General features: G+C 41.3%; 1 protein-coding gene and 1 pseudogene across 2 annotated transcripts; both read right to left on the reverse strand.

Annotated features, from left to right (window-relative positions):
- Positions 1–6,800: 6,800 nt before the first annotated feature.
- LOC306711653 lies at positions 6,801–9,787 on the reverse strand (annotated as a pseudogene). Its single transcript has 4 exons — positions 9,769–9,787; positions 8,603–8,703; positions 7,576–7,745; positions 6,801–7,009 (listed from the first exon to the last, which is right to left on the reverse strand). The product of its transcript is annotated as an uncharacterized misc_RNA (transcript).
- A 2,468-nt stretch (positions 9,788–12,255) lies between these two features.
- LOC306711887 (afadin-like) lies at positions 12,256–100,803 on the reverse strand. Its single transcript, XM_079180962.1, is given in 39 exon segments — positions 12,256–13,514; positions 14,148–14,232; positions 18,879–19,027; positions 19,029–19,195; positions 22,343–22,471; positions 26,161–26,340; positions 26,450–26,664; positions 26,765–27,015; positions 27,284–27,698; positions 28,091–28,241; positions 28,475–28,672; positions 28,832–28,923; positions 29,779–29,979; positions 31,632–31,750; positions 33,817–33,890; positions 34,022–34,087; positions 44,924–45,004; positions 48,743–48,849; positions 49,016–49,214; positions 49,417–49,560; positions 49,987–50,252; positions 50,626–50,720; positions 50,924–51,069; positions 54,002–54,022; positions 56,986–57,191; positions 57,910–57,977; positions 58,090–58,160; positions 58,828–58,897; positions 59,056–59,085; positions 62,142–62,392; positions 63,043–63,137; positions 66,346–66,495; positions 66,739–66,823; positions 68,373–68,530; positions 70,646–70,806; positions 71,032–71,189; positions 71,570–71,682; positions 71,838–72,033; positions 100,540–100,803. Coding segments are annotated over 39 exon segments (5,610 nt in total). The 5' UTR covers positions 100,642–100,803; the 3' UTR covers positions 12,256–13,369.
- Between the last annotated feature and the right edge of the window lie 17,086 nt (positions 100,804–117,889).

Consider the following 117,889-nt stretch of genomic DNA (forward strand, 5'->3'; position numbering starts at 1 on the left):
CATGTCGAAAAAGTCATAAAAAGGTCATAGTATAGCATGTCGAAAAAGTCATAAAAAAGTCATAGTATAGCATGTTGAAAAAGTCATAAAAAAGTCATAGTATAGCATGTCGAAAAAGTCATAAAAAGGTCATAGTATAGCATGTCGAAAAAGTCATAAAAAAGTCATAGTATAGCATGTCGAAAAAGTCATAAAAAGGTCATAGTATAGTATGTCGAAAGAAGTCTTAGAACAGTCATAGTATGTCGAAAAAGTCATAGTATAGCATGTCGAAAAAGTCATAAAAAAGTCATAGTATAGCATGTCGAAAAAGTCATAAAAAGGTCATCGTATAGCATGTCGAAAAAGTCATAAAAAAGTCATAGTATAGCATGTCGAAAAAGTCATAAAAAGGTCATAGTATAGCATGTCGAAAAAGTCTTAAAAAGTCATAGTATAGCATGTCGAAAAAGTCATAAAAAAGTCATAGTATAGCATGTCGAAAAAGTCATAAAAAAGTCATAGTATAGCATGTCGAAAAAGTCATAAAAAGGTCATTGTATAGCATGTCGAAAAAGTCATAAAAAAGTCATAGTATAGCATGTCGAAAAAGTTATAAAAAGGTCATAGTATAGCATGTCGAAAAAGTCATAAAAAAGTCATAGTATAGCATGTCGAAAAAGTCATAAAAAAGTCATAGTATAGCATGTCGAAAAAGTCATAAAAAAGTCATAGTATAGCATGTCGTAAAAGTCATAAAAAAGTCATAGTATAGCATGTCGAAAAAGTCATAAAAAAGTCATAGTATAGCATGTCGAAAAAGTCATAAAAAAGTCATAGTATAGCATGTCGTAAAAGTCATGAAAAAGTCATAGTATAGCATGTCGAAAAAGTCATAAAAAGGTCATAGTATAGCATGTCGAAAAAGTCATAAAAAAGTCATAGTATAGTATGTCGAAAAAGTCATAAAAAAGTCATAGTATAGCATGTCGAAAAAGTCATAAAAAAGTCATAGTATAGTATGTCGAAAGAAGTCTTAGAACAGTCATAGTATGTCGAAAAAGTCATAGTATAGCATGTCGAAAAAGTCATAAAAAAGTCATAGTATAGCATGTCGAAAAAGTCATAAAAAGGTCATCGTATAGCATGTCGGAAAAGTCATAAAAAAGTCATAGTATAGCATGTCGAAAAAGTCATAAAAAGGTCATAGTATAGCATGTCGAAAAAGTCATAAAAAAGTCATAGTATAGTATGTCGAAAGAAGTCTTAGAACAGTCATAGTATGTCGAAAGTCATAGTATAGCATGTCGAAAAAGTCATAAAAAAGTCATAGTATAGCATGTCGAAAAAGTCATAAAAAGGTCATAGTATAGCATGTCGAAAAAGTCATAAAAAAGTCATAGTATAGCATGTCGAAAAAGTCATAAAAAAGTCATAGTATAGCATGTCGTAAAAGTCATAAAAAAGTCATAGTATAGCATGTCGAAAAAGTCATAAAAAAGTCATAGTATAGCATGTCGAAAAAGTCATAAAAAAGTCATAGTATAGCATGTCGAAAAAGTCATAAAAAGGTCATAGTATAGCATGTCGAAAAAGTCATAAAAAAGTCATAGTATAGTATGTCGAAAGAAGTCTTAGAACAGTCATAGTATGTCGAAAGTCATAGTATAGCATGTCGAAAAAGTCATAAAAAAGTCATAGTATAGCATGTCGAAAAAGTCATAAAAAGGTCATAGTATAGCATGTCGAAAAAGTCATAAAAAAGTCATAGTATAGCATGTCGAAAAAGTCATAAAAAAGTCATAGTATAGCATGTCGAAAAAGTCATAAAAAGGTCATAGTATAGCATGTCGAAAAAGTCATAAAAAAGTCATAGTATAGCATGTCGAAAAAGTCATAAAAAGGTCATAGTATAGTATGTCGAAAGAAGTCTTAGAACAGTCATAGTATGTCGAAAAAGTCATAGTATAGCATGTCGAAAAAGTCATAAAAAAGTCATAGTATAGCATGTCGAAAAAGTCATAAAAAGGTCATCGTATAGCATGTCGAAAAAGTCATAAAAAAGTCATAGTATAGCATGTCGTAAAAGTCATAAAAAAGTCATAGTATAGCATGTCGAAAAAGTCATAAAAAAGTCATAGTATAGCATGTCGAAAAAGTCATAAAAAAGTCATAGTATAGCATGTCGAAAAAGTCATAAAAAAGTCATAGTATAGCATGTCGAAAAAGTCATAAAAAGGTCATAGTATAGCATGTCGAAAAAGTCATAAAAAAGTCATAGTATAGTATGTCGAAAAAGTCATAAAAAAGTCATAGTATAGCATGTCGAAAAAGTCATAAAAAAGTCATAGTATAGTATGTCGAAAGAAGTCTTAGAACAGTCATAGTATGTCGAAAAAGTCATAGTATAGCATGTCGAAAAAGTCATAAAAAAGTCATAGTATAGCATGTCGAAAAAGTCATAAAAAGGTCATCGTATAGCATGTCGGAAAAGTCATAAAAAAGTCATAGTATAGCATGTCGAAAAAGTCATAAAAAGGTCATAGTATAGCATGTCGAAAAAGTCATAAAAAAGTCATAGTATAGTATGTCGAAAGAAGTCTTAGAACAGTCATAGTATGTCGAAAGTCATAGTATAGCATGTCGAAAAAGTCATAAAAAAGTCATAGTATAGCATGTCGAAAAAGTCATAAAAAGGTCATAGTATAGCATGTCGAAAAAGTCATAAAAAAGTCATAGTATAGCATGTTGAAAAAGTCATAAAAAAGTCATAGTATAGCATGTCGAAAAAGTCATAAAAAGGTCATAGTATAGCATGTCGAAAAAGTCATAAAAAAGTCATAGTATAGCATGTCGAAAAAGTCATAAAAAGGTCATAGTATAGTATGTCGAAAGAAGTCTTAGAACAGTCATAGTATGTCGAAAAAGTCATAGTATAGCATGTCGAAAAAGTCATAAAAAAGTCATAGTATAGCATGTCGAAAAAGTCATAAAAAGGTCATAGTATAGCATGTCGAAAAAGTCATAAAAAAGTCATAGTATAGCATGTCGAAAAAGTCATAAAAAGGTCATAGTATAGCATGTCGAAAAAGTCTTAAAAAGTCATAGTATAGCATGTCGAAAAAGTCATAAAAAAGTCATAGTATAGCATGTCGAAAAAGTCATAAAAAAGTCATAGTATAGCATGTCGAAAAAGTCATAAAAAGGTCATTGTATAGCATGTCGAAAAAGTCATAAAAAAGTCATAGTATAGCATGTCGAAAAAGTTATAAAAAGGTCATAGTATAGCATGTCGAAAAAGTCATAAAAAAGTCATAGTATAGCATGTCGAAAAAGTCATAAAAAAGTCATAGTATAGCATGTCGAAAAAGTCATAAAAAAGTCATAGTATAGCATGTCGTAAAAGTCATAAAAAAGTCATAGTATAGCATGTCGAAAAAGTCATAAAAAAGTCATAGTATAGCATGTCGAAAAAGTCATAAAAAAGTCATAGTATAGCATGTCGTAAAAGTCATGAAAAAGTCATAGTATAGCATGTCGAAAAAGTCATAAAAAGGTCATAGTATAGCATGTCGAAAAAGTCATAAAAAAGTCATAGTATAGTATGTCGAAAAAGTCATAAAAAAGTCATAGTATAGCATGTCGAAAAAGTCATAAAAAAGTCATAGTATAGTATGTCGAAAGAAGTCTTAGAACAGTCATAGTATGTCGAAAAAGTCATAGTATAGCATGTCGAAAAAGTCATAAAAAAGTCATAGTATAGCATGTCGAAAAAGTCATAAAAAGGTCATCGTATAGCATGTCGGAAAAGTCATAAAAAAGTCATAGTATAGCATGTCGAAAAAGTCATAAAAAGGTCATAGTATAGCATGTCGAAAAAGTCATAAAAAAGTCATAGTATAGTATGTCGAAAGAAGTCTTAGAACAGTCATAGTATGTCGAAAGTCATAGTATAGCATGTCGAAAAAGTCATAAAAAAGTCATAGTATAGCATGTCGAAAAAGTCATAAAAAGGTCATAGTATAGCATGTCGAAAAAGTCATAAAAAAGTCATAGTATAGCATGTCGAAAAAGTCATAAAAAAGTCATAGTATAGCATGTCGTAAAAGTCATAAAAAAGTCATAGTATAGCATGTCGAAAAAGTCATAAAAAAGTCATAGTATAGCATGTCGAAAAAGTCATAAAAAGGTCATAGTATAGCATGTCGAAAAAGTCATAAAAAAGTCATAGTATAGCATGTCGAAAAAGTCATAAAAAAGTCATAGTATAGCATGTCGAAAAAGTCATAAAAAAGTCATAGTATAGCATGTCGTAAAAGTCAAAAAAGTCATAGTATAGCATGTCGAAAAAGTCATAAAAAGGTCATAGTATAGCATGTCGAAAAAGTCATAAAAAAGTCATAGTATAGCATGTCGAAAAAGTCATAAAAAGGTCATAGTATAGCATGTCGAAAAAGTCATAAAAAAGTCATAGTATAGCATGTCGAAAAAGTCATAAAAAAGTCATAGTATAGCATGTCGAAAAAGTCATAAAAAAGTCATAGTATAGCATGTCGAAAAAGTCATAAAAAATTCATAGTATAGCATGTCGAAAAAGTCATAAAAAAGTCATAGTATAGTATGTCGAAAGAAGTCTTAGAACAGTCATAGTATGTCGAAAAAGTCATAGTATGGCATGTCGAAAAAGTCATAAAAAGGTCATAGTATAGCATGTCGAAAAAGTCATAAAAAGGTCATAGTATAGCATGTCGAAAAAGTCATAAAGAAGTCATAGTATAGCATGTCGAAAAAGTCATAAAAAGGTCATAGTATAGCATGTCGTAAAAGTCAAAAAAGTCATACTATAGCATGTCGAAAAAGTCATAAAAAGGTCATAGTATAGCATGTCGAAAAAGTCATAAAAAAGTCATAGTATAGCATGTCGAAAAAGTCATAAAAAAGTCATAGTATAGCATGTCGAAAAAGTCATAAAAAAGTCATAGTATAGCATGTCGAAAAAGTCATAAAAAAGTCATAGTATAGCATGTCGAAAAAGTCATAAAAAAGTCATAGTATAGCATGTCGAAAGAAGTCTTAGAACAGTCATAGTATGTCGAAAAAGTCATAGTATGGCATGTCGAAAAAGTCATAAAAAGGTCATAGTATAGCATGTCGAAAAAGTCATAAAAAGGTCATAGTATAGCATGTCGAAAAAGTCATAAAAAAGTCATAGTATAGCATGTCGTAAAAGTCAAAAAAGTCATAGTATAGCATGTCGAAAAAGTCATAAAAAGGTCATAGTATAGCATGTCGAAAAAGTCATAAAAAAGTCATAGTATAGCATGTCGAAAAAGTCATAAAAAGGTCATAGTATAGCATGTCGAAAAAGTCATAAAAAAGTCATAGTATAGCATGTCGAAAAAGTCATAAAAAGGTCATAGTATAGCATGTCGAAAAAGTCATAAAAAAGTCATAGTATAGCATGTCGAAAAAGTCATAAAAAAGTCATAGTATAGCATGTCGAAAAAGTCATAAAAAAGTCATAGTATAGCATGTCGAAAAAGTCATAAAAAAGTCATAGTATAGCATGTCGAAAAAGTCATAAAAAAGTCATAGTATAGCATGTCGAAAGAAGTCTTAGAACAGTCATAGTATGTCGAAAAAGTCATAGTATGGCATGTCGAAAAAGTCATAAAAAGGTCATAGTATAGCATGTCGAAAAAGTCATAAAAAGGTCAGTATAGCATGTCGAAAAAGTCATAAAAAAGTCATAGTATAGCATGTCGTAAAAGTCAAAAAAGTCATAGTATAGCATGTCGAAAAAGTCATAAAAAGGTCATAGTATAGCATGTCGAAAAAGTCATAAAAAAGTCAGTATAGCATGTCGAAAAAGTCATAAAAAGGTCATAGTATAGCATGTCAAAAAGTCATAAAAAGGTCATAGTATAGCATGTCGAAAAAGTCATTTTCGTTTTCTTCCTCTTATCTCTTTCTGTCTTAGTAACCTCAGTGGTTGAACAGGCGGTTATAAAACATCCTGAGGTCAGAAATCACTCATTAGGAGAAATACATTTGCTATATTTACAGTTTCTATTTTACACATTTCTTTCTCTTTAATAGATTTTTCAGGTTACAAAATACATCATATCTATGGTTGAATCATGGTAAATATACTGTATGTTATCTTATTCATATAACACAGTTTGATACAGTTTGATCTTTAAGTTAAGTGTTGTGATTCAATGTTACATAATGGAGACCAAAAAGGGAAGCACAAAAAAAAGGATTTTATATATATATATATATAGGATTACGCTGGATAAGAAATCATTGTCTATTAATTAAAGTGCATGATACGAAAGATGTGGTATATGATTGATTGTTTTATTGAGTGCCATCCTGACACTAATTATTAAAAAAGTAACAAGGCAAAAATCAACTCTAAAAACCAGACATTTCATCATGTTATCCTGTTCTCTGTATTAAGTTTAAGCCCATTTCCTGGTTGAACATGTAAACAATACATCTTGTGTATCTTTTGGACTGGAAGTGAGAGGGGATTCCTACGAACAGAGTGCATTGCAGCTTCTGCAGGAGGTATAAAAAGGCTCTGCATCGAGAAAACACTTTCAGACGTTATTAGTGATCAGTGGTGAAAATCTACAGCATCTTGGAGTTAAGTGTGTATCTCAATGAGGCTGTCGAAACAAAGGCTGTGCAACTAGAAGTGCCACTAGGAGACATATGATTAAGATGAACCATATTAATCTTTTGTCGCACTATATCAGCCAATCAACAGCCTCATTAGACGCATCCCGTCCCCTCGTTGGTTTGTTTTGTCTCTAGACATCGTCGTCTGCGTCGGCTCGGCCACACAGGTAAAAGCAGAAGAGGACACAGAAGCCGCCAACGAGGAACAAACCCAGCAGGATGTAGACTACGGTGGTGGTCCAGCAGGCAAACAGGTACAGCGTCCTGTCGCAGTACGGATCCCCACTTGTTGCGTTCCTGATGTAGTTGGGCTTGTAAATAGAATATATCCACACATTACCTATAGGCAAGAAAGAGAAGAGAATAAATATGCTGCCATTTCCTGTTTTGACATGTTTTGGATGAGGATGACCCGCTAGGCCCCAATGATTTGATTGTATTGCAGATGTTTGAGCCAACTTTGATTTTAATCCAGACAATTGTTTTGACCAGCGTCAATTATTCAAATACAAATCTTGTTTTCAGTATTTCTGGGGCTTTTTTTGAAGAGCTGATAGTAGAGAGATGACGCGACATGAGGGGCCAAAGCAGTGTCATTCATTATGTCATTTAGCCACAATGTGTATCAAAAGATGTATAACGAACGTCATTGGGCTCGTTTCTTAAGAACTGTGTTTCCTTTCAACATCCTCATTTCCAGTTTTTTAAACTCCCTTCACATGTCCACCTTTGAGGACTGTGTGCAATCTGTGGTCTGTGTCAATTCTAAAAAGGCAGTGGGGCTCTCTAGAAGACATAGATGGACATCTAATGGCCAACACGCGTTACTACAACTTGCACTTGTCTTTGGTCGTCGTGCTTCCTTCCTGTGAGCTCCTTCGTCAGCCCGCTGCTGTTTAAACTCACCAGCCATAAGCCAGCAGAAGAGGAACAAAGATGTCAACGAGTTCCAGGTCGTGCAGACTCGACTGAGCGGGTTGGCGGTGCCGTCTTCGAGGGGTTCTGGCGCAGGGCAGGCAGGAGAGCGCCCCCAGCACCAGTCCAAAGACTCCCACCACCATCAAATAGATGGGGATCTAGTGCTGTCCTCCAGATGCATTGCACTTGATGGACGCGTGGTCGATGACAAGAGGTTAGTTCAATTCTGACTGTCAACATATTTCAAATATAAGATTTCAGTGGAACAAATAACACAAAAATAAAATGTCTGTGATTGCGAATCGCTCAGATGGCAATCTGAGCAACGGGCATGAGACAAAACACCAACTTTGAACATGCTGCGAGAAGAAGGAAAACATTTAGATGAACGCGCGGCACATAATCAAAACCAAATGAAACTATAACAGGCATGTGTATGCTTCAGTTGATCTCACCTAGTATCGGGGTTGGGGGCTGCGGATGCGTTGAATAAGGCCGGTGTTTGACATTATGAGTATTGGGGACGCCCACCTACAGAGGAAGATCAAGAACTGAGACGGAAGTGCAGACTCAAGTCGTCGACATTGTTCTGCATGCTGAAACAATATTTTATTCAAAGTGATCTTTAAGAAATCAAAGGTTTTCTGAATGTTAACATAAGAGGACAAGACTGCTCCCCTCAAAGGCAACATCACTGTTTTACAGGTAGCAACTTCTACAGTGAGTAGAGTTCAGATCATCCTTTTATCTAAAAGCTGCAACTTTTTTGATAATCAATTTTAAATGTTTGCTTATCAGCATAATCGAAGTAATGAAAGTAATTGCCAGTTGCAACAATCTCAATAGACCTCTGATAGCATGCAGTGACATTGTGTGATAAAGATTCAGCACAGTACTGGGTTTGAAGGAAATTTCAATCGACCAGCATTTTAAATGATTCATCGTTTCTTCCAGAGTCACATCAGACTTGTTTCATAATTCATTATTAATTTAGTCTTCATTAATTAAGTGGTACACGACTTGAAGCATCAACCTTTTTGGGCCTTAATTTGGACTCTGGTCCCTGAGGGCGAGATGCAATGAGCTCCACAAAAGGTTCCTTGATGAGGAAGGTTCCTGCGTTTGAAAAAAAAGAGGCTCATCTTACACTTAATAGACCAAAAAATGTAGGCTACATTTGTCGGTTGTCGTCGACAAAATATAACTTAGATTAGGCTATTAAAAAAAAAAAAGTACTCATGGTACCATTAACATGCCATTCTGCTGCCTGATATTAGCATGATAGTGTTATCACCCTACTTTGTATACTATGTTGGTAGTTAAACCCTTAACAATACATTATTTTAGCAACTCATAGGTTTTATGTGTAAAACTGAAAAGTAACTTAAAACTGTCAGTTAAATGTAGTGGAGTAAAGAGAGTAAACATACTTAGTTACTTTCCAACCCTGATATTTCTTTACAAGTTTACAAGTTATATTCTTGATAAAACATTTTGATGTTCAAAGCAGTATAAATAAACACGTCTGTTAGACCAAACTATGTTTATATTTTTCAGACTTTTATCTAAGGTTTTATTTCTTTTTTTTAATGAAATATTGCATATTTTCCTCTTTGAGAAGCCTCTAAAAGCTCTTTAAACTAAACAATCTGAGAGAATTAAACACCCCACCGTTAGCTATTAGAGACAGGTGATGTCACTAATCACCTGTGATTTTTATTGTTGATAAAAATCCAAATCCATTGATAAGATGCATTCACTTATAAATGTTTTAACTGCTGTTAAAATGAGAAGAGTATTTCACAGCCTTGATAAATTTGTGCCCTTGAGGACTCTTTAGCGTTTATTCAGTGAAATAGTGTTTAAACTCGCCCAGGCCCCCGGCCCGGCTCGCCGCCCGGTCTGCATTGCTTCCGACCCCGATGCTTGTCCCTGTGGCTGGTGGGTCCACAGGGGGGCTGCTCCATGATGTTTCTTCGGGCCCCAAGGGCGAAGGCCCGGCCACCAGACACTCGCTGACGAGCTCCCCTCCTGGGTCTGGCTCCGGGAGGGTTCCCCGGTTTCCCTGGTCCGGGCGAGGTGGCTGAAGTCTGTGGGCTGCAATTATTATTATGCCATCATTTTTGAACCGCTCTTAGTCTGGGCTCTCCCCTGAGACCTGTTTGCCTTGGGAGATCCTACCAGGGTCCCCGGACAACATAGCTCCCAGGATCACTGAGCCATCGCCATCCGGATCCTACAACTCCTCCCTCCACATTACTGGCACAGCCCTCTCATTTGTTCAAATCACCTCTCTGACATCTTAAAAAGGTCATAGTATAGTATGTCAGAACAAAAAAATTAATCATGATATAGTATGATGGCAAGTCATAAAAACGTCATAGTATAGTATGTCAGAACAAACAGTCATACCTGGTAAGTGGTTGAGTGTGAGAGACTGTGAGGGCTTGAAATGGTGTAGATAGGAATGGAACAGCACTTTGTTGAAGGAATGAATGAAAAAGTCATAGTATAGTATAGGACTGTTCAATTAAAGTTCAACGAGGTCCAGTTAGAGAGAATTTCCTCATGCGAAGGTCCGGAACATCACAATAATGTCCAACTTGTTCTATGATTTAGTCCCATATGTATTGAAGTAGCCAACAGTTGTATTAATGTCTGTATGTAGTCAACAACTGACAAATCAAATAAAGAAAGTTCAAATGAATAATATCTCAACAATCTTCATCCTCAGATTTCATATATAACTGGATAAATTATAAATACTCTAATAATATTGCATGTTTTCTTGTTTCAAGTAAAATAAGGGCTGGATTGAAGAATAACTTACAAAACGGAAACCTTTTGAAAAATGTGCATAATAAAATAAAGTACTTCATCTTAGAAAAACGGATTTTACTGAATTGCCCTGCAGCTATAAATTCAGTTCATTCAGGTGTGAAGTGATGTCACCCAAAAAAAAACATTTTTCTCATCTTCTAATAAGAGAAAAGTGTGTGCAGGGACTGTGTCTGTGGTTATTGAAACCACTTGTTTGAGCTCTATTCCTCTCTGGTAACATCATTGTTGGTCAGGGCGCCGGTTAAAACAGAAGCGCTCCGTCAAAATGTAATCATTCTCAATTATCTATCGGCTTTAGGTCATAGTATAGTACGTAGTCATAGTAACAAAGTCATAGTATAGTACGTAGAATAATGTTATACAAAGGTCATAGTATAGTGTAACCAAAAAAATTATAGTCAGAAAATCAGTCTAGTATGCTAAAAAAGTAATTGTTTTGTATGGCGAAAGTAGTCATACAAAAGTCATTGTAGTGCGTCAAAAAAAGTCATGAAGTCATAGTGAAGTGGGTGGACGACAGTCATAAACAAGTCGTAGTATAGTATGTCTAATAAATACAAATAAAAGGTCATAAAAATGTCCCGAAAAAGTCTTCGTATAGTATTTCACCAAAATACCATGAAAAGTTATTATTCTATTAAAATGTTAAAGTGAAAGTTATGTCCTAGAAATGTCATTAAAGGTACAGTATATAATAAAGTCATGGTAGTGTTATAAAAAGTCACAGTATGCCATAAAGAATACCACATAATATACAATTAGTTTGTAAAAAGTCACAGTACCAAACTATAAAAATCTATAAAAAGTCCTGCATTCAAAATATTACTTACAGTAATAGCAACAATTTATGCTTAAAAGTATCAAAAATAGTGAAGCCCCATCATGTCAGTGTTGTATTATTAAAGCATTTACAAATAAGTTACACCTTGTTACAGCTGGTCGAGGTGGAGCTTAAATATACACTGCAGGGTAGTTCAACTGTAAAGTAGTGTGTACATTAAAGCTCAATCTAAAAAGCTAAAGTAAAGGAGTCAGAAGAAATGTAGTGCAGTAAAAGATGTTAGTCAGACACAAAGTGGAAGTAAGTATTAAAAAATGGAAATATTCAAGAAAAGTACAACAGTGTAAACAAATCAATCATCAGAGTAACGGAATCAATATCTTCTCATAGACAAAATACACACTTTCAGCCGGCACTGTTGAAAACTCTGTATTTATTAATGATTTACAAAAAGGCTAAACATGAAACCATTAAGATGATTCAGTTCATTTCAAACTTAAAAAGGAGTTGTTGTTGTTGTTGTTGTTTTGGGTGGGAGAGGAGATAGTAGTGTCGTCTGTAGTGTTTGACAGGTCAGTTATTTTAACAGCATCTCATCTCATGTGGAATCGTTTTTTTAGTGGAGGCTCCCGGAGAGAAGAAATGAAATAAATCCACACGCAGGATGGAGTCAAACTGCAGACGAGAGATACTTTTGAATCTATTTTCCTATCTTTGTATTTTAGAACTGGGGTCTGAAGGGTGGTCTTTTTCTACATCAGCAGTGTACAATCACAATTCTGTCACCTTGACTCCGGTCCTAAAAGAAAAGAATCATCTGGATCTCCCTGAACTACAGCTGGTGTAAAAACAGACGACTTGTTCCGTCTCTAATGCAGAAAACACAGATTATCACCACAGTACGAGAGGTCCCACCTGTAATCCACTCCTCAAAACAGTTTGGAGACACATAGTTAATAGCAAAAACAAGTTTTTGTGCAAGTATGTTTTTTTTCCTCCCCACAAGGTTTGAAATAAATATCTCTAAAGCAAGAGGACTTAAAGAGTATTTCCTTTTTTTTTTATTTATTGTGAAAACCAACAATCACATTGTGAGTAGAAGAAATCCATTTTCTGGCTTGAATTTCAGGTACAATCAATCAAATTAATCACACACAACTCTGCAAAAAATGACTATTAGATTTAAAATAAAATAAAATTAGAGTTACCTCAGATTGGGGCAGAACATTTAAAACATTAACTCCACTGACAGTAAGATGCAGCAGGGAGACAGTCCAGTTTTAGAAGTACGTCCTGATAGATTTTCCTGTGACCAAAATGCTGTTCCATCACATTAGTTTTGCAGTTTTTAGTAGCCTGGCAGGTTTCTACAGTAGTAAAAGAGTGAGACAGTCGTGGACCCAAATATTTACAGTAATGTTGTGCACTTAAAGATCTTTCTCCGGACTGTACGATCCTCGTCTGGAGAATCTTTCAGAGTTGATCTAAAACATCACAAAATAAAATAAAAAAAATCCCAATGCGTTCTTGCTACGGAATGAATAAACAGTGTTTCCACTTACTAACAATTTTATATATATAAAAAAAAAAAAAAAAAAAAAAAGCAAATAAAGATTGGTCTGGAGCTCAACCCGGCATTTCTGCTGGCAATTAAAAATGTGAAAACAACATGATGCAGAAAAAGAGCATTAAGATAACACCATAAAATTGTTCATATTTCAGTGAGCTATTTAAAAAAAAAATTAAAATTAAAATGAGAATAGACCTTTCTCCATCCCCTCGCCCCAAGAACCATTTTATAAACAAAAATATATCACCCTCTGTCGTGTGATTCTCAAATTCTCACTAGATACAATTAAAACTTTTTTTACAGTGCTTTATCATTATATATCTTTGACAGACCTCAACAAGGGGAAGAAAAACTTTAAGCCATAAATGTCTCTCCTATCGCAACCATATAGCTACGTCAAAAAAGTCCAGTTATTGAACGATTAAAATAAAAAAATAAAAAGGGGGGAAAAAAACAACACAAACGGGAGGAGACGGTCAGCGGTGAGGGGAAGCGAGCGCCGGGATCTCCCGACCCGGTTTCGTCCCACCCCGCTCCTTAATGTTACCGTGGAGAGGCGTCGCTGGAAGGTGGAAGGCTCGGCGGGTCGACTACTTGGTGTTGAGCTCGTTCTCCAGCTCCATGAGTTTGCGTGAAGCCTTGACCTTGTTGGAAACCTCCTTCCCCTGAGAGAAGAGACGCTGGCGCTCCTTAAACGTCATACTCTCGCCGGGGATCGAGTTCTCCTGCTCCTGACTGCAAAAAGCGTTTCATCATATTATTCATTATTATTGAAATAATCAGAGTTATTGGTAATGAATGGATGAATCTATGATGAACATAATCGAGTCAAGACTTTCACAGCTGGAGGCAGACCTTATGTTCCTTTCCTGCTTTGCATATAAAATAATGAAGAAGTTCCAGCATTTTTCTGTATTTGCATATTTGGTATTAACGCAACCAAAAATGTACAGAAAGTAATCAAGTACCACAATATTAAATTAAGTCGCTAATTGTATCGAAATACATTTTTAAAGCACCCCCCCAGCCCTGACTTTAAGTCCATTTTCCTGATTATACATATACTGTATTACAGTATATGTATGTGTACAACGCATCACATCCAACTCTATAAGGAAAGAGTCATAAAACTAAATTCTTATATTATGAAATCTAAATTGTTCACATAAACTGTCAACTTAACATCTGATATAAGCAAGAGGATCCTTTAGATTGGAGTCTTTGGTCATGTTGTGGTGACCGTGCGACACAGGATCATTTCTAGACTCTTCTTGTGGGAAACGTTTTGCTGTTAAAATGTTAACCAACTTGTATCACAACGCATTAGCCCCTTAAATCAGAAACCAGGGGAAAGAATAAAGGCGTCACCTTTTCGTCCATTTGTCTCGCGGGTCGTTGTAGACTTCTCCGGATCCTACAACTCCTGCCGAGTTTCCAGTGTACGAGTTAAATCCTGTCCGAGGGTCAGGAATCACACAGCAGACAGACAGACAGAGCAGATACGAGTCAGCATCGTTCATATTACAGCTTTTGTCATCCGAAAATATCCCAGATAGAAGCTGCCGGCTGCCGGATGTCAAGATCTCTGCTACACGTTTCCCAATTACTCCCATCATTAATAAGGAATCACAGGCATTATTATTATTATTATTAGTGGACAACTACGTATTATTTTCCCATTATAGTGTTGAACATCAAGCAGAGACCCCGGGTCTCCAGCAACCAGCAGCTTCTTCAGTCGGCATCACTTCATTTCCCACAGACCAGCCTGAGCGGAAGGAAGAACGAGAGGGAACTGGTTCTGGAGAAGCATTAAGGCAGAAACCATTAGATCTCATTAAAGAAGAGCAGCAGCAAGCCAAGAAAAGAGAAAGAGAGAGCGTTAAAAAGCTGTTAAAGGGCCATTCCAAAGCAGCAGAAATGGTCTGTGGACGTGTCGATGGGATCCGAGGCCAAGGTCACCGTCACACATGTCTGACTGCTGATGATCTGGAGCCTGTTTGTCCGGAATCATCTAAAAAAAACACTATTTCATTCTATTACTATTTTATTTCCAACTGTTTTACTTGTCGTTCAGACCCAATATAGAATGAATGAAAACAATTACATTGATCAGTTGCAGTAGAACTCATATAATAATTAAAATTAAATATTTAACATCAAAATCAAGACAAGTTGTAAAGAAAAAGCTCCCGTATGAGCGTTGACATTATAACCCGTGCTCGGTTAAAGTCTGGAGGCACTGACTCAGGGAGGGTGACCCGTGACCTTTGACCCCAAAGAAGACATTTGTGTCCCTGTGTCTTTTCCAAACCCCTCGCAACATCCAGCCTAAAGCCAGACACAGCTGTTGCCACATCTGCCCGACTGGATCACAACTATGTTTTTAAAGTGGAACTAGATATTTGTAAGACTTTTTAAAAAAATTTTTTTTAAGGTTTACGTCTTCTTGGTTTTGGTCTTTCTATGGGATTTGTAGACAGACAGAAAAATAAAGAATGATGCGAGTGAGCAGGAACTAATCAAAATGAGGTGTTTAAATTGAGAGGATAAAACAGAGACTTCAGATTTGGTTCATGGCACAATATTTTACATCACAGGCTGAGAGGAGATACTGGATCCAAACGGTTAAGAAGAGATCCTCTATTGTTGAAAGCAGCGGTTGAATCCTACCGGATGACCCAGGAACAACCCAGAACTTTACTCATGAAACATCTCAACTCTACTTGGTTGCTGGGTGTTTCAGATGAAATGGAGATTGGTGCAGTTCAGACGCAGACACAGTGACAGGGTGTGAACCCAGATGGATTCATCCAGCTGGCAGCTCCTAAGCCCTCGAGTTTGGGTTTTATAGATCTGAAGAGTAGTTTGGGACGAGATCCCACTTCAGCCCCAAAACCACATAAACACAAACTGGCAGAGAACAAAGTAACCGCAGAGAAACAACCCTTGTTCAAGGCCAGTGACATTCCTCTGTGGAGCCAAAAGAGATGGAAAATAATACTTCTGGCACTGCAAATTGAAAAATCTCAAGATTCACAAAGAAAAATCATCCACTAGCTTTTTGACAGATTCTCAAAGGTTGTGAATGTTTTCCTTTGATTGTGGTTCAGTTATCTTAGAGGCCAGTTGAGTCTAACAAAACTCACTGCTTTTATTCTGCACCAACACGCAGTTTGAGTTACAACATCCATCTCTGGGGATCAAGCGTCTCCGCTTCGTGCGCCTTCTGAGCCGCCGTGTTGTTTTCTCTCGCGGTTTTATTCTGATTACAAAAGTATCTGCGGCTTGAAGAAGAGCCCACAGTCGGAGCTTTGGGAGCTGCCAGCTCAAATCACACTCATTTCAATACATTCTGGAGATCAATATGTCGGGGCAGCCAGAGACTCAGGTGCCGTTTGGTCACCTGAACCTGCCGCAATGCCCTTTGGGAGTTGTAGTAAGGTTTAGTAAAGCGGCAGCGTTAAGACAGCGGAGACACAGACTGAGGGGCGAAATGAAGGACAAGCTGGATCAGCTGAAACAGGCAGACGACAAAGCACGTCCAAGGATTCAAAAATATTGGAAAAGCAGATTAACAGACAGACCAACACAGAGACAGGCAAAGTGGGGAAAAGGAAGCAAACACATAAATAAGAGATTTTAAAAACAGAAGAAGGCAGCCTGGTGGAAGCTACGCACAGGCAGTAAAAGCAATAGACACCAAGCCGGTTACTGGGGTGAGCTGCTGGCAGCCAGAGTGCAGTGTTTTGTTTGTTTATGATGCATGGGTGTGTGGTGTGATGGGGGGGGGAGGGGGGGTGAGACATGCAGATTTTTGTTTCTGAGGGAGGTGGGGTGGGGGGGGGGCATTAGTAGGATGTTCTTTTTTTCTGATTTGAGTGAATATGCACCACGAAGTTCTCCATGAGGCCTTGGACGTGTTTTAGTGTTCAATGAGCATCAGTGGAGGTTTATTGTGAAGGTCGTTTCCTGGACCTCAGGTGGTGATAGCGTTCAGGCTGTGCAGCATTGGTAGCTCTGTTTGTCTGTGGATGCTCAAATAGCAAGTTGTGTCTGCTTGTGACCACTTATAACTATAATATATAATCCGTAAGAGTAGCGATTACTTTGGTTCTTTACTTTGACATTTTTTTAACCTAAATCTGGAATCTGAATCGACATTTGATGCCATATTTCAGCTTTTGTTGCTTTGCGCTTTGTGACCCATTTGGGTCGATAACAGCAGTATTGGTATATTGAGGCTCAATAACTGGCTTTAATTAGAACAAGTTGTGTATTCATCAACTGTGAGCAGTTCATTTAAAGACTCATTTCTTTTAGAGGCTTGAAGAAAAAAAGCAGCACAATATTTCACAAGAAAACTTAAAACATAAGAGAAATGTTGGAAAAATAAACATAACTTTGTGTAGTTTTCCTTGTTTTATTTAAATAATTTGATAGAGCACTAAAAAGGTAAAATCATTTAATAAATTACAAATAAATAAATCCATAAATTACTTAGAAATATGTTTTTACTGATGTCTCTTCAGTTATTCATTAACTCTTTGGATTTATCTTATGACCTTTTGTGGGGTCACGACCCCCATGTTGACAACTAATTAGTTGGACTGAAATAAAACTTGAATCGTCTACAATCTAATGTCCAATGATTTTTGGCATACACCTAAAAATACCAAAGCCAAAACTAAATATAACAAAACCAGTTTGCTCAGAAACTGTATCTCAGATAAAATCATGGGAGCAAATAATTCAGACAGCTGCCAACTGACTGCAGGTTAACCCCTCCACTGTTAGATATCGCTGTCCAACAATGAGGCCTTTTGAAGAAAAGCATCGATAGATATCTTGGCATAACATTCCACAAGGATAAACCAAGAAAAACAGCTCTTTAATACTTGATCTATGTTAAGAAAGACTTTGTTTCTTTTAGAGGGACCTGTGGCCCCAGCATGACCTTTTACATCTTCAATACAAGCCGCCGTAATGATAACTGCCACTAGGAGGCGCTTGAGCAGTTTGAGCAGACCCGAGTTACACAGAAGCTCAGAGTTTGACGACAAGCAGATTTAGACCTTTTAAAAACAGCCACAGACAAAGAGGCCTTTCACTCAACACACTGCTGCTGTGTGCATTTTTGGCATGTTAATGAAAAGAGAGCCGACTCTTTTTTTTGGAGTGATTGATGGGTTGTGTGAAGCCAATGATGTGTCTCCTTCCCTTTAAAGCCAACACCGCTAAGCAGAGCGACGGGGCAGGAAGGGGGCAGGCAGGCAGACTGACGGCTGGCCCCGCCCCCTCGTCCCAAGCAGCGACAAACCAGACACAAAGGAGACGGCGAGCGACAACACCAACAGTACTATGATTGGCTTTGATGGGTTCCAATCTGCATCAAAAAGTGGTGGCGTGATTATCGATTGCTTTTTCTGTTCACTAGTGCTGATTGAGGGAGTGGGGGGGGGGGGGTTGTGTAGAGGAACATGTGGAGGGGAAAATAATTACTGGGGGACAGGAGGAGGTGTTCAATCAAATCAACGTAAAATTACAAATACAATCTGATTTGTTCGAAGAGAGCGAGGGAAATTTTCCACATCTATATATATATAATAACGAACATAAAGTGATGAACGGAGGGGACTGATTGACGACAAAAAAAATTTGGACAAACACGTAAAGAAGGGAAAAGTAGACGGTGGAAATGAAAAAAAGGCAGAACTCCTCTCTACTGAAGGAAATAAAAAGACAAAGTAGAACTAAACTATGAAGGAGTGGGTAGTAAATGAAGAGATGAGTGAATGAGAGGGAGGTACGGGAGCTGTGGAGGGCGCGGTGGCGAGCCTGACTCCTCCTCCTCTCTCCTCTCTCTGGGTCTACCTTTAAAGCCTCCTGGGGGGACGGAGCTGGGTTTGGCAGGAAGGGGGGGACCTGTACTGTTGGAGTTGTTGAATGGTGGCTGGAACGAGCCAGACAGGAAGATGCCGTCAGAAAGGGGGCGGGGCTTGCGCGCAGTGGGCGGCGGCCGAGGCCTGCTGTGATTGGGTGAGGCGGAGGCCGGGAGGTCGCCGTACGACTTCCGGGTCGCCGACAGCTTCACCTGACCTGATTGAGTGCCGCCGCCGCCACTCCCTGCTTTGGTGGCTTCCTCCTCGTCCTCCTCATCGCCCGCGTAGGAGACAAACTTGGCGGTGTAGAGCGTGTCGGGGGAGGCGATCTGGGTTTTGAGGTAGGAGGTGTTTCTCTGTGGGGGGGGGCGGGGGGTTGTTAGTAGGGTTGTGGGGGGGTTGGTAATCCCGGGGCAGCGGGGGCCTATACAGACCGGCCGGCTCGTCAGGCGTCAGCAGCTTTCTCTCGGCCTCCTCGTGCTGCCGGCGCCGCTCGGCCTCCAGGCGAGTGTAGTACTCCTCCTCCTGTCTCCTCTAAGGGAGGGACAACCTGTTAGTAAGCTCCACCCTCATTGGCTCTCACCTCAGTGTAGGACACTTCCTGACTGCTCAGCTACAGCTGGGGAAATATTCAACTAGAGCTCCACCACCCGGCTTCGACTACAGATAAAACCAGATCTGTCCACCATTCCAGATTCTTCTGGGCCTGACTACTCCTGGTCTAACTGGGCTGCCATACAGTATACAAGGATCTGTTACAGCACCAACACCAAGTCCACTATGTCCACCAGTTTGACACAACTGACGCATACCGGTCCTAGATCAGGGGCCTCATTTATAAAATGGTCCAACAATCAAATTCCATCTTAAGCAATGACTTTAAGCCGAACTATACTACAATGTAACTTAATAAAAAACATTTTGATGTGAAAATGACCTTATATTTACAAAACGTCTGCAGCATTAATTTCCTGTTGGTTATACTAAGGTTTGGAAGTGCATTTTTGCATTTCAGCCATTAACAGATGAGTATTCTGGGATTTTAAACTAGGGACCTACTTAAGAACTTACTTTGAGGTGGAAATTATGTTATAATTACAAAACCTCTTTATTGGTTACACTAAGGAATTTCCAGCTGGTTTTGTTGAGGTTTGGAGGAGCTTCTTACCCTCACTGGTATGACAGAGCTCCGCTTGTTTAAACAGAACTTCAATCAATATATAAGCTTACATTATTAGTTACAGGTTTGAGGAATTAGTTGTCAAATTACATTTCCTTTCAAGCAAAAAAACCGGATGAGAGCTTGTGTGGAATAAACTGTGTATGATGTTTAAAAGCACAGCTGCATTGGCGATATTGGAAGATGTTATTCAGGGCTGCATTACTTTACTGAAAGTATAATCTGTGTATAATCAGCTGCTTTAGCCTCCTAACAGTTTTATACCACCAACACTCAGCTTAAGGATGCCATTTGAAATCACATGAGTATTCTTTAGAATAATCCAAACACGGTTTTATAAATGTTGCCCCTGAACTGGATTTGACCGAACTGGTTTTCCACAGATTAGATCTGGTCCTCTTGCACTTGACCCGCTCATCTGTAAACACCAGGGACGGCTATGTAAATAAGTCCGGGCCTTTATCGTTTCATCCCTGACAAAGTCTAATACATACATATAAAAAGTATGTTGTCAATCAACCAGACCATAAATCTACTCTGACTGGTCCACAATACCTCAAAACTTGATCTGAACACTTGGCAACTGTTTCTGGACTGTACAGTAAACCTTCTCCCTGGACCACCCTGTCTACCACCATCTCCCGTTTACATCAGCACTGCTCGAGTGTGTGCATGTGTCCATATGTGCCTGTGTATCCTCAGTGTATACTATCGGGTTGTGGGGAGGTTTTTGTGATTTGAGCCCACCCTGTCTTCGCTGGCCTGTGATGAAGTTACGCTTTAAATCTACGCTGGAGGAATGTGTTTAGATTTCTGGGTTTGGAGCTCGACCAGCTGCTCCGGGTCACATGTGCTCAATCTCGATGCTTCTGATGTCAGATTATCTTCATTTTTTTTTTCTCTCTCTCTCTCTCTCTCTCTCTCTTGGTCCGTTTCATGTAGTTGAGATCGTATAATTCCTCAAAAACATAACCTCTAGTGCTGTGGATGTATCCGAGCTGCTTTTGATGGTTGAATCAGCCCAGTTGGAATCTGAAGAAACTGGGAGGGATTAGTGGGTGTGTGGGTTTGAATGACTGGCTGGGTTTCTGAATATGTACAGTATGGATGGCTGAGGGTGGGAATGAGGCACATGGGTGGGTATAGATTTATCTGTGTCTGTGTGTGTGTGTGCATGAACTGAATATAAAGCATGTGGTTTCTGGGAAAAGTGGGAGCATGGGCGGCATTCCCTGAACATAGTTTCTGAAGCAATGATGAATGGAAATGGTAACAAAAAAGATAAATTAAAAACTCACAAAATCATAACTGCTTCTCCCAAAAAAACTGAAATAACTGAACTCCCTAACAAACACCGACAACAACAACGAGATGGGAGTCCCATGCTTGAGGTGGGTGGGAGCACATAACATGACACAGCAACACGTCACATAGGGTGGGGGGGGGGGGGGGGGGGGGGGGGCATAAAATGAGGACATGCAATTGGACATATTTACAATAAAAAAACAGGATCAGATTAACAGTTAAAACATCTTAAAAACAACATTTCATTCTCAAAAACAGTAGTTATAAATGTATTAACAAATAAACTGACTTAATAACCAAACAAATATCTCTGAGATACTTCTGACTGCCATGTTTCTATTTTTCAAACCTCAGCAAGTCATTAAATCATCATGTCAGAGCTACACAAATGAGTAATATCATTATGTACATTTTAACGTGAGGTTTTTTTAAAAGACCAGTGGTGTGATCAGTGGTCTACAGTTCACAGTCATAGGACAAGACACACTGATAAAAAAACACTGAATATGTTGGATTTAACACACAAGACACGGGTGGGCGGGTGGACACCAGATCACGCAGCTGGTCATTTAAAAACACCCAAAGTGCAAAATAATGTCAAATGTATCTAAATATTTGTGCTTTATATTACCAAATACAATTCAAGTCTTTAAAGCATACAGTGGCTTCGGAGAGTTTCATGATGGTTGCACACTTTACTGTGTAGTATGGATTTGGTTTAAGGAGTAAATTACATTTAATAACAAGGAAAAGAACTAAAATCAAAAACTGAAATCTGTCCTTTTCATAACAAAATTAAGCAAATTAAGCTCCGTTGCGCAGGTTCTTGTGTATTTAATTACTACCTCCGATATAATGGGTGTGAAGTTGTAATTTCGTAGTTTTCCCAAAATATTGAACTATTCCTTTAAATGTATATTATTGATAATTTTAACTTCACACAGATACCTCAACTCTTTGAGAGCACTGAATACCATTTTAAGGATTTTCCCTGCTGACAAAAAGGAAAATATTCAAGAGCGGACATTTTCAAGATGCTGAAAGATGCAAAAAGTAATTGTGGTCCAACCCGGACTGATACATTTCTTCTCTGTCCTGTCCTATTATATGGATTGGCTGACCCACAGTAGCATAACACAACATCCTGAACATTCATGTTCATTAAATCCTATAGTTTCACAGATAAACAAACCGACCTTCTCTCCGCCCCCTCGTTTGGCCTCCTCCCTCCACCTCCTCTCCTCCTCCTGCTTTGCTCGCTCCTCTGCCTCCCGCTTACGAATCTCCTCCAGCTGCTGCTTACGCCGTCGCTCTTCGTCCTGCAACTGATCACACAACCACACACACACACACACACACACACACACACACACACACACACAGAGAGAGCAACATGCCAAAAGGCATGCATGCAAACAAGGAAACAATTAGTACAACATGAATCTTGTGTCATTCATACACAAACTTTGAAAGCCTTTCCACATCAAATGACTCTGTTTAACAGCTTGGACACTAATGTACACTAACACGTTGTGTGTAACGTGAGGTAGGTTGGATTTGTCTCACAGGACTGCTCCAAAGGGAAGGAGCAGTGTGCACTGCAAACACAGGATAGACAGGCAGACACACAGACACAGACACACACAGACACACACACACACGCACACACACACACAGCGGAACATGCAGACTACGACCACAACAAAGTGCAACAAAAACAAAAGACAGGCCCTCTTTCAGCTACTTGAGGTGTGTTTGATTTAGTTTCATCATAAAACATTAAAAAGGTCCTTCTGAGGAGGAGAGGAAGAATAAATCAAGCGTTCCTGAAGTAGCTGAAAGCTAAGTGGGCCGCTGCAGAAATGTTCTGATAACCATCCCAACACGAACCCAGCGGGATACGCTGACACTCAAAACAAACAGACCCTTACTCTGGGCTGGATGGACAAAAGGTCAGTTCAACTAAATTACAAAACAACATATTTTGCCGCCTACCCCGAGAGGATAGGATAGATATATTATAGATATATTATAAAATCATAGCCAGTACATATTGGTTTTATGTATATTACTTAATGTAATAATGAAAAATAAAACATTACGTTATTTTCTAATAATTTCATATTTTATTCTAAATTTAAGTTTGACATTTTTTGTTTTGTTTTTATATATATATATATATATATATATATATATATATATATATATATATATATATATATATATATATATATATATATATATATATATAACTTTTATCTATATTTGTTTAATTTCTAATTGCTGTTTTTTATTTTATTATTCTATTTATATTCTTTTCTCATTTCTTTTCTATTGAATTTATATATCTTTTGTTTTACTTTTTCATTTGACTTTATCTTAAGTAATTGCGCATTTATTATAACTAGTATTATCATTGTAATTACCATCATCATCACTACCATTATTAGTATCATTAATATAATTATATACAAATATCAAAAAATTACTTCAGTTAATATTATTTAGTAAACTGTAACCGTGTGAAGTCAGTGGACTTCTGCTCGTGGATGGTAACACCCTAAAGAATGTCAAGAGATTTAATATGAACGCCTGTTCCTGTCTGTTTTGCTCGAGACATTTTCCTGAAATATCATTTCTCCATTCAGCTCTTGTTGTACAGGCTGAAATCTCAGCGATAGAAACACAACCAAATCCATCTGACAGATAAAGAACAAAAAGAACTAAGTGAGAAGATATGCGTTTACGTTTTGGTTGATCAGACCCTTTAAAAAAAGCAAACATAAAGAGGCTCAGCTGGTCACACACAGATGGATGAGTGAATGGATTCACGGACACCACAACATCATGATGTGGCCCCTGCGCAGGCAGTGCCGGGTGCTCACAAGACTATCATGCATGGAACTCCACCTGGACGGCCCCTGTGATACATTCAGCCATGCAGGCACCACCTCCATATGCACTCAAAACATCACTGCTTATAACCACAACAGCCTCAGCTCTGCTACTCTATAAGCATGTAAAGGTTTGGTTTTTATGATTTGGAAACACCAGTATTTCATCATTTATAAGCTGCAAGTGAAGCTGCGGTTGTTTTGAGTGGACAAAGAGATGGACAGCTTCCCCCAGCCACACAACATCAAGCGTCCCAGGACGGCCTTTCCATGACCGGCAGCTCTCAAGCTAATCATGGCACCAGGCCTGCCTCCAACCCCCCCCAGCCCCAACCACAACGACACGACAACAGTACTCCAGATGGGTAGGGAGAGACAGATAGGGCAGGTGGGCAGCCCAGACAGGAAACAGGAAGTGATGTAAGGGCAGGGAGAGGATACTCGTCATTAACAGGAAGAACATACCAAGTCTAGAACAGAGATAGCTGGGACAGCATTCTGCTGCTGCTGAAGAAGAAGACAATAGAGTGTGAAACGGGGGGACAGATAAGGAGGGAGGGGGGTAGAGGAAAATACCAGATACTGAAAGGTAAGGTGGAGATATCAATTTAACTTAAGTTAGAAAAGAAAGGAGGGGGAGGTAGGAGGAGGAAGGTGAAACTGAGGAGTCAAATAGAAATTAAAAGCAGGGAGGGGGAGGTCATACAGTAAAGTGGAAACATTGTTTTTCTCCACTGTACTGATTGGTGACCGTTCAAGGGCTCCTAAATCCAACACCATTCAAATCCACATCACCACCTAAGCACTAATTAAAATACTCCTCACTATTATGTAATTACGTCAAGTGACTCTGGCAGCTCCATTGTGATTGCATTTGGATTCGAAAAAAAAAGGACCGCCTGAGCATATATGAATATATAAAACTATATAATTAAGGTCCAAAGATCAGTTTAAAAGTACGTTATTACAGAATAAACCAGTACCAAACCTACCACATGAACCGCCATACAATCACACACTCACAGCCAGTCACACAGAGAAATTAAGGAAATAATGCTGCGCAATAGTTTAAAAAAGTATGCCCACCAATCTCTGGAAGCAACAGGAATTTGCCCGAAACATTTTTGGAAATCTGACCATTTTAGTGCTGGAACAGTGAGCGTAAAGGCTGCCGTAATAATAACCCATAAGAACTTCAGCATCAGCCTGTGTACAGTAGATGCTATACGGAGTCAGCTTGTTCCACATTAGCTTCTGTATAATACAGAATTAATCAATATGGGATGTAATTGTCAAATAGTTCTGGATAATGTCAAGGAACAATTATTTAATAATATAATCAAAATCCATTCAGGATGCAGAGAACCTTGTTGAAATGGGCCCAGTGGTCACGGTTCATTCTTGCTGTGCAACACGGCACATATGCTGCATCTGCCTTATATGGGAGGGATGCCAGATACAAGTAAGTAAAGTAATATTCACTTTAAACTAAAGTTGTCGTTCTCCTGTCACTCACCAGCTGCTGAGTGTAGGAACCAAAATCGACAGGAAACGTAAACCACCACATGTTCCAACACTACCCGTCATACTAAAAGTCACACAGTTGTGTCCACGTGATGTGAATGCCGCATTAACAACACCCTCGCCTGCCTGCCCGACGGCCCCGCCCACCCCTCCAGCAAATCAGATTGAAGCAGCTCAGCATGGCAAAGCGATGACAGAAGCATGTTGCAGATGCACACTGCAGAACATTCATAGTGGGAGCCACAGAGGAATCCATTTCCCCCTCTAGCTTTTGAGAGCTGGCTCCTTCTTCTCCCGCCCAATAGCCTGACTTCCTGTGGCTCGCCCGTCTTTGTGTGCTGAGCTACAGTATCATTACATTAGAACGTCAGAGTGTTTAATTTCGGCAAAAACAGCCATTGCGCATGATGAGATTTCCTGTCCTTGTAAATGTTTTATTTACTCTCCTCTGCTGCGTGCTTGTTCTCTAAGCTTCATCCCTCCTCTACTTCACTCAGGATGTTGCTTTTTTTTTACTCTCTCTTTCCTCCAACCTTGGCATAAACTGTCTACTCTCTCTATACTTTCCCATCCTGCCATCACCAACCCCATCATACCCGGGCTCTCTTCTCAGCTTCCAGCCTCTGCATGATCATCATGGTGTCCACGTCCTCGTCATCCTCCTCCTCCTCGTCCTCGTCGCTATGCTTGGACTCCTGCAGTCGTTTCTGGAACTGCCACTCCAGCATCAGCTTCCTCAAACGGTCGCTTTCCTCCGCCGTTCGCTCCGGCTTCGACTGGAAAACAATGTGTGCACCAGTTATTTGTAAATCCTTCACTGTGTGTGTGTGTGTGTGTGTGAGATACGTCCTTCCTTCCTCCGAATGGAGCTTAAATTGAGTCTACCTGGAGCTCCTGGATCTCTTTGTCCAGCAGGTCGACGATGTGGAGCTGCTGCTGCTTCTCGGCCTTCTCGCGGGCGTCTCGTTTCCAGGGGTCTGGAGACAGACTGTCGCTGGACGCCAGCTCCTCCTTGCTGATGGTGATGTACTGCAAGTCTCGCCTCTCGATGGTCCGGGGCTGCTGCTGCGGTAACAGGTCCCTGATCACCGTGTCCATGCCTACAAGTAAATTACATTTTTTTTACTTGTTTGTATATAAAAATCATTATTTTATTGTAAGACATTACATAAAAGAAAAGTTTTGACTTGAAGGAGTTACCAGGGATGGAGGCACTGGCAGGGGGAGGAACAGCTGATCGCGGCAGGCTGGACAGCTTCTCCGGTCTGGATGGGGGAGGCTGGGGCTGAGGCTGTGGGGGGAGGTAGGGATGGGGCGGGGCCACAGAGGGCAGAGGGGGCTGGTGGTGAGGAGGAGGCATTGATCCTCCGTTGTTGTGAGGTTGGACGGGCATGACGGGGTTGGCCCGGATCTGACCCAGCTTCCTCTCTTGCTCTCTCCTCTTCCTCTCCCTGGGAAATCATCATCATTTTTGTTAGATGTTAATATCATCAATGTTATCGTGCGAACCACCTTTCCTCTTCCTTTTGTATGTTATATACTGTCTGTTATGATGTGCTGGTTCTCTGGTTCTAAGTTCATATCTTTGTTGCACCTGTTAAGTCGTCTTTCTTTCACTTCTTATGGTTTTGGGAAACAACGTTAAATCAAATGTTCCTTGCATTAATCATTTTGAGAAATCTAATACAACATGAATAAAACAAGCGAAAGAACCCCCACCTCTCTTCTTCTAGTCGCGCTTTCTCCTTCTCATACCAGCGTTGCTGCTCCTCACGTTTCTTGCGGTCCGCAGCCTGCTGGGCTGCCACGGGGTTAATGGCAGCGGGAGGCGGCGGAAGCGGTAACTCAGGTTGTGGCTCATAGGGGTCGTAGGCGTCAGGGTAAGGGGCCGGAGGTGGGGGCGGAGGAGGGGGCAGGTCCGAGCGGGATGGAGTCTGGGCCGGATGCGGCGGCGGCGGCGTGGCATGAGGGGCGTTGGGCGTCTTCCATCGGCCCGGCCCGGTCTTCTGGTTCCCGGTCTTGTTGGAGGAGGAGGAGGAGGCTGAAAAGTTGAGGTGCTCCTGGCTCGACGTGGACGACTCCAACGAGGAGGACACCTGCGGCTGTGGGGCCCAGTGGTCAGGACCTCCAACACCTAGAGACACACAGAAACACAGTCGGTGGTATTTAAATCAACTAAACGCACTAGATACTCGGAAAGCGGTAAAAGCTTTAATGGGCTGTCAATCCAAACTAATGAAGGTCAACTGACTGCAACAACCAAATGAACTGACTGATAGTGTGCAGGATTTCTCATTTCACAGATTAGTTTTTAAATGTCACAATTTATACTTTGTCATTCTGAATGAAATATTGTTTGTATTACATAACAATAATATCACATTTGATTACATTTTAGAGGAACATTTGGGTGGTGAAAACCACTAAGCTGTTACATAATCTTGCAGTTGACACACCATCGGGTGCCACAGTCCCATTTTTGTCAACCTCATTTATCCGAGGTCTCTGATTTTTCTTTTTTCTTACCTCCTGGTGGACCTCTCTGGTAGTCCAGGTCTCTGTGTTGGTAGTCCATGTCCCGGTGCTGGTAGTCCTGCTGGTAGTGCTGCTGCATGCGCTCGTCTGGCCTCAGACCTCCTGGTGGGGGGTACAACTCCTCCTGGGAGTGGTTTATACGCTGGGAAGAGATGAAGACAAAACATTCCCTGACTTTTCCAAGACCACTTTTGAGATGTTTTACAGTCAAGTGCACTGAATGTCTAATTTGTAGAGTTTGAGTTCTGCAACTTTGAGATGTTACATCTATAAAATACTCCCAGAGAAGTTACTGAATTATTGATTGACTAAAACATTTATGATACTATTTTGGGTATTCTCTGATAATGAAGATGGTGTCTGATGCTGCTCCACCTGCATGCTGTTGTTGTGAATGTTGTCGAGCACAGGGAGGCGTTCCCTGTCCTCCATGCCCTGCCAGTGCTGTGAGGGCCCCTGTCCCGGAACAACAACCCGATCCTGACTCTTGGAGGCCGGGATGGTGAAGTACTCCCTGGGATAGGTCTGGGTGGGGATGGGGTAGGCCTCTGGATGGGGAGGGGAGGGCTCATCCTGTCATACAAAAAAAAGAAATGAGTGCGTATTTGGGACTCCTTCCCAACACTGAACAGGCAACACATTGTCACAAAATAATTTATCATCTCTGTTTTAGATACCGTGTGTCACATTCAACATGAAGATGCCACTGCCTTCATTCCTACAGTTACTTACGTCTGCACACAGGTTGCCGGTAGACACGGAAGTGATCTTAGTGCCAGGTCCTCCGGCGTATACTGCTTTTCCTGCAGGACTCTGGCTCTGATCTGACGATGGAGCAGGACATTTTATTACAGTCAGCAGTAGGGATGTTAATAACTCACCTTTCAACCGTTAACTGACCAATTACTACTTTCAGTTAAAAGAAGTTTAAATATTAGTTTAAATTAAAAAAGTAATTAAAAAACTATTGGTGAAGAGGTAATCAGACACGTCAACTGTTGACATTAAATCTTAATTAGAAGCTTCACAAAACACTTCAATGCAATTAAGCAATGAGTTAAAGGTGCAACAACAAATCCCAAATTAACCAAAACGGTTACTGAACGTGGTTTCTGAGGGGTTTTTTATAAGACTTTTGCAGACACCGTGTTATGCCACAGTGTTTCCATATCAAGGTGGAGTACTTTAAGAACACCACCAGCACTTCTTTTCTTATTTCCATTACTGCCCGCAAAGTCTAAACACACTGAATTTTTTAATCCAATCAAAGTTTACTGGAGTCATTTTCAATAAGATTTTCGGCTAAATTTACAGCCAAATTGGGTGTAAATGTTATGCACGTGTGATAACATGTAATGTGTTATCACACTCGTGTCAGAACTACATGCGTGTGATGAATGTTCAATGCATCAAACAGGTGTAATTCAGTCAAAAAGTAGAAAAAATACATCTGAATCAGACATTTTTTCAAAAACTATTTGACATTTAAAATGGTGAGGAACAGACATAATATAAGTTAGCTGGTTATCTTAACTAGGTACAACAATTCAAGTTAGATTTAAAGCCATTTCATGCTCAGTGTTGTGTATGTAGTGAAACAAAACAGAAATACAAGCAGAAGACAGACTAGACAACTTCTGTAGGAACAGAATAAACTCTTGGTAAGTCGGGGTGCTTACTGGCTACGTTGGGGCTGGAGCGGTGGTCGGCTCGGTTCTTGAGAAGTCGATCTTCTCCGCTCATCTTCTTTGGTTCGGGGTAAGAGTCCCAGCCAGCCTGCGGACTCTCTGGCGAGCCGTTCTGCACCGAGTTGTTGTACAACTCAAAGCCTTCACTCTTTGGTCGCAGCTTCCCGTTCTTGTCACGGCCTCGGTCTGCCGCTGAAGAGATGAAGGAGAGAGAATGGATGGTTGACAGGTTTGTTGTTTCAGTAGTTGGGCTTTTCTATTACATACTAATCCAGAGATGCTTGTTGTGGTTATTTTGAAAATATGAAATAGATTGTTTTATTGGTGGCTAAAATACATTTTGCTGCTCCCCTCTTGCACAGCAGTACAATGCTTTGCTCCCGTGCTGGTACTCCGGTCTGTTTCTGCAAACTGGGGGCGTGTCGCCTGTGATCTACTCTACTGTCGGTAATACACAGACTATGAATAAGTACCTCATACAGCCCTATTTCAAAACATCTGGACTATCCCTTTAAGTGCACCATTACTTTCCCTTCTGAGTAAGTTTTGCTCCCGAGTCTGTGAGAATCTACACTTTGCCTTGTCCAGTTTCCTCTCATTAAGTCCACAAAGAATGATGACCAGCGTCCTTCACAGCCCTGTGGGTACGTTTCACTGTCGGCTCTGGAAAACACACTGTGGTCGAGGGAATTCGGGAGGAGAAACACCCGTTTAGCGTCATCCTGGACTGCTGGCCGGGCCGGCCAGAAGACTTCCTCAATGAATCTCGGGTCACATTCCATCAGACAAAGACCAGCACACAGCCAGACAACCCAGTAAACTCTGTGCTGTGTGTGTGTGTGTGTGTGTGTGTGTGTGTGTGTGTGTGTGTGTGTGTGGACACGCATGCAGCTTGTCTCAGACACTCACACATATCCGGCTCTGGCCACAAACACTCATTATATCCTTCTGTCTGCAAGCTGTTTTTTTTACAGCGCTACAGAGAAGACAACAAGGACACACTGTCTGGACAAGTCTGCTTCTCCCCTTTCATCCACATCCCCGCCATCAACGAACGGTGGAACTGACAGTAGTCCATTCATGACAACTAATAAACAGCAACAATCTGAAGGGTTTAGAAAGTCAAAGTCATGACTTGTGCTCTTGTTAAATGACTTTAATTTAAGACTTTTATAATGTTCTTGATTGTTCAAGGACGTGAAAAACAACTGACAGACATATTGTATTTCGACTGTATTTTATTCAAAGTGGAAGTAGTAGTGGAAGTACAGTGAAATGATGTGTTGTTTTTTATTATTGGTTTAGCCTAGTATTTATGATGTAGTTGACATATTTGAATCAACAGTTTTGTCCGACCAACAGTCAAAAATACCAAAAATAATCCATTCATAACGAGATAAAATTCAGTAAATCCTCACACCGGGGAAGTTGGAAACAGAAAAATGACATTTTTGCTTGAAAAATTACCGCTTGGTTATCAAAATGATTGCAGATGAATTTTCGGTCTATGGGATATTCCATTAATTCAAGATTTTAAGCTCTTCAAATTATCATTCAGCACCACTCAATAAAAAGCTCCTCAAAATCATGACATAAAAGAGACAAATTAATAAATAAAAAAAATGCCGTTTCAATGCAATAATTAAGTTGCTTCCTAAATTAAGGCAATTTAATGTATTCTTAGACCTAAGGGTACCCTTAAAATACAAAACGTTATGACAGTAGAGAGTTTAATGTATAAAAATAAACTGTTTAACTGTGATATGAGCAGAAAACTTAAGTAAACTAAACTCTTTTAAACATCTCTAAACATCTTGCATGTGTATACGAGTGTGTGTGCTCACCTCTTGGCATCAAGGGGCTGGGCTGGTTGAGGAGAGTAGCCAGTCCGTGGTAGATGGCTCCCTGCTTGGCGATCTCCAGAGTCACAACTGAGCCGGTCCTCGTCATCAGCTCTGCTGCCCTGAACACACAGAGGGAGGGAGGGGGGGGGGGGGGGGGGGGGGGGGGGGGGGGGGGGGCATGAATATGGAACTTGTAACACAACTTCAACACATCCGATTCATTACAACATTTTGTTCAGTGGAAGCTGACTGACTGTCAAAGTGAAAGGCAGCAAATGGTGTCTAGTCTGTGATTAAGGCATACAATTGATACAATACACCATCAACATTGAAATCTCCCGTTTAGCTGCAATGAGCTTTTTATAAGGTCGATCAAAGTGATCAGAACATTGCATGAATTCATCCAAACAACACTGTGCTCTCCACCCTTTAATAATACTGCGCTGACGTTGAATCCCATCCAGTGGTGGAAGAAGTACTCAGATATTGTACTTAGGCAAATTAGCAGAGTAAAATATTTGTAAAAGTCCTACATTTATGTACAAAAAGTATCAAAATATACTTTAAGTACCAAATGTAACAGTTCTTGTTATGCAAAAAGGATTAATTTCAGAATAAAAAAGTATATAACTATATTGTAGATATAAATATGCGTGAGTGTATCTGTGTGTGTGTAAGAGAGTGGATCTACATCTGTAGCTGATAGAGAAGAGGCCGAAGAGAGAGGGAATAAAGCATAGTATAGAATGACATGAATATCAATATATGTAATCACACAGTGGACTATCCTCAAACTGAAAGACAATGAATTTATTGGACTGAGAATGTTGGAGAGAAGTAGTAATCTCCAATCATTTTTTTCTTCAAATTACTTGCTTTGTCCCACAAACCCAAATACATTGTATTTACAATTATATAACAGAGAAAAGCAGCAAATTATCACATTTAAAAAGCTGGAATCAGAACGTGTTTGCTTTAAAAGTGACAATGAATCGATCATAAAAAGAGTCGATCAACTCATTGATTCAGTGCCACTATAAATTTGAATGCGTGTGCTACAAACTAACTCTTTTCCGTCATTATAGGACAAAACTAGTAACGTTTCTGTCTACTGGCTTCCCAAAAGGCAGAAACATTAACTGGAAGACCTTCAATAAGAGCCAGAGGAGGCAGGGATTATATTCATCATTGCCAGAGACTCTCTTCACTCTAACTCGGGTACAATCCTGCTGTGACACTCTCACACACACACACAGTACCCATGTTATTTTCTCTATCTGCAACATGTGCACAGGGCTTTAACCAAATGCTATAAATAGATAAAGTGCAGATCACACACTAGGTAATGAGCTGTGTGTGTTTGATGGGATGGAACTCGGGGAATGCAACGTCATCTGCTTGATGCTGAGCAGAGAACCGGCTCTAAACCCACGTTTGGAAATATCACAGGATTTAACACATGCCAGATCTAAAGGCTGCAAATCATACTTAGCCTTAACCTGCAGGAAAGGACATGACCACAGGAGGATGACTGAAACGTTCAGAAATGTAGAGAAAAATCTCAGATTAACTCTTAGTTGACCTTAAATGGCCTGATAAAATAAATCCCTCCCAACCTGCACGCTGAAGCAATCAAGCAAATGATTTGTAAATCCAGTTTGACTTTGGTGGGCGACAAACGGTACACGACAACACTGAACACCAAGCCTGTATATGCTGAGGGAGAGAGGAATAACTGGATTCATCTGTGTGGGGCGTGAGACACCGAGCACTTCACAGCTGTTTCCAAAACACACACACACACACACACACACCCTTTTTCTGCATGATGTTTGGAAAAAAATCCTTTTTTTACGAGGAAAAATAAGACGCAACTGCTTCATTGCAAGAACCTCAAGATGTCTCAACCCTGAGGTTTCCCCCACGATGTGGCATCAAATAAGCAGTATATTTTACTCTTCAAACTGTTTTCAATTCTCAAAATAGAATTAAATTTCAGTTTAGTCATCAGCATGACCATAAATGCGTCAATACGACGCGGTAGGTGGTTAAGCATTAAAAAAAAAAGAAGGGAAATACCATCATCCGTCATGAAGGTTTGATTATAATTTAAGCACGTCAGCTGGGATGTTCTCCATTTCCAATTGTGCAAATATATCTGAACTAACTGGAGCACTGTCTTTACCTCTCTTGTGATAGGCCGACCAGGCTGCGCCCATCCACGCTCAACAGCTGGTCACCTGCAGCCAAACGTCCGTCCTGTATTAAGACACACACACACACACACACACACACACACACACACACACACACATACCACAGCATGAGTCACAGAGTATGTTTTCACTCAAACTTTTTCTGTGATGGTTCCAGTTTCTGTGTACACTAACCACATCAGCCGCTCCTCCTTTGACAACGGACTTGATGTAGATGCCCAGCTTCTCCTGACCGGCACCCTACAGAGAGAGAGAGAGAGACAAAGAGACAGACTGATTAACCAATGTACCAAAAAAACAAAACATGTATAGAGCATTCGTCAATTTGATCATGAATGTATTTATAGATATATTATGGTTAGTTGTTGCGCCAAACAGCTACCCTGGTTTTAGAGCAGCATCTTGGCGGCTCACACCAACAACACATAAAGCTGCGGCCGTGCTCGGCATCGTCTCACTGCTTTATATGGAAGACAATTTCCACCACTTGACCACCACTTACTTTATTTCTCGGAATCACTCTAAGTCATAACAGACCGTTATGAGACAGTAAGCGAGGCAAAAGGTTCTCAGAATAAAACACTTGATATTATAAAGGATTCTTTTTCAACAAGCCCTTGAGCAAGGCACTGAAGCCCTCTGCTCAAACAGGTGAAAACGACGCTAGTACTGGAACAACTTTAGCTTGGATCAGAAACGTAATATATCTCCCTAAAAATGCCCAAACGGAAATCAGCATAGTGTACTCTGTGTCATTGTGGATGTCAATAATTAATATAATAATTGTCAACTATTAAATGAATCGCCAACTATAGATAGATAGGTACTTTATTAATCCCGCAAGGGGAAATTCTTTTGCCACAGCAGCATTTATATTTTGATAATCGATTAATCGCTTCGAGTATTAGATACACTTGATCCTAAAGGTGCGTCTTCTCCAGCCAGACAGGAATGGAAAGCTGACATAATGACCATCTGAAGACAGGACTGGTTAATACAGAAACATCCAGAAGCTCTGGCTGAATAATCTGGACCAGAAGGGAGTAATTCAAAAACACATTTTAATAAACACAGCCATTCAAAGACTGCAGACACTGAACAGAACAGGGACGGATCAGAAAACGATCGCTTCCTGAACACTGAGCCGCTTTTATCCCAAAGTTCACCGACATGTCAGACTGAAGCATTTCACGACATTTATAGAGCTCGAGCAGCAAACGTCAAACACAGCCTCAAGTGTTCTCATCCTCCCTCTCGCTGCTTGTATTGCAGTTTTCTTTGCCGTTTTCTGGTAATATTTGCTCTACACCAAGAAGCAACCGAGCAACAGAGAAAAGAAATTCAGATGAAAAGGGGAGTGAGAGAGTGTCTGTGTGTGTGTGTGTGTGGTTTTCTTGTGAAGTGGGGAGGTTGTTTACAGTGCAGCAAAGTGCTGGCATGTTATCTGACAAATCACACGCTTTCTTTGCCATCTTGACATGTTTATCCTCAGAGTTTGTGCAACAGTAGAGCCAAAAAACATAAAAATATTTTCTCCGGAAATACACTGCTGTTTCACTCCAACACTTCCGAGACTTCAAATAAATGATTTGGTTTATCCTAAGAATGAACTAAACAGAATGATTACTTTCAGACTCGCTGCTACTTTTAAAGCAGCGTTTAACAGAGTAAACGTTTAAACGAGGAACACCACAGGATCAGGTTCAGCTGTAGCACACACACTACCTAGACATTAACAATCACAGCAGGTCTATAAACTCGCTCATTAAACTGTGGATCGGATTAAAACCACTTCTAATTGCTGCCATCCGTCAGACCTGCCAACATGGCTCAGATAGAGAGAGGGAATATGTGTGTGTGTGTGTGTGTGTGTGTGTGTGTGTGTGTGTGTGTGTGTGTGTGTGTGTGTGTGTGTGTGTGTGTGTGTGTGTGTGTGTGTGTGTGTGTGGTGTGTGTGAAGCCACTTCTTGTACAGCAGAAGCGGAGGTTACACTTGGGTTAATAGCTCTCACTTTTTGCAGGTCACGTGTATTAACTGTTTCATCAGCTGTGGTGCAGGAGATAAAGATGCCAGTACACAATGGCCGGTTTCGGCAGTGGTCAAACAATGACGGAAATCCAGTAGGGACTGGTTCAGGCCCCAGTACATCAGGCCTACGATATTTATTAAGTACATGAATGTACGTACATATACAATAATAATAATGCATAACTCTATTAATAAATATGAAGACCTTTGTAAATGTAAGACTTTTTAAAGACCTGCGGTTACATTACATAACATTGTTGCATAATAGTTATATTTCTGGTTATTTTTTGAATGTATTAAAATAATTGATATTTGGAATGGTAAGGTTATAAAATGTTTTAAAGTTAAATCTTGTAATTGGAAACCACAATCTCAGCATGAGGTCCATTTAGTAGTTATTCTGAAGCTTTTGATCTCATGAATCACACGATGTTCATCATGAGACGGAGCTCTTTATTCACGTTTCCTTTACTTAAAATGGATATTTCAACATTCACAATCAAGCGATATGATCGAAAGCGGCCATTAAAAATACAATGTCTAGCTCAAACACCAGACAGTTTCATCTTTTCAACATAATTTGTGTTTTCTCAGTATTTTTCAATAAACATTGGCTCGTTGCATGAGAACTTTGTGTGTTTGCTTTTCCTGCAGCAGGAAACAACTTCTGAATATGCGGGGACGTACAAGTTTAGGTTCAAAAAGGTTCAAACCGATCAGTTTGTTTCAAAATAACAATGGGCTTTGTGTTGCCTTCATCTAAATGAGACCAATGCATTCCTGAGCTTTCACATTGTGGCACACACACTTCTGCCAAATGTGTTTTGAGTGCGAGTCAAAGCCGGAGTTCGGACAAGCATCGTGTGTCGGATCACTCGCATTTTCATTGGTACAGCGACAATATAATTTCTGCTTTTCTTTGCCTTATTACATCATCCACAGAGCTGCGTCCCAGTTCCACCAGTACAAAAAGACAGCCGAGACACCAGGCCTTCAAACTATTTGACCCGCAATGTTTCAGCTCTCTGTCCGCATTGTGTGCGTGTACATGTAATAATGAGGCCGCATTCATGCAGGCACGAATTTCCTGCGAGTGACATTAAGATGAGAGAAGAACAGTGAATCATTCTGACTGTTTAAAGTCTGTTGTACATTACAGAAGACATTAAAGAGCCCCTTGTTTCAGATGGAGCCACAGCTTCCTGCACTTATCCAGAATGGGGGATTGGGGCGCCAAGTCGGGCTCCAGAGACACTTGGGGGAATTTCCTGAATCCCCCGAGGATGTTCAGAGAGGCTTTTAGCAAGTCTGAGGGGTCCCAGAGAGGGTTCAGAGGGGCCACGTGCAAATATGAGCATGTCTGCTGCATCGGTTTGAACTTACCTCAGTTTGTAAAGCTAAACTCATGTAACATGTTATATAGACAGAAGAAGGGGCTAAGGTACCGTAGCTGTACGTTTTTTTATATATACAACTTGAGATAAAATGTTTAAAAAAAGACCAATTTAAAGCTGTTGTCTTACCTATGAGATCGGATGTCTGCATGAGCCGGAAACATATGTTTAAAAGAACCTTTTTAAGAAAAGAAAGTGAATAATAGAAATACTGCTTCGCAGTTCTATGCCGCCGCCGCCGCTTGTATCGCGATATCACAAGAATGGGACGTACGTACAGATGGACGGACAAACCGAAAAACCCAAAGCCTCCGGACACGGTTGTCGTGGACGGAGATCATCTGGTCTGGTGCTGGATTTTGCATTTAGAGATGCTGCTGAAACACGAAACACGAAAGCCCAAACAGTCTGTGGAACTACGAATAGGTGAGGAGCTCTGGAAATCATACAGTACAATTTATAGTATACATACCAACAAAAATGTACTTGCGCTATTTAGCATTTTCTACATTTCTTTGTGCCCGTCCCCCTGATGAGCAGCAACAAAGACACGCCGCTTGTTCTAATTCTCTGCATGTATTGTAAAATGACTCTTCTGCCACGTAAACACAGAACAGAATGTTTAGGCAAACCGTAAGGATGGATGGGCATGTTGAAACGTGTGCACGTGTAGACACACAGCAGGTGTGTTTTGATACTGAAGCTTTAAAATTAGTTAGCTGACGCTGGGGCGTCGGTCAGAGCGAGACAAGATGTGTTGCTTGTCGCAAACATCGTCAACTGATCCAACATGAAAAACAGCCCTTTGTTTTTTATTACAAAACATCTCGGAGACAAAATGCTTCCTTTGAATGCACACATGCCTCGGTTTACAGTCTATAAGAATAGCTGGAATACCTGCGGAAGAGCTTTACTCTTTGATTTATTGTGTTTTAATGGACCGCTCTGGTTGTTTAAAAAAGTGCCCTGACAACAAATCAAGTGCGCCTTAAAGCTGCCAGGTCTGTGTTCAGAGAAGGAATGGCCTGAAGGACTCGGCCGCTTGGTCCTCGACTTTTAATAAGAAATTCAGGATACACGTACTGTCAGACCTTCATGCTCTCTGATCAAATCTTCCTCACATCCTGAAGTGGTTGCGCTTGAATTATATTTGGATATAACTTTGGTGTGGACACAATTCTACCAATTTCCGGAGGTAAGCCTTTGCTGGCTGCACTCTCAAAATCTCCCTCTGAGCGCAAAGAACTAAAGAGATCAATGTAAAGTAAAGTGTTTTTCACCGTCTTCAACCAACTCTACAGAAAAAAGCAAAAATATCCCAAAAAGAGAAAGCTCTCTCTTGCCCGAGTAGAGGAGGTTGTACTGAGAAAGTAGGACTCTGGCTTTGAACTATGCTATTCTGTATACGGTGTGTTGATGTTCCAGCTCAGAACATTCCAACTATCTTAACAGGACAAATTATTCCAGTGAACCTGATATGACGTTTTTCAAGCCAGTTTAAATATGAAAAAGTGCCACAACAGATGAGATAAAAAATACCTCTGTATGATTTCAGATACGAGAAGATCAATTCAGGAGAAAGTAAATGTATTCCTGGAACCACCTTCACATGTGTGACGTTCCTTGACGTGCAGAGATGCAACTAATGATTATTCTCATCGATGATTAACTTTCTCGATTAATCGTGTTTGTTCTGTAAAATGTGAGAAAATTGTAAAAAAAAAAACATCCATCTCAGTATCTGAACGAACCAAAAACCAATGATGTCCATGTTGCAATGACATAAAACAGAGAAAAAGCACATTTTTGATAAAACGATAGTATCAGAAAAGTCACCGCTGAATTTCCTGTTGATCGACTAATTCTTTTTTTAAATCAAATATCACAAACTATCTCTAAACTCTGCAAAGTCCCTGAGACGCAGCCCGTGTGAGCAAATGAACCAGAATTCTGACAAACATGAATTATGCAACAGGAGTGAGTCCGTCTGGACAGCAGAGTCAGAGTGATGGGACACTTTTCTTCTGAGCCATTCTGCGGCTGACCCGCGCTGAGACAACTGACCTCTAACGCACATCAAGAAACCACCGCTAATGCAAGCTGGCGACACACCGAGATTACAACGTCATTACATGTACACCTGCTTTCTGTGGTTATAAACCACTTATCCATAGAGAGGCAGTTTCAAAGCCAGGTGTTCAAAGACCAGAAGACATTTTCTCTGGTTCTGTGCAGGCTGTGGTTAATCAACATCTCCTTCATTAATCTCCTTTTAGAGCGCTTTTAAACCCTTTATGATTCTTAGTAAATACAATTTCACGACTTCAGCAATTTGCAGTTTATAACCGCACCCAGCTTTAACCTGAGAAGATGTCTCATCAGCCGAAATACTACAAACTGACAACACCTGTGTGGTTGGAGGCTTTGATGGCGTCCTTTTCTCTGACAGCACCAAAATAACACAACCGGGATGAAGACACACGGGTCCTTTAAATGTGTTTTTACACAGATATGACCGTAACATGTCCTTTGTATTTTGATCACAATTCTTCAGAAGACAAAATAAAGGATTTGTATCAAGATTACTATGACTGATGTATCTTTTAACTCCCAAATATTGATATCAGTGTCAGCCTGAAAAACAAATATGGGGCTATAAATTGCTATATTTAAGTAGCGCCTCTGTGTGGGACAAACTAGGGAACTCCAGGATTCAAACGCTGTTTCATCGTGTCCGCCGATAACCTCAGAAGCCATTCAGATTGCAGAGGTGACAACCAGAGATGAGCTCAGAAATAGAAAGAAAAATGACGGGGAAGTAGCTGTGTTAAAGCAGGAAGTGGTTCAGCTAGTAAGCAGTGTGCACTGCTCTCTTCCCACAGGTCTGTCCACATTGTTTCTTTACAATTTTGTCAAATTATGATCCGACCACAAGACAAAAGGTGCCCTTTATAATGAGTGCCAAGATGTACAAATATCCACTTACACACACACACCTTGTAAACACCTCTTGCCTGCAGCTTTACAGGAAAGCGAGTGCATGTGTGCATGTGTGCGTGTGCGGTATATCCTCCCATTGTGTCAGTCCTCACAGGGGGTAACCCTCTCATACTGTTGTTTCACTTCTCGTACAATTCATTTAGCTAACAAACAAACACACACACACACACACTAACACACAGACACACACAATACTTCAAACACGCAGTGGAAACAAACAGACCAACTTTTCAAAGTCATTCATGTCTTGATGCTTCAGTTCCAGATTTGATTCCCATTTTAGCCGCGATCGCATAAATCAAACAAAACTCCCTTCAGAACTTAAGCAATATCACACAATAGTGTTTACTCCAGAACTGTACAAGTGATTGTTTAATAACTTTATCTTTATAAATATCAAAATGAAATCACACTGTGCACTTATCTCCTCCAAGGTGCTATTGGTGAAATGAACTGTTGGAAAAGCAATTTCACTCAATTAAGAGCTTCTTGCAAAGCTGAACATACTGTTTGAATCATTAATATCCTCAGTGTTGTTTTAAATCTGTGCAGAGAGAATGTTCTGTTCTGTTCTAGGACAGATAGATAGATAGATGAGTAAACACACCAACACAGGAGGAGGAGGGGAGTCCTCCGGACAGCTGGGAGCAGAGCAGTAAAATACCATGAAGCACACACACACTTATTAATGACTTGAATTCAATGTATCAAGTGTTTGTCATGTGTAATATGGCGCTACAGATCAATCACTGCAACACCTGCGTGACAAGCGGGATTTGCTACAGTGGGTTAATAGCTAAGTACTCTGCAAACAAGAGTTTGATTGAGTTTTCCGTTCCTTACTTATGAAAATAGTAGTCGGATCTCATCAAAACATAAAAGCCTCTCTTCAATCACTCTTGCTCTAAGCCAAGAATAAGACGACTAATAACTATAAAATACTACTCGTGCATATTTCTGCAGAATCTGATTCAAGTCTCATTCGATTAAATACACATTAAAAGGCTCAAAACACGCAAGTGGAAAACAATGACTAAGAGATATCAATAATATGTAATGACAGCTTAACCTTACTGAGCACATTGCCCACAGTGTGTGTGCGAGTTTTTACCATGTGTGTACCTTAGTTTAAACATTATCAGAACGGCCCTGAAAGCAAACAGTGACAAGTGACAAACCAGGTGGCCATCCCGCCGGTGGGTGCACGAGAAAACCCACATTGGTCAGCTGTTATTCACGGTGTGCGTTTCAATGAAGTCACTGTATTAAGGAGCCACAACAAGAAAAGAGAAGGAGAATCACAATATGAAAGAGACACAAAGGGATCTCGAGGAATGAGTGAACAGAACAAACACAAGCTCTTTATCTGGCTCGCATGTGCACAAGTACACAGCCACATTTCAAAAGGCTTTTTATATCGAGCTCATTCAAAAATAAAACAAAGAAAAAGTACAACAATAACACGCACACATTAAAGAACGGTTACCTGGTCTCTCCTGCCCACCACAGAAAACCACATGTTGCAGCCGCTCGTCAGCGTTGTCCAGACCGGTTCAGACTGGGACACAAAGTCACACACACACACCAACTTCTATCACGGTGAGCGCCTCAGCTCGCCAACGTGCACCGACAAGTCTAAAAAAACTCTCAATTACACCGGCTGGGAGTAATCCATTCAGCCGAACGTCTACGTTTAAAATCACTACTTACGGCCGGCAGCGTGGGATAACGATAGTGAAGCGAGTTCCTACACGTGTGGCAAAAAGTAGGAGCAGAAGTTTAGTGCTGGTCATTTTGTTTTTAAAAGTTCAGTGGAAAAAAAGTAATTTAATAACAAGTTGAAGGATTTATAAAGCTGTATAAATTCCAGTAAATGTGGGTAAAAAAAAAAGATGCAGAAAAATTCCTCCACGAGTTCCTAATTGCAGCGCGTTTGATAAGAAACAGTGAATCCAGGTGGCGATCCAGAGGTGAAGTGTCGGCTGGGACTCCGGCTGGTCAGAGTGAGGTGGAGCACTGCTGCAGCTCCACCAGGCAGATGCACACACACCCACACACGCAAGCACGCACGCCCACACACACACACACACACTCTGTTATATAACAGGACAGAGCTCAGCCCAGTTTACCGAGAATTCAAGCAGCTGTTTGACAAAATCCTCTCTACCTGACTTTCCCATCCCACACCCACACACACACACACACACTTCCCTGCCTGCTCTCTTCCTCATACATCCACACAGCTCTGACAATAAACAGAGCGAGGAGGTTTCCTCAGCACATCCTTCCTTCCCACACACACACACATACAGGAAAGCTCTCGCCTTCAGCAGGAATGTCACTCTACCCTAAAGAAAGAGAACAAATACTATCGGTCTGCCTCACACACTTTATCCACTTCATCATTGAAAAAGTAGCGGCAAAGCGCAAAAAAATGGGATGCGGCACAACAAGACTCATGCTGGCTGGTGACAGAACTAAACACCGACGTCTATCAGCAGGAGGCAGAGACAAGTTTTACGTCACAGACACGATAACATCAGGATTCAAACACCTTTTTTCTCCAAACTCAACACTTTGAAGCATTAACAACGTGTATCGTAAAGCACCATGACAGCCTTCAACAGAAGGGGGGAAAACTAAAAGGAAAACACAACAAACTAACGTTTTAAAATGTGCCACCTATCTGTAAGTAGAATTGAACTGAGTTGAATAAATCGGCCCCATTGTCACCGAAACCTCATCCAGCTGTGAGTCAGTATTGGCCCGATATCCAAAATCAGTCTCGTTATTGGTGCATCCCTAAAAATAAGAAACCGGAGTCTTCAAGAGTAGATCAGCTCCTTTTGCATGTATGCAAAATATTGTGCAAATCCAAACAAATCTGCAAAATAACCACATTGAACGACACAAAAATGATGCAAATAAAACAATGTACTTCACTGTGCAGGACTCTATCTGAGGCCTCAGCACAGAATTACGTAAGCCATCCAAGCATGTAAGTGCAGGGTTCCCCCCCCCCCGCAGGAAATCTGTTAGTCAAAGTGGACGTCCAACTGTGCTGCATGTTTCTGTGGCATTTTTAAATTCAAATCCAAACAATATGGAACATCGTGATCCCACGCGCCTCCCAAACGCTCCCAAAAAATGTCAAACATGACCGAAACACCAGGTGGTCTGCTTTGGCAAGTGGAGTTTTTTTTAAGAATGTTATACAAGAAGCAACGTGATGATTAACGAATCCTCCGGTAAACGCTGAGGATGAGTCGGCAGATGCTCGGTGTTCCTAATGAAATGGAAAGGTGACGATGGGGATGTTTGTTTTAACCCCTGATAACTGGGTTGGATGGTGACAGCTGGTATATGCAGGTGTTATGTTCTCTCACTCGGTGGACACTGTGTGATGGAGGTCTGAGTGGTGACTTTCAGTGTTTGTTTTACACGTTTTCATTATTATACCTTTCCTGTATCTGATGTTCAAGTCTGTGTTTTCACTGACTCACACGAGTGCAAGACAATAAACGGTGTCTTTTAAATTGCGTAGAGCTGAAACGATTACTCAATTCATCAAATGAGATGAGTCACAAAATGCATCAGCAACTATTTAGATGAATGATTGATCATTTATGCATTTCGTTTTTTAAGCAAATTTCCAAATATTCACCGGTTACGGCTTCTAACTTGAGAGGATGTGCTGGTTTTATTTGTCTTACATGATAATAAATGTATTTTTTGAGTATTTCTTCACTATTTTCTGACTTGTTATGGACAAAACGATTAACTGAGTAAATAATTCTTCCTCATATTGACTCACTATGTTCACTGTTGACAAATAAAAACATATGTTGGACAGTGAAAAATGAAGCTGACATGACAGTTTACTTGTTTGCGGTCTACTGTACGGCAATCTGTGTCCAGTAATATTTATTTTATCCAGTAGATGCCGCCACTGTGCACATCTGTCATCTTTTTAGACACTAATCATTGTTTTGTTTTAACTCTTGGTTTAAATGAAAACTTCTTGAGTTTCAGGAATATAAATGACCCTGAGGTGGGCGGAGTGAAACCTCTTTCATTTGTCCTCGCACCAGAGCCGAATCTGCATTTTCTTTTAACGTTAAAAAACTGAGGTGATTTTGTATAATTTCCCCGCGTTTTGTTAATACATGAAAAAATAAACAACATGAACGGACAGCGGCACATTGTCCCAGCCTCAACGCCCACATAAGAGGAGACTAAATGGTCTGCGATTCATCCAGAACTTTCTTTGCAATGTCACTGTTTAGTCTCTGCCCTGCTGTCAGACTCAACAATGAAAGCAGTCTATTTAAAACTGCAGCCTTTGCTGCCAGCACCGTGTCGCACAGCCACACACACACACACACACACACACACATCCAACGCACTGTCTCCACAGCCAAGATAAAAACAGCTATTTTTGGATTTCCTGTCAAATTCGTGCAAATCCTTCACACTTCTGCCTCTGAAGATATTTGAAAAATATATGACTTCTGCCTTGAAAGAGAAGTTCTTCAACTAAAAAAAGTTTCTTGAAAAGCTCAGACACATCTCAGATCTGCTGGAGTTTCGATTCAACACACACACACACAGATAACACACAGATATAACACACTTCCAGGTGGTATTTCCTACCTTGGCAGCAACGATGCTGAGGCCCATGCCGTTGTGCTTCTTCAGGGTTACCGTGACAACCTCCGGGTCTTTCCTCATTGGCTGAAACGAGAGATGGACAGGAAGGACAAAGGTTGAGTGAGGATGAAACCTCTTAAGTTGTGTCCGAAAAAGCCTCGGGGGGGTAAAGTGTCAGCGAATGTCCTCTAGTGTTTCCCTGCATCTGCCACTGAAACCAGACGGTGGAGTGAAAAGAGGGAGGGATGAGAAAAGGGAGGGAAGGAATGAGGGAGGGATGAAAGGGGAAAAAGGGAAAGACCACATAGGAACCTGTGGTCACTGGATTCAAGTCAAGAATGAAACACACACACACACACACACACACACACACACACACACACACACACACACTTGAGAAGCAGGACTGGGTGACTGGGTGGGGAGACAGACAGAAACAAAGAGGGAGCAGCAGAGGGTTCCCACATCATGAAAAAAATATTCAGAAAATATTCTCCAAAATAAATATCATGTCAGACTTATACATTTTCTTTTGTGTGTGTATGGCAGCACTCTTGCCTAAATGCAGAGGTAACAAGTTGATTATTGTATAATCTTCAGTAACACCAAAACAACAACAACAACAACAACTGCACAACAGCTACAGCAATGAGAACATTACATCTACACTAAGAGACAAAGAGACACCTAATGTCCATCAACATTTAGGGAACACTCCAGAGACGTAACAAAAAAGAAAGTCCAAATCTTTATGTCGACCGACGGCACTTTTATGCAACAGGAAGTTAAAAGCCAAAGGCCTAAAGCTGTACCTGCTTTAAAGTAAAAGCCTTACATAAGTCGGCCAGTGGGAAACTTAAAACAGCATTGAAATGAACATCTGAACATTTGAAGGGTTATTGGTTGCTGTATTTGTTTCCTGTTGTCCGTACTGGACTTAAAGAAATCCCTTCATAACATGATTTCTATGTAAGTGATGTGCAAACGTCTTGTAGTCCAGCTGGAGATAACGGAGACATCTTAAAGCTGTCTAGAGGCCGTCTTATGTAAGGCTTTTATTGTGAAGCAGGTACAGCTTTACGCCTGCAGCAATGTCAGTGACCTTCTGCTGCGTAAAAGTAGGTGGTCTACACAAAGACGTGGACATTTTCAGACGTTTTTCTCAGCAGGTTAGTTTTACATCATGCAGGGGAGGAAAGGTAAAAGAAAAGAGCCACCGTGAGCTGGTTAGATGGACGCGTTTGTGTAAAGCTCAAACCTCCAACATGTCACCAAGGTTAAGTGACACCTTCAGCCTTTATAGTGCAGGTATCCCAACCATATGGAAGTATAGTACAGGAAGTGGCCCAACAACACTCTCACTCAGGACTTAAATGGTAGTTAACCAGATAACTACTGGGATGCACCGTCCTGTTCACACAGTGAGAAATCAATGAAAACAGCTACCCACTTCACTACTACCTGACGTTTTGGTATTTGCACAGACTAGAGGGTATTGCTATAGATCCGGTGGGTGTCATTTAGCTGGAAGCTAACTTCCCTTTTGGATCCGACTATTTGCTGAAGATAATTTCAATACATTATGTTAATTTTCTAAATGTTCCGCATGCAACGTTCATCACATCTAAATTATGTAAACATGCTACATCACCACATGAACCACGCCCCGCCCCCTCCAGTTTACTTGAACACACACCATTAATCAAAGAGCGTGTGTGTGTGTGAGTGTGTGTGTGTGTGTGTGTGTGTGTGTGTGTGTGTGTGTGTGTGTGTGTGTGTGTGTGTGTGTGTGTGTGTGTGTGAAAGACGCCTGCATTACGTCGAGACTACAGTCGTGAAATAGTAGAGCAGGGATAAACAGATCAATTACAGAGGAAGTGGCTGTGTGTGTGTGTGTGTGTGTGTGTGTGTGTGTGTGTGTGTGTGTGTGTGTGTGTGTGTGTGTGTGTGTGTGTGTGTGTGTGTGTGTGTGTTTGTGTGAGGTCTATCATTTACTAACAGACTGCTGTAGTCTGATTTGTGTGTGTGTTGATTCAATTGTGTGTGTGAAGGCTGTTATGAAAAGTTAATTGCCCCTTCTGAAGTCACTGTAATCAATGCCTTCCAACTGGGAGACCACACATACTCACACACACACACAAGCCCACACAGGCACGCTTCTGGACTTGAATCAAAGAAACCTCGAGGTTTAAACTTTTCTAAAAATAGTCAAACTATGTGAGCTGTGCCGTCCTATCATCGTCTCCAGCTCACTGTCTGTTCAGGTTTTTTTTTTATACCTTTTTTAGTCTTACTTTCAGCTGGAACTGATCTATGTTTTCATCTAGTCCCGTCTTGCCTACTGAAACTCCCGTTCAATCTCCCTTAAACCCAGTAGATCCAGTATAATTGACCCAAATTATCCAGTACTGTGGAAAGATGAGCTTAGCCAGAAAAGGTCAACAAAAGCACCTGAAGACAGCTCATTATAATGTGGATGCATACCATCAGTTCATGTTATCCATATTAGCCAATACTGGATACTTCAGGTTAGTAACTTCAGCTATATTTGAACTACAAATCAACCATGTCACATTCTGAATGCCAGTACCATTTATCTTAAGCATATCAATAAAAGGGCAGAAGCAAATGACGTATTTTACATTCAAAGCTTCTGTTGACATTTTCAAATAAAACTCATGTCTCATGTTAAAAAAAAAAGCCTTAAAAAGGCGATTTATCGGATTAAATAATTTGTCTTTTTTTTTAAATAAATAAATTTTCTTGAATACATCTCATCAGTGCTGCCTCCCTTTGAGTGGAAATGTTTTTGAAAGGCCAACAAATATGGATTGAAGCAGATTATTTTGTGAGATAAACACATGGTGTGAATTTTAGAAATGATTACATCCATCTCTTTTCAATACATTTGAACTTTTGGACCTTACAACGCTCTAGAGATATTAAAAAATGTGGATGACAGTAGTCGGAAACAATCCTACGCAGCCACAACTGGAATCTAATCCTACAAATACTGATACTATGAATATTAGTGAAGCCTGATCTATATTGGAAAATGTGCCGTACCGTGTTCAAAAGAAGAAAAAGAAAAGCCTGAGCAGCATTGGACTGTTGATTTAGAATTAAAACGTCAACGTTATTAATGAAGATTCAAACTATTTGGTACAGCCAACAGTACTTGTTAAATTCTTAACATACATCCCAAGAATATATTGATTCACATTGTTTAGGTTATCTGCTGGGCTCAAATATGCTTATGATGTGTTGCAGAGGCTCCTGTTTAATCATCCCGATTAATCTTCAAATTAAGAAATTAATAAACAAGCGCTTTACTGTGCTGATTTTATTATGAAGGCTGGGCTGGGAATAAAAGTTACACTGCTAAATAAAAGTATTTCCCATCTTGAAAATGTTGTCATAGCGTTAATATTTTCATAGATAATTTAAGAAACTATATGTAGATTTGAAATGTGAACATAAACTCATCTTTATTCCTCAATTGGAATTATTTTGGAGCGGTTTGAACGCAATTCTCCTCATTGATTGATCAATCTCAAAGAAAAGTCATCTCAGTGCAGCATGGAGAGGATTGTGTTCGCCGTCCTCAAGCTTCTTTGCGGACACGTCTTGTCTCCGTCTGAGCTGTCAGACACTTGAGTCTCCACAGCGTCTATGAGTCAGCATTACTAACCCTCTAAAGCTCAAAGTCCTCTTTGGCCCCACTTTACCCCGGCTGTCCCAGTGGGCTGACACACAAAAGTACACACACACACACACACAGACACACAGAGTGGTTTAGAAAGTGTATGTGTAATGTCCTACCATCTCAGAACTGTCAGCAGCAGAGAAGTGGCTGTCGCAGTCAGCTCCTTCAAAGTGGACGGTCCAGGTACCAGGCGAACGGGGGTGGGGCACTAACCTACAGAAACCTGTTAGAAGACACACACACACACACACACACACACATTTTACAATACGTTTTCACTGAGTCATGCATCTAAATTCTATGTGAACTCTTTGATAACTTAATTGCATTACATGAAATGTAAGACAGAATTTCCTTTTATTGTTGAATCTTGGTCCCAGTGACTTTACCTCTCTGCAGCAGCGGCTCCAGGAAGTCCTGCAGGCCGTTGGGGAGGCTGCGCACCACGTCGCAGGAGTAGCCGTCCTCAGGAAGGAGGAAGGGCAGCTGGAGGTCCGGATCCTCCTCCAGCTGAACCTCTCTGCCATCACTCCTCGCCAGCTCATCCGCTGTGTTCTCTGCCACTGCCACCACGTGGTCTATCAGCTCCTGCACATGAACACACAAATAAACAGGTCAATGGGCTGTTTCATTGCATCTAAAGCTCCAGAAAAGACGTTTCCGACATCTGTGCAAATCGCAATATGTTCAAAACTGCTGACTTGACTGACATAAAGCTGACGTTATCAAACAGACAACTATGTGCGCATCATAAACGCTCTCTATTGTGCTTCCGTGCTTTTTGGCTTACAGGCGGGATGTAAGGCTCGTCCGGAGCACAATGGTAGTTGGTCATGAGAGCGTGGAGCTGCAGGGAGTTGAGCTTAAAGCAGGTGTTGTGGATGTTCTGCACATCCTGCATGGAGTATTTGTCCATGGTCAGCAGGGTGGTAGCCTGAAGGACACAGAGAAAAGAACATGTCAATGAGCCACATTCCTTGTATATTGTATTCATGTTGTCTGTAGTTTCCAAGCTTACCGTTTGGTCAATTTACTATCTCTACTACCATCTTTAGGTACTTCACTTTAGTCAATTATTGCACCTTACAAGTAAATTATCTTCATGTATCCTTGCTTATCTTAGCTTTTCAAAAGAGATTGTATAGCGGCAATCCGAGCATGAGCTTAACTGCCACTCTGAGTGACAAAGACCATTAAAGCACTAAGGATCTGGAGTGTTAAACGGCAAATAAAGAAGAGAAAAACCGCCAAGAGAAGTAATTCACTAAAAAGCAGAAAAAACAAAGATGAAAAACCCTGTGAATAAAACAAAATCCATGACCCTCTCAGTCTGAGCATCTGCTCGCGTCCCCATTGTTACCTGAACAATTCGACTGAGGTGGCAGTCGGCGGCGAGCTCCAGACCCTGTTTCTCTGCCCAGGCCTCGATGTGGCTGAGCTGCTGCCGGAGGATTGCCCCCCAGTAGTGACAGCACAGCCCAGAGTCGGTGTCCGTCACCAGCTTGTTGAAGAGCCACATGTTGATGAAGTGGAAGAGCTGCGAGAAGAGCTGGATGGTCAGGGCGGCGTTGACCCGACACCTCCGCAGCAGCGACATCGCCCCCGTCAGGGTGTGCAGGACGTCCTCTGGAAGGAGAAGAGACATCAGATATACACTCAATGACAGCCATTAAATCCACATTGGGAGGTTATGGATAGCAGTGATAAACTGGGATTATGGGAGTTAAAAGAACAGTGTGTAACATTTAGGGGAGATTAAGTGGCAGACATGAAACACAATATTCATAACTATGTTTTAATCAGTGTATATTCGCCTGAAACTGAGAAATCTTCATCAAACTTTTCTTAAATCTTTTTTTTACCTCTTTAGACCCTTAAAAATGATTCTGCTCGGAGCTCAGAGACATTATCAGAGTGAAGAGGGGACACAAGTGGACACTGCTTCATTCAACGGGGCCATAAGCCAAAATGGGAGGGAAACACTGTGTGTGTGTATTACCGATCTTGGGTCTCTGTGGATTATGTTCCTCAGGGTCGTCCAGGAAGGCAGGCATGTAGTTGTTTAGATCAGCCTGGAGACAGTGGACCAAGTACCTGCATGCACACATTACAGCGTGTTAAAGACATCAAGACTTCACCACCAAACAACAGAGAAGCTCTTCTTCAATCATCTCATTCACAAACTCATTCCTTGACCTCCACAGAGAAGGGAACAAATTCCCTGCCTGCCCCTGTCTGGAAACGTGCATGACATTCCAGATTCCCACCCCACAACACACACACACACACACACTGACTTGAAAGCCATCTGGACCAGGTGGGCGAGGACGTCCTGGGCGTCCAGCGTGACGCGACTCAGGTCTCTGTCCTGCTTGATGAAGTTGAGCAGCTCTGAAGCGTTGGCCATCCAGAAAGCCAGCGCTCCGGCAATGTTCTTCTGCTTCTGTAACGTACCAACCCCACACAAAGAAAAAGAAACATATGGAGGAAGTTGTTAGAGCCGCAGGGTCAAGGAGAGACCGGAGAGTTAGAACAGAAGGTAGTAGAGGGGTTTCTGTTTGAGTGGCAGCCAGAAGGAGCAGTTGTTACCTCAGGGATAGACTCATGCCCCGCCCACCCCTCCCTCTGAGCCAACCCGGTGCCGAGGGGAAGAGTGGTCACCACTGTCACTCAGAAGACGATGCTTAATTAATTAAACTGTCTTCATTTCTTTAACATTTGAATGTGAGCTCTAAAAGATTTTCCTTTGACGTTATGAGAGACATTAGTGACCACTCCTTTTTCCTCCGAGACACACACTCCATTTACCAGGTCACCAGACACCAGCCTCCTCCACCAACCAGTTGGTTGTACAGGTTTCTTTTTGACAAAACTAAAAAGTGTTTAGACCGTAGACTTACACTAAAGAGGATCAAAAGTGACTAGAAGTCCATTTATTTCCAATAGATCAGAATAACACATAAGGATATTTTTGTGGTCAACCATAGTCAGATTTAAGCCACTTAAATTAGATTTTTCTATCGTTACAATTTATATTAAGCTTTAAGGTAATTTTTATCAAAGTACATTAGTCATATTTTCTAATTCATACGACCTATTCCACACTTCACTTTCTTGCCAAGAGTTAGATGAGAAGATCGCCATCATGTCTGTCCGTTAAATACAAGGATATAGGTAGCAGTCGGTTAGCTTAGCTTAGCATAGGGACAGGAAACAGGGCGAGCGATAGCCTGGTTCTGTTCAAAGGTAATAACATTATTCACCTTTGCATACTATCACTTGTATACAAGACAGAGAGGGTTTATTTAACACATATCTCATTTGTTTACAATGTTTTAAAAAAAAAAGTGTAAAAGTGAACATTTGTGGTTTTATGTGGGAGTTAGGTTCAGAACTATTACTTGGCTGAGAGCAGCAATTTCCTAGATTAAATAAGAAGAGCATATTTAGGCAGATTTTGCGACATTTGGACAGAGCCAGGCTAGCCGTTTCCGTTTTTATGCTAAGCTAAACTAATATTTATCCTTCAGAGATAAACCGACATGAACATCTCATCTAATTCTTTACGAGTGTATTCCATTGGCCTATTAAAATACAACATTTTAAAGTGTCCTATAAAAACAACTGAAGACACATGTTGTGCCTTTTATAATGTTGTATTCTCTGCAAACAAATGTAATCAGAGCCTCTTGCATAGCAAAGTGGGCTATCAACCAAGTAGTTGCAGCAGCAACACGGTAAACCAGGACAATAATATGGCCAACACTGAGTGGACGATATCAAAATTGTAATAACGCTCCATATGTCAGCCTACAGTCTAAAGCACAGTTTGTTTTCTGGTCCTGAGATCAACAGGGAGGAGAGAGCTCAGTGTGTGAGGAGCTGATTGGTTAATATACCCGCCACTCAGAGAGGGAGGAATGTGCGAAGCTCGCTCCCCGGCACTCATCTATCCCCACCTTGAAAAAAAACGCAAATCAAACAAAACCTTCATTCAGAACAGCCAGAGAATGAGAGATGGAGCCGAGTGCATCCAAAACGAGACAATAAAACACTGAGGAAACACTTAAAACATGGACAGATGGTTGAACATGTTAAATGAACTTCCAAACAGACAAATAAAGCAGAGGAGGAGCGACTCGTCTCTCATCCACGCTGCGGAGTAGTAGAAGCAAGACATGATGTCACACAAGACGGATGCCAGAATTAAAGGTGGAGCAACGGTGGAAGAGAGTGGTTGCTTTGGTTTTGCTGTTTTTGTTTATTTTTAGTACCAAGCAGGTCCAGGAAGCTGAATGGAATTAGTTGGGTTGATGTTGCTGTTGTTGCTTAGTTTTCCAGCTGTGGGAGGACGCATTATTATGGCTTTATTTTACATTTCTGTTAAAATGGAGAAAAAGAAGCAGCAGCAACAATGAAGGGCTGGTCAAAAAAAAAACAGCAGACAAAAGTAGAGAGAAAGGTACAGATTGAGTGGAGAGGCAGAGATTCAAAGAAGAGCCAAGACGTTGATGAGGTTGGGGCGACATTTTACATTTTACATTTTAAATCGTGAACATGGGATCTGGTTTGCCTTCAAAGGAACGTCAGGAATTGAGAGTGATGCAACTATTTCCCTGTGACCGAAATCTCCGTGTGGGTCAAAGTGTTCAGCTGAAGAGAAAATACTTTTGCTGCCAAGCACTGCGGCAAAAATCCAAAATAAAGGCAAATGTGCACGATGCAACATAAGGTTGAATTGGTCCAAATGACTTAATGTTTAAGGATTCAAGGAGATAATACACAAAGAATAGAAATGTCATCAACAACAATGGATTAAATAATGTATTAAAAACATGTTCTATATGTTATTTGTCTTATACTTTATAATATAATGGATAGTATATTATCCATCATACTATGTCTGCTAAATTGATAAATTATTTAAAAAAAAATTTATTTATCAATTAACTGTTTACTTTATAAAATGCCAGAAAAAAACAACAAAAATGCGCATCACAATTTCCCAAAGCCAGAAAGAGCCAATTGAAATAGCTTTTTTTGTTCAGTCATTTTCTGTCAATAAAGTAATCAATTAATTGTTTCCGCTCTTGCTGTATACAATTGGTTGTTTTTTTTAAGACAAACTTGTTTTTCATCCTTTTCAAAATCCATATGAATCCATACTAAAATCCTTGTTTCTTAAGGTGGGTGATCGGTTTGACCCATTCCACTGGCACAGAGAAGAGGAAAAGCTCAAATCACTATTTCATCTATTTCATATATGTCGCCCACACCGAGAGAGAGAGAGTGAGAGTGAGAGAGAGAGGGTGAGAGAGGGGGAGAGAGAGGAGTCTGTAGCAGCCGTATCATGGTGTGCTATTGTGCTATCCTACCTGATCCCCTTCAGGAATCTCCTGGATGGAAGGAAGAGGAAGAGGAGGAAGAGGACACGTTTACAGGACAGAGAGAAAACACGTCAACAGCTACAGTATGGACACAGCCATGTAACACACACACACACACACTTTGACACAGACATGGTCATGGTTTACAATGTGAAGACATCTTGAATCAGTTAAAGAACAAAACTGGAGACGGTCAGCTGAAAACCACATCTGGTCAAGAAAACATCCCACAGGGTGTTTGTGAAATCTATCAACATTGGTTTAGGGCTTTTAGAGATTTCTTTAATGTCCGCTTAAAGGGATAGTTCAGATTTATTGAAGTGGGGTTGTTTGAGGTTCTTACATCAGTTCAGTCAGTTAAAGCGTAAACTACATTTACAATATTTTCACCACTTTACCTTGCTGGCAGACGGTCATCGGACTCCTATGGTGAATCTGAACTAACCCTTCAAAAACACCAAAATCAATACCAACAATAACACCAACTAACTGATCAAGGCAGCGGTAGAACCGTATATTCTGTGTTCTAAAAGGAACAATGACTGTTTTTGTCCACAGAGTCTCGTGGCTTTGAAGAGAGCATAGAGACAGCAAGGTAAAGTGGTGAAAACATTCTAAATATAGCGTACACTTAAACTGGGAGTCTGAAACACGTGTTGCAGTACATTGCTTTGCTCCCGTGCTGGTACTCTTGCTGGTTTCTACAAACTGCGGGTGTACCGACGGCCATCTATTGCAAGTAATACACTGACTATTGATGAGTATCTCATACAATCCCACTCCAAAACATCCAAATTATCCCTTTAGAATAAAATCCATCATCAAAACGGGCAAGAACATGGAGCCATGTTATACTATTAAAAATGAACCGATTACCAAAAACCTAACTGGATTTATGATGCTTAAAACTGAATAAAAATTGCTTTTAAGAAGTGGAGCTTCAGTTCTGTATACCAGCTGGAAATAATTGAGCTAAGTGTAAACAGGAGCTTAACGAGTGTGAAGGTGTATAAATGTGCAGCGCTAAAAAAAACAAAAAAAATGGAAAATGAATCCTTGAAGAAAGTCATTAAAATATACACGGTAAACATTTTTGAGACAGCCGTAAATTTACCAGAAAGTGACCGATAACGAAAATAAATTCAAGCTCTGCACTCCATTACACACTGCAGAGTCTGTTGGATTGCGTTACAGCACAAAACAGGAATGTTATGGGGGAAATTCTGCCTAAAGCTTCCAGTTTTTTGAGTAACTGGCGAGAGTAACACCCTCTTAGTGGAAATAAGCTCTGGAGTTTATGTGAAATGTGGTCTCAGTATAAAGAGGACCTGGGACCAACACCATCAGATAATGTTGACCTCGTTCTCTGTGATGACACAAAGTTAAAACACTTCATTTGATACTCGCACACTAATGTTTAAAAAAAAAAACGCTGCGTGCAATCCATTAAGGGGGACATTAATAAAGTAATGCAGTGAAGACGTTTAAGGATGCAAAGCAGCGGACAAGCGTGAGACCATCTCCAGCGTATCACACAGGCAAGCTGGTCACAATCATTCTACTATTATTAAGTTCTCTACATCCCAGAGAAGCTCGTTTTAAAGCCTGTTATATAAGCCCGTCTGAAGCAAGAAGGTTCAACATTCCTCAGAAGCTAAAAATATTTCCCCGAAAAATCTAGAAAACTAAAATCCTGCAACATACAGACGGAAATAGATTAAGTCTTACCGTCCACTCTGTGCGCTTTCTTTCATGACTTCACTGCATATCACAGCAACGATAAACAAATAGAAGTGAATGGCACTAATACAAGAAGGATTGGCTTTTACTGAGCCTCAGACTTAACGAGTGTGTGAGAATATTTTCATTAATCCTACGATCTACCAACGTCCTGTGCTTCACTTTTTTTAACATGCATGATTTTAAATGACATTAGTCTTCATGCCAGCGCTGTTAGCAAACACTATGTTGAGTGGGGCTGCGTATCGAGCTGCAACGCTGATGAATAAGAAACAAAAACACTGCGTATGAAAAACTGTATTGAAAGCTGGTGTTATATGCTTGGTCTTGTTTCCAGTTATGGAACGTAACTACATTCAGTCAAGTACTGTACTTAAGAGCATTACATGGAAATAGTAAAGTAACTCAGAATTGTACTTAATACTTCTGATCCACTACATTTTTTAAGCCAATATTGTACGTTTTACTCTTTCTGATTGAGAATACAAATTAACAAAAATGTGTATAAATTAACTAATACATTACTGTATCACATATCGGCATAGTTAAATAAAAATTAGATCCAACCTTACCAGCTACAACAAGTAATATTATAGATATTTTTCTGAAACGGGCTATTTTCCAGAATGAGTACTTTTACTTATGGTACTTAAAGTGCATTTTGATGGTAATACTGTGTTTACACTGTGGTATTACTACTTTTACTTACAGCTATTACAAGGAACTGTCTATTTGTGTTGATTGTAGTCTCTCCAAGCACCAGATGACAAGCTTTAAGAAGAACTATATAGAAATAGCCAATCTTGTCGCTCAGTTTTATGCCGTTCTAAAAGGTTTACGCATTTGTTGCCTAAAAACTCCAGCTATAATGGTCAGTGACAGCGCCATGCTAACTGAAGTTTAGCATACACTATGTTGCTTCACATCACAAGCATTTAAAAACGAACAGGTAGACAAACACAGACTGGTGCAACAGAGGTAACTGTGGCGAGATAGCTGCAAGAAAAATACACATACAAACACTTACACAACTACAAGTACAGTAGTTTGTAAGAAAACAGTGAGTTGGGGGGGAATTAAGCACACAAAATGTCAACAAAAGAGTGGAATGAAATACATAAATAACAGCATTATTAAGGAGCAGAGCGCACGGAGAGAATGCACAAATTAATACATCTTCAACTACCACAGCGCACACACACAAAAAAGATTAGAAAAGAAGTGTTACTGACCTGGATGACTCCCTCCATCATGCTCACCATCTTGTTGACGATGGCGATGACTTTGTGCGTCCTCTCAGACGGCGACATGTCGGGCCGGTAAGACGGCGACAGGACGTAGCGACAGGCCATGTACAGGACGTAGGTGGGCGACAGTTTGAAGTGGACCGTGGAGCTGTTGGTGTAGTTGATGATGGCGGACAGGAAGGTGTCTTCGGCTGGATGGACACACAGAGCATCAGACTGTCAGACCACACAGATATATTTCTCGCACCACTTCTTACAGTGTGATTTGGTGTGAATGCAGCCAGAGAATAAGAAATAAGTCTCCTCCAGCTTTAGCAGTTTAACCCACGAAACAGCTCTTCTGAAAACAGGCAACTGTCAAATTGAGCTTTGGTTTACCCTCACTCTAAGTGCTCAATTTATCATCTTTAAACATAAAAATATTGACTGCGTTATCTCGGTGCAATTACAGGAAACAAAGCCTTTAGGCTTTAAAGTGATCCAGCTGATTTCCTGCCAAACAAACACGAGGGGGACACACAATGTAAAAATGTAATCTGGAGCCTGAGACTAGGTGCTCATTTTCTCTCCGTCTGTTTATGGAAGTCATATTAATGTCTCAAAAGGAATAATGTCTTCCTGAGGTCACCAGGCCTCCCTGTACAGAGCTGTAAGAAGGAACAATACACTAACTCTGCATTGCAAATGTATACAGACAGCCGGGTGAGAGGAAATGTGACCCACATTTACTATATTCTTACATTTACCATGTGTGTGTGTGTATAAATATACGAGACATTACTTGCATACCCCTGCTGCTAGAGCAGTTAGGTCAGCAGAATCAGTCAGTTATAAAGAGGGTTCAATAGTTTCCAGCTATTGACTGGTTCACTAACACGGCGGAACAGAAAGAGAGACACTAATACTTACAGTTGTCTCTGAACTCGATGCCGGCTGGCAGAGTCAGCTCTGTTCTGTCTACTGAAACGTCCTGAGACCTGATGAGACAAAGTGGCACCATGATAAAGGGAATATAACACGAAGAACAGAGATTGAGGAGAGGAGGACTGGAGAGAGGATAAAGATGGAGGAAGAAGAAGAGTGTCTCACCTGCTGTCCTGCTGCTCTCCTCTGATCATGGGTTTGACCATGCCGCGCTCCATCTCCAGCTTCCCTGAGCTCTGCACACACACACACACACACACCACACAGTGTCAAGCAGCTTCGTCAACATTTAATTTCACAGTACAGATGTAGATAAGATGTAGAAGACTCGTGCGTTATGAAGCTTCAGTCACACTCTTAGAACTACTAACACAACATGCAAAGAACGCTGCTTTTACAGTTTCCTGGTTCTCCAATGGATCAAATATCTCTATTTGTTCTATAAAATAGCTTTTAACATATTGCAAACATACATAGAGGCGCTGCCAATTTGATATGCATTGAATGTGTCATCAAAGATTTAGTTTTAGATATACGTGTCTAGAGCTGCTACAATAAGTCGAATAATCAACATTCGTATTTTGTAGCAATTTTGATCATCAAATCTGTCAAACATTGCTACACAAACTCAAAGATATGCTATTTTATCTGTTTTGTATAACTTTATTTAATCTCTTTGATTGGACAAAACAAACATTTGGTCGACAAAACAATTAACTGATTAATCAAGAAAGTAATCAGCAGATTAGTCAATATGGTAAATATATTGTTATGTGTGTCACCGTGCATTACCATTATAAATTACACGTAAGTATGCAAGCTGTCAATTCATTTTAGTTGGAAAAAAGAACTATGGATGCACCTTTCCTTCTTTTTCTCTCCTGATTTGTGTGTGTGCGTTACCTTGCTCGTGGGCAGCGCAGCTCCACTGTGGACGTCTCCGTGAAGATCGAAGGTGGTTTCTGGTACACTGCTGCAGCACAGAGACACACATGCAGCGGTTTAGTTGAGGAGCTGTGCTCTCCACATCTGACTTCTCATTACTGACAACGACAAAAACTCAGACTTAATCCAGACACAGACAGACAGACAGACACACACACACACAGAGACACACACACACACACTCACTTATCTAACTCTTCGTCTGGGAGGAGAGAGCTGGAACAGAGATGGAGAAAATGAATGACTCACGAATACATGCAGATGGATACGTTTGCTTTACACATATGCACACACACTTACATAACAGTCTAATTAGACATAGAGAGACCACGTCACACCTGACTGAGCACTGTTTGCAGCAAAGCCAGTATGCTGAGTGTGTGTGTGTGTTTAAGTGACAGTAATTGAGTGTGACAGCAGGCGGGTTTAAAAGACAGGCTTCGGCTTTTCACGCCCCACATGTCAGGAGGGCATTAATGTCAAACAAACAGTACAGCCCCAACACAAAGCCTTCGTGCTCTGTGCCTTTGTCACATACACAATAACCTCAAGCAGCCAAAGTAGGTTAAAACCATTAACAGCTAGACTTCGCTGACGGGTGGATGGAGAAACGAGACCGATTGTCCATCTTAAACCACATTTCCAGAAATGACTTATTTTGTAACATTTTCCATCTATTAAACGAGTTGCACGTGCCAAAGCGCAGAGATCTCCCATTGCTTCATTGCTTTGGAACACAAGTCGGTTGCGATTGCTAAAGCCTGATTGTTCTATCAATCACGACCAAGTCCAACAAACGGACAAACCAAAGCAAAGACGCATCTACTGGCAAATCAAAAGAACTTCACAAAACAGAACCACCATGTTTATTAAGTACACTTTAGAATGATTGGAAAATATTTAGCTTCAAAATCATCCCCGATAAGAGGATGCTGGCAACATCAAATCAAAACACACGCGGCGGCAGATTATGTTTCTTTCCAGACATCTGGTAGATTAAAGTTCTGAACACTCGTATGCTACAAGATCATCTGTTCAACCGCCAGCAGCACCTGGTGCCAAAGCGCTCCGTTCTTTAAAAAAACAAAAAACATCTGCCGTTTGTGCCAAACCGTGGCTCTGATCGTTCCCAAACATCGTGATGCGTCTCCGGCTCAAATGAACTAGGTAGCCTTGTAAGTTTGTACAGCAGAACATTGGACAGCAGCCCAGACAACCACAGGGATCCACTTCCACCACATCGGGCTTTTATTCCAGACTGAGGTGACACTGCTCAAAACCACAGCCGGTGTTAATGTTACTCGCCAGATATTATAGAGACTTTTCTAGGGAAATGTGAAATTCCTCCAAATTAAAAGAGTCAGGAAAAACTCACAAATGCCATTTGACCTCTAGAAGGAGAGATTGCTGGGCCAATTAAAGTAAAATTTGACATTATTGACAAATGGGATCCACTTCTTGTTTATGCAAAGCAGAAATCATTAATATTTTAGCCACTTTATTAATTAATCGATCTATTTACACATCCAGCAGACATGTTAGCAACATCAGCATTCATATAGAGTCGTGTTTCTGGATCTTTTTTGCTCTCCACTAACTCTTTGAGGCAATATCTGGCTCTTTAGCAGCCAGATGTTTCTTAATGTTAATTAACTAGTCAATAACTTTGTCTCACGTTTGGTCTTGAGAAGTCACTGTGCAGTGGGGCTGAAAACAGCTGCCTGTGGCTGCCGAAAGGCCGCGCCAAAACAGAAAATAAATTAAAAACAAAGCGCTGAAAGACTGTACAATGCTACCCAGAGCTGAGGGAGAGGACAGAGAGTGATCTGTGGCCATTTCACATACATAGTCATTAGTAATATATTGATTAAGACAGCTATAAAGTTCAGAGCTATCTATTTAAACTGAGTGTGGCTCCTAGCTGTCAGTAGAGAACATACCACACACCTCCATGACTGATCTGATGCATCTGTTGTAAAAGGCTGGAAAGTAGTATAAAGCGTGGAGTAAAGCTTTCTGTCCCCACACAACATTTCAATTAAAATAAACAGACAAACAATTAGAGTAGTAACCCATCTGATCTCATTCCAAGTATGCTGCCAGAGCCAAAACAGAAAGAAATGCGACGGTGTGCCAATGTATACCTGAAATGAATGGACTGAACACAACATATTAGTAAAAGGTAACAAAACACTCAGAGAAAGTTGACAGGAAACGGAGCCTGCAGGTTTTTTCCTTCCTGCTGATTACATCTTCCTGCTGGCTGAAGGTGCTAATCAAAGTCACCTGACGGGGCCTTTGGCTGGAATGCAAACCGGTACAAGAGACTCTCAAACCCTCTGAGGAACACTGAGGGAGAGCCCCATTACAGACCGCACAGTTAAATATATGATTAACCGCATGTCATTATTCAATTTGTGGTTTAAAAATAAGTCAAACACTCTCTTGATTCAACACTAACCCAAACACTGTCATTGTGTGTCCGTCCAACTCGCTACTGAACACACAAACAACCAAGCTTAATGCAGGATTTGTAATATTCAAGACCATGAACCTTATTTTGTCTTTAATTTACACTTTACGGATTTACACCTGAACTATGTTAAAAACATTAAAACACACTTCAGAAAGTTCTATGGTAGCCCTCAAAATACCTACACAGGACCAGCTACACAAGAGAAACCAGAATGCTTCTAGTCTTGGATTATTTGAAAGAACCAATTCAGGCAGAAACACGGCGTCACTTACTTACAGTACACACCTCTCTCTTTCTTGCGGCGTTAGTCATCCATTGAGTCATCAAAGGGCCATTCAATTCTGATTCAAAACCTCTTTTTCTTGTCTCTCACGCATCCATAGCCAGCTCATATGCTCCCTTCTCTTATTTGGTGTGCTCCCTCTTTCTGTCTCCTGTTAAGTGTGTGAAACGACAGCGAGCAGGAGGCCACACCCAACGCCATGTTGATCAGATTAGAGGGCAGCCTGCCTGCCATAACCCTAGACCTCCGCTCTTCCTCTTATTTCCTCATTCTCCCCGTCGGTCCAACCCCAAGACTTCCCTCCTCCCTCTTTTCCTTTCATCTCTCTCGCTCTTCCCGCCAACTCCAAACCTCATCCTCTCCTCCCTTCATCTACAGCGACACCCTCTTTCTTTTTTTTATGTTGACAGACTTGAGAAAAACAGTGAGTCGAGAGGATGAGAGGGAGAATAGGGGGGAAAGAGAACAAGAGCGGCGCTGCGTTAGAGGTGAAGACCACCTCCTTGCCCTCACCCGGACTTGTGTCGGCTCCTCATCATGGCGGCTGGTTCCCTCTTCACTCCCTGGTCGAACATCGGGTCCACGAACTTAAAGACGTGCGCAGAACCAAACTGGAGGGTGGAGCCAGAACGCAGCACCGTGGTCTCGTTGACCCGCTGCCCGTCGACGAAGGTGTCGGCGTCCGGGCCGTGAGGCGTCACGGTCACCATGCCTTCACTGTGCATGAGGTTGCAGTGGTGGGGCAGGATCCCCGGGCCGAGCAGCTGGAGACAAACAAGGTGCAGGTACGTCACCACAAAGAACACTACATCAGGAGCTTTTAAGTCAAATTGAAATAGAAAAGTTTATTTTTGCTCAGAAATCGGATTACATGTCCTTTGTCTTTGTTTTGACTTGTGTACATACCACAAAGATAAAAAATGTAAGCCGTGTTTATTTTTCTCCAGTGACAGCGGCCCAATTTCTTATGCGAATGGTGTTTAGCATCGCATATACAAATGACTGGCATGTTGCAGATAAATTTGTAGAGATCTACACAGATCTAACATTATCATTTATGGGTCGCAAGAATGGCGTTTGTTGTCTTACCCATGTGCCATCTGGGGTGGGGGAAAGGAGGAGGGGATTTTTCAAAGACTGGAAGGGCAAATAAGAGCCCTTTGTCAGTCATAACATACATGGATAAACAATAATACCATGTTTGTAAACCTATGTTAATATGATCCATGTCCAGTAATATGTGTCTGTAAATGCTGATGAGTTGCTGTTATATTCTAACCTCCAGTGTTAACAAAATGTTAATTTGGACACAAATAATTTGTTTGTATTTCGTCACCCAAAAAGTGAGGAGAATTCACTCTTTATTCGCTCGCAGTGACTGAACTGCCAGCGTGTTTTTTTGTGACGTAGTTACCTGGATGGCTCCGTCCTCTGTGCAGTCTGAGCCCACCTCGGTGATGCTGTGCTGAAGCCGGTACAGCTTTGGTTTGTCCCGGGAGTCAGACCCGTCTAGACGCGCGCACAAACACATTCAAGCGCTCACATTTAGCACCGGGCATCTCCTCACATCACAAGGGAACTGTAGTATACACAATCAGCCTCACACACTCATATATCAACTGTCCACACACAGCTGACAGGAAGGAGCCAATACAGATTGGACTACAGTGAGTAATGCACTGCTAAAGTGGCAAAATAAACTGTGGGTGGGCTGGTTGTGCTGCAGAGCAATTATTGATCGTTAGTAATTAGGAGTTTAGTAAAAAGCAAAGCGGCATATTAGTTCACCAAAGAAAAAGGGGGGAAACATTGGCTGCTCTGGGGGGGAAAGAAATTCTGGGGGGGAAATGAAAGGGCATCAGAAAAACCTCAGAACCAACTTCTAAAAATAATACAGAAAAAAGCTAATATGACATGGCTACTAGGACAGCTTGGCCTTTCCAGTGATTTAATGAAGTTTAAGAATAAACCGGCTCCTTTGTTACGTTGGAAATTCACTTATTTGCTTTCTCGCTGAGTTAGATGACATCATTGATACACCTCTCATGTCCATACGGTAAACACGAAGCTAAAGCCAGCAGCCGGGTGGCTTGTTTTAGCTTAGCATAGGTGGATTTTGCTGCCCTTGGTAGCTAGTCTTTTTGCTAAGCTAAGCAAGCTAAGCGGCTTCATATTTATCGTACAGTTGAGTGTTATGAATCCTCTCAACTAACTCTAAGCACATGTATTGCAAAATGTCAAAAAGTTACTTTAAACTGACGTAATAAAGGAACTGAGGTCTTAAATCTAAATTGCTAATAGTTGTAGCTATAGAGTGCTGCAGGAATGAGTCCCAAAACCCGGAAAGGAGTCAGCATTGTTTTACATTCTCGTCTCAAGGTCAATGTGTTTCTTAAATGTGTGATGCCTAAAATAAGCTCTGTAGTTAACACAAGCTTCAGACATATTAACTTTTTGTTCTACGACACAAAACGTGTCAGTAAACACCCCTCTTGGGATTCTGGAGCTTTTATGAAAGATGGGTTGCCAACCAGTGGCTAAATGAGACTAAAAGTCTGCCTTTATCTTAGCGGTGGTGACATTAAGTTGTGTGACCGTGGTGTCGTTCCCTTATAGCCTAATCTTAGCTTTGTACTTCTGGCAATTGCATTCATGCTTTAAAATCCCACAAAAGCGGTTTTGTGAAGAGTATCTTGCTTTGCCACAGAGCTTGTTTCAAAAAATACAATTGGCTTGTTGTCCAGCTAACCAGGGCGACGCTAACTTCAATCCCATCAGCCATTGCAACAGACACAGAGGAGGTGTGGTGCATTATTTTACCTTCGTGGTGCCGATAGGCGTAGTAGGCATAGTGATTCCCTCGCCCTAGGCAAACAGGCAGGCAGGTGCGGAGGAAGAAGGACACATGCACAAGACCCCACAAACACACACACAAACAAACACACACACCATGCCATAAGAAGGTGGGAAAGAAAGACACATAGCAGAGGGTGAAAATGCAGCAAGGAGGGAAAATGCAGCATTACCTTGTTAAACCATTATTTGGATGGAGGCATACAAGCATAGACACACACACACGCGCACACACACACTGTTCCTGAGCACCTTTCACTGTCTACTTTTTAGATATAATGCAATACTATTTTACCAGACAGTATGTCCTAATTCTAAATGAACTTTAAAGGATAACCTAAATGTACCTAAAAAAACCCAACCTATTAACATGACACCTTAAACAAAGATCTGCACATCAGTTGAACCACCGTTCTAAATGAATATGGTGGATTGAGCTGCAGGTAACCGAAGCTGCAATCATTCCTTTACAGCCTTAAAACGCACCAATCAAAGCCACTGCACTGATCTAAATTGGTTATGAAGAAGGCAGGACCAAACACACACACACTCACTCACACACACCCATACATATAGTCCCAGCACCCATTATTTGGGAGAGCCACCAAATCAATGTCCCATCTTTTCCACAGACTGTGATCAACCTGACAGGGAATGATGTAGATGTGTTGGTATATCCTTGGACCAGACCCACTCTTTTCCCCTACACCGCCTCAGCACCACAGTTTACTGCTGAGAAGTGTTTGGGTCACCATCAGCCCAAATAAGTTAATGACATGAGGCGTATGACAAAGAGGAAGCTCAAGAGAGAGAGAGAGGGGGGGGGGGGGGGGGGTCAGTAGCAAGAAACAAGCAGTTAGTGCTGGTCGCATTTAGCAAGGTGAAGCTGTTGTTTCCCAAGATGCCTCGGTAGATTTGTTTTTAAGCATCACACTGGTGTCTCCATACTGGGATTTCCTCACTGCATTCCAGGAGTTTTGTTGTAGCAACTCACCTTTTGTTGTACTCCAAGCCTCTCAACCTACCCAGTCTACTTATAATTCAGACATTATAACTGTGTTGTACTGCACAAAAGACATATTTTAATTCTACCCACTTCTAGCCATGATCGTGCCGTTTCCATAGAGATGCAGGACTTATTTATTGCCGAGAAAAACGAGGCCACAGTGAGTAAAATGTGGCAGGTGTTTAAAAAAAACCCACCTGGAATCTCCTTGGGATTCAGAGGACATTTTCTTTTTAAAGGTTTTTATTCAGTCAGTGTTCATAAAGCAGTGTGATGTCAACTGTACCTCCAGGATTCTGGCATATTCATCTTGTTCAACTGGGTCACTATATTTACATTTCTGGTGCAGGATTTGTAATGCAGAGATTTTTTCGTGCACACTTAAATTCAGCTGAACTCCGCATTGGATTGTTATTACAGATCTATACTTCTGTACTTCAAGCTGAAAAAAAAAAACTGCATAGAACTTCATCCATATCAAATTTGGGTTGTGGAATGGAAGTGAAGCGGAGGTAACATACACCATCATCTGCAGGTAAATTGAGCTGATTCTAAGAGCTGCCTCATATATATATATATATATATATATACACACACACACTGCAGCCAGTCTTAACCCCCTGCTGTGGTTTTGATGTGGATGTGCTGGAAGGAGCAGAAACCACAGAACACACGTGATTTACTCACATTAGCGCGAGTAACCTTTGAGTAACCCTGAATATTATCTACTGCAGCTACCCTGCAGCCTGCTGGCCGCTACCTGTCGTAGCAGCAGCGCTCCTCCGGGTAGCGACTGATGCATACTAGACCTAAGACATCCCAGATACAGGGGCAGACATGAGGGTGTTGTGGTTCTACCTGGGCTCAGCTCCACCAAGTAAGGCAGTTTCTCTGGAGGCAGTGAGCTGTTGCTGCCGTCCTTCCTTTGCAGGCCTTTGTCGTCCACTTTCCTTCCCTTCCTCCCTTGGTAGTCGGGGGGTCTCTTCTTCAGCTGGAACACTAGCGATCCTGATACACGGCATAACAAAAAAAAAACTTTAGCATGTCACACCGAAATGTCGTATTATTCGCCAACAGGACTAAAGAGGTGAGGAGCTACTAACACAGTTGTAATGGCTGCAAGGCAGCAGGAGGGGGCGGTAGCAGGCAAGAGAAGAGCAACTGAACTTGGGAGAAGCACACTTTTAGAATTTTTGTGAGGTGTGTGTGACAGAGAGCATGTTTCTAAGTGTGTGTGTGTTTGTGTGTTACCTCTGTCAGCAGGCCAGTCCCTGAAGATCTGCAGTGGACACTCAGAATCGTCCAGAATCGCCTCCTTGCCCGACTTATCGTCCTGCTGCGAAGAAGACACAGAAAACAAATCAGTCACCTCAAGCACATACATAAATGCAATTCTGCCAGTGACTCTGTAGATGTGTTCGACTATCAGTGACAGCAAATATTGCAGAAAAATGCAACAACAAAACACAAACAAGGGAGCAAAAAAGATTTGTGTTATTCATCCATCTACGATGTAGATTGTCGCTCATAGAATGAGCATATCTGTAAATTAAATGTGTCTGAAAGATTATACGATTTACAGATAAAGATGCTTAGTTAAAGCCGTATTGATTAATAAGATGACTAAACTTCATTCAACACATTAGATTGTGTGAAGTGTACAGTATGTACTGGATGTAAATGGACTCCTATATGGCAGAACACACATTTTTATGTTGTCACGATGAGTCATTACAAACAGTGTGAACTGGTTTGGAGAACAAAGGCCAAAGATATAGGTTTCCCCTCCCTAATGAAATGATGATGTTCTCAGGCTTTGTAAATATTGCAGTTGTTCTGCAGACTGTAGTCTAGAGCCGTCCTACATCCCTCCATCCAGTTTAGTCTCAGTTAACATCTCCCTCCCCCCTAAAAACACACACACACACACACACACACACACACACACAAGCTGACATGCTACTAGCTAGAATACTAGTGCTTGTTCCTCATGCTCACTAACCTAATGGACTTTTCCTGTGCTTTAGTCTCTTCAGCAAATTGCTACTGACTATCAACAGTGCGTGTGTGTGCGTGTGTGTGTGTGTGTGGTGTAGTCCCAGGAGAGTCTTCCACTGTAGTGGCTGTGGGAGCAGCAGTTATTTCATATGATTGGCCATAGCCAGAGTCCATCTGAGAGGATAGATATTGGAGAGGCTGTGAAGAGGGCAGCCAAGTTCACCGCCACGGACACACACACACACCCACCAAAAGACAGACACATACAAACGTAGACATAGAGCATCTGCTGCTGCTATAGCACTCAGTCTGAAAGCAATTGCAGTCCTCCCAAAGGTTTTAGTGCCAAGCAGCATTCTGTCTCAATCTGCCAGTCCGTTGTGTGCATTATATGTGTGTGTGTGTGTGTGTGTGTGTGTGTGTGTGTGTGTGTGTGTATGACCTTGGCTGTCCTCTGCAAAGAGCCTCTCAGAAGGGAGATGGATGATGGAGATGTGTTTATTGATGAGATAAGGAAGATCGAGGTTGTGTTTAGTGGAGAAGTAAGAGGGTGTAGGTGTTAAGAAGTGGGCAGTGGTCAGCAGTACACTCCCTTTTGAATTTCTGCATGTCAGATGATGACAAATAAGGTGCTGTACAGTATATCTCAATGTGATCTTGTTGAACGGTATCCACTGCAGCTGGAGGGGCTTGCAAGTCACACATTTTAAAAAAGGACAAAACTTGCATATTTCTAAAGCCAAGTTTTCCTAAAAGTAGTTTAACTTGTACGGGAACAGAACAAATGTGATGGTTTTGGTTTGTGCTTGGGTGGAGGAGGTGTTTTGAGATGATGAGGTCCTCAAAGATAAAAGGTGAAGGAGTTGCAGTGAGATAGGAGTCGTTACCCGGGCGATGCAGTACTCTCTGGGGTTCTCCTTCTCCAGCCCGTACTTCTCCAGCGCCTCCACCACGGCAAAGTCGGCCGCGTCTCTTGTGGAGAGAAGGATGGTCTTATATGGGATGTTGGGCTTCAGACTGTCAGCATATATCCGCAAAGTGCCCCCTGCGGGAAAGAACGAAACACATATTTTGTTAGTAAATGCCCCCTTCTATACTGTATGCTGCTGTAATCCTGTAAATGTCCCCGCTGTGGGACTAATAAAGGATTATCTTATTTGATCTTATCTTAACAAATGCTGTGCTGCTTTAGCCCTCTATGATGACTGAAGCCGCTATATTGTAAATATAGTATACACTTGAACTGATATTGATTTTATTTTTTAGGTGGCTTTGCTTATATACGTGTTGCTGCTGTCCACATCCAAAGGAATGTGTTTGCTCCCGTGCTGGTACTCATGTCTGCTTGTCCAAGTGTGTCTACGACTATTGAACACTGACGCTGGAAAAAAAATATGTCTTCCTCAGCTCGAAACATCTATGCCACTCAATAACGGTAATGATCAGTCCTTCGGGAAACGTCCCTCTGGACATAGAACCCAACACGTTTCCGTGAAGGCACACCGACTTGAATATATATGACATGAATACGCCGAACAGGAAAGTTAAAGTGCTGAATTACATTTTCCTTAAAAAAAAAAAAAAAAAAAAAAAAACTAGAACCAGTAGATGGAGGGCAGTTACTGTAGCACTCGTAAAATACATTTAATGCACCACACTTTCATCCGGGGACACGCGCGGCCGCGTGACCGTGATGTGTCAACTAGAAATGATCACCTTCGTAAAACCCACATGGGAGTCTTCAGCAAAGCAAACGGGGTTTTTTTTCAGAGGCAATTACACAAAATGAGCTTGTTCAAAATAGCAGTTACTGCTGAGACAACGTCATTGTCTAACCGCAAGCCACCCTGTCCCACCGTGTGTGTGTGTGTGTGTGTGCGTGTGTGTGTGTGGGGACGGTGGTTAAAGCAGTTTTTAGAGTCGGGTTCACTGGTCCATCTGTCTGTCTGGCAGAACGATTAGGTAGTGTGTGAGTCACCCGAACCAGCCAGCGTGTTTGTGTTCATTCAACGTGGACATATTTCTTTTGGTGTGGGTCAACACGTCAGCTTGAGACGTCCCTCACAGACATATGGTCTTCTGTGGACCAGCTGATGATAAAAAAAAATGAGCACTACTGGTGGTGATTACAACTGCAGAACACCTCAGCTTCTTCCGCCTCCCCTGGCAGATTTCTGGAGCTCCGTCACGCTGCACAATGTTCGAGTCGCTCTGCAGACTTTCTCTGGGGTTCACGTCAGGTTTTCTTGAAGTCACACAAGGACATCGGGACTTTGCATGATGTCATATTCACTCTGGGAGCAGATTCTTTTTAGATTTGGCTCCACTTATCGTTCCCTAAATCCTGATCAGTCTTTTGGCTCCTACTGCTGTGAGGCATCCCTGTCATTTCCACAAACGCTGTGCTACATACTACATAGTAGGGATGCTGTTAGCTGGGTGCTACTTGTTCTTTCCAGGTTCAGCACAGAGACTCCTTCCACCTCAGTTAGATAAAGTCTTCTTACAAAAGCCTGTATAACTGCCTCAATCTCATTCAAGCTTATCTGCATTTTTCTGTTGCTACTTTTCATTAATCTAGCTCAATGGGAAGATGACATCCCCACTCTTAATCTACTGTACTCTGGTCAACTGTGTCTCTGGACACCATCAAATCTTATAAACGGTCTAGAATGAGGCTGAACAGTTACACTTTTTTTGCCTCATCAAAGAAAATGATGCTACTCCTATGTGTCTCGGATTGCTCAAGTGCTCTCTTGTCTTGGCAGGCCGTTATGTCTTTAACTCGGAGGTGCAGCAGAGATGGTTGTCCTTATAACAAGTTCACCAATCTCTGCAGAGAGCTCTTACAAAGAAACCATCAAGCTCTTCATCACTCCTTCGACTACGACCGACGTGCCTGGGTGCTGCGTCTGGGCACACAGCCAGTTAGAGGAAGACTTTTCCTACATTTCATAATAAAGAATCCAATTAAGCTCCAGGGAATGTTTCTTCATTCCCTTATCTGGATCTATGCCTCAACACTGTTCTGTCGGTGATGTCATTGGCTTGTTTTCAAGCTGGGTTTGGAAGGAAATGGTCTGGATACACGTGTGTGTGTGTGTGTGTGTTGTTGTCTTTTTAAAGGGGTCATTAGAGGCTCCATGAACAGTTCAAGTACCTGAGTCAGGCCTCCCGTCACTGCTCATGAACTCCTGCATGCGTTTCTCCAGTTTCTGCTGGCGTCTCCTCTTCATCACCACCTCTGGGTTGGAGATTGTCCTGGTAAAGCTGGTCTCCGGCATGTCCTTGTAAACCTCTGCCGCCAGGCGACTGTTTTCCCTAAACCACAGGGGGGGGGGGGGGGATGACGTGGGGAGAAGACAGAATAGGTGAGGGAGAAAAAAGAAGATAGATGAAGAAACGGAAAGGTCGAATATTCTTTCCTCTTTTAGAGCTTTTTGTGCTTTTCTTGGCATAATAAAAAAAAAAAAATGAGATCCTCTCCAAGGGCTGGGAGGATGTATAAGGGCAAGACAGTAAGATGGATGAGCGAGTGAGTCTTACCCGTCCTCCCGGATGAGCGCCTGCTCGTCTCCATCGGGGATCCGGGCGAACTCCTTCTCCCTCTTCTTCTCCTTCTTCTTCTCCTTCTTGGATAAAGTCCTCTTGAAGTTCTGGATCACGCCGTCCTTCTCCTTCTCTGGACCATTACTCTGACTCTTCTGGCAGAGAGGGGAAGAAGCGTTAATGAGGTGCTCTAAGAGACTACGAGGGGAGTGAACTAACTGAATGAGGAAAAGAGGATTTTCTTTAATCATCTTACACATATCTTACTTTGTCAAATTAAATATTTCACTCGATCGTATTGCAGGAAACATCTCAACATGAGAGGTCTGCATTCGTCCAATCGTCCCAATCAAGTACACAAAAATGTCTCCAAATACCAACATGTATCCAGATATGCTAGATGAGGTATGTTGCCAGTAGCTTTAGGTGCTTTAAGGAGATCTTTTTTCTGACGGATGAATGAACGGATGAGTCCGCTCACTAGTGAACCGACTCGACCTGGTTAACAGACAACAACAGAGAGAGAGCAGCCGACCTTAGGGAGGATGTCGTTCTCGTTCTTCAGGACAAAGCGGCCTTCTCTGTCGTCTTTGTTCCAGTTCAGCTGAACGACTAGAGGCTTCTCGTCCAGGTCCAGCTGACGCTCTTCTAATATACACACACACACACACACACACACACACATACATACAGACACACCAGTTCATCTGAGAGTCCACTATGTCATAGTATTATTATTCCTAACATTGAAACACTGAATTGTTAAGATATCTCTCTTCTTATCCCCAGTTTATGGGACTCACCGCCACTGACGTGGACCTCATACAGCGAGTATCTTGGCGAGGACAGCATCCTCATGTCGGGTCTGAACTTCTCGGCGAGCGTCTCAATGACGTCCTGCGTTGTCGCGGTGCTCGACACTCTGATGCACTTGGTGGCGAAGTTGCCGGCAACGCGGTCCTGGAAGTAGAACCGCATCACGCCGTGGAACTCCAAGTCCTGTTCCAAGAGAGAGCGAGACAATTTTACAAACTGTTAACTGGAGGTGGGTGGTTTTTTTAAGTGCAGAAATACATTCTACATTCAGTACGTTAATGTTTACATGCATACGAAAACCTGTTAACTGACAATATGTTTGGCATTAAGGAAGAGAACTTATTCATTTCAAGCCAACAGATTCAAATGCTCCTTGATGATCGTCATCAAGCCAGGACAGTGAGGTGACTGTTCAGCAGCCTCGACTGTCACGGGAGAACAGAAGCAACACTGGCTGAGAGCCAGGAAGTGCAGTGTGTCAGCAGGTTGTGTGACGTCAAGAAAAGAAGGGTTGCTTTCGTCATTCGCCGACCTGGTTTTCAAACCTCCTTCACTTACTTCTGTGCACTGCTACCGACTTCAATAACGTTGTTTCCTAAAAACTTCCATTGAAAGGTGGTTGTGGTTGTCTGTGTGTGGTGTTAATTCTAGGGAATGTATTCAAATCATATAACTCCGATTTATTATTTTTAATTTACTTGGGTGCAGCTTATTTGCAAGGAAATTCTTATTGTCCCTATAATAATGACCAAACAGACATAACTTCTTTCCAGGACATGTCCTTACTTCCTGGTTCATGAATAAAGCGCTGCCATTAAATGTGTTTTAGACTTCTCTCACGGTGCTGGCCTGAGGAAACCGCTCTCTCTTACACAAACACACCCTAGACCGGCTCAAGCACAGCCAGTGCCGATGCTGGATGTGAAAGCAGCCGGCTGAAATACACACCCAGGGCTATCTACACTGTACGCGCATGTAGATGCAAATCTATTGCCTGCATGTTGACATTTCTGTAGTGTACTACGGAACAAGAATGTCTTAAAAACATACACACCCAGTGCTGCTATAATCATATGTATCACGGTGCTGACACAGCATGCGTGTGTGCATTCGTTAAGGTTCAGCCGTAAAACTGGCCTCATATTTCATTGTAGCTGCCATTTGGAAAGCCTTAGATCTCCGAGGGAGCTTGTAGACATTACAAAGCGAGCATGTGCTCAAAACTAATAGGCGATATAATCTTGCTCTCAGCGATAAAAAAAAAGGAAAAAAAACACTGAACCAGGACGGAAACGATCATGTACCATCCCAGCGAAGTCAAACCGGATGCTAAACTGTCACAGTAATATGGTAGCAACCATGTGCAAAGTAGCGTAAACACAATAAAATAAGAGGAGTCACGACATCACAATATATAGCCTTGAACCTTGCATACAAATCTCTTTAAGGTTTTACTGCTTACAAACTTGTCCTTATTCGTGATGTTAGAAGAGGATGCTGTGCCTTCCGAAGTGGAAATCCCCTGACTGTGGTTATTGTACAACGAAGGTATCTTTCCTGTCAGGACGCCAACAAAGCAAATTTGAATTTGAATTCTCAGCGTTTCAGCGGGATAGACAAGTGGCCAAACGAGGGTGTGTGAGTGTGTGTGTGTGTGTGAAAGAGAGAGCAGGGTGATTTGAGGCAACGATTTACACAATTTAGTAGTTTAGTAGATGTGAGGACTGACTGGACAGAGAGTAGGAAAAAAAGAGAGGAATGCTGATGAAAAGGTTTTCTTCTTCTTTCTTTAAATAAAAAACTAATGGTTCCTCTCTCTCCTCAGCTCTTTCTCACCCAGGTCCCACGCCTGATAGAGACACAGTCGGGCAGAGTGGAAACACTGAGCGTAGTTTCGATAGGCGAGGGTGGAGTTGGGAATGTGTGTGTTGTGATTTACTGCTGGAATGTGGGTCATTGACGGTTGCCGTAGTCAAGCTTGCGTAACTGTTGGTAACTGTTACTGTGGAGATTTTGGTCCACTTGGGTTCAAACAAAGCCCAGCTAAGAGCCAGCGGTGGATAATTAACCCGCTGTCCGGTACAAGTGCAACCGCATGTAGTTCAAGTCCAGTGCAGCAGTCCTCCTCCCCCCGTTCCTCAGGTACATGGTACAGTCCGGTCCAAATTTCCTGCATGTCCAAGCCAAAGTCCAGTGCTAAACCACCATTTATCAAGGCCATGGTCCAATCCTACACTCCCATACCTCCAGACGTTACTGGAGCTCAAGTCCAGAACAACAGCCATGTTCCCTCACACCTCCAAGGCATGTTCCAGAAGAACACTTCCAAACTCTTAATATTTGTGTGGCCTTTTGCTAACATTTGCTACGCTCCAAAAAATAATACATCACTGTTCAATCAATCAATCACTCAACTGCATTCTGACTACACTGAATAGGTCAAACCTCTCAGTCTCTGCCACTATGATAATGTCATCGAACAAGGCTGCTTGGGTGAATGATGGGAGGTGTAGTCTTGAAGTAGTAGTAATAGTGTGTAGTGGATAGTTTATAAATGAACTACTACCTTCAACAACCACTTGCACAATGACTCCACGGCATACTTGGACGAATGCCACACACACAAAACTTAATAACCGATTGTGAAAGGTGTGACTTATCTTTAAAGCTGTAAAAGACAATAATTCACTCAATAATACATGAGGTGCTGGTGCTTACACAAACAATGCAAAAGAGATGTTCTCTGTAATTGATGCTGGCTTCATTTGACAAATAAAAAAACAAGGAGCAATTATTTCTAAAGGGCACAAACCTGACCTCGCCATGTTTAGCGTGTCATTTTAAAGCTTATTTGAGCGTCTCAGCTAAATTTCCAAAAAGGAGAAATTGTCATGTGGCAAAAACTAGAACAAACTGTTCTGTTTATACTTTCTGCAGCTTTGATTGTAATAATCCCCAACAGCTTTTATTATTTCGCAAAAGGCACTCGGGCTGACGGGAAATGCTAATGCAGCAGTATGTCACCGAACACAACAGCAGCGCTACCCGCTGTCTGTCTGTCTGTCTCTCTCTCACACACACAGCGATACCATCAACTGAGGTTTGATGTTGGACTACTTCTATCACTGTGGGAATGTGTTTATATAGTGGGTTAACAAACGGTGCATGTACACACCTCTAACGCTGATCCTAATTAACTAATGTGTAATTACTGTGTGTGTATTGACCAATATGGTATTGTAGTGTGTGTGCCTTTTGTCACTATGCCAGGAAGAGGCATCAGCGCGCACACACACACACACACACACACACACACACACGATACCTGTGACTAAACTTGTAAGACAGGACTATTTATGACACACATAATAATAATCGACTTCTGCCAATAAAAGTTTCAGTGATTTACTCTGTGATTACACTGAATAGAAATGTTTTTTCATCCTGAACAGTCAAAATATCACCTATTATTTGCTTAATAAAGTTATATACCGTGTTCAAAATCCAGTATTGCTAAAATAAGGTTTTTATTTCACTTTCCTCCAAGTCCCCCCTATATGGCATTTATAGGCACAATATAACCGTACTGCAACATAGACGTAAGCAGATAAAAGTGGTAAATAATGTATTTGTCAACAGCTGCGGCTCCTGCTGTTAGCACTCATGAGGCTGCTGGAAAAAAACAGATAATGACGACATAGTACAATAAGTACACAGTATACGGATACTAGAAACCCGGTATGATCACCTATTACTACTAAGAATGACAGTGTTGATGAGAGATGTGCGCTATTTCCTATAAGTTGCATAAATGTGCGATAGCTGGGCAGTGGTGTGTGTGTATACACTGTATAATTAAAGCTAAATTGGAGGACTTAAGTGTTTTTTGTGTTGTGTGTTTATATTACTCATTCCAGAAAAGGAGCTCACTCTTTGCAAACTAAATCAAAAAATAGTGTCTTATCTAAAAGATGAATTTTAATGCTTAAAAACTGGTATTATAAATCCCATATCGGTTAATCCTTAGCAGACACTTCCCACGTTCCCTTTTATGGTCTCAAAAAAAAAAAAAAACTTTGATCTAGCACATGCCATTTTCTCTATTACACAAAACCACACACACACACGAAAGTGAATGTGTGTGATACTCCATGTGGAGAAGACACACTGCGTGAGAGATAAACCCGACTTCAAAATCCAGCCAGCGTGCTCTCTGACCAACACCTCGGAGTCAAAGGTCTCCCAGAGGAGAGGTCGGAGGTCACGCCTGTGTTCCTATGAGAAAGTGAGTCGACTTCACTCTGTGGCTGTAAAAAAACAGATCCCACCTGGTGCCTGTCTCTCTCGTGTGTGCGTGTGCGTGTGTGTGTGTGTGTGTGTGTGTGTTAGGAAGGTGAAAGAGGTGGATTATACTTTAAGGGGACTCAAATTTTCCTGCTTGTAAAGCAGCAAATAAAAATGTACATTTGTTTATTTATTTATAAATGTATTTATTCTGTCATTATCACCTCTTCCAGGGTTTTAAGTCTTCCCAGCGCTTAACAGCGGAACATTGGTGTGTAAATCGTCATAGGAAGGAGCTGGAAAGAGTATTTATCACCATTAAGGAACTTAACTGGTTATGAAACAGTCCCACATGAGTACTGATCTTTCTATGTGACCTACATAAACAACAACCTCAGCAATAAGATTTTTATAAACTTATTCTTAATGCTTGTCATCGGTGCCAGCGGGTTGGATTTGCACCCCGCAGCAGCGTCTCCTCCTCCGGCCACGAGCAGAGCTCTGAAACACTAAAAGCCGTTCGCTCACAGGGACCGCCAATATCAACACTAAATAAAAAGCTCCTTGTAGCTTGAAGTACTGTTACATAAATCCCTCGGCGATAACTCGCACACACACACCAAACTACAGGAATTATTTCAGCGTTCTTCTTCCCTCCTATGGACTGAACAGAGAAGTACGTGGTAGTCGACTGAAATCTTTGGTACATTTGTCTTCTGTGAGGTGACAACTGTTGGATATAACTCTGGTTGTATAAAGTTGGATTATAAGCAACTTAATCTGTTAGGAATTCAACAACTGGATCAGCCAAAGAAACACTTCTGTCAGCTTATTTTATCCATGAAGAGTTTCTCAAATGACCCTTAGCTAATACCACAGCATACCACGGTGTGAGCTATAGCTTAAATATATGCATTTATATCAACATGATATAAGATTCCATACACGGTGATTAAACACTTATGCTAAACTATGCATTAGGTCACTTAACTACATAAGTAACTATTTATGAACGTCGAGTCCAGATCTCTTTGTCAAATACGGTGAGGAGAAGGGGATGGGAGGAACAACATTGGGAAGCCGCTTGCTTGCAAAAGGGAAAATATTGATTTAAGCTTCAGATGTGCACACAAGACAAAGAAATTTAGCCCGAGGAGCAGCGAGCTTGAAACACGCTGTCTGCCTGTCATCAGCCTGTTGTGTTAGAGCCTTTCTAATGTTTGTCTTTTGCTCCGTGTGGCCTTCTGTTGATCATCAGAAGCTTTGAGAAATGTTTTCACTCTTCGCGAGCGAGGAGTTTCCGATTGCGTCGTTTGTCCACGTTGGTATTTATAACTGTTCTAAGGCCATTACAAAATGCTGAGGTATAATTTGCTACCGAAAACATCCCAAACAAAGAGACAATGTTCAACCACAAACAACTGCATTCTGCAAACTTAATTTAACCCTGATGTCATCACTTGTATGATAAACCCTGCTTGGACAGAGAGCCCACTTGACAGACCAGAGCCCTTCGTCACAAACAGTTATCACTTCAGAGTTATCCGTCACCATCTCCACATCTCCTTTTCCCTCTGCGTCTTACGAGGAAGAGCAGCGGGCATCCAGAGACGTCTTTAAAAAACCATGCTGCACACACACAGCTTGGGTATATCTGTGTGTGTGTGTGTGTGTGTGTGTGTGTGTGTGTGTGTGTGTGTGTGTGTGTGTGTGTGTGTGTGTGTGTGTGTGTGTGTGTGTGTGTGTGTGTGTGTGTGTGTGTGTGTGTGTGTGTGTGTGTGTGTGTGTGTGTGTGTCAGAGAGTCAGTGAGTGCTCAGGGGGGTTATCAGGTGTTCAGGAAACAAACCAGAGCTCCATTTCCATAAACCACTTTTGGCCTCTGGTATGACGCTTCTGTGCGGACACCGAGCATTGCTGCATGTCTGAGAGCTTTCTGGTACAAATATAAGATAGCATTCAGGATTCAGGATAAGGTGTAAACCACTGGGCGGGACAATAATTCCACTATTGTCTTCCAACACTGTGACAAATTAATCTTTGCACACACACAGGGCTGATGGTCTACTGGAGACAAACTCTAAAGATCTAAATGAGATCTGACACAAACTCATTTATATCAATCATATAAACGTTCTCAATCAGTGTGTGGTGTGCTATAACAAATATCTTTAATGTTTAATTCGGGTGTGGCTTTAAATTCATGGAATATATGTGCAGTATTGTATGTGTATTGTATGTGTAGCCTACATAATTAAATCAAACTACACTTCTTTTTATAGGTTACAGATTGAATAATCCTGTAGTTCTGCTCTTAGTTCTGAAGAGAAATAGAGTTGTTAAAACTCCTGAAATACTAGTATTAAGAAGTGCTGCTCTGAGAAACACTTCAAGTAAATATACAGGTTTCTGGGGACATTTTTTGCATTTATTGACAAGAGATAGACAGGAAAGCATAGAGAGACAAAGCTAGAATCAAACCATGGACAGTCCAAAAAACTGTATGGCAGCATTTCACCACAACAGGAATGTCACCACAGACAAGTTTGTAATACTGCACATCTCTAAATATTGCAGTACTTTCTACAGTGACCCATAGTCTCACCACCCTGCTGTTAACTCCTTCAGCAACAGACATTGACTTTAATAAAAATATTAGATTCCCACTTCCCACATGTGTTCTCAATTGCACCGATACTGCAGCCCTGCGTTTCATTAAAGACAAATACTGGCAACCCAAAAAAAGGTTAAACCCTAGTTTCCATGGAAACACTAAAAACTTGAATCTTGACTTCTTTTTTTTATTGCATTGAAATGATGAATTTAAAAGAGAAGGGAGGAGAGGGGCTTTCTGGATGATGCCGTTTGAAAATGAGAATAGATTCCAGCTGCTGTGCGTCATCTTAGTCTCATCCCCACACACACACACATGCACACACACACGCACACACAGAGGAACATGAGCCTAATAAAATGAACTGAGTTCCTGAGTCAATATTGTTGCGGCCCCACCTGCAGTAACATGGGGGGATTCCTCCCTAAAGCCTGTGTCCAAGGTCAGCTGGACCGAGGTTTTTAACTCAGATGTTGGGAGGGGAAAGTCATCCCGCGTCAGATCAGACACACCGAACAGATGGAGAAAATAAAAAGAGAGGTGGAGACAAAGAATCCCATCGCGTGAAGCAGCAGAATTACTTTACCTCTTGCTTTAAATAGCCAAAGGACACCAGGCCTACGGCACATTATCCACAGTATCAAGATACCTTGGTGGTAGGATTGCAGATGTATCATCAGAAACTCAAGTCCACCTCCTGTCTTGGGCTTACTTTGTGCTTCACATTTTAAAAAGGGTTGATGATGACGTGGCCTCAAGTAAAACAAAAGGCTTGAAACTAAAGCTAGAGAAAAGTGTGGAGGAGTTCAGGCCATCTACAGGTTTTAGAAATTCCTTAAGATCCATAAAGGACTGCACAAACAAAATGTATGTTCTATTACAATGTATTTATAATAATAGATATAAATGATTATGAGATATTAGTGTTTAGTCAACTTTCATCGAAGAACAAACTGTCGATCGACAGAAAAGTTATCGGCAAATATTTTGATATGATTAATCATATGTTTTGCATGCTTTATCACACTAATTTTATGATCTACAATTACTTCTTATCAGAACAGTTTGGGTCATTGAGGGTTTATTAAAGATGTACAGTGTATAGTGCACTTAGTGACATTTGGAAACATCCAAATAAAGACCAACAGCAAATCATTTTAGCTGCTAAAAGATCTGCAACATAGGACTCCAGTCATATCTTTTCATGTCATGAATCCCTAAACAGACTCACATCAAAACACAGACCACCACCATCTGATCAGTTACTGTTAGGGGGACCGATGGGGGGGAACCTTGAGCTGTTGATTTATTGCTGACCTTTGGAACAGTCTACTGGGAGACGCATTAAGTTAGAATGAGACCTACGATTATACTTCAGCCACTCCCAGTCAGCCTAGACGTTTAGACCAAAGAAAAGAGCCAAATATTGAAATATTACTACGGTGCAGGGGTGGGGGAGAACGATTATGACTCGATGCAGAAAAGAAATAACCAAAAATGTAAAACTCAATTGTCAACGTCATGATCGCCTGTGACACCAGGCTGTCCGTTCCATACCGCAGCCCCTGAACGCAACAGACGTAATACACGTGCGTCTTGTTTATGTTCTAACTAAATACTAGCAGAGTTCTGGTGAGGCCGGCTGAGCTTGAGCAGCAGAATAGCCCCCGGCTTAAAAGCTAAAGTATGGAAGCATTTTGCTTCCTCTTCCGTCTAAGTAGGAAAGAACGAAGCGAATCACAGAAGTAGATTGCAACCTTTTTTAGACAAGGATTTGCACCCCTACTCAATAACTGAGAATCAGAGCTTTTGCGCTATGTTGCACACTTTGGAACCGAGATAACATTCATCTCAACGTTTTTACGAACACGGCGAGACTCTACAACCAAACCAAAGCTAAAGTCATGGAGTCACTGAGGAAAGCGAGTAGGATGGTAGAAACTTGTGTGATTGTAACAGCGCACTGCATCACTGTATGTATAGCGTTTGTGTTTCGTCACATGTTCCAGAAAGCGTTACTTTTGTATGAGAGCTGAATGCACATTGCCTATAACAGGGGGATGTGTTTGAAGAGAAGTCTTTATTAATTATTTATGAATAAGAGCAGCTTGTTATGTCACGTGACTGACAACACGTTCAATTTTGTGTTTTTATTACGAGGATGCTGCTAACGGCCCAACTTTATGTTTATATTTTCTTGTTGGTTCTCTTTGCAATGATTGGAAATGTAATACTGCAACTTACACATTGCTTCTAATATTGATAATGGAAGTAAATGCATCTGTTTTTTAAATTATGAATCATTACAAATATGCAGTGTTTTAAATATAGATAGTCACAGTGAGAAAAAATGAATCATGTATAGAAAAATCGTTTTATAATCACATCGTAGCCCTTTGAATCTGAATCAAATTGTGAGGTGCGTAGAGATTCCCATCCCAACTACAAAGCACTTCTGTCTTACAACATCATCTTGAAGTTCGTACTGAACATGGTGACAGCGCCGATCTGGAATGTATGTCGTTTCACTGACTATCCTGCAGAACAAAAACACCCTGAGCCACCAGGAAAAACAAAGGGAGGCAGCGGAGGCCTGTTGTCCTGACTGAATGAAATGACTAAATGCACACATTTCCTCTGTGGCTGCAAAGAAAAGCCTCTTTGTTTCAGGTGAGTTTCTGCTTCAGTATCGAGCCCCCCCCCTTCCATCCAGCTGACCCCGTCATCCTGACAGAGCAATGCATTGTGGGAAGGTATGGCATAAATCGTCTGGACCCAGTGGTGATGCCTGGCCACAAATCAGACCTGCTCGCTGCCTCAACGCCTCCGTAAGCAACCCACAGGGATCAAGGCTGGCAGCTAACTGCGTGTGCGTGTGCGGTGACTGCCCACCACAAGGCCTTTAAGAGCTGATGAGGTTGTGTCCGGTCGTACAGACACATACACAGACGCAGAGTAAACCCCACAGCTTATACGAGACATGACGTAGAGCCAACGTGGCTGACAACTTCAGCAACAGTGACGTTTAAGATGAAGATAGACACACCTCCTCTTCTGTAAATGTGACCGTTCTAGAGTCATATCATCTCTAGAATATTCAGATAATGAACCGTTCACCCACATCATTTTAACCTCAAGACATAATCCATCCACTGAAACTAAACCATGAGTTATAAACACACCAAATGTCTAATATTGGACCCATATATCACATTAAGTTGGAGCTAGATTCCAAGTAAAAATCTCTTGTTTTGTCCAACCAAAGATATTCAAATTACAAAGAAATAAAAACGCAGAAAAGCACCTCCTCTTTACTTGCTGTTTGGGGTTTGTGCTTGACTGCTGACTTAAACTTATCTAATTGATGATCTAAGAAATGTCAATTAATTTTGATTGATCGTTCAGATCAAAACATTATTCAAACTCCTGATGGCGTCAGAGACTGCAGTGAAGATGTCTGCACATGTACTCCTAATATATTTAACAACCTTTACAGCTACGCTGACCAAGGCAACGGCAGCCATCATGACAGCAGTAGCACCAATGCGCTATCTCCACACTACATAAAGGAGCTGATGTACTTGTAATAAATGTTTTCTCTATATCTTTTGTCTGTTTTCAAGAGGTGCACTGAGACAAATTCCCACTAACCATGTTGACATGGCACACAAACAACTCGTTAAGTAGAGGCCCAGGCTGTCGACCATCACAGAGCGGCCATTGTTCTCCAATGAACATCGCTGGTTCGGCTCAAAGTTAAGAGACAAGAAAAGAACACAGTGCGATGCTGCTATTACGAGGTTGGATTGTGCAGAAATACAGAATGTGCTGGTGCATTCAAAGGTGAGCTTATAATAGCAGTTAGTGGAATCTAGACTTCCAATGATGCAACCACAGAGTGTAGAAGGAATGGATGAAGTTACTGTGTAATCGCCCATCGGTTCATGGACAATGGTTTTGAAGCCTAATGTTTTGGCTTTCGCCATCCGAACACTGAGCAAGGCATTTTTAGGCAACCCTCAAACGGACACCGTAGAAGCGATCACAATGTAGCTAAAAGCACACCCTGCTTAATCATCTGTTTTATTAAGAAAAAGACTATGTTGCACTGTTTCACTGATCAGTGAAACAGTGCAACATAGTGATAAGTACGCCATAATTATGTTAGTGTATGAATGGAATTAGTCGTGTGGAAATGCAGAGTGTCCTGATTTTATGACAGGAAAACATGGAGTCTGCAATAATGTTAAATATTAACAGGGAGACCTCTGACTACAACATGATGGTACTCCAGTCATCCAAAAATAGCCGTGACAAAGTCATATCGGTTGAACTCTGGTTGAAACGTTCAAAGCAAGAGACAGAAACTAACTGGATAATGAGAGGAAGCATTCGCTTCTGCTCCATTTACTGATATTTTTGCTCTCATTCTCGGTAACTATAAAAGGAGGGAGAGAGAGAGAGAGAGAACATAGAGACCAGAAAGGTCACACATGCTCCTGGGCGTGTTTGTGTGTATCCGAGTGTGTATGTATGTACAAGAAAGATCAATAACGGTCTGCAGTGGTTTACGGGAGGGGGGACGGGGGGCTGGTTAAACACGGCACCTTGTGATCAGGGCTATGGAGTTACATACAACACATGCGTGACATGCGTGACACACACACACACACACACACACACACACACACACACACACACACACACACACACACACACACACACACACACACACACACACACACACACACACACACACACACACACACACAAACGTGAGCACAACTGTGACCTTACCAGACGTTTTTTTTCAAGGTCCCAACTAACATGCGGAGAATAGAGAAGCACTCTTCGGAAGGCGGCATGCACACATGCACGCACACACAAAACGCTCGGGATGAGGCGTTGAATTATGCAGGACGGCCCACATCTCTCTCACAGCCTTGCAGTGACTTTGGGTGAAAAGGGGGGAGGAAGAACAGTCATGTAGTAAACCCGTCTGGTATCAGAGTGTCCGTACGTCCATCCTCTTTTACCAACAGTACATCAAAGACCTCGAGAGTAATTAGCCGCAGTGTGTGTCTTTAAAGCCCGATTCACACAGGACCAGTACTATCTGGGGTCCTCTTAAGATTCTTAATAACCACAGAGGTCATCTGCGCTCTTAATCCTGGGGGGGATCTGCTCTGTCAGTAATCTGCAAAGTAAAAATTCCACAGCAAATTAGCGCAAATTCAGAGGTCATCTGATAATATTAGTCCCGTGTGAAAGTGCATCTCAGTAAAGTGTCTCCTTTTCTTTTTGAGGATGTTTCTGTGGTTTCCCCTCACACTGTGACATTGAGGGTTGTTAAGGCTTCCGTGAAAATCTATGAGATTTTTTTTATGTACAAATTCTGTATAATTATTTAGCTGCTCAGCATTAAGACCAATTTGGAGAAGGTGCAATCTAAAACCGGTAAATCGCTTAACTGAAATGAAGCAGAGATTCTGTTGTCGACAAGATCGCAACGCAAAAGTCGACTTACTCCGGCTTTCACCCACATCTCATGGTCTTCATCGGCAGACACAGCTTCCCCAGCTGTCGCACATTTACCATTATCCTACGAGACTTTTGAAGAAAAGCAAACTCAATCGCATGACTGTAGACGCTGAAACTTAAAGTTCCATCTGCTGAAGACTGGGAAGAGAGCAACGTGTTCACGGTTTATGTACAACTCCTCAAGACCAGTGAGGAGACCCAGTCTAACTTACTTTGTCTTGATGATTAAAGTGAAGGGGTTAGCCTCGAAGTTAGCAACAAACGTATTTACTTAAATAGAGAGATGGAGGCGTCTCTGTAATTGTAAGTAAAGATGTTTCTACACACATTAGTTAGATTAGTTAGATGCTCATTGTCTTGTCAGATATTAGTCTTTTCAAACTCTTCTAGTCCAGGGTCGGCATGAGACCGAGGCACCGATGGGTGCTTGTCCACAAACAGCTGACACTCCCGAGATCCACGGACGGAAACCCAACACCTGCAAGTCACTGAACGCTGCTATGGCAACCACTTCACAGCCGGGTGTCATGTTGCCATGGCGCTGGTAGGCGGGGCCATGCCCGGTTCTCAGGTGACACAGGTGGACAAAGAAAGGAGGGAGCAAAATGTGCTGCCGCAGCAAAACTGGTGGTAAGTCTCCTCATCCTCCTGACCTGAATCTCACGGCCCTGATGATTATAAATTGGACCCGAACGAGGATCTCAAAATCTCGACATCGCGTGGCTCCGTTATCACACCCTCACTATTTCACTGATGGGTTTCAAACAACCCTAAACCAAAAGTCCAAAACAGAAAGAAATTAAATGTACTAAATAAAAGAGAAAACCTGCAGAAAACTCACATTTAATAAGCTGGAAGCCACTCAGCACGAGCCTCATGTTGTGTGGGCAGTGCTGTACTGACTCCTATATTTCTACATGTCACCAGACCTATAAACGTTCCACACAACCATGTACTATAATACAACAAATGTAGCTCCATCTATGTCCAGATAAAACGCGTCTGACATGAATCTGAAACCTGTCATCATGAGGCTTGGTGTATATTTCTCCCTGGCATTAGAAATGTCTTGATGAAAGTTGCAGATATGTTGGAACCGATGCAAGTGATGCCACAAGTATTCAAATTAGTAGATGACATCATCTGGCCTTCACCAGAGCCCCGGCTCAAAGCAGGAGAAGTGCTGCTCTGAGCTCAGATCCGCACACGTGCAGGATTTAGTGCACCAGGACATTCTAGCAGTCCGTCGCAGAAAATGTTTCAAATACTTTCCTCTGGTTGGTTAAATAAATTGCCTGGTATCAACTGTGTTGTGCGGTGAACTCTGCCACTTACTGCGCTGATGGGTGATGATGTGCATTTGCATATGGCTCTGCCACCTTAGACAAACAACTGACCGGGAACAGTAGCTTGAACTGCAGCCTCCCCTTCTACGCGCACGCGCGCACGCACGCACACACACACTATAACGTCCAGACAGACCTGCATACTAACGCAAAACACATATTGGGAAGCCAGTTACAGACAAATTATTTTCTTCTCTTTCTCTTCCCTGAGGGAGATTTACACCCAAACCCTAAACTCAGATACAAGAACCCACACACACACTGGGCTTGCTTTAGCCGTGGTCACACATCACTACTGTCCTACTGCACTGCTGTGTGTTTGTGAAAGCCATTCTTATGAAAGTGGGTGGACAGCTAAGAACAACAAATATGAGCGGGTGGAGCAGCGTGTAGGGAAGTCTCCGGCACACTGAGGTCACCCACACACTATTATTGTATTTTTATGTTCAAATTCTCCACCGGGCGGGTGGGGCTGTGCAGAAACAGAAACAGGGCGAGGACGGGGCGCAGCACCATTGGGGGGGGGGGGGGGGGGGGGGGGGGGCGTTCTAACAACCAGCAGATGAGAGAAGTTAGAAAACACACAGCGCCTGCTCGTCTTAGCCAAACAGCCAATAAAAGTTATATTCCATCGACAACGGGTGTGTACGTTTGCTCTGAATGAGTCTGACATTCAGTCACACAGTCACCATGCATTTGAACTGCTCTGCAAACTTAATCTGAGCTGTGCTTTCATTTAACCAGAAGGATATATGTTCAGATTGGTAGACGATGTATGAAATGCAAAAAAATAATACACTGTTATCTGATAAGACACTGAACCTTAAGTGCTTGCTTGGACAAATGCCACGATAGTTAACACTGGGCTGTAAGTTAAAGTAGCATTAGTTGATATCTGTGGTCACTTGGGGACAGCAGAAGCATTTGAAAGCACAACATCTGATATACAGTGGAAACGGCTTATATGGATCGAAAAGCTTGGGAGTAGAAGTAGTAGAGTAGTACGTAGTAGTCAGTCCGCTTAAAGTGTTCACTTTGGGTCTTTTCATAACTGACAGCATAGAGAAAAACATGAACTCTACATGTGGCCAACATTAATAAAAGAAATGTTGTCCGCCCTGTGGCTTACTTCATCCCTTGATGCTTTGCTTCACGTTACCCGTCCGCTTACTAGCCGGCTACCTGAGGCTGGTGCCGCCTGCACAATGAAAATTGTGCGGGGAAAAAGAAGGTGATTTTCTCTCAACGCACGTGTGCCGATCATCTGCATCCACCCCCGCTGCAGTGACACAGAGCTGGCCAAAAAACAGCAAAGCCTCACCCAGTGTGAGCCCTTAGTGAGGGAAAAGGCAGAAGGATCGGCATCAAGCTAGTCAATAGAGAAGGTGTTGAACTTTGTAGTCACTGAACAAATATCTAAATGTCAATTAGTTGGTAATAGCATGACAAGTAGATGAAATACAAAAAGCTTGTTTATAAAAATCATTCACTTATAGGGATCAATTTCAGGGCGGACAGGTGCCGTTTCCACTGTATTACCATCTTATAAAGTTGTGATGACTGTTGGCAAACTATTTACACGCCTCAATTTCCTGCTTCTTAAGCTACAAAATGCTCCACTGTCACTAACTTTATCCGTCACTATCTGGTGCTCCACAGGCAGCTGAAAAGCTACGCTGATGGGAGCATTTACACTGGACCAAAGGAGTGAAGTTGCAGGTCATTAAACCAAAGAAATGAGCTGCAAGACACCAAAACGCCCCCGTTGAGAAACACATAACCAAATGCTGATGTGAACACAACTCCACTCTATCAAATTCCCTTTTCTCCTAAGAAGTCAAGAAAAAGTCCAGTCAAGTCCGTATGCACCATCTGCTGTCTCAGGTTTGTTGTGCTGATACTTTTCACAGGCCAACAACGCCAGACCAGCAAACATTCAACACACAGACACAGCGCCCAAAATGTTGTGGTCCCCGTCTTCAAAGTTGTGGAATGTCCCTTGTGTTCCATGTTGTTGTTTGTCAAAGCTCTGCGTGTGGTGTGCATGTGCTGGTAATCAATACATTTTTGATTTTAACATGTAATTGCAGTTGCATGCTTTTGGTCAATTTGTAAAATGATAAAACTACAGCCACTTCAATGATTGATTTAATTAATTGTCAAAATAGAAGCCTTTTAACTGTCATTTTTCACGTTTAGATATAATGCAGTGGTATCATTTATTTTTCTAAATATCTTTTAATTCTTTCCAACGTTTCCATGTTCTCCTTAGACAATAAAAGTAAAATGTGAGTATATGGAAACATGAATGTACTGTACTTAGCAATTCAGAAGGTTTATAAACATTTTTCATGTCTTCAGTGACGCATCATGATGGACCAACACCAGATAAATATACTACTGACATCTAAGATCGGAGGTCCCTTTCTTTAAAAGAAACGTACTTCACAATATAAGCAAATTAATGCACAGGTACATTAAAGTTGTTTTATTCGCCTTTGTTTTCAATTTGGATTTCTATTTACCAGCCAAATCCAATATTCTCGTAAACTGCCCTCATGTAGCAGACAACAGGTTTTACTCCCAGACATGACACGGGCCGTTCCTCCTCCTTTTCCCTCCTTCTGGGCCACGACTTAGACATTGATCTGCCGCAAAGCACCATGGGAGCTGGTAGCGAGCGGTGCTGCAAAACACTCAGTCATTGGTCCCCGATTGCTGTCTGATCCTGTGAGGTCAACGGGGGGTTACCGCCCATGTGATTGGCCCACAGGGAGGCAAGCGGGCTCTGAGTGACAGGTGGGGGAGCGTATCAGCTGGCTGAGAGGAAAACACCGACCAAACGGAGGCCCGGAGGAGAGAAAAAAGGGGGCATGGCGGGAGGAGGTGAGCCAGGCCTCTGAGGGGATTAACACGGTCTGACAGGCTGGCTGAGACACACACACACACACACACACACACACTCACTCACACACACACATGCAGCTTTTAGGGCGGGCTGCTCTGCTGAGCACACACAATACACTGCTTGTTTTAGAACAAGAGGAAAGAGAGAAAAGAGAGATAAGAGAGAGGCCAAATCACAGAGAAGGAATGTGTGTTTGACGGAGGGAGCGAGGGCAAAGCGAGAGTGAGATCATGAACCACAGGTGCTTCGATGGAGAGAAACTCCCTCTGTGGTCCTAAATGTATATTCCATGACCCGTCCATGACTTTTTTTTTTTTTTTTTTTTTTTTTTAAAGGAGTGAAACCTCTGGACTCCACCCAAGCTTTGCTGGAAGCCGTCCGTCGCAATAAATGTCTGAAACCAGCTGAGAAATACATTTATTTCTGTTTGCAAAATTCCCCTCACATTCCCCAATTTCCACAGAGAGTCTATCCTCTGTTACCTGACCTTCCTCGTCTGGAATTCACCACTCAAAAAAAACCTCCATTTGCATTCCAGGAATTCCAGGACCAGCCGGAGCCCTGAAAACGATGACATATCACCCGTTTGGATCTCCACCCTACTCCTCAAGCACTCACACAGAGGCCATGCTTCAGGAGGCCTCTTTGAGGAGCGCTTCACATATATTGATCAACGGACCTTCTGGGAAAATTAACTGCCTCCAAAGTAGAGCAGGGTTTCTGCAAGCTTGACCAGGTGTCAATTAAGGCTTAAAGAACCTGTAAATTAAAGTAAGAATTGATTATCTGATGGATTTCCCAAACGAAACCCACGTGTAAATAAAAAAACTGTGGAACGTAAGATTGTATCATTTCTTTCAGCCTTAAACTTGGATAATTTCACTGAAAGACAGTTTTAAAGGTTTTTCAGTAGCCGGTGAAGTTTGATGTAGTTCAGTTGCCTTTTTTGCATTTGCTGCCATCTTAATCTCGAGTTGTTGTTTTCTTTAATCTGTGTCTAAACACAAAGTATCTAAGGTAGCTAAAGTTGGGCTTGATGGTACATGCTGAAGAATGAAAACTACCTGTAATTAGTTGTATATTTGCCTGCTACAGCTTCTGATCTAAAAAGAGCTGCATCACTTTAAAGCTGGAAGCAAAGACTCCAGTAAAGATACTTCACCAACAGCTGCAGGTACGATTCATTTTCCTCATCATTTCTTCGCATGTTTATCCAATTACTACGGCAGATCAAGGTAAATAAGTTGAAACATGAACATTTTGCTTCCACCCCTTGATTTTGAATACATTACATTCTTATGAACACGTCTTGATAGAGACCCTTTGGCCCGTAACCCTCACACAGCCTAAATCACTCCTGAAGTGGACTTCCTAACAGGGCTGAAAATAAACAGCGGCGATAAATATCCTGGCCTGTCCAGTGTGACCCTCATCCTTCTTTTTAACAGGCAGCAGCCAATAGACCGAGGCCAGCTGCATTAATTACAGCTGCTACGGTGAGCGATGTCGCCGCACAAAGATTGGATACTGACCTGGAGAATTCACACTCAACGGCAGAAATATCAAGGGGGTTATGATTTAAAAAAAATGTGGATTTACAAATAAAAGAGCAGCAACGGACCGTCCATCCTGTCGGAATTGAGTGCACCACAGCAGCATTCTAGACCGAGTGAATGTGACAACTTGCAACCAGTGAAATTATAGCAAACTTAACGTTGGCTGACGGAAATGAGCTACAAGGTTACCCGTCCAATCATGACAGTCCGTCTGGCCGTGTGTGTATTTGTGTTTGCACTCGTATGTGTGTGTGTGTGAGACAGAGATGGGCCATCACTCTGCTGGACAGGCTATAAGACTTGCGGTCGTGATCTTTTGCCCGGCTCCCGTAATGAAGCGCTGTGGAGCGATTACCCTCACACACGCACCACAAACACACCGTTTGGCCATGAAATGTGACATTTAAAGCTGCAACTGGTTGGACTGTTAGGCAGACACTTGTGGAGATGGACTCTCGAACACAAGCAGCGCTCAGATTATCTGAAGCCTACAGGACGTTAGGAGGCCGGAGCTGCAGCCATCATGCTGTCACTGGTGAGAAAAACTAGAGGCCACGGCATCCGGGAGTCTACAGGGTCAAACTAAGGGTAAATACGGGTCATTCCACAGCAACTCACCAAGACCGGTTCATGTCTTGGATTTACTTGAAATAGAAATCAAGTGAAAACTTCTATTAAATTAAAATCCTGTAGCTCTACTGCCAATCATCTTCTAGTTATGAGTTTGTGTGTTCAAGGCCCTTTTTTGCTGGACTGGAGTGAAAACAATCAAAGTAATTTCATGTAAATAGTTAGTTATTGAATGTTTTTGCAGTAATAAAATTAATAAAACTGAATATAATTTTACCAAATAAAAAGATTCTTTAAATTTGAAGAAAAAAATAAAGATATATCCACTAGTTTCCACTTTCTTGAGACCAAATATTGATTCTGTGTACTGATATAGATCTATCACATCTAGACGTTAGTATGTCCTGCATCAGAAAATGGGAGCCACAGATGCTAAACTTAGCTTCAGCGCTAAAAACACTTTAAACCAGACCTGGGCATCTTGCGGCCCGCGGGCCACATGCGGCCCTTTGTGCGTCCCTGTGCGGCCCGCGTGAGGCCAATCATAAATTACAAAATAAATTTAAAAAATATCTATGTCGAGTGTGCAATACAACGGTGCTGCTTTTGTTTTGAAAAGCGTTATTTGTATTACTTCCGTGTGGACGTATGCGCATGCGTGATTGTGAGTGAAGGTGAACAGCGGCAATCACAAATTACAAAATAAAGATGAGATGCCCGCTCACGCCAAAAAAAGAAAAGTTAATGATGAACGCCGTGTTTTCAACAAGACATGGACTGCCAAATATTTCTTTACAGAAATTAAAGGTAAAGCCGTGTGCTTAGTTTGTGGTACACAGGTCGCTGTGTTTAAAGAGTATAATTTGAATCGCCACTACACGACAAAGCATGAGGATAAATACCGGAATCTGTCTGATGAAGAGCACGCAAGGGAGGCTGATGCGTTGATGCTAAAACTGCAAACCCAACAAGGACTTTTTCCCAAACTTCACACCCCCAGAGATGCAGCCGTCAGGACAAGTTTCGTCATTTCTCACAAAATCGCTAGAAAAAATAAGGCGTTTTCTGACGGAGAGTTTATTAAGGAGTGCTTATTGGACTCTGTTGCGCTGATATGCCCGGAGAAGAAGGGCGCATTTGAGAACGTGTCACTCTCCCGCCGCACTGTAACGAGGCGGGTTGAGGCCATCGCTGGAAACTTGGCGCTTCAGCTGAAGAACAGAGCGGCCGACTTTGACTGTTTTTCTCTGGCTTTGGATGAGAGCTGCGATGTACGTGACACCGCCCAGCTGCTCATCTTCTTACGTGGGATAACTGCAGACTTTCAAATCACGGAGGAGCTGGCAGCCATGCAGTCAATTAAAGGGACAACCACAGGTAAAGACTTGTTCACAGAGGTAAATGCGTGTTTGGACATGTTGGGACTGAAATGGGACAAGCTGGCAGGTGTGACAACAGATGGTTGTCCAAATCTGACGGGGAAAAATGTGGGACTTTTAAAGAGGATGCAGGATAAAGTGACAGAAATTAACCCTGTGCAGAAATTGACATTTTTGCATTGTATTATACATCAGGAAGTGTTGTGTAAGACAGTGTTAAAAATTAACCATGTTGTTGATGCTGTAACTAAAACAGTTAACTTTATCAGAGTGAGAGCGTTAAATCATAGACAATTTGTTGCACTTTTGGAGGAAAATGAGAGTGAACATGGTGACATAAGCTACCACAGCAACGTCAGGTGGCTCAGCCTGGGCAAAGTACTGAAAAGTGTCTGGGACCTGAGAGACCAGATTTCTGTGGGAAGAAAGGACATGACATCCCAGAACTTTCAGATGAAGACTGGGTGGCAGACCTCGGATTCGCTGTGGATGTGACTGCACTCATGAACGAACTGAATGTCAAACTGCAGTTTTTGTTTTCTTATTTCAATTTCACATAGCCTAATATAAATATTTAAGGATTACGAGTTTAAATAAAACCATCAAAAGCAATCTGCTTTTGTATAAAGTCAAGTTAGGTTAAATGAAATTATTATTATTTATCTTACGGTATATCAAAAATAATATTGAGCAAAATTTAATTGAAATATTGTCGATGTGGCCCTCCAGCAGTGCTCGGGTTGCTGATGCGGCCCCCGGTAAAAATTAATTGCCCACCCCTGCTTTAAACATTTTGACTGTAATTTTACCCAAGAAAGCTCATTTAAATTTTTTTAAACCTTTTTCATGAGAAACTGTTTATATTCATTGCAGATATACAGGACTGTCTCAGAAAATTAGAATATTGTGATAATCCCCATACGTGTGATTTAGTTTACTGAACCAAGCTGAGTGTTTTTCAAGGCTCAGGAAACCCTTGCAGGTGTTTCGAGTTAGACGATTCAAGTGATTAGTTGAATACCCTACTAGTATACTTTTTCATGATATTCTAATATTTAGAGATAGGATATTTGAGTTTTCTTAAGCTGTAAGCCATAATCAGCAATATTAAAAGAATAAAAGGCTTGCAATATTTCAGTTGATTTGTAATGAATCCATGACATTTTTGTTTTTTTAATTGCATTACACAAAATAAAGAACTTTATCACAATATTCTAATTTTCTGAGACAGTCCTGTATACAACCTTGATGTTAGACGTTATATAATGTAATACTTTTATGTAAACAATTATTTCTTACACTTTTAACACAGGTCCTATGAAGAAAAACAAGACCAGATAAACAACTAAAATCAACAATACACACGCCGTCCTGTCTTCTCAAGAGCACCAAGCTGATTCCTGATTAGAAAATCAAAGCACTGCAATACAACGGTGAAGGACTGTCCAAACAAGTTAAGAACAATAAAAGTAGAAAGAAGAAAAGGTTAAATGAAGCCAGCTTTCACACCTGCACTGTGCGTGTTTACATTTATCCAGAGAGCTGATAAGGATCCATGCTCCTTTCCATTAACATCCTACTCAGCCTTCACCCATTTTCACTTCACACGGCGAGTTATTTGTTCACCTTTTCAGACTACATTTATCAGTGCAGCGATTCTGTGCCCTGTTGTCTTGCCTGTGAACAAACTCTACCAGCAGACCAGAACAAACAAAGCAGCACAAGCAGACTAATCATGTTTGTGGTCTCCATAAAACCACATTTTTAGGAGTGTCACGTTAGAGCCCGTTTGCACTTGTTGCATCTCGGGAGGTGATTTGTTCCAGCAAGATGTCGCCAAGATGCAAACGTAGTCTTTACTGCTCCCAAGTGGAACTACATCAGTAAGCGTTCTGTGGTAATAGCCACTCACTGAAATTACACGGAAAATAGCCCTCTTTCTTGCACTTTTATCTGATCCCTGATCAGTTCCAGCTGAATGATCTGTATGTGTGAGGGAGTGACGTGAGCGAGAGCCAGTGAAGACGATTAGACTTTTGCCTTGCTCGTAGTCCAAAGTCACCCATGTGTTTGTGTTAGTTTATAGATTTTCTCGCACAGCCGGACCCATCTCCATAATGATGTGTCAGCGCTAAAGAAAGGTGTAAGCGCTACGCACAGGTTGCAGCGACGGTGCACTTGTAAAATAGATCGCGCAGATAGCGAGAGGGGAGGAGAATGCCGGATGCTGAAACAAGCACGCAGTCTACATCCAGTGAGTATTTATTATAACTGTTCTTCTTCTGACATTTTTTTGCAGTTAAAAAAGCAGTTACCACCACCCTCTGGACTGCAGGAGGGCTGACCCTAATTTGTACACGGCCTGGGTAAACCAAGAGGGTCTGCCATTAAGTCGTGTGATTTGGCCAACGCATTTATATGGACAATGTCTGGATACAAGACACGTGTAAATGGGGCCTGAGCTTCAGTGGGATCCTCCACATAGAATGTAGGGACTGCTGCACCCTTTGATGAAGACGCATAGTTTAGCTTTTGTCTCACACACACAGTCAACCCACCCACCTGCGACTCAAACAGCAGCTCTACTGCGTGTTCATTTCAGGTGAATCCAACCATGACGTTCACTGATGAGGGCCTCTTTGACCTGTATTAACAATACCTTAAACCATAACTAAAAATCTCTCTCACACACACACACACACTTCTTTTACAAGCCTGTCAACTACAGGATGTGTGTGTGGTTGTGAGAGAACGGCCTTTTTTTGGTGAGCTCATCACAGCCACTGCGTTACCATGGTGACACAGCCAGCTAGCGGCTACATGACATGATGAGAGGGAGACAGAAAGAGGGAGGGAGGGAGGGCATGGCCGATGAACACACAGAGGGACAATGCAAACAGAGATAAATGCACAGAGCGGCCAGCGTGTGTGTGTGTGTGTGTGTGTGTGTGTGTGTGTGTGTGTGTGTGTGTGTGTGTGTGTGTGTGTGTGTGTGTGTGTGTGTGTGTGTGTGTGTGTGTGTGTGTGTGTGTGTCCCCTCATGGTATTGTAGTTGTGGCTGAGGCCAGCAAATCTGTTAACCAGGCCTCCCCTGTGCTGCTGCCAAACATGCAGCTACTATCACCAGCAGCTGCTGCTTTAAACAGGTACACGCCAGGCCGACACTGACCTTTAAGTCAAAGTCAAACACCAGCCGAGAGATCCATTAATATAAACCAAGAGTAGAATGGTCACAGCTTCTCAAATGTGAGGATTCACTGCTTTTTCTTGTCTTACATTTAAGTAAACTGAATTTTGGTATTTTGAACCGCCGGTCAGGCAAAACGAGACATTTAGAGATGTCTTCTTGAGCTCTAGGACATTGCGATGGTCATTTTTCAAACATTTCTCTTTATACACTCGTTAGTTGCAGCCCGACCATCAAAGACTTTGCCAGACCGTTTATATTGAAGTATCTGTCCCTTTGTAAATCAATGCACAGGTTGGCTTTAGATACATTTTAGATTTTTATATTACTTTTGCTTCGATGAAATAACCTAATCTAACCCCATCTAGAAACAGGACATGGGTTGCTGCACCAAAACACAGCAGCCTGAAGAATTATTCTGGAGCACCGAAATCTGGAAATAGCTGATAAAATAAAACAAAATCTGATCACGCATCCCTCTGAAAACAACCCAGTCGTTCTAACCAGACCACAGGAAACCCACTATCTCCACGCACCACACACTTCCTGTCGGCTTCCTGCTTCCTGTGCAACAGGGGAAAGGAGGGAGTGGCCGCTGATGTCACGGCGAGACTGCTTACGTGCCGCGTTCACATCCCAGAGGAAAGAAGGTGGACACGAGCTACCAGCTTGTAAATGTCGTTCACCTCAAACTCACGACAGTCAGTCGGTGCAATCAGAACAACTAATAGCATGACATAGTGCTGTATGACTACAAATAATTGCTTTCATTGTCTGTTCTCCTTCTGGATTTTTTTCTGCATACGAAGCAAAAGCAACAATACAGTATTGCTCCACTACTGGGCACGTTTTTTAATTAAGCTGTGAGGAAACCATTGACCAGATGTGTGGTAACTCTTGCCATAAACCTGTACCCTTCAGTTTCCTGCAAATGTTACAACCCCACCCGTTTCTCAGTCTTTCCTCCTTTAGCCACAGTGAGGATGCTACACTGGATATCGCAGTACACCAACACATGGACATCCATGCCATGCAATATACAGTGGAGCTGAGGAACATATTGAGAGACATATTTAGACACGCTGGTTGTGTTTTTAGCCACAGTTCTCCACCATATACGTATCTGCTGCTAAAAACGGTGTCCTTTCAAAGCACCTTTTCCTGACGTTTCCTCAAGATCAAAATGAGGTCGTCCTCCACGTCTTGCAGCATGTTGTGCGGCACAGTAGCGTGCACGGAGGTTAGATGAGCCGTTATACTTCAATAATCGCAAGTGATTCGTGCCGTTTTGTCACACCGTGCAGTAACAGGCAAAGTCGGCTTTTTCCGGCTATAGCCTCCTCATCTGCAGGTTTCAAAGACCAAGACAGGAAGCGGCTAGCGTTTTAGACTATCTCGACAAGCAGGGAAAAAAAACGACCAACGAAAAGAGAAACAAGCTGTTTGCACATCAAAATTAATCAGCAACATACGGTTAAGGAATTATACCAGGACAGTGTACATTTAAATACAAAATGTTTGGATCTGTTCAGCTGAGCAGACTTGATAAAAAGAAAAATATCTGTTTTACTGCATTAACCTTGTAATAAGGCTTTTATTTGGGCTTTATTTGTAATTAAAAGTCTTCAATTTAGATCCAATACTTTTTCTAAGATCCTCCTAATCTGTGATCTACATGCTGACAAGCAATCAAGCCACAGTGTAGGTGTGTGCAAAGTTAATAGCTAAACGTATAACATAATATTTGGCAGCCTAGAGACATTTTGAGAGGTCAGTGTTCAGTGCAGTTGATTTGGTGGTGAAGAAGAAGGATCGATGGAGCACTGGACGGACAAAAAAGCTGCTGTTCCCGTTTTAAACCATAAGCCTCTCTTGAGTTGCTCGGAAAAGAAAGTGGGGAAAAACAATTCCTTAGGTCAGCACTCAGGACAAGTCCGGGAGCTTTAGAACAGTCTTACCTGCATCACGCAAATAAAAAAAAAAGGTGGAGGTCAACGAGTGACTCTTTCCTAAACTCAAACCTTTTCCTGATAACAGCTGCAGACAGGTTTACATGAGTCAGCGCTTATCCAAGGCAAATCACACTTATATACAGGAAGTGCCCTCATTTAACGGCAAATGCCCCGGTCAAGGAAAAAGTCAACATAATATGTCGGACCTGCCTGATAACAACAATGTCACATGTAAGATCAGGCTTATATAGTGCTGCCTTCTTACTACAACACTGCCACAGCCACTTCATAAAGCATATTAAATCGCCGATTACATAAGGCCTGACTGAACAGTGAGTGAATACTGAAAGTACTTTTGTACGGTGATGTGAATGATCTACTCTAATCATGTATCTTGCCCTGTCCCTTGCTCTTTATACAAGGTCTGCTTGTCCTGTACAATTTGATGCAGCATGGACTCTTACTGTTTTAGATATGTGCCCCCAACACTCTAGATTAATCCTTGTTCAGGCTCAAGCTGCCAGTGCACCAGAGCTTGTAAATTAGAATGAACAAGAGCACACGTAGGGTTTGGGCATCAAGGACTTATTCCAAATTTATTAAGACCAAGACTTAAGTCACAAACTTGCTTTTCGATACTGCACTATATCACAGGTTATATTCAGGACAATCTCGACATCAACTTTTCCCTTATAAACAGCTTTCCAAAAAACAGGAAGTGCTGGATATCAGCTGACAGACTGTGGTCACAATTTTTTTTAAACAGTGCATCTCTTTAAACGCTACCGTCTGAGGACATCATTTTTGACATGTAGCAGTTATTCAATGCAACCATATTATGAATAGCAACGGTCTGACCTGGATGAAGGCATTAAACCAGAGGCTGCATTAGTGTTAAAACATATGAGGACAACTATTAATAATGTGTTTGTATCCTGAACAATGTTCATCCCCACCACACACACACAAACAGAAAACTACGACTTACAACTGTGCAGCGTGAACCTGGACAGCCTGAATACAAAAGTGAAGCAAAGTAAACACCCACAATTGTTTTATCCAAATAAAACAAACGGTTGGTGTGATTGCATCTGAATTCCAGTACATGTATTGTGCTACATCTTTGAAGCTTAGTGTTTATTTACTTCTGCAACAGTAAGCCCCACGTCTCCGCCCATGGTGAGTCCCCACGTGACACGAGTACCCGTTATGTTATAATGAGCCCCACGGTCCCACCATGAATCCCACAGCAGGACTTATTCAGTTTGGGTTGCAAGATTAAAAAGTTTGACAACCTTTGCTCCAGACTAATCACCCACGCACGGCTAATCTAATCACACGAATGATCTCACCGCTCTCCGAGGCAGTTTGGTCCGAACTACAGAAATGAAACGTTGTCAATTATCAGATAATGCTGATTGTGTGCGTGTGTGTGTGTGGTAGATCAAATCTAAAAAAAAATCTGTGTCAATCACAGATCATTCTGTAAAACAGTATTACAAATGCAGCGTTGTTCGTGTCCAGCTACACTCGAGAGGAGTCTAGACAGTGTGAAGGACACTCTGCAGCTTGGGGGCTCCACCAGCTGACATATGGGGTAGGGTGTGGCGTGGCAGGGAAGGCCATGCATCTGCTTACATTTAATCACGTACTGCTGGACTCAACTGTGAGCAGCAACGCTCCTTGTGCAGTGAGAGAATTACAGCCTCGAGAACTTCTGGACTGGGTTAATCATTCCTCGCAGAATGGAGACGTTGTGTGTGTGTGTGTGTGTGTGTGTGTGTGTGTGTGTGTGTGTGTGTGTGTGTGTGTGTGTGTGTGTGTGTGTGTGTGTGTGTGTGTGTGCGCGCGCACAAACCCTGGCCAACGGTTGGCCAGCTTCAATCCTGATATATTAATCGGCTCAAGAAGAGGAGAGGGGACCCTGTGCCCCCCCTGGCCCCCTTATCCAAGGAGCAGTGGGGGTGGGCTGCCCGCCTAAAAAACGCTGCAGCTGACGCAATCAGAGTCAGAGCTATAAATCAAAACTACTTAGGCATGAGATGCACCAGTTAAGGAGTAAGGATAGATTGTTATTGACTAACTCCTTAAAGGCTAGAAACATCACCAAGCCCTTGCCGCTCTCTGGCTGCTAGCTGTATCTGAATCCTGCAGGGAGGAGTTCCTTATCCTGGCATGTTATTAGTAAACAACCCCAACCTGAGTCTAGACTGGCCTGTTAATTTTAGCACCGTTCCTCAATGTGTTGCAGGGTCAAATTATTGCTGGTCAAACGAGCAGCTCGCACCAAGCACCAAGCTAGCTAGTGTGAGGACAATGCAGAGAGCAACATGACATGGTCTGCCTTCAGCACTGGCAGGGAGATTGTGTTTTGGTTTGCAGGCTGGTAGCATCTGTGCTGTGAGTGCCCTACCTGGAATAAGCATTTACGCCCCAGCGTGTTGCTAATACTTTAAGCTTTTATCTATTTGCCCTGCGTATCAAACAACCTCGCCGTGTTACTGGGTTTGTCAGCCATTGCAGGCACTGCTGCAAGCCCCGCTACACACAGCCAACACTGGCACAGCTCGATACATCACAAGTTTGGTTTGTCATTTAAAAAAGCAATTATGTGTGTTGTACCAAATACCACTAATTCGTTTCTTCTGTTTGACCCACTGGCAGGGTTCATGTTTGCTCTACAGGTAATGTGCTCGCTAACTAGCTAGCTAAAGCCCGATACGTCCTGGAGATAGCGACACACCAAACTCCATTCAAAATCTGGCAATTCAGTGGTGCCACTCTTATCGCTCACGTTCGCATACCCGAAATTTCAACGTTACCTGAATATACTCAACAAATCGTTGGAATTCACTTCAAATTCGGTGTATTTACTATGCACAACGCACACACTGTGCTGTGAACTGTCAACTTTGAGAATAATTCCTACTATATAACGTTAGCGTGCTGTGGCTAAGTAACAAGCTAAACACAGCTGTGGGCGGTAGCTAGTAGCTAAGCTAACGTTACGTTAAATGTTTCTCCAAGAAGGAATTTGACGGAAACATGGCGCTGATCTGTAGACACATATTTACTGTGTCTGTTTGACGCTCACATATTCATTTAATGTCAAAGGCCGTATGCTGGACATATGACGATATAGTAAATCACCAGATTTTTCAATGGACTTTGGCATTCATTCTCTCCATGCACGTACGGGGACACCGAGTAAACCGAGTAAACCACGCTGCCCACAACAGCCTGGCTTTCAACATGTTCAAGCAGAGTCTTGGTCAGCGTTACGGTCTCCCATTCACCCGGGAGAGGGCCTTGTGGGTCCGCGGTCTCTCTTGCTACTCCGGGGTGGTCTCCTACCTCTGTGGGCCGGCTGATCTCGAACAGGTCGAGCCGGTTGGCGTTCCAGTGGTTGATGATGTCGGCCAGTTTCCTCCTCTCCTCCTCCCTGCTCCCCGACATGGTGGACAGCTTTACCGACCCTCTCCGTCCGTCTGAACTGTTGAATAAAACTTCCCGTAACGTTAGTCCACCGGAAACGCAACCGCCACCGCCGAAACCAAAAGGCTCAGGTGTGCCGTTTTAACGCCGGTACTTTCCGCGGTCTGTCTCTCCGCTCACCGACCGACCGACCGACCTGCTGTCTGTCTGATCTGATTCTGCTTCGCGTTCCCGGTGCGCCTTTGCGCGCTCCCGATACACTCTGGATACATGGACGTGCACGCGCAAAACTGTTAACTGTTTGAGGCCCGGTAAACGCCATTCATGACGCTGCTTTACTAAATGAGCTCTGGTGTATGGGGTTAATGATACGTACTTAGTGTAGTAAGAAGGATTACGTCACTATGTGTTGATTAATTAGGGGGCTCATTTTTTATTTAAGCTTCCAACCAATTTATTTGACTAATTTTACCACATTAATGCTCAGTAAACCAATGATTATATTTTAAGAACATGATTAGATAAATATATTTGTTTGCAAATTAAAAATACAATAAATATGAAAAGATAAGAAAGTTAACAAAAGCTTGTGCTGGAGAGGTATTTAGATACAAGCTTGCCATTGGTGAGTGTGTGTGAATCATAGACTGTATATAAGAAGGATGTGAATGTGAATTAGTTCAGATCCTGATGGGCAGGTGGCACCTTGTATGATAGCCTCTGGCATCAGTGTATGAATGGTGGTTGTTAGTTTCAGGATTATCGTCTTAGAAGAAATATATTCTTTTAATATTTTGCCGATCCATAGAATAGTAAAGAATGTTATCATGGCACCACAAATGTGTATCTGGAGGCTAGCTTGCTGCACAAATACACTGTTTAAAGCTCCTTACAATGAATATTAAAAAATAAAATAGTTTGAGATGGAACATGTTATTTTATATAAAACACTGCAGTTGTTATCCCCAAGAAAATGTAACTTCTCTCAGTTATCACCTATCAGAAATATTTCCATCTCAGACAGTGGGAGAGGAACATTCTTTGTGTTTTCTGTTGTCACATTGTCTCCTAATTCAGTCCTAGCCTGCATGTGATGAATACCACACAGCACTGCCAAGTCCCTCTTTCCAACAATACACACACACACACACACACACACACAAACCTCTGCACTGTATCCTCATAGGTTTATGAAGCAAACACAGGCATCCATACACAAGTTAGTTTTAGGAGTCAGTAGAGAACATAGATAAGGAGACAGTTTGTTTATATTATGGCCGAAGACAAACCAACTCTCCAAACTGCAATGATGTGTACGGAAACCCGAATTAGAGACTAATCGTGACACAGCATGGTATGCTGAGTCCAACATTTTACCGTACTGCGATTTAGCAAAATTAGCAAAATAAATCAGACAATGGGATGAGATTAACCTCTTTTTTTCCCAACACAAATCAACTTCTATAAAGAGCTTTTGGAAAATCTATCGATGATGTATCACTTTTCATGATACAAAAGCAGCAGTCTGCATTTTTGCATTTTTTAGAAAATGTGTAAAACACAGTCCAATGCAATGAGCAACAGTTTCTCACCCCAGTGACAGTTATTTTTTCATTGTTTCAAAAAAAAATAAGGCAATATACTAAAATACAGTAATGACCTTTTAAGGCAGTAACCAAACACACACACACATCCTATCTGTATGTATGGGATGGATGAGCCATTGTCTGCAGTCCCACCTAACTGATAACGTGTCACTGCAGGATTTCTTCCTTCCTGTGGACATGACATAACATAATTAGCAAATGCTGGTTTCCTGTCTGTGTGTTGTTGGGGGTAATGGTGTGTGTGTGTGTGCGTACGTGTGTGTGTGTGTGTGTGTGTGATTGTGTGTAAATGAGCAACGGAGTGCCCCATCTATGCAAACACCAGCTATTTATTAACACACAACTGTCAGTGACTCTGAAAGGTCACAAAATATCAGGCAGATACATGTGAAATGTCAGGAATACAGCGGTGACGGCATCTACAGAAATAACTGGTTCCGCGGTGTGGTTAGTCATGTAGGCAGACAGGGTGAAGAACAGTAGCCTCGGCTTCTTATAAACACATTAGTCACTGTGACTGAATTTGTGGGTGTTGATGTAAATGGACGAATACATGCGCTGACATCATGTGTGAGTAATGAATGAAAAATAAGCTTTTTATCATCAGCTGATCCAACAGTGGTTTAAAAACTTCTTTTTTTTACAAAACCTAAACAACAACAAATAAATCAAAATACTTCTTAATTCACCTTAAAATTCACCTCATATATTTGTGTAGCAGGATTTTATTTCTTCAAAGAAATACTGGAAAATGAAAGTTTTATGAGAGAGGCAGTGTTAGAAAGTACTTTACTTGGTGCTTTATATGTCTACTCCAAAACATTTCAGAGGAAAATATTGTCTGTTTGCCAGCTGTAGTTAATATACTTTACAGATTAAGATTTTCAGATTAAGATAAAAACATATCTTGATAAAAGACTTTGTGAAAGACATTTTTTCCCTGTACCTAGCTTGTGGCCCCTGAGAAAGAATCAGTGTCTGGTTTCGGATGGTCTTTAGCAGCTTCCTCAAAGAGGGATTTTCTTCTTAGATGGTTCTATTTAAAGGCGACATATCATTAAAAAAAACTCACTTGCAGTGCTTGTGCACATACATGTGGGTATCTGGAGTGCCTACCAATCCCAAAACTGTGAAATAAGAGAACCAGTCAGTTATTGTGGGCTTCTTAGATCAGAAAAAGTGTGATTCAACAAGACATTCAGATTTGGCTCCCCTTCCCCTGTCGCAGGCTCATTAGAATATACGCCTCCACTCGTCTGAGTATCTGCACCCACGGCTTGAGAACTACCTTTGCAAAGGTGCGTCATATTCTCCTCGCCAAACAGAGCAGACTAGGCTTTTTCAGGACGGGGTCTTAAAGAGACAGGCACTAAAACGGAGCGTTTCATACAGAGGGTGAATACGGGTATTGTCAGACGGACAGTATGAGGAAAACAATGTGGGCTTTTTTACATTAAAGAGTGTAAACATGTTCCGAGTAGAAATCCAAAATAAAAGTATGAACCTGAAAATGAGCATGATATGTCCCCTTTAAATAACTGATCACGTTCCAAAAAGGTAAGGCTCTCTAATATTTCACAAAAAAGCAAAGATTTGGAAAAAGTCCGGAAAAATGTATGTACATTTATTTTCTCTTCCTTCCTGCCTCTTCAATCATCTCACAACCCCTCAGATTTATCTTGTGACTCTGTGGAGGGACCTGACCCTTGGGTCGGGAACCACTGGACTAAAATACCACACTGTATATAAAGTAACTTACACATTGATGCATTAGTGGTAATAATCTATTAATGTCACATATGATAATATATCAGAACAAAAACAGTTATTCCATTAAATACATTTTGCATACTTCTGCACTGAATGCAGGAGTCCTTATAATGGTGTATTTTTGCATTTCTACATTTGCACTTTCACTAGTAAAGAGAATTTTCCTCTACCAGTGGCAAAAAGATGTGAGAGTTGTCGCTGAAGTTGTTTGACATCAGCAGCAGAAGTGAGAAACCACAACAGGAAACCAACTTCACCAGATAGCCCTGCCACTTCCTGTATCTGTGATGTTGTCACTGTTTCAGTCACCACACACACACACACACACACACTCAGAAAGCTCACAGCCAGCAGTCACACACGGACATTTTTATGTCCTGCTAATAACTGTTAACTGGAGGAGTCAAGTTCTGATAAGCAGCCACTGCTTTCATCATTCGATTCTTTGAATTTCACACACTCGGAGAGGAGAATCCCACGCTGGTTTGATGTCCTCGCCCGCCTGAATAAGCTACTTATCAATTATTTTATCTCCTACTCTGAGCACAACAACCCTCTCTTATCTGTTAGTTTTTAAAATAAACGATGATAACATTTAGGAATGCCATGCAGTCCACTCCTAATCTTACTTGCAGTAACAGTTTCAACAAAATCTTTGTGGATGTAAAAAGCACAAAAGTTAGATTGTAGTTGATGCAAACAAAGTCTAAAGGCAAAACAGTAACAGCCTTCAACGCGAGGGAACATTTGATAATGGACTTCTGAGGAAGTGGTTCGGCACTTAATCACAAAGATAGAGTACAGTATGTTCATGAGCCTCAGTTTTAGTATAAGCAAATGTACATGGAACAAAACAGTGCGATTGGAAAAGAGGAAGTTGACTGCGGAGTGAACTTATCAAAATGAGGAACAGCAAGGTGAACTAAAAGCAGTTTGTTGGCTGAAAATATGTGGAGGGAAATGATTTGTTCAAAAGAACTCACATCCCAACCTTTAGTAAAGTGAGGACGATATTATCTCCTCCGGCTTAAGAAATAACAACAGGTGGGTTGAGTCTGAATGCACCTTAAAGAGTCATTCACCCAAATGACAAACAGTATGTTTTCTAACCATGCAGCTAGTATTTAGCCATGTGAGCACCTAGCAATCTGTTGATTACTCACTTCGGTCTACACTGAAATATCTCGACAACTATTCAATGGATTGTCATTAAATGTTGTACACAGTCATGTTCCCCAGAGGATAATTCCTATTGATTTTTAAGTACTTCTGACTTTTCCTTTAGATTAGCATTTGTGATTTTGAGTGAAATGTCTTGACAACAACTGGATAGATTATCATGAAATTTGGTACATTCATGGTCCCCAGAGGATGTAATGTAATACCTTTGGTGATTTTTACCTTTTGTCTAGTGCCATCATCAGTTCAATATTTAAATTCCTACAATACTTGGATTTATGACCAAATACCTGTGAAACTAACAGCATTCCCATCAACCTCCGCTGTGTTTCATGCCAATTGGCGAATGTTAGCATGCTAGCTGACGAAATTAAGATCCTGAACATGGTAAACACTATAGCCTCTAAACATCGGCACGTTGGCATTGTGAGCATTTTAGCATGCTAACGTTAACATTTCACTCAAAGCACCACTGTACTACCCTGACATTGGAGACTGTTTGGAAAAGGGCAGGCAAAGAAAAATACTTGGCAGGTGAATGGATGAATGAACCATCCGTCAATCAAACTCTTGCCTAGGCAAGTCGGGAGAAGAGCGAAAACATCTTTTCCATCGAGGAAAGCCCTCAGTGTCGTTCTTTGGTCTTCTTTCAAGTAGGAAATACTCTCCAGTTCTGATAGAACTGAGGCCATTGTAGCATCTACGCTAACCTCTTCAGCAGCCACTACTATTGTTGTTTAGAACCAACAGTCGCCTCTCCGTGTCGTTGGAAGCAAGGCAAGATGGATGTACGCGTGATCTTGTGATATCGTGAGAATCCACGGTAACCTCTGCACAGCCTCACATAGCGACTCACATTGGCTGTGGACCTCTACTAGCTTTGCGTCTGTGTCTAATTCGGATCGTCTACTGCGTCAATCTTTCACGTAATGCAACAAAGAGACAAAGAGTAGAGTGAGACCCGACCTCCTCACTTCATATTTCATCATGTGTTCACGAGCAGGAGTGCTGCTCAGTCTCTGGTCACTCACCATCATTTATCATCATCTGTGTGTGCGGTGTCGTTTTAAGGGTGTTCAATTTATTGTCGTCATGGTGGATGGTCACCTTTTTTAATCATCAAATCTATACTCTACCGTGGAGCCGGCATTAAATATACTGTTTGGTCAAGAGAGCCAGATAATTAATATGGATGGATCAAGATGAAGAAGAAGCAAAGTAGAGGTATAAAGCAGCTCATCATAAATGTATGGAGACGAGGGGATGAAGAGGGGATGTGGAGGGTGAGAATAAGGCTGAATGTGACCTTGTGTGAAATGTCCTTTTGTGAATGATGGACTACATGTTTGACCTGCGGCTCAAGGTCAGCACCTGCTCTCACCAACTGTTAATCTCAAACACAAAAGCACAGCATATACTCAAAACTTTTCACCTTATCAGACCTTCGTTCTTTTAACAACCGGCAACCCTGACATAATCTTTATCCCACTGATACCTAAGGGAAGTGAGGATATCTACAAGCCCAGGTTATCATGAGCAGACCACGCGCCTTAGAAAGATAAGAAAGCGAAAAAGTAAATCCTGAACGTCATAAATGCTCAGACAGTTACTGCAAGGGGAGAAAGGAGGTTCTGAATTGGATGACAAATCAGCTTTTCCTCTCTAAAATACTTGACTAGCAGGGAATGAAACAATAAATGACACTTGTGTGTTCATCATAATGCAAGATACTCGGGGCTAAAAAAGGTAAAAGTATTAGCATTGCAGTAAGTGTTTAAGTTCTTATCCCTCCACTCCTCAGAACTAAAAACTCCCATTTATATTGGAAGTCTCAGCTCTGTGAAGTCTCCTGTAAAATATATCTGATCCTTTTATATCTTCAGTAACAATGGCATGTGATCAGACAGGCAGCTAAAAAATGCACCCTTCTCTCTACATGGCGGCATGATTCAGGGTGTTATCTCTCAACACACCTTTCTTTTTTCCTGCTCTGCTCTCGCCATCTGTTACTCATATTCCAAGAAAAACATGTATTTCTCCCACACAGTGCAGCAGGAAACATCTGCTGTAGTGAGAAACGTGGCCATACAGGATACATGCAGAGGCGGAGAGAGTATTGTATGAATTGAAAAGGTGTGAACAAATTACTTTATGCTCTTATAATAGAAATAAGACAGAGTGCAGCCGCCCTCCATGTTTATGAACTGTAAACTGCTCATTTCTATGACTGGTGATGGGCTCATGTGACACAAATACTCTGCTGTGTAGCGTTCTTGCTGATGAGGGTCGTCCATATTCATCTCAGGGATCAGTGAAACGCTTCCAGTTTTCTCAAGGTCCCATTGCAACAGAAGCAAGAGCACCTTCAGCTTCGGTAGTTTAAATACTCCCCAGTGAAATGGAATATGTGAGCGATGCAGAGTTACAAGAAGGACTTAAATCAAATCCCTAAAAGTTGCAGATTTATTGATGAAAGGAATGAAAGGTTATTGGTTGAAATTGGTCGATTCTAGCTCATGTAGGCACACATATTTTGTTTTACAGGAAGAAAAGATGATTAGATCTTTGTATAAAAATACAAAGAAATAGAGCTTTTGTACATTTGTTTTGCATATATTATTAAATAAGTGCAGAATATGACAAATATGATATGGGGAAAAAGGCATTTTTAAAAATGTAATCTTGACTTTAAAGTTGCGATCTCAAATATCTGTTTCGTTCCCTTCAGCGGCATCGATGACATCATGCTGGCATTGTATGTTTTCGGTGAACCACGGATGTGTTGAATGTCGACGTTTCTAAACCAAAAGACAAAAAACATTTAAATATATACTTTGTATCAGCATCGTATCACGCTTGCAGAAATGCACAATGCCATATGGTTAGTGTTGTGAAGGGATTGGTTAGGTTCACAAAGCTAAAAACATGGCCGTTTCTCTGAGCTCATGAAACGATGACTTTTTAAGAGATACGGGGTTCTCAGAGGACAGCGACGCTACAAACACATGATGATGATTAAACTAGCCAACAGTAGAGAAAGGACCTGAAACAGCTACAGCAGTAAAGTGCAACATACACATGAATGCAGCAGTAATATGAATCAAGAAACATCACATATCAGAGCAAAACACAAACATTTATTACACTGTACCTTTACTTTTGATACTTTATGTATATTTTACTGATAATACTAATAATAGAGGTTTTGAATGCAGGACTTTTACTTATGTTTTCACAGAGTGGTATTAGTACTTAAGTAACGGATCTAAATGTGTCTTCCACCACTGAATATACCAATGTTTACATACAATACATAAACTTGTGTGTAAACTATACGGTAACATTTAATCAAACATCATAGCAAAACAAACATTACTAAGGTAAATTCATTGAGCTACTGTAAACTGTGTCTCCATCAGTCTTCTGTCTTTCCTCTGACTCAGCAGTCCTCTTTGGTGCTCCCTACATGACAACAAATCAATAGATGAACTTCGCCACAACACAAACATGCAAACAGACAGGCTGACTAACGTGCATTTGTTCCAAAAATGTAAAACACACATAAATGCACAGCCCTGACTCATCGTTTTATGTTTTGTCCTCTGACATCCCTTCATTCCCATGTGAATATCCTGCACTGTTAACTGTAACACGTCAGCTTCTTTTGTTCATCAGACAAGCCAGCCCATCGTTGGTCTCACTGAGGAACTTAACCACATGTTGTTCAGCCTAAATTATTATTTAATGGATTATTTCAGGTGGAATTGGAAGTCTTCGTCATGCTTTTTTCTAATATTCAACAAGCATGTGTACTTTTTCAATGTCATGCTCTTCTTTTCTTCTCCTTTTCATTTTCTTGTTCATGCCTCACTACACAACACACGTTGAGTTGGGGCACTGTGTCTGAGATCGTGCTAATGAGCTACTTGAATAACGTTAACTGGCTTTGCAGCTTGATAAGGAATTCCTCTTGATTAGCTGAATTCCTCACAGACACACTTTTCTGATCTGATCCATGTGTTACCATTACTTAACTTTGACAAGTCAACAACCAACATTATAGAGCATTTAACAAGCTCAGCTTTTAAAACAAGACCAGAGATACTACACATGCATTTTGGTCAAGATTCAAATCAAATTGAAATAATGCAGAAATCTAATATAGTACGACGTTATGTTTCTAATCTCCCATCAGCAGGTTGAGAGGATCTCATTTGCTTAATTTACCTACAATGCTATTTTTAGAGCATTTACATATAACATGCAAAAAGAAAACAAAAAGCTTTATTCAAAATCATGTATTTTTATACATTTTTATCATGTATTCTTTGTGTGTTGGCAACACTGCCACAACTAACATTTTATTTTTAAATGTAATGTTTTTTAAACCATTATTTATCCAGGATAATCCCATCGCCATTTACAAAAGGGTAACAGCCGAGATGGAAGCGGAAAAATTCTACACAAGCGCCACATAAAAACACAAATAACAGATCGTTATTTTTAAATAGGCGAAAAGTTAAAGACAACATAAAAGAAATCACATAAAAAAGAAACCAAATAATTGTCATTCAGTTTCGGGACATTCAGCACACAAATAATCCTTAATCCTGTTTTAAAATCTTGCATGCTAATAAAACAATCTAGTTGGAATTGCCTCTGTAGCTCGACACCAAGACGAAGGTATAAAAACTTTAAAAGCGCTTTCACCAAACACGGTGCAGGTTCTAGGAATAACGTACATAATTTGTCCGCATGCTTGAAAGGCGCAGCCACTGAAGTACAGTAAGGAAATTAGGCTCTCATGTCTAGATGTAGCTTATATAATTGTATACTGCATAAATCACAGACCCATACTGGGCCTTTTAAGCCATTCCCATGTGTTCTGCATGGATAGTAGAGCTGCTGTGTGTACAGTATGCTGATGTGCTACAGGGGCTTTGCAGCATCTGTTGATCCGTCCTGTTGACTGAACATTCTATTAGTCATGAAACACAGTGGAAGCCACACATGACACAGACTTCCCTCGTGGTTTGTTTTTCAATGTTATAATTACCGATAATCATGCAGTACATGATTATCGTCAGCTTCAGCTACAGCCTGTGACTGTTATGTTCATTCATTCATACATTTGTGATACATGTGTGTTGGAACTTTGGCTTCGTTCGTGATACTAAAAAAGCCTTTTGCATGATCAGGAGATAACACATTTCTTCCAACGCAGGATTTTGGAATGAATTTATACATTGAAAGGCATCATTTGATGTTCGCTGCCAAAACTGGTCTCACATCAGTGAAGCACCTGAACTCTGGAGGCCAATGTGAAAGACTAAGATGTTCTTCTATACTAACCTGCCATCTTCTACCATATTTGTTTTTCATTATACATCAGAGTACGTGCTCACCAGATTATTCCAACCCAGTTATAATATTAACATGCATCAACCCGAAACAGCCCTGCAGCTGTTTTGAGAAACCACATTGACAAAAGAATTCTCCACCAAAGCCGCTGATGCCTTTTCCAGACGCCTGTCAGCGGCTGCTCTGCCCAACACGAGCTCCACAAACATCTGTGAAACTCAGCTCCTCTCTGCGGGTTCGTCACCTCCTCCCTTCCTTTTCTCTGCTGTTTGTGTCTCTCACATCTCCTCGTTTTCTAGCATGTTGCTGCTGCTTTGCGTCAATGCAACGAAAACTTAATAAGTCTCGGTGGGTTGCAGATGGTCAGCGCAGTGAGGCAGAACGAAGACGTTCCGCTTTCACTCCGTTGCTGTTTAATTGGTTGTTCAACAGAGTGGAAGTTCACGGATCTGTTTGTTGCATTGCTCCATTACATTGGCTCTCACATCCAGTCTCATGCTGAATAGAGTGAAATAGAATAGAATAAAATAGAATAGACACGTAAAAAAGCAACATGCTGTCCAAATAAAGTTTAAAGAACATTTGGCAAAAACAGGGCTCGAAAGTAACAGGTGTCACGTTGCCATTGGCCTTCGTTTTGAGAAACGGACAGTAAACAGCAACACATGTCCCCCTGAAATGAATACATTTTTTATATTTGTTGCATTGGTGAGATTTGAATATTGCTGTTACAATCAGAACAGGAACCAATTGCGTGCGCACAGGCATCTGTTTTTAAAGACAATGTCGAAGAAAATTAAGTTGTCTGACTGTGGAGTGAAAAGTTTGACTAATTCGTTGACATAACAAACTAATGTTTGTTGAAAGCAAAGAAATTTGCGAAATTATATATCATATTATACTGTAGTTTGTATTTTGATAAAACAAAAACAATCTTTTTTTTCTGTGAATAAAGCTTTTATTTTTTTCTACGTTACACTGTCATTATTAAGTTGATGTAAAACTGCTTAGTATCTTAATTACTCAAAATAAAGGGTGACTTTTAAAAATGTTAAATGTTTAGTTTAAGGTTACTGGGACAGGAATGAAGGAAAGAAAAAGGGATGAAGGAAGTTAAGAGAGAAAGCTAAAATGGAACGACTGAGCCACAGTAAACTAACAAAGCAAGACTTTCCAATGAACATGCTCGCACTGTGCACAGTATGTATTTTTCACAGTATGTATTTTTTTGTATTTTTTTTCAATGTTACATCAGTATGACAAAAATGCATTTCCACATATTGGTGGTGTAAACTGGTTAGCAGGACTCGTACACAAAGGAGGACCAGTTTTCCAGCTTATTTCCATATATTAGTCAAAGGCAGAAGATATGCTGATGGCTGCCACAGTACCTGCCAGTGTTCTCTTTATGGCTCTATGTTTATTTCACTGACATTAAATGACAGAAGAACTAAACGGAATCTTTAGCTGGACAGACAAGAAATACTTCACAGTATACAAGTGTAGAGGACATTATGTAAGTAGTATTCAAATCCTTTACTTTAGTAAATGTACTAATACCCCACAACAATTAAAATGTGTATGTTTAATCAGGAACATTTTAAAAACACAATTACTCAATGCAGAAAAATATCCCCTGTGGCTGTTCTTTTTATTTATTATATCACCATCATGTAAAAGCAGGATTTTTCAGTTGTAGTTGGTTGAGTTAGAGCTCATTTGTAACTATTAACTAATAACTAATAATTATTATTAATTACGGATTAATCTGCTGATTATTTTCACTATTAATTGATTGATTTTTGGATTGTAAAAATAGTGAGATACCTTAACATTACAAACAAATTAAAATAAAAGAATTACAAATAATTCAAAGTAAAAGCAGCAAATCTGCACATTTGTGAAACTGGAACCATATATTGTTTTTACTTGAAAAATGACTGAAACGAATACAAAATAGTTGCCAATTAATTATTGATTAGTAATAGTTTCAGCTGTATGTGTATATATTGTTGGGTAGTTACATTTATAACAAAAATGTCATATTTTATAAGCTCTTGTTATGTATTATAAAGTGACTGACTAAAGCTGTCAGATACATGGAGTGCAGTAAAAAGTACAATATTCACTAGAAAGTGGCATGAAAATAAAAGACTCACGTAAAATACAAGTACCTCAAATTTGTACTTCAGTAAGTACTTGAGTAAATGTACTTGGTTACGTTCTTGGATCACATCTTACAACATGTTGTCAGAGCTTAAGAGCAACAAGAAGAGGGAAAGAGCCACAGCACAGCTAGCTGAGAAGACTGTGGAGTATTTGTCTTATTTCTTTGTACTCAAAAGTATTTAATACACAAACACTCCCTTTGCCAAACAGATGGAAAGACGGCCAGGCGTCTCAGCCAGTTCTTGTGTTTTTCTCCACAACGGCGTCATTCCCATGAAAGTCCTCATTCAAACCAGGTGCAGCTATCATTCAGCCAGCAGCCGACTGCAGCCACTCCTCTGGTCTTTGGTCTCTGGTCTCTGGTCTCTGATCTCTGATCTCTGGTCTCTGGTCTCTGGTCTCTGGTCTCTGGTCTCTGGTCTCTGGTCTCTGGTCCCTGGTCTCTGGTCCCTGGTCTCTGGTCTCTGGTCCCTGGTCTCTGGTCTCTGGTCCCTGGTCCCTGGTCTCTGGTCCCTGGTCTCTGGTCTCTGGTCCCTGGTCTCTGGTCCCTGGTCTCTGGTCTCTGGTCCCTGGTCTCTGGTCTCTGGTCCCTGGTCCCTGGTCTCTGGTCCCTGGTCTCTGGTCTCTGGTCCCTGGTCTCTGGTCTCTGGTCTCTGGTCCCTGGTCCCTGGTCTCTGGTCCCTGGTCTCTGGTCTCTGGTCCCTGGTCTCTGGTCCCTGGTCTCTGGTCTCTGGTCTCTGGTCTCTGGTCTCTGGTCCCTGGTCTCTGGTCTCTGGTCCCTGGTCCCTGGTCTCTGGTCTCTGGTCCCTGGTCCCTGGTCTCTGGTCCCTGGTCTCTGGTCTCTGGTCCCTGGTCTCTGGTCTCTGGTCTCTGGTCCCTGGTCCCTGGTCTCTGGTCCCTGGTCTCTGGTCTCTGGTCCCTGGTCTCTGGTCCCTGGTCTCTGGTCTCTGGTCTCTGGTCTCTGGTCTCTGGTCCCTGGTCTCTGGTCTCTGGTCCCTGGTCTCTGGTCTCTGGTCTCTGGTCTCTGGTCTCTGGTCTCTGGTCCCTGGTCCCTGGTCCCTGGTCCCTGGTCTCTGGTCCCTAGCTCTAAGGTTGTTTACCCCTGCTGTATATATTCATAATATAGTTAACAAATGTAATTTCTCTGTTGAATCAATACGCAGACCACCCAGAATATAAAGCTCATTAACATTTAAGACACATTTAACAGGGATAACACAGGTCACACCACTCAAAGGCCTTGTTTGGTTGTAAAGGTCAATTTATTGAATGGACCATGGCAACAGTGACAGCGGGAACAGTTCCCACAATCATTAAAGTGTTGCTACTTCCACACATGTTCAGACACGAGCACTGACACTGATGTTTACAGATGTTTGACTTTTGGTGGAGAGTTATCTTAATGAACTGTATACATCTACAGCGGAGTCACTCTGTTTTCTGACAATGTGTATATCAACTCTATTGTTCATAATAGAGGAGATGCTTTTAAAGAAAATCATTTTAATACGTTGATATTCATATAATACAGTACATTTAAAAAATGTTTTGAGTGCTTTGAGCAGCACAAACAAAATTGTTTTCACACCGTATTTTTGTGGAGAAGTGGCGAAGATACAGAGATGGATACCTTTTCTATATGTATATATATATATATATACATATATATATATAGTTAGTGTGTGTGTATATGTGTGTTTGTGTGTATCAGCCTCTACCACTCAGCACCACTCCATTAAGTCAGCTTTTGTCACCAGCAGACTGTGACAGAAACACACAAAGGACCCTATAGAACCAGATCTATTAAGCCAGTCATTGAGTCATCGCAAACACGCACAGGCACAGACACAGACACACACACACACACACACACACACACACACACACACACACACACACACACACACACACACAGAGTGAGAGAGAGAGAGCGAGACAGACTGAGATGTTCACACAATACCCTGCTCTCTTGTTATCGTTGTAGTCTCAATGTAATACTGATGCATCTCTATGACCTACATAAGTAAACAAGACCATCAGCGAGAACATTGTCTATTTCTATAGAGTTATTCTCAGTGTTTGTCAGCGGTGTCACCGGGTGGGATTCCTCGCAAAATCAGACGAAATCACGCAAGTTCACCAGAATCTCCTCAAGCTCAGACTTCAGCGTGGCCTCCGGATCCCACCACGTCTCAGAGACAAATATTGTACTCATTAGTTCATTTTCAGATTACAATTTTTCCTCTCCTTCCTGTCCAGTGAAAACCATGTATATCCAGATGTGTTGATTTTTGATGTTTGTGATAAACTGAAGGATGAAGTGTTCACATCTGGCATCATCAATGGGTCTTTGGTTGTTTTTTTGTAACCTAATCTGCAACCCAACAGACTAAAGGTCACTTCTTGGCTTTGTAAGTAAGTAGGCTACTAGGTTGTGTTACTACTCTATGGAGCAATCTAGTTAAACACCCTGCTTAATCATTCTTTACACTTTTGTTCCTGTGTTTTTGGTTTTCCAAATGCTTAAGAAATGACACCACCCTCCAAACTCTTTAGATACTGAGTAACTTTCTTATGCCGCGTTCGTGTCACACTGTTTAGACCGAAAATGACGAGTCACCACTCTGAGAGCAAAAGGAAACACCTGCTCCCGCTCTAAATAACTGTTGATCCAGCTGACTGAGTCAAACCCGGTGTTTGCGCATAAGAGTTAAGATGAGACCGAGTGCTGCGCCGCAAGTTCGACCAGTTTCGGATGTCAAAACTACAAACAAGTCGCAGAGTGCGAATGCTGCTACACCTGTCTGCATGGACTCACCTTACCCGCGTGACTGTGTGTGTGTGTGCGTGTGTGTGTGTGTTTGAGAAAGTAAGCAGCAGAAACCAGTTTGTGCAGGATCAGCTGATTGGCTCCTTCCACGAGAACAATGGGATTAAGAGCTATCCGGCATCTCGTTTGTCGAGGTAATTAACACATGCTGAAATAAAATACAATGGAAGTAACACCAGCCCAAATCTGTTCTGTGTTTGCTGACACAGCTCGAATAGAAGACATCTTGGTGATGCAACTTGGGAAGAATGACACAGAAATTACCCTCCTTAATATTGCAATTAATATTGTTTACTTTTCCAACATATATAGAGCCTATCTCAATGATCAGTAAGAGGGGGGGTTACATGTCTGTGCCCATTGGCAAGCCTGTCTCCTACGAAATGACCTTCCCGTACAACTAAACTTCATTCACAATTACATTTTGTTAAGTTATTTAAGATGCAGATGTGAATAAAGATAAGTTTCCCATGGGACAAGATCAACAACAGCGGTACATGTGTGAAATAAGTTTGACCCATCCATCCACCCTAACCTCCACCATTCGTGGACTTCTGTGGACTATCATTTGAAACACATTAACGATACGTCTAAAACATACATAATCTGCGACTAAAGACGCTTTGTTTGCTTGTTAGACAAAGAAATGAAATTTGGAAGAAATGCCGGCCATGGTCCAAAGAATACAGGCACCACCAATACAGGTTTCTTTTTTTCCAACACTCCGCCTACAAATTCAGTTCATTCACATCTTCACCAAATCTGGAACATCAAATATCAGGATGATTTTATTCATTTAACCTTGGAATCAAAATGTTAAATTAAGATTATAATTCAATTTAAAGCGCAGGACAGCTATTAATGGACCTTGTGGTGAGATTGGTATGTCAACCGTTTGCCAGGTCAAGATTGAACTTTTTTTAATATTTATTTTTTAGTATCTCACTCTCCAACTAAAGCATTACTGCCACCAGTATGGACACAAATCAGACAGTTTATCAAATCTTTTTTCTGAATTCTGCACACAAACAAAAAAATAATGAATAAATCCATTATTAGTTTCCATACTCCTGTGCTGTTGTTGTCATAAACCAGCTTAACTCAAATTGTGCAATTGCAACCAGAGCAGTCCTGCCACATTTAACGCCATTTCTTCTATCCACGGTTCTACAGCAATAAGCTAAATTAGAATTGTAATAACTAACGTGTCGCACCAAACTTTGTACAAATCATCCTGATTTCCAGACAGGATTTAGACATTCTCCAAAAATTAACACAATCAGCCAGTCATCATGATTATGTGTGTATTTCTTATGCAGATTGAGATCCAGATGCTGCCTCAAAAAATACAAAAAGAAAAACACACCTTCTATGAATAACCTATTGTATTTAGATGGCTGTGCAGATGCACATGCACTATCTTAATGCTTTCTACTTTACCAGTAAATCACCGAAAGTAAACTTGTGTCTCTTTTCACTTTCTTTGGTCAAATTGGGTTTTCTAATCTCTCAGAAGCATTCCCCTCTGCGCCCACGATGCCTCCTGTTTCTGCGGCTGCACCAAGAAAAAAATAAATTAACATCAAGCAAAAAAAAAAAAGCAATTAATCAGCAAGTATTTCCTGCACTTCTCTGCTCCTTTCCAAGATCGTGATGAACTTTGAATCCACTGATAGTCACACTAACCCTGCCTCCTTTTCTTCTTCCTTTAGAAATAAAAAGAAGAAAAAAAACTGCTGGTGCTCTGCCATCCCTGCAATAAAAGGAAACACTTAAGCTGCCTACGTTTCCCACAGTCCTCAGCGACAAGCAGGCAGAAAGAACTGTAATTTTCCTGTCTAATTACCAGGCTATTTTAAGTGGCAAATGTGTGTGTGTCTCAGTGTGTCTGTGTGTAGTTTGAGGGGGGGAGACACAATGCACCACTGCACTATTGCACAGCATACACACACATCGCAAAAGCCCTGAGCTTCACACAAATACGAGAATAGAAACACACACACACACACACACACACTGAGGAGCTCCCACCAGCTACAATAAAGCTGTCAGAGTCTCTAGCAGCTCGGGGAAGAGAGCAGAAAAAGAGAGGATTGAGAGATAAATGGAGAGCGGACAAAAGGAGAGTTGAATAATTCATGGAAGTTTTTTTTTTTTGTGAAGGAGCTTTCCTTTCTCATCATCTCTCGCTCTCGCTCTGGATATCTCCACCTCACGTACATACAGCGCTGAGCGAGGAGAGGATCTTCTTGCACTAAACCTTGATAATAGTTTCTTATTGACTTCACACATTCGCTACACTGCATGTTCTGTGAGCCTCACATGACATATGTTGTAAATCAGATGTATCAAC

This window comes from Pholis gunnellus, assembly GCF_910591455.1.
Source record: "Pholis gunnellus genome assembly, chromosome: 19".
NCBI lineage: Eukaryota > Metazoa > Chordata > Actinopteri > Perciformes > Pholidae > Pholis > Pholis gunnellus.